A 113,798-nucleotide genomic window follows, 5' to 3' on the forward strand; every position below is an offset into this window, starting at 1 on the left:
AATAATAATTACTACTACTACTACTACTACTACTGTTGTTCCATAGCAATTGGGATCCAGCAACATACTGTCTTTTGAATAGAGCTGGCTCTATTTAGCCAACATAGTATAGAGCCATTGACACATTGATGCGACCATGGGTTTGTTGAAGCCACCATCCCTGTAAAGTTAATGATCCATTAAAAACAGATTAAACAAGCCCTTTTCTACCAGGTGGTAATGTGTGGACAGTAACTGCTTGAAGGGTTAGGGCAGGCTTCCTCAACTTCGGCCCTCCAGATGTTTTGAGACTACAATAACCACCATCCCTGACCACTGGTCCTGCTAGCTGGGGATCATGGGAGTTGTAGGCCAAAAACATCTGGAGGGCCAAGGTTGAGGAAGCCTGGGTTAGGGCTTAAGGAAGAATTAGAACCAAATCCAACAAACACTAGAACAGCCTTCCAGAAATTCTGGACTACAATTCCCATTGTGCTGGTTGGGGCTGATGGAATTGTAATCCCAACATTTGGAAGGCAGCAGGCTGAGGAAGGCTGCACTATACCAATCAAAAACACGTACATTTTACGTGTTAAAAGAAATGAACACACCTAAGGAGCAATCTTTTTTTTTATTTTCAATTATATTCAACACGGTAATTTCAATTCCCTGTTCTTTAAAACATATGCAGCTGAGCTGCTGAATAAACAAGTACAATATAGAGACTTCTTTGGAAAAAAAAATACTCATGCGATATTGCACATTTAAGTTTTTCTGCATTTTTTCTTCTTGTTTTTTTTCTCTTGGCGATGCAACCATATAGAAAATACTTCTGTTATGTACAGATATGTTTGGGGAGGGGGGAGTTCACAGATCAGGGCAGGTGGAGAGAAAGAGAGAGAGAAAGAAAGAAAGAAAGAGAGAGAAAATAAAAAGGGGTGGGCGAAGAAAAGAGAAAGGGGTGATATGGTAGAAAAGAAGGGACAATTTATTTTGGCAGAGGAAATCTTGGCTCATGATAGCGCAGGAAAGAAACCACACACAGACAGGATTTTCAGGGTAGTACTTTGGACCCGTTTCTCTTGAAATTACTTCTAGCCCTCAGTTTCACTTGGAAGTACTTCTAGCCCTCAGTTTTAACATTGAAAATATTTGATTGTGTGCGTGCAGGAAGAGGGATGGAGGAGAGCCGTGAAAATGGACACCCTCCCCCACCCCAATGCATCCTCTAGGAAAGCGGCGGCAGAATCCAACAAACCGGAATATGAGAGGTCAAGGAGGCACAGGTCCCGGAGGAGGAGTGGAGTAGCTGGCAAATGGGACAATGACAAATGTGGACTTGTACGGCCAATGTTGTCCATTACACAGCCCAGGGTTGCAGACATCCAGGAGATCCTCACAGTGGGACTGGGCGTTGGCAGAAGGCTGAGGGGTGGGGTGGGGCACTGTCCAGACAGCGGGAAGGGGAATAATGAGACCGTTTCCCTGGGATTTGGCCTCAAGTTCAGGCAAGGGAACATTAGAAGCATCCTTCAGAGCCAGGCTGGACTCTATAGGACGCTGGAGTTTCTGAGAAGGGACGAAGCCACACTCGCACCTGAAAAACCGAGATGCTGAGGGAAGTGAAGAACAGGAGCAGAGATCAAGACCCTCCCGATGTAGCCCCACCGCTGCAACTGTCTCCCCCAACCCCAACCCCCAAGCTATGGCACTTAACAGCCTCATCTTCACAGGCAATACTATCTCGGCTCCTAAATTAATGCCACTGCAGAACTCTCCTGTCCGTCTGGCTCTAGAGAGCCTCGTGGCAGCCAACCCCAAAAGACCATTAAAAAAACCCCAACCGTTACCCACAATTCCCCGCTGATTAAACAGTGCTAAGGCGCTTCTCTTTCTCGCTCATGCACATACACACACACACACTAGCCGCACCCAGGGCTACCACATCCCATTTTTAAACTTGTCTGCTCAAGTTCTCCGACTTCCAGGCCAGCTGCCAGCCTCGGCTGTAAAGCTTGGCTGCTGGGTGCTACCTTCAATTCTGCTGCCCTCTTGTGAGAACTAACCCAACTGTGAAATGCACTGGTTTGATTCGGCAGGATGTGAGTGGGTGTGTGGACTGAGTCCTGCCACCCTTTCCCTCACGCAGCCTTGAGATAGCTGCCCTCCTGAGCTGCAGAGCTATGGGGCCAGAGCTATGAGCAACACCAATTACCCAAGATACCCTGCCGGTTAACAGGGAACCCCCGTTAACTCGACTTTGCCCCCAGCCTCAAAAAACTTCCCAACCTGTAAAGCAACTCTTATTTGCCTGCTGTCAGGAGAACGACATCAAGGCCACCTCGCTCCTCTTGAGCCCCCAGAAAGACTGGCTCCCGTCATCCCCTCTCCCTTTGTTTGTTTAAGGAAAAGCAACAAGCAAATAGCATCACTTTTAAAAGGAAGCCACAAAATAAATACTGTCTCTGGAGAGGAGGGGTGGGGTGGGGGGGAAGAGGGGGGTGGGGAGGACATTGGGCTGGAGAAAAACTTGGCCCCTCTGTGTAAAACAATGGATGATGGGTGTCTGATTGGCTGAGGCTCAGAACCCCCCACATTTGGAGTGTTTTGAGTGGCGAGAGGGAGTTGGCCACCCCTATCCTTGCGTTATGTCTCCTGTTCCGAATGAGGATCTGGTACACAAGGAGGTGGGGTGCGGAATAAGGCCCCTGCATCCCCCCCCCCGGGGGCGGTGGCAGCGGCGGTCACTTGGAGAGTTTGCTGATCACACGGATTAGGGCGGCGTTTTCGTCTTTGAGACGCTGGTTGTCTGCCTTCAAATCCGAAAGAGCCTGCAAGAGAGAAGACGAGTAAGACAAAACCTGCACCACCTGGTAAAATCCTCCACCACCACCCCTCCCCGACCAGGCCGCAACTTCTCTCCGTCAAGCTGTAACTCTAGGATGAGACCCGACGGCTGATCCAACCAGGTGGGAATTACCTTCAATTCTTCCTCTAGCTCTGCTGCTTTCCGCTCCAAAGCTCGGCGCTCCTGGAGGGAGAAGAGGCAAAGGTGAGGATAATGGGAAAGGGGCAGGGGAGCTCCAAGAAGAATGTATTTCAGGAAAGCCAGTCCCTTCAGGGCAGAGGTGGGCTGACTTCAGTCTTGTGTGTCCTAAAAGGCCACCTATGTGCGCGCGTTAGCTTTACGAAGCTCTTTACAGGTTGACTAGTTAAGTGATCCTGAACACACACTCTTGCTTAAGATCATAAGAAGCATCTGGCTGGGTAAGACCAAGGTTGACACACCAAATGCATACTTTGTAAGAATCTCAGAAACCCCTGGGGTACACCTGCATCTACCCTCCCCTGCTAAAGAACGAAAGGATAACCCCTCCGGGCCCACACGATACCCTTCCTACGACTATGAAAGAGCTGGGCTCGTTCTCAGGCTTCTCCAGCAGGAGGAATCAAACAAGTCTTGCAGTTCAGTTCGTTTGAAGCAGCAGAATCCTTAACACACGGCAAGGGGAGAAAAAGAGAGGCAAAAAGAGGTACTTACAAATCTCTCCAGCTCTAGGAGAGCCGGCCGCTCAGCAAAACGCTCTTGCCTCTGTGGGGAACAACGAAACAAAACACACCACGTAAGGTACCCAACACAATGAAGCCCCCAACCATTGAGGGGGAGAGGGGGGTTTGTTTATCTATTAAATCAATTCCCATCATCCCTGACCACTGGTCCTGTTAGCTAGGGATGATGGGAGTTGTAGTCCCAAAACATCTGGAGGGCTGAGTTTGGGGATGCCTGTATTAAATGAAAATTCTACCACCTTCAAAGACTGTGTTAAAAATGGGGGGGGGAGGGGAGCCACGGGATGAAGAAACACATAAACTGCTTTCAGGAAACCAAGGAATTTAAATTTTACCTTCTGAAAATGTCAGGTAATGCTACATTAATAATAATAATGATAATAATAATAACTTCCAAGTACTTGGCAATCATTTTTAAGGAATTTATATGGATTTTTACATACATTTTACTTACCAAGCAAAACTAAATTATATTAATTTAACTAAAATGTCTTTTGAATTCCCAAGTCGTGTTACAACTTTTGAGCACCCCTCACTGTTGGGATTTGCAAGCCCCTTATCTTAACAATGCTGTATCTCAATAGGTGCGCATGGAAGCCAGGTACATATAAAACACACGGCATCCCGTTGCAAAGCTGCCTGTTTCTCTTCATGTCCCCACCGTGTCCCAGCTGCCACCCAGCCGAGAAGCTTCTGTTCTGCCCTGTTCCATACCTGGGTCACTCTTTCCAGCTCCAGCTTGATCTGCGTCAGCTGTAGCTGTGCTTCTTGTAGCTGCTCCTTCAGTTTTTCATTCTCAATCACGAGATCTTCATACAGCTTAGGGTCACACAAACACATGATAAAATAAACCGAATAAGGTACTGAGATCCCTATGAATCCCTTTCCCACCCATATCCCTTCGACCTAGGAGCCCCAACCTCCAATCATGGGAGCTGATATAGCACTTGTGCTCCCTCCTCCCTCCCACTCCTTTTTCCTTGTGTGTCATGATTTTTTTTAGAAATCTTAGTACTGATTTCTAGAAGTTGCTCCAAGACCCTTTTCGGCTAGAGGGTGGGGGTATAAATGCCTGAAATGAAAACGTAGGCAAAACAACTAACTTTCTTGTAATAGTGATCAGGTTCCTCTTTGCAGCCCAAATTGCTGTTCTGTCTCTGGCAGCTGTAGGGAGCTGTCCGGTTTGACAGGACGCTGTTTAGGTGTTCACTGAAAAAGAAAAGGGTAGGGGGCAAACATTATGGGAGATCACCCCTCGGGTGGCTCCTCACACTGTGCAATCCAGGTGGGCGGTATATAATTTTAATAATGGTCTGAAAGTTAAGGCACGAGGATTGGGCACATTAGCAAAGCCACGCGCAGACTTTTGCATATTAAGACTATTGGATCTTGCATTATTTTGGGTTCACCGTTAAAAAAAACCCACCATCCTCGAGGCCAGCATTAATGTCTTTCTACAATATGAATGGCATGAGTACTGAGAAGCATCAGCAGGCAGGCAGGCAGGCAGCAACTCGTGAGTCAACCTACCCCTGAGCCCGTCTCCACACCCCAGTTTGAAGTGCTGGATCCCAAAGAGGAACCTACCTGCCATGTCCTGATGGATCTTCATTGTTGACATGCTCGCTGTCTACATCCTCCTCCCGTCGGCCTTTCCTGCGGTCCCTGATGGCGAGTCTGTTCCGTAGATCCGAATCTGCCTCTGAGCTGGTATCCTCGGCTTCTGAGACTGCAGCGCGGACAGAAAAAGACATGCAGCTGAGGTCAATAGATTATGTTACAATATCAGCAATGGAGCTCGGGAGAGATTTCGGAAGGTTTAAAAGAAAGTTGCCGTAGTACAGAAGTTCCCACAGGCCCAAAGCTAAACATGCCAAAATGAGTGACCTGAAAAACAGAAGAGGAAAGAGGGCACAAAAGTTGAACAGGAGCGTTACCTTTTCTGGGCTGCGAATTCACCACTAACGGATTCACAGTATAAACCGCAGAACCTTCTGAACTCGGGAGCCGGAATCTCCTAGAGGAGTCCTGCATGAGGCAGCAGGGTTAGGATCAGGGGAAAAGCAAGAAGGGAGATAAATTACACACAGGCTGCACGCTGGTTCAAGGCAACAAGGCAGCAATTTGCGGAGGGCCAGACGAAAGCAAGGAATGAGTGAAATGGACTGGGTTATGGGCGCCACTGCGCCATGGGATGTGCAAAAACACAGCAGACTCTCACCCAACCCAGTGCCAATGAAGAACCCACACTATGCAGTCTGATGGATACAAATAACCCAACACCTATCATGAAGGTTGGGAAGTGGATACAGCACACAGCCTGCCATAAGCTACCTTGATTTCACCTGTGTTCTGCTTGGGAAGATTTGTATCTTGAAGAGGCAGGTAACAATTCTAATCACCCTAGATCAGAGCAATAGCCTCGGCATAGGTCCACCTATCGCGGTTCCCTCTGAGCAAGCCAGAAGTTCCCCCACTGGCCTGGCTGCCACATCTTCCACCCCACCAGAGCCCCTATGCATCCTGCCATCTCTACCGTAGTCTCCTGGGACTGCTGCTCTCCATCTTTGTCATGCTTCTCGTCCTCCTTATTTCGCTGCTCCGGGGCTGCTCTGGAGTCCCCAGCCCGGCCCATGGTCTTCTCAGCCTCCTTCAGATCCGTGAGGGTGACACCCTGCAAGTGAGAAGAGAAGGAAAGGCACATGAAAATGATGCGCCAAACAGAGAACCACCCCGCCACCTAGAGGTGGATACTGGCACGACACAGCAAGAGTTCTTTGTCAAGTCTCTGAGCTAGCCCAGACAAGCACATTCCCTTAATCCCGACAGTCCCCTCTTCCGGTATGCTTAGCGGTACCTCCACACTTGAACCACCATGACCTGCACCAACCCCTACCCGTACCCCAGTATGTTTCCGAGCACAATTTAAAGTGTTGGTGCTGACCTTTAAATCCCTAAATGGCCTAGGTCCTGTATACCTGAAGGAGCGTCTCCACCCCCATCGTTCAGCCCGGACACTGAGATCCAGCGCCGAGGGCCTTCTGGCGGTTCCCTCACTGTGAGAAGCAAAGCTACAGGGAACCAGGCAGAGGGCCTTCTCGGTAGTGGCACCCGCCCTGTGGAACGCCCTCCCATCAGAGGTCAGAGGGATAAACAACTACCTGACATTTAGAAAATACCTAAAGGCAGCCCTGTTTAGGGCAGTTTTTAATCTGTGATATTTTAATGTATTTTAATGTGTGTTGGAAGCTGCCCAGAGTGGCGGGGGGGACCCGGCCAGATGGGCGGGGTATAAATAATAAATTATTTTTATTAATTATCATTACCTGCGTGGAACGCCTGGACTGCCTCATGAGTCTCGAACGGGCCTTCCTCTGGGACTCCGACTCTTCGTCCCGCACGGGCGTCTGGTACGACCTGGCAGAGGAACGAAGGGTTGGGCAGCATATACAAGGCTTTCTCTTTGTGCCCCTTCCATTGCTCCAAGGGGCCTCCCCGTTCTTACTTGCCAACCACCTCAGAGCCTGTGCCCTGGCTGGTTGCTTCAGTAATGGGAAGGAAGCGCTATGCAACCAGGCCAAGGGCCTTCTCGGTAGTGGCACCCACCCTGGGGCACGCACCCCCATCAGATGTTAAGGAGATGGGTAAATTATATAACATTTAGGAAACCTCTGAAGGTAGCCTTTTATAGGGAAGCTGTTTAAGGTTTAATGTTTTACTATGTTTTTATATATGCTGGAAGCCACCCAGAGAGGCTGGGGCAACCCAGTCAGATGGGTGGGGTACAAATGATAAATTATATTACTACTACTACTACTACAGTCGTGCCTTGGATCCCGAAAGCCTTGGCACTTGGACGTTTTGGCTCCCGAATGCTGCAAACCCGGAAGTGAATGTTCCAGTTTGCAAACGTTCTTTGGAACCCGAGCATCCGACGGGGCTCCTGTGGCTTGCGATTGGCTGCAGGAGCTTCCTGCAGTCAATCAGAAGCCGTGCTTTGGTTTCCGAACGTTTTGGAAGTCGAACGGACTTCCAGAATGGATTCCGTTTGACTTCCAAGGTATGACTGTACTGCTAGGCATGTCCCTTTGCCTACCCTGGTAGTTTCCTCCCAGCCTTCTTGACTTTGGAGTGGGAAAATGCAAGTCTGCCCTCCCTCTGATGTCCTCTTCGGCCTGCCTAACTGGGCACAGAACACTCTGAGACAGGTCAGATGCCTCGCAGAGAAGCTCACTCCTAGCTTCTAGGAGCCACATGGTGAGAGCTGAGTGCAGGGTGGGGACCAAAGGGGGACAAACTACCCCCGAAGGAGCATGACGTGTCCCCTATCAGAGATGCTACCACTCCCCTAACACCCCATGCACTGCTTGCATGTTTGCAAGAATCAGGGGCTGGTACGGTTTCAAATTGGATGGGGGGGCCTATGTTGAGATTCCTGTACTTCAGGGGGTTGGACTAGATGACCCTCAGCCCCCTTCCAACCCTTACGACATCAGTGGCAGCAAAAGCAGCTGGTGAGTAAGCACTGCTCCCCCCTACCCCCCCCCCCCCGGCACCAAGATGTGGCTGCCATTGTAACAGTGATGAAGAGTCAACAGAAAAGGAAAGATTATGTAGAAAGAAGAGAAGCAGCAGAGAACCGGCGGGGGGTGCTGCATCAACAAGGAATCCCCGCTCCTTGGATACAGAGACGAGCCCATCTATCGTGACCCTAATTGCTTTTTGTAGTCTGCCTGCCCCGGGCCCCACCAACCCTCACCTTCGGCGGTCCCGGGGATCCATGCCAGAGCTGATGGCAGTGGAAGGAGGGGGTTGGTGTGGGGCAAGGGCTGTGTCTATCTTCATCTGAAGGCCACCTTCTAAGTTTCTGCGGGGAGGGAGGGAGGAGAGAAAGGAGAGAGGGAGAAAGAGAGACAGCACGTGGAAGAGAGTGTGTTCAGAGGAGGTCCCTGAAAAGGCCTTTCACTTGCACTCCCAACCACCCCATGGTTACCTAGAACTCCTGCTTTGACCCAGAGGGCTCCCAAACTTGTGAGTTAAGCCCCCACCCGTTACAAGCTCTTGCTTGTATGAGCCGTTCCCACAAACCACCTAGAATTGACGGCAGATGTTTTTCCTCACTGGCTAGTCCCCCTTTGAAACTGCTATATACAGCATGCCTGATGCACAAATTATTTTTACTGTTGGCATTTTATTTGCCACCAGTGCAGCAAGGCAAATCTTTAATTAATCCTGTCTTATGGGTAAGTGAAGACATAGCTAAATTCCCAAAGCAACCCGACTTCTATTTAAAGAGACTCAGAACTCCTCCTTTGAAGTCTACGCCGCCGCCCCCCCCCCTGCCAACCATTTGTGCTCAGTGATAAACTTTAGGAAGACTGTTCTATGAAATAATTAAATAACCTAAGCACCCTTAAAATCCACTCCAGACCTTTTGTCACTTTGGACACTACTGTCAGCAGCCCCAAATTACAGATTGTGAAAGGAGAATGAAAACAAGATAAGGAAAAGGCAAGATAAGAGATGTGCTGAAGACAGACAACAGAGTTCACATCCGCCCAAGAAGCTGAGTACCCAAGGAACGTGGGCCCATGCTCTTAACCACCAATAAGGTGAGTGGAGCTTGCAGGAACCTAGCTTTCCCAACCTAGAGCCCACCAGAGGTCGCTGCACTACAACTCCCATCATCCCCTGCTGCTCGCCACACTGGCTGAGGTTGATGGGAGCAGGAAGCCCAATGACGTCCAAAGGCTCAGGAAGGGATTACACATCGCTCCTGTCTTCCGAGTGCAGAGAGGAATACAAAAAGGAATGTGGCCTGTATTCCTCTTGCACTCCCCCAGAGTCAAGGGCTTAATGCCTTACTACCAACTCAGCTCGTTCCCTTTCATCACATTTCTTTCTAACGCTCAGGGCAGCAGGCGAGGATGAAACAGAAGGGAAGATCCATCCCGTCGTTCAGCGAGCTTCACACCGGAGTGTCTCCCTGACAACGGCCTGGAATCCCAAGTCCCACATGTTGGCTTGCCAGCGGTCGATTACTCACGCTCGCCTGGGATCCCGGTGGGGCTCCGTGTCTGGGAGGGCAAATATCCGCCGAGTCGGGGTCGGAGTTACGCGGGCCAGGCGTGGTTCTTTGCTCTGTAAAAAGTGGGGGGAAAGGGGGAATGAGGGGGGAATCCCTATGTCAGGGGTCAGCAAACTTTTTCAGCAGGGGGCCGGTTCACTGTCCCTCAGACCTTGTGGGGGGCCGGACTATATTTTGGAAAAAAAATATGAACGAATTCCTATGCCCCACAAATAACCCAGAGATGCATTTTAAATAAAAGGACACATTCTACACATGTAAAAACACCAGGCAGGCCCCACAAATAGCCCAGAGATCCATTTTAAATAAAAGGACACATTCTACTCATGTAAAAACATGCTGATTCCCGGACCGTCCGCGGGCTGGATTTAGAAGGCAATTGGGCTGCATCCGGCCCCCGGGCCTTGGTTTGGGGACCCCTGCCCTATGTGCTGTTACTGTTAACACTGTGAATTCACATTCTGCCCAGGAGGGGCAGTAGCTCAGAGGCCAGCTGGAGACCTGGGAAGCTTTGGCTGTGCTTTTGGCCAGATACCACAAGCTCTGTCTGTCTTAAGCGAGGTTTTGTGAGTCTCTTGATGGATACCAGAGACACGGCTCTACCAGAGAGCAGCACTGAGCCCGATGCCGAACACGGAAGCGACGCTTACAAGTAGCTGTGGCCGAGACCAGAGAAAGGTCAACGAAACAAGGGAGCGAGGGCAGAGTTAAGAGGAAAACCACACCAAAGGACGGAATGGAAAAGGACAATCTGGAGAAGATTTTTCTTGTCCCCAAGTGACCCCAGTAGGGGGTTCCCTGCCCAAGGGAATTCCCTCCCGCACATCCCCATGGCTCTCAAGCTAAGCCCCACATGCCTAACCCCCCCCCCAATGCAACAAGCTGGCTAGCAAGCAAGCAAGGTAATCAGCCACACCCTCTAATGGGCAGAGGCTCCTACCGCATCACCCGCTGGCTCAGAAGCTGTGCTCCTATTGGCTAACCCTGGGCCAATGGGGTTCTTGTTCCACTTCCGTAAGAGCTCCCGGATGTCTTGCTGCAGGTATAACAGGCAGTGATGGGTTGAGGTTGGGAGGAGTGGGGAGGAGGGAGGGTGAGAGAAAGAAAGAAAGAAAAGAGGGCAAAAGAGGCTACACTCATGGCAGAACCCCACACGCCTTGAAATCCTCTTCTGAGAAGCCGCCCAGCTGGAATGAGGGGTCCCACATAACTGCAGGCTCTCTTCCCATAAACCGGAGCCTTTAAAGCTGCTAACTCTTGAGATGGAAACTGGGGAGAAGGTCAGAAAAAGCCTCCCCTCTTTTGGCACTCCTTTCAATTTAGCCCCAGTGTTTTAAGTTACAATATGGGAGGTACAGGGACCAAGGTGTGTTTGTCTCCCCAGCTGAGAAGCCGTACATGTTTAAGACTCCGGAAATATTTAGGCTGGCTGAAGGAGACAAAAAAAGCATTCTGCACTTGCTCAGAGAAAACAGTTGCTCAGCCAGCCATTATGTGGGAGATCCCACAGCCAACACCAGTGTGCCTCTGAGCATGTGCAGAGGCTATTTCCTTAATCGTCCTGGTCAACGAGGGTGCAGGGTACAGAAGCTGCCTGCAAGCTTTAAGAGTTAAACCAGAGCACTAGAAGAATCTATCTTTACCCACCTCAAGGTTAATTCAAATGCTATGCCGCGATATCCAAAAAGAAGCAAAAGGTGAGCCAATGAGGCTGCTTTACAATGAGCCAAGTCATTGGTCCTTCTAGTACAGGGATCTCCAAACTTTGGCCCTCCAGATGTTTTAGACTACAATTCCCATCATCCCTGACCACTGGTCCTGTTAGCTAGGGATCATGGGAGTTGTAGGCCAAAACATCTGGAGGGCCACAGTTTGGGGATGCCTGTTCTAGTATCTTTTCCTCTGATTGGCAGAGACTTTCCAAAGCCTCAAGACAGAGGACTTCCCAAGCTCTGCTTCCCAAGATCCATTTATCCGAGCAGAGATGCTAAGAGCGCGAACTCTCTACTTACTTGCTTGCTTCCAATAACTTAATACTGCTTCTGATAGCCGTGGGGAGTGGCAGGGTGTCCTATGCAGAAGACTCCACCTTCTGGTCCCCGGAAGACCTACCTGCCCTCCTCCAGCTGTGGTTTCTCCAAAATGCTTTCAAGAATTCCCGTGCAGCCCTAAGGGCTAGCAGCTAGCTTACTATTTTTAAACATTAAGAAAATGAACACCAAAAGCTAAATTCCAAGCGAGAGAAAGCAAATGGAATGCACACAAGCCTGACTGTATCACAAGATGTTGCTAGGGATACGCAATGTACAAATAAGATAGAAAATCCTGAAGGTCCGACTTCTCCTGTATGCACCTGTGTGTCAGCAGGTGCCCTGCTCTGGGTGGCCCCACCCCTGTCCTGAAGATGAAATGTCCTCCCCAAACACCTGCCTGTTACATATTCTGCCATTTTTAGGCACCCTCATTGCGCTTTCCCAATCTACCAGATGAGATACAATCTGAGACCGCTTGGTAATTTTCAGTTGCTGTCTTCTGCACTGTTTGGTCTGTTGCTGGTTTCCTTCTTATCTTACTTGACACTGTTTTAAATCTAACCTCATCCTTAAAGAAAAACAACCCAAGCCATAAACTGCTTAGGAGGCCAATTGGTGGAAAGAAACAGAATGAATCTTAATTGCACCAAACAGAGCCTTAAAGTGCTCACTGCCCCTTCATAGCAAATGGAAAGATCCTTGCTTTTGCTCCAATCCAACGCTGCCAAGCTGAATTGAAATGCCCCCCCCCAAAGTTAGTCACTCAGGTATTGTAACGGCACAGCTTACCTTTTCCTCCGTATCAAGCCTGGGGCTGGATGCCGACCGCTTGATGCCACTGGCCTCCTTGGCAGCCGCCTCCTCCTCCAGCTTTGCGTCCTGCAGCACCCCAAAGCTGCTGGTCTTCCGTAGGCTCTGCTTCCAGATTGCGGGAGCTGCCGTGTCCTCTGGCTCCATGGTGCGGCTAGAGCCTCCAGAGAACTGTTGGGGGGGTGGGAGCGGGAGAGGAGGAGAAAAGAGACAGACAGAGGAAGTGGGGAGAAGAGGAAGGAAGGGGAGTCAGGATGGATGGAGGGAACTTGAGAAACTCGGGACAATGGAGTTGGGAGCGGACAAGCAGGGAATAACCAGGCAGGGCTATGTGGGGATGCTCAGTCCTTTGCACAGAACCTGACAGCTCCTTGGACAGCAAGCAAGCAGCAAGCACTGCTAGAGAATGGGGCTCTCAGTTACCTAGAACAGGGTTTCCCAAACTTGGGTCTCCAGTTGTATTTGGACTACAATTCCCATCAGGGGCGTAGCTAGCTGCTCCGGTACCTAGAGCAGTTGGGGCAGGGCGAGCCGCCCAGGGGGGCAGTGTGGCGAGCCTGATGAGTCCGCCTGATGAATGCAAGCCCCACGTTGCTGTTTCGGGCAGCGCGGGGCCCTGAGCCACTCCCAGGTGAGACGTGTGGCTCAGGCCCACTGCAGGCCAGGCTCTGCGGTACGTGCTGCCCCCCAGTGTGCCATTTTGTCACCCCCCTCAAGGATGACATCTGGGGCGGGGCGCACCCCCCTTCCTATGCCCCCGATTCCCATAATCTCTGACCACTGGTCCTGCTAGCTAGGGATGATGGGAGTTGTAGCTCCCCCCCAAAAAAGCTGCAGACCCAAGTTTGGAAAACCCTGATCTAGGAGAAGGACTAGGGTGGAGATGAAGGATGTTATGAGTCCCAAATCAAGAAAAGAGGGCTCAGCAGAGTGCAGACGAGAGCTGGGAGACCCTTGGGAAGGAAGCAACATCTATGCAACAGAGGCATGGCCAGAGTTTGGGGGAGTGGGGCTGTGCAGCCAACTAGGGGAGAGCCAGGCCTCCCGGGATTGTCTCTACAGGAAGACAGATTTAAAAGCAAGTGCCCAGCAGTGATTTCCCCAAACAAGAGGCACTACAGGGAAGGTCAAAACCACCAACTCCCTGCAATCCCCAACTCAAAAGATTTGCATGCTGCCAAGATTGCTGGGAGAAAGCCACCCTGCACATGCTCAAGAGACGTTTCGTTACTGCTTTGCATGTTCCAGGCCAAAGTCTTGGCACGGAAGTAGGTTAAAGGACTGGATTTCAGCTCAGTTGGATGGATGCAGCTCTGTAGCTTTCCCACCGCACTCACAAGAGAGATCTACCCAGAACTGTGGAACAGCTTCTATTAAACAGACAAGCTATGGAGGCCTCTCTCTTCTGCATAATGACATTCTTGGCAGTGCTAACAAACAACGCTTCACTCAAGGTTGCAACAAGGGTGTACGTGGATATTTAGCATCAAACTCCAACATGGCATGTGGGGCAGGGAGAGGAGGGTGTGCAAGTGTCGGGGCTGCAACGAATGCCATGCCAGGGGCCACCTCCCACCTCCATGCACTTGGGGGGGGGCTCTCTCAAAATGAGGCTGCCCTGAGCTCCCCCTCCCACCCACCCACCCCCACCAGCGGCCCTTGCTGACTGGGCATTCCAAAGCAGAGCAGCCAACGCTTTTAATGAGGAGGACCGTCAAGAGCCACATCATAATGCATCAGCCCTGGGGAATCTTGGAAAGCTTTCAGAGCAGAGTTCATGGCAGGTGAGCAGGGCTGGAAAGCTGCCTGGGCAGAACCGAAAGCTGGTCAGGAAGTTGCTGAGCTCTGAGAAGTTCGCATCAGCTTCCCTGCTGAGGAAGGCTTGGACCGCAGCCCTTTCGGTAACACATTCCGCACCGCCTCCCTTCGCAGGAAGGCTTTGGGCTTGGTGGCCACGCTTCCCTGTTCCGCTCAGGCAGGCTCATGCCGAGCCGTGCTGTCCAGGTTCCCAGCAGCCTCTGCCCCAACCCAGTATTGCCCCCTGAGTGGCCCACCAGACCCCTGGTCCTCAAGCACACCATCCCACAGGCCGCATATAGCTCACTTTAAACCTCTACCTATTTCTCTCTCTTCCCAAGTAGCAGCAATCTTACATCTTCAGGGGAAACCCCCTTCTCTGCCGATAAAAATAAAATCCCCACACCTGCACTCGCGGGAGCTGCCCCTGCTGCACACCTGAGACTGAACACCCACCTAGCCCAGTTCCACTCGGTGGCCAAAAAAGAGGCTTTCGGGTTTTTTGCTGGCATATTTTTAAAAGCCTGCGGTCATCCCAAGTACTCCCACTTCTAGCAAATGGATCTGCCTTAGGAAATACAAGAGGGACCTGCAAGAAAACGTTGCATGGTTGGAATCCTCCTGTTCCAGGGTTCCGGCCAGCCTGTCAGGCCCCTTTCAAGGATACTCCAGTTCTTTCCTCCAGCAATGCCACCCCACCCACTGCCAGTCATCATTTCATGCCCACTGTGGGACACTTTTAGAACCTGCCCCACCAGTTCCCCCACATCCCAATACAGTACTGTAATTCCTTGAGGTTCCCTCCAGTCTCCCAATGCCTCTCTCTTCTATGTACACGGGTTGGCGCTCTGGGAACGAGTTTGCTATATGTGGCAGTGGCTTGGACTGGAGGTGCTGAAGACCCCGGCAAAAGCCGCCCAACCAGGAGGTGGGGGCCTGGTCCGCCACGATAATCTGATTAAAGCAGCTCTAAAAACACACAGCCAGTGGTGACTCGCCAGGCAAGAGAATGCTCAGCTTCTTTTAAGGCCTTGGTGTCATGAAGCCAGTCTTCTCCAACCTGGTGCCGTCCAGATGTTAGGTTTCCAACTCCCATGAGCCTCAGCCAGCATGGCCAACAGGAATGATGGGAATTGTGGCTCAACATCTGGAAGGTACCAGCTTAAGAGACAATTGTGCCAGACCATTAACGGGGGAAACGACACCCACAATGGCACATTCTCTCCACACCCCACAGCCCCCTTGCATCAGCATGGGACACTCACTGCAGCTTTTTGCTCCTTCTGGGGCACCAGAATGATCCCTGTTTTGCGCAAGCTTTGCCGCCACATGGAAGGCCCCAGAGGGCTGGGGATGGGCAGAACAGGGGTGATGAAGGCAAACTGTGGCTGGAGTGGGCAGGCGGAAGGATGGAAGCAAGAAGCGGGACGAGGTGCAAGCCAGAAGCAGATGGAAGGCGTATGAGGAAATGTGTAAAGGAAAACAAAGGCAGAAAAAGAAAACACAAAAGTCCGACGTATTTCACACAGTGCAGGCAGAAATGGCATGCGGTGGAAAGGATGGCCGACCAGGCATTAGAATGTCCGTGTGCCCAAGGCCCAACCAACTTGGCCAACGTATTTAGGAGGCCTCTTCTTGGAGAGTCACCTGCCAATCAGATCGCCAGACTCGCCTGTGCTGACGTCCCAAACAGGATGACGGTCATTCTGGCCTCATCCCAGGGTAGGTGCAAGAGAGGTGACTGGTTAATCAAGCATGCAAGATGAATGTGTTGGTGTGTTAAAACAGGAGAAGTTATAAATGGGGACTCAGAAAGTGTTGCGTGGCAGAGGGGAAGGGAGCATTCATGCAAGGACCCATGAAAAGCCAACTGAGAGGGGAAAGAAAAGAAGCTAGTCCTTAACAGGCAAGTAGCACCCCGTAGAGGACCGAGGTCTTGTGGCTGTCTGCTCCCCCTGTGTCCAAATCCTGATTCCACAGAAACTATGAGTCCTGGTTCCCAGGACATAGAAGTCCTAACTACCTTCACTCTTCATTCTCCCTCCTCCCAAGACAACCCCTTAGTGAAGTGACTACTCAAGAGGGGTAAGCTGAGGCCTGAAGCCTTAAGTCCAACACCATGAATGCAAAAGTGATTGGAAATGTCTCTTTTAAGAGGCCCCGCTGCTCATCACCTCTTAATTCTCAAGAGCTGGATTTTGACAGGAGTCCAGTAGCTCCCAGGCCTACACTGTGAAAGGTGACAGGGACCTTTCACCTAAGGGAGAAGATAAGAGTTCATGTAGGTGAGCAAAGCCTCACCTTCTGCCCCATGGGACTGGGGGACACAGGGCTGACAGGGGTCACGGAGACGCCATTCACTGCACTGCTGTCTGTTGGGGGAACGGCCTTCACCTCTGCCAAAGGAGAGAAAGCAGTTAGCATCTAATTGGCTGTGCCAGACCCTTCCGAGACCTGGGCCAATGAGGGCCATTGCCCACCACGTAGCTCCGCCTACCATTGGAATGTGGCGTCTCCTCCCCCTCCGAGGCAGAGCTGGTCTCCTCCTCGCCAACAGCAATGGTCCCCAGGGTCTTGCGTTCCTTTGACTGGTCCTGGACGGAGATCTTCTCCTTGCTGCTCATGCGGCACACAGAGCTCCTAAGAAGCAGCAGAGAGGAGATGCGGGGAATCAAGGGTGTTAAAGGAAAGTGGATCATTTAAAAAGTAGCTAAGTTGCTCAGCCCACCACGGTTAATTACATCAATGGTGTGTTTGCCCAGACAGAGCCAATGGGAGCCATTGGAAGGTTGCAAACTTCAGCCACACTGACAACTGCTTCGTTCCAACAGCCCTCATTTCCCTATTTACGATCAAGTTCAAGGGGAGATCTCGAGATGAAAGAGTCTGGGCTTAGAGGTCACATGGGCTGGGTTGGCATACTCTGGTGAACTGGTTTAGGCCAGGTGTAGCTTCATGGCAGCTGCCCTACAGGGGAACACTGGTTTCTTGCACGAACAGCTGCTCTAGAACTCAGACAACTCAGGCACATGACGACATGCCATTTCTCCTGAAATTTGGCTTTTTGCTGCCAACCAACCTAAGGGCTTGCTCCTTTGTGCCAATCCTGGAAGTGCTGCACACCTGTATTTCCGTATTAAATCTTTTCCTGCTCTTCAGCCAAAAAGGCTCTCGATCAGTGGAAATCGAGATTGTTCTGATCCTCAAGCCTGCGATGTGACTGAGCAACAACAAAAAGAAGATCTACAACTCAACGGGCAACGTGGAGGCTGCGCCCCCAAACCTTGCACTTCACACGCTTCGTAACTTCACACAGGGGAGAGGTGTTTGAGCTGGCACATGACCTCCATGTCTGAACATGCGCGAGCTAGCGCATGGCTTCCTTTTAGAAAACAACCACTGAGGTTGCCTTGGTGATGTCTCGTAACGAAATGCCCAACCAACGCAAGTTTGAGGCAAGCGAGCTGATGCTTCCTGCTAACAGGAGAGGCTTTGCTTCCCTGCTAATGTTTGTGGGACGACAGGAGACACTTGCAATTTGTACAGGCTCGACGCCTAGAACCACAAAACAGTTGGATAGCCCAACCTGACGTCTGCAGTCTGTAACAGTAAACACTTCTGCAGCAAACCGGGCTGCCAAACTTGCTGCACGCCAAATAAAGACTTCTCTCTGAACCTGTTTTGCAACATGCACTTGGCCTGGGGTTTGCATGCGTCTGTTCTTATACCGCTGAGCCACAAGCTGCATCCTAGATTAAAAGAACCGATAGCCGACAGAGCTGCAAGCCAGGGCCTTTACCAACTCGTGGGAAATGACGGCTGGGAGCAAGGGAGGAAGCTGTGGACTTTAGAACCAGATATGCGGCATTAAAAGGTTGAGAACCTAAGAGACAAATGCCCCACGCGCCCACACCTCACCTCCGGTGCTTGCTTGTGTACGATGGGGGCTGCTCCAAGCTGGTGTCAATCACTGCCTGCTTCAGGTGAGCTTCCTTCTTGCTGCGTAGCTGAAGGTTATGGAGAGAGATGGGGGGTGAGGGTCAAGCTCTCATTCCCTTTGGCTATGTGACCTTCGTAACGATGAACAGATTTTGCCAGGGTAGCAGAGGGCAATGGCACCTGCCCTTCTGGGCAGACATACCTGGGGCGAGAGCACTAGGAGAAGAGCAGCAATGGCTGAGATCTGTACCAAACAAGCTGCGGGAACCGATACTGAAATGGGCTGCTGAATTTAAGGGGGAGGGCGACGTGTTTGGGAAAATAAAGCGCAGATGTGCCCACTTGTTGGCATTTGCATTGAGTGCAGCCGAGAAGGAGCAGAGTACTTGCACGGCTTAGGAGCTAGGAAAGGTCCACCACAAGGATGGTCATGGATACAGGAAGAGCCTTGCTGGATCAGAAGAGTGGCCCATTGAGGACACTGGTGCTCCTTTGGTCTGATCCCCGCACCCCCAGCCACAAATATTCAGCATTACATCATGTTCTCTGGAAGTGGAGGCAGCGTAGACAGCCATCATGATGTGAAACCAGTGACACAATACTTATGTTCTGCTCTACAACCACAAAAGGCTCTCAAAGCATCTTGGGAATCAACCTGAACTCAAATCTGGTACGCTGCCTGGAGCTGGTAAGAGCTGGGAGCTCCAACAAACCCAGGAGGGCACCACAGACTTCTCGCCTTTGCCACACGTGATTTTGGAAACCTCCACCTAAATCAAAACACCCCAAACACTTTAAGGCCAGGCTTTGCCAATCTGGTGCCTTCCAGGTGCTGTTGGACTACAACTCCCACCATCCCCAGCCAGAGGCCTCCAACAACACCTGTTGGGAAGCTGCTCCAGCCCCTTGCTTCTTCACATGTCCTGTGTGCCAAGGCTTCTTTCCCTCTTTATGGCTTACAAGCTGGCTCTCTCAAGACTGGTTCTCACAGGAAAACTCTTGGGGGAGAGAGAGAGACCTTTTAAGGTTTCCAAAGGGCCCGAAGGCTGATCTGGTTTCAGTCCACTGCTGGAAAAAGAGCATGCAGCTGACAGGCGGGCGGGAGAAGCCCATGCTGCTTTCCATCCCCTCGGGAACAAGCCTCTCTCGCCGCGGAAGGTTTTTGCCGGGAGCACTGGAAAAGGGAGGCGTGTGGGCTTTGGCCCACCCTGCGGTTTCAGAAACGCTGCCCTGGGCTGGTGAAACTCAAATTAAGCTGACAGGTGGGGTCGGCCTTGCTCCCTGACCTCCTGCCCCGTGGGGTCGTTGCCGTTCCTCTCTACTTTCTGCTCTTGTGGCTGATGCTGCACAAGGTAGGAAGGCTGTGTAAAATAACATTAACCATGACTGAGCCTCCCCTGCCCCCCTCAAGCATTTTTATTTATTTTAAAGAAGTCAACTGAAAAAAAATTACGGGAACAAGAATTTAAGCCATGCCCCCATGATGTGAGCAAACAGTTAGGCAAAGAAAATATAGGCTGCTGCTTCATCTGCATGCCATATACATAGCCAACACAGAAACCAGCTCCACTTGGTGCTGAATTATGGTCTTTTTAAAATTGCAAAGTGCACACAGGTCTGGATGAGTCTAGTCAGCCATTGGAAGAAACTTCTGTCTGTCCTAATGCACCCAATAAAATTTGGGGGAGGGGCAGGAGAGAAAAACTACCCCTGAAGTTTAATGAATTAGCACACAACCACCTCTTAAAATATTGTATGTGTGTACATGAATCTATGTAAACACACACACACACACATAATACACATATGTGCGCGCACACACACAAGCAGTTGTTAAGATGGGAGTCCTAGATAAATTGCAACTATTCATTAAGCACCTGGGCAAATGAAATGTCTTCAGCTTGCGCCTAAAACTCATCAGGTGAGGTGCCAGGTGAGAAGCCCTAAGGGAGGTGATGGAAGAAGAAGCAAATAGCGTCTTCCTCCATGGCTGCCTGACTAACTGCTGACGGTGGGAGCCACAAGGACCTGCCGGTGAAAAGGGTCAAGATGCAGGGGGGTTTTTTGGCCCAGGGACACCTTTATGTACCTCAAATTTTGGCACAAGACATTTGTGAAGCGCACACACAGCACAATGCCACCCGCACGACAGCCTCTCAATGGGATTGACAGCAGCAGTGATGGGACCCAAGCATTTCACCGCTTGTAGCTTCTATTTGGGACTAGGGGTCTTGCAAGCGTCCCCCAATGCAGCTCAGCCCAACTCCTCAAATTGGCACCTGCAAGGTTTCCTACCCATTCCAGAAACAAGGCGTTCAAACGCCGTCTAGCTCCACACAAGAGCGAGGGCTCCATGCGCCATGCGCTTTCCGCATAGACCCAAGGCAGCAGTCCAGATTCTGTTGTATCCGCCACACACGGGGGCGGGGGGAGAGAAGGGTAAGAAGAAAAGTCACTCACGTCGATTTGCTTGCGTTGGAGATCCTCGAGCAGAGCCAAAGTATCCTCATCCGCAAGGTCGCAGGGGCGCTGGCCCTAGGATGGGGAGGAAACAGCTGGGGCTGAGAAGGGCTCCCTTCGTCACAATTTGCCATCAGAATAAAACTGGGAAACATGGTGGGTGAAGCAGCTTCCCTCTGGTGTAGATGCATCTTCTTTCAACCAGCTGTCCTGCCTCCCTCCTCCAAGCCCACCCACCCACTGAAGAAAGCAACACCCAGGACTTCTATGAGTTTCACCGAGTCCCTACCTGCTTAGAATTACTGGCTGCTGTTTTCAATGAGGAGAGGAAATAAACCCACCTAGGTAGGTACAAATGGAGGGCTTCTGGGTCTAAGCAAGGGGGTAGCCCTTGCAGAAAATAATCTGGAGGGGAGTGGAACGAGAAATAAGGGACCACCCTTTCACAGCTTAAGGGGGGGGGAACCCTTTAAGATGGAGAAACATCCACAGCCATTTCAAGACGTTCTCCTCTGTCGTACCCCAAAACCAAGTCAAGCCTTTCCAGGTCTCTGTCCTTCCTCCAGCGTTTTGCAAGATCCACAAGCTTCTATTTGTGGCTGCAGTCAGCAGATTTAGAATTCCACCCTCCCACATCTCCTTCCCCCCTTTGGGTTTTGGTTTTTTAAACCTTGAATTGAACAACGCAGAATAATCATCTACTTCTTACAAAACACAAACAAAACCCTCTGTAACCTTAAGAAGCAACATTTTTTTTTATTTTAAAAAACCTGTTTAGGACACAATTATAAAAAATGCAGATGGCATTTCAGAAAGGGCATTTTCCCTTCACCTCGTGAAAGAGAGCAAGCCTCGTCCACGACGGTATGGGCTGTGACACAGAAACGCACCATCTAAAAACAACCTGATGTTTCCCCCTCCTTCAGATCCATTTTTTTTATTCAAAAGAAAATGTATACAGATGTAATGAATTAATTGACCCATCGGAATGCTTTGACACTAGTCCATTAAGATTTCCTTAAAATCTGGTGACGGTCCTCATTTTGCTGTGCTAGAAACACCCCTGCACCAAGAATAGTTGCAAACGTATGAAGTTGCCTGACACCAGGCTCGAGTGCTGGGCCACTTAGCCCAGCCAACCTACTCTGACTGGCAGGGCCTTTCCAATGCCTTGGGCAACACCAAGTCCCCTCCAGCCCTGCTGTGTGGGCCCTTCCAACTGGAGCCACATGAAATGAAGCCTGGGTTCTGCAACACACACACACCCCAGCCACCTCCTTTGCTCTCACCACGTTGTTGAGTGCCTCCATGTCGCAGAAGTGCTCTGCCAGGAGGCGGCAAGCCTCCTCCACTCCCCAGTGGGCTGCCGCATGCAAGGGAGCCCAGCCGTCTTTGTCCTGCACATTGGGGTCATATCCAGCTTGCAAGAGCAGCCTGCAACGGGGCAAGAGAAAGCAGCGGTCAGGGGTTTCCTGGACTGCAGCAGGGTGCCTTATGGGAAAACTAGATATTAATAGACAAAAGAGGGGAAAGGCAGACTCTGGGTGGGACAGAGCAAAGACAGTGCTGGACACAAGAGCTACAGGGTCTTCTGTGAGGGCTGGGGATGACAATGGTCCAAGGGAGATACAGAACTCAAGAGTCCCAAATTACCCATGGACAAGAATTCTCCCGAACACTTCTGCGAGGTGTGCATAACTAAGGGCCAGGAATTGGAGGTTCTCGTGGCAGGGAGCAGGTTAAGGAAGAACAAGGGGGGACAGGAGACTAGGAGTTTTGGAAGAGCGAGTGAGTTAGAGAAGCAGCGTGTCTGGAACTTGCTGGAAACCTCCTGGGGTCACCTCTCTCTTTCTTTTCTTCTTTTTTGAGGGGAGGGGTCCAAATGCTCAAAGCAAGATGGCTGGGAGCAGGATGCTGATATCCTGGATTCTTATCGGCTCCGAGTCACCATCAGGAGGCTGGGGTGGGGACTGGCACTGACTTGGCCTACGCTTTTCCCTAGGCCCCGCCTTTGCTCAGGGGATGTTTGGCAAGGCATGGAGGACAGGGGGGGGGGGGGAGGACCAGAAGAAGTGGCGCAACTAAGCACCTGGGCTGGGAGAGTGGGTATGGCAAGTGCCCAAACCTGTTGAGGCAAATAGGAACCTGAGGTGTGACGTCGGCAGCCATTTTGTAAGCCTACGTGCTTCTATGGTGTTCGACATCTAGCTTAAAACTGTGAGAGGGAGACATAGGATCGATCCCATTTCCTGCTCCAAAAGGGGATTTATCAAAGGGTTTTATGTGCTCAGAATGCATGTCCCTCAGGGCTGGGGGAAATCGAGGACCACGCTCTCACCTCATGACCTCAATGTAGCCTTTGGCAGCTGCCACGTGGAGGGCCGTGGCCCCTGTTTTGGGGTGCGGCTCGTCGGAGATTTTCCCACCGTTCATCCACTGGCGTGCATCGCGAAGCATCACCTCCTCCTCCTCTCGCTTGGCTACTTCTACATCTACCCCTGAAAAAGGAGTCAAGGGAGAGCCGAGAAGGCGACAACTATGAATTTGAACAGCTGCAGCCGCACCAGAGAGCTGCAAAGAAATAGGTCTTCTCCTAACGCTGCCGAGGAATCCTAGCAACTGGACACTTTTAAAGTCCTCCCTCTTCCAATTAAACATCTAGCCATCATTGTTTTGAGGAATTTGTGTATGGTGTAATTATGGGTGGAGGGCACAATTACATCATACACATACGGCTCAGGGATGGGGGACCTGTGGCCCTCCAGATGAGGCTGGACTGCAACTCCCATCAACCCCAGGCAATATGGGTCAATGGCCAGGTATGATGGGAGTTGTAGTCTGGCAACATCTGGGGAGTCCCAGGTTCCCCATCCTTAACCTTCACTGGGTTTCGATGCAGAATAAATTATGGACAGTAAACAAATATGTGCAAATATATTCTTGGTCGACACTGTATTTTTAAACTGTTCCAGAGCCAGAGAACTTACCAGATTTTGGAAGTTGTTGTTTCGCTCTGTCTGCAGTAAATAATCCAAGTTGAAAATATTGTGATGGGCCATATATTACAACCCTGTGGTGTAAACCAGGATCCATTTAATTAATCCATTTGGGTGTGGGGATGAAAACCTGAAAAGTTGATTCTATAATCTTTCTGCAGCACCTAAGGAGGGGGGGGAACCCAGCAACCTGGAGCGCTGGTTGGAGAAGCCTGGCCAAGCCCTGAAAGGGTCTACAGAGGGACAGAGCATTAGAGGAAGCAGAGCTACATCTCTCCTTACCTCTCTTCCCAATCTCCGAACGCAGTAAGGCCTCCATGTTGTCAGCCTCCGCAATGTCCAATGGCACGTCCCCGTCGCTGTTCACTGCAGCGATGTTGGCACCGTGGTCCAAGAGGTATCTGGGCCAGACAGTGATGCCCAGGGTCAGATCCATGGGCCCATTTAGACCCCCACCAGCCCCCCCTGCAATCCTGGATTAGGCCACACACAAGCCTGTCTCGTGGGGTGACAGTTGCTGAGTGCTGGAATCCTTTGCGCCCTTGCCTCCTGATTGCCGACAATAAGCCTCCCTCCCTTTCAAATGCAGTGAGGAGAAAGGACCACCCACTCAGAAATGAAGCCTAATCCAGGTTGCCCTCGGCTTCCGTAACCTCCCCCTGCACCTTAGATAGTTGTGTGCATGATGACTGGCACCCACTAATCTGGACAGGAGCCCTGTCCCCTTCTCCATCCGGCTACCCTGTGTTGGGAAGGGCGTAGGTTATGTGACCACCATTCAGCCCCAGGTGAGAAGCACTGTAAGACTGGCCTGCGGATTTATTACTGTCATAACTTCAGGCAAAAGGCGTTTATCTACCGCAAGGCTAATAAAGTGATCCGTGAGCTGGCATGGTTTTGGAAAGCCGCCTCCCCTGCAGCCCCAAACTCACTGTGCAATCTCAATGTAGCCGCAAGAAGCAGCAACGTGCAGCGGAGTCCAGCCCTCGTTGTCAGCCTGGTTCACGTCGGCTCCGTTTGCCACCAGAAATTCCACCACCTCCATGTTCTCATCAATGCAGGCCTGGAAAAGACAGAGAACTTGTCACAAGGAAGCTCCCAGCTCCCCGTTTCTCTCTCCTCCATAACAGGGCCAAAGCTCAGTGGTAGAGCATGTTCTCTGCACACAGAAGGTCCCAGATTCAATACTAAAAAACCATAGTGTAGACAACACAAAGCTAGATGGACCAATGGTTTGATGTGGGTGGAACACAGCTTCTCTTTTTTTTTTTTAAAAAAAGACATTTTATTAAATTTTACAATTAAACACATTTAACAAATAACAAAACAAAACAAACAACAACAAACACAACATAATAAACACAAAAATTTTCTTTTAAACATCTTCTCAATTATTGCAATTCTCTTTGCTCTGCCGAGCTTTGACTTCCCTCCCTCCCCCCAGTCGTTTTTTTTTGTCCATTCCTGTCTTACAGTTTCTTTGTTCCTTCTATCTAAAGTCAATTCGTAGGATTTATTTCATTCCTGCGAGTGTCTTTAAACTTCTACAGTTCTTTTCCATATAGTCCACAAATTTACTCCAATCCTTTTAGAACTTTGACTCTCCCTGGTTTCGGATCCCGCTAGTCAGTCTTGCTAATTCCGCATAGTCCATCATTTTTGTCTGCCAATCATCGGTAACTCCTGAGTTTTCCATTTTTGGGCTAATAAAGTTCTAGCCGCGGTTGTCGCATACATAAATAATACTTGATCCTCTTTCACAATCTCATGTCCTACAAGTCCTAATAGAAAGGCTTCAGGTTTTTTGGGGAAAGTGTATTTAAGAATCTTTTTCAGTTCGTTATATATCATTTCCCAAAATCTTTTAATTTTTTCGCATGTCCACCACATATGATAAAATTCACCATCCTTCTCTTTACATTTCCAGCATGTTTTACTACTCATCCTATACATATTAGCTAATTTTACTGGTGTTAAATACCATCTATACATCATCTTCAAAACATTTTCTTTCAAGGCAGTGCATACAGTAAACTTCAATGTTTGATTCCATAATTTCAACCACGCATCATATTCAATATGATGCCCAAAATCTTTTCCTCAGGGTGGAACACAGCTTCTCATGTTCCTAAGGAACCTTTGCTCCCCTGAGCAAAAAGAGCACTTCCATATCGTTCTCCCCTGCCCCACTCAGCACCTTGCCCTCCTTTCCTGGTGCCACAAGGAAATGTCCCATAGCACCATACAATGCAGACGATGACTGAAGCTGGCAGCCCCTGAGCAGAAGGGCAGTGAATGCCACAAACCCCTTCAGAGCTTTTTATTTGCCACATGGTAGGCCAAATAACACCCCACCCGCCTGGGAATTTTATAGTCAATGGTTTGGGCAGATTTCTTTTTTCAAAATTCCTCCCCCAGTGCTTTACTTTTCTGCCAATAAATAAATAAAAATCCTTCCTTTTCATAGGACTCATTGGTAACAGTAAATGGGTGCCAACTACAAATACGAGGCAAGCTTGCCAGCTTCAAAGCTGCATTGAATGTTTTCCAGGTGATTATACCTAGTGAGTATGAAAATGAGCATATCCTGCAAAGTTCTTTCAGCTGCCAAAAATTTATTAGTTTTCAGCACTTTTGTTTTCCTCTTAGATTTAAACAAACCATGTATAGGAAGCACACCCGATTGCCATCGCTTTTTTTAAAAAACAAGCACTGTATTGCAATACAAATTGCTACATGGTACCACATTTAAACCACAAGAAATGTGGTTTAATTTCTCCTCAGATACTCCAGGTCAAATGTTTGTGTTGTATTAGGACAAAAAAGTAACATGCGGATACTTTTTCTAAAGCTTTGTTTACCAGAGAGAAGATAGATAAGAACGCTAAATCTAATCTCGGCATCAGAAAAAAATCTGATGCAAATCACACACACGCAAATACTATGCAAACCATCCTAATTTGCATAAGAAAATCTTCCCAGTTCATTTTTTTTCCCCCAGGAAAAGCCCCACCTCTATTGACAGCCTGATTCGCACAACACTCTCCACCAGACCCTGGTTTAGCAACTTTGCACGGGCTCCAGAAGAGGAGCTTGCAGCTGCTTTCCCCCTTCCTGGTCTTTTCAACTGCTGTGCTAAGCCGAGCCAAGGTTCGCCTTAGCATGTCGCCTGAGCTGGAATTCACGGTTAAGCTCTTTCCTCGCAAACCGTAAGCTGTAGCCAAGGACAAACCATGAAGAGAGAGCTTAACCGGTAGTCCCAATTCGGACGGCACGCTAAACTAAGCCTTGGCACTGCAGCGAAAAAGACAAGGCAGGAGAAAAGCAGCTGTGAGCTCCATTCTGGGAGCCTGCAGAGTCTCCGAACCAGCTCAGTGCTCCAAAATGCAATGTCAATTGGTGGTGGGGAGAAATCCTGATAGGGAGGCAGGTTTTAGGTAAACATCAAGAAAAGCTTCCTAATGCTATTAAGAGGATTGCAGCTCAGGAACAAGCTGCTCAGGAAGGCCACACAATGAATTCCTGGCCATGTAGGGTTTCAAAGAGAGGCTGGACGGGGATGGATGGAAAGACGATGCTGTCATTGGGCAGGAGGCCTGACAAGATGGCCCACAAAGTCACTGGCATTTGCACAAATACAGGTAGCCTCATGTGTTAATAGTTAAGCTGTGTTAGGGGTACAATATGATTTGATTTTATAGTGTAGGGCACAATGCTGACCAGTTAACCCTGTGCATTCTTTTGCAAGCATCCCCACCACAAATGGCAGGCAGGAGAATCCAGCTACTTCTTGAGCAGGCAGGGAGAATCCTGCCTTAATGCTTTTCCTTATCCACAGGTGAACACACCCAAAAAACTTTCATGAGAAAAACAGGTGGCGGCAGCTAGTAAGCTGAACATTCGGGGGAGAGTGTAGATAGAATATCCTTTGGTGTCCAGGCCCCACTCCCACCCCAGTTGCCGTGATCCATAAGCGAGTCACCATCTCTTTAAAAAGGGAGGAAGAGTGCTTCTGTTTGCTCCCCCCCCCAAAGGACAGATAGAGGGATGGTGACCAGATGCAAAGGAGGGCAGACCTCCTGTACCAACAACTGCCTTGCAGAAGGGGGAATTTAACAGATGCTGCTGCTTTCATCTCTGCTGAAATTACCCTTCGGGGATGACAGGAGCCATAGTTGGGCAACATCTGGAGGGTCCTAGGACCCCCCCCCCCCGAATAAAAGGGACAGGAAGCAGGTCTTTTCAATATTCCAGGAGGACGGTCATACATGGGTAAAATAACCTTTAAATACTTGATTGCCTACACTGCTCAACTTCAACTGGACTTACAACCTGGGTGCAGACATCATTGGGCTTCAACCTGTGGGTCAGGTCTCTTAATGGGACGCAGTCAGATAAGGGGAACTATAGCAGAGCCACCAGCAAGACTTGATAAGAAATTCTGAAGAGGGTCCCCAAAACGCATGTTTGGCTAAAATGCACATACCAGGTCTGAAAAGGCCAACGCAGCCCATCCCCAAACTTCACAGACACAGCAAGCACCCCCTTCCCTTTCTCAAATGCACAAAAAGTGTGGCTGCTATTTACTGCTCTCTTGCTCTCTCTCTGCCTTCTAATCTTAACGGGTTGGGAGAGAAAGCTGCAGGAGGCACCAAAAACTCTGGCATTACATTTCCCTGGCTTGGGAAATGTATCACAGTGCTAGGGCGGCAGTGGATAAGCAGCAGATGCTGTTTGTCACTTGGTTGCTCATTTGAAGGCAACTTCATCTCAGCCCAGCTGAGATGTGGCTTTTCCCAGCCATGCAATAAAAACAACAGGAAACATGGGCATAGCACTTTCAAGAGTTCAAAGCAGTTCGTGTGCATTGCCTATGACAAGGCAAGTTTATTACAATGCCCCATGTTACAGATGGATGAACTGAGGCTGAGATAGAGAGGGGCCACCTAGTAAGCTCATGCAAGATGCAAGATTCGAACCAGGCAGTTTCTGATTCATAGCTTAAGTCTCTTGGTCTCTATGCAACATGAGCTCCGCTTAGAATGTTTTGATGTATTTTATACAAGTTGCACAGGGGAGTGGTTGGTCATTTGACTTCCAGTTTAGCACAAGTTAGGAGCCGCCAGTTCTTGAAAAATGTGTCTCAGCTCCACTCATTAGGCGGCACAAGTCCCCTGGTGTAGGCGAGGCAAAATGAAATGAGATATATCACATGAGCAGATGGATAAGACCAAAGGAGGACCATAGCTTCCCTACTCACATCACACTCCATAAGGGCAGTGTGTTTGATCCAGATGCCAAACCATGTTTTGCTGTTACACCACAGTTTGTCTTGGCTCAAACTGTGGTTTGTACATGCCCTCTAAACTGCATTTGAAAGCCACAGTTTGCTGGTTTGGATGCAACAGTGAACCAGAGTTTGCCTTGGATCAGATACAACATCAACTGGGCTGCACTCTTAACTGGGGAACTGGAGTGAAATGAAACAATACATTAGGGAGTGCACAAACAATGCTTTTTTGTGTAGCGTCAACCATAATTTGGTGGCATTATGTGCAAAGGGGAGCTGCATTACATCCACCTAAAAATGCAAAGGGGTAACTAGCTTTTCTTTTTTTAACAACAACAAAAAGATTAAATTCAGATTCTCACGGATCTACATTCTATGCCAAACCGCAGATGTGTTGCAGGATTCCTCAAAAAAAAAAGTGTCACAGAAACCTGCAACCTCTTTTGAGCCCTAGTTTATGTATATTTTTTTTGGGGGGGGGGTTGTTAAAGGAAAAGAATTTGGACCAAAGAGCCTTTGATGTCTTTTCGAGTGCCAGGAATATGCAGCTGTGCTACTTTTCTGCTTCCAACACAAAAGACGTCAGAACTGAAGACAGCAGCTTCTGCTAAGATTTCATCTGCCTTTAATAACAGGCTTTGGATTTGCAGTCAAGAGACCACGCAGAATAAAACTGGTTCAGGCAACAAGCGACAGTTATGTGGGTGTATCGTATCGAGCAGCCTTGAAGTAAGAATTTGGGTCATGTCATCTTGAGTTATTTTCAAAAAAAGAGAAACACCAAGTGAATGAAAGCATGGAGAACTTGGGAGATCAGAGTCCTCTCAGAAGAGTATTAGGGAGAAAAGACTCCCAGGTTCTTTGGAGAGAGTTGGTTTAACCATCTTAACCTACAACAACTACCCTGATTAACAGCAGCTCTCTAGGATCCTAGTCAGAGTAAGGCTTCTCCCGCCATCTGATCCCTTAACTGAAGATCGGATATGCAGGTAACACATGTGCTCTACCCAATGAGAAATGGTCCCTCCCTGAGGCGGAAGGCACATTGATCCACATGTGGTGGAACTGTAAAAAGATCAGAGAGTGTTAGGAAATGATCTGGGGTGCTCAAACTTTTTCCAAAGAGGGCCAGATTTGATGAAGTGAACATGTGTACAGTGGTACCTCGGTTTATGAACACAATTGGTTCCGGAAGTCTGTTCATAAACTGAAGCGTTCATAAACTGAAGCGAACTTTCCCATTGAAAGTAATGGAAAGTGGATTAATCCGTTCCAGACGGTCCGCGGAGTAACCGTTCATAAACTGAAGCGAACTTTTCCATTGAAAGTAATGGAAAGTGGATTAATCCGTTCCAGACAGGTCCGCGAAGTACTTAAACTGAAGCGTTCATAAACTGAAACATGGGTGTAATTGGTTCCGGAAGTCTGTTCATAAACTGAAGCGAACTTTCCCATTAAAAGTAATGGAAAGTGAATTAATCCGTTCCAGATGGGTCTGCGGCGTTCATAAACCGAAAATTCATAAACCGAGGTGTTCATAAACCGAGGTTCCACTGTACCCTGTTTCTCATATTTTAAGACATACCCATAAAATAAGCCATAGCAGGATTTTTAAGCATTCAAGGAATATAAGCCATACCCCGAAAATAAGACATAGTGATAGGCGCAGCAGCAATGCCGCCTGCGGCAGGAGGAGGAAAAAAATAAGACATCCCTTGAAAATAAGCCATAGTGTGTTTTTTTGAGGAAAAAATAAATATAAGACGTGTCTTATAATATGAGAAACACGGTAGAGGGCCGACCAAAGTTGTTGAGCTTTTGGGGGGATTTTACCCCAGGAAATAAACTGCCTCAGGGGCCGGATTAAGTCCCCAAAGCAGACTTCGGACATGCCTGATCTATAACGAACTTAAGAAAATGTCTAAAATGCTCTTTCCCTAAAAAGCACAAGGCCTTCCTGCCAGGAATTACGGGTAACGAAATCTCAAAGAAGTTCAGGAGAGTTTTCATGTATGCCACAGCAGCTGCCAGAATTCTAATCGCAAAAGGCTGGAAGGGAGAAGTTTTCCCAACCAAATTAGACTGGCAAAATTATTTGAGAGAGTATGCTTAACTAGTGAGACTATCAGCAAGGCTACAAGACGTTACAGGTGAAAAATTTACCAGCGAATGGGATATATACTGTGTTTTCCCGAAAATAAGACACTGTCTTATATTTCTTTTTCCTCAAGACGACACACTATGGCTTATTTTCAGGGGATATCTTATTTTTATTACACACCCAGCCTCACCTCTTCCTTGGTGCCCTCCAGAACTGCGCCTATCACTATGTCTTATTTTTGGAGTATGGCAGGCATCCCCAAACTTCGGCCCTCCAGATGTTTTGGACTACAATTCCCATCTTCCCCGACCACTGGTCCTATTAGCTAGGGATCATGGAAGTTGTAGGTCAAAACATCTGGAGGGCCGCAGTTTGGGGATGCCTGGGGTATGGCTTATATTGTGCAAATGCTTAGAAATCCTGCTACGGCTTATTTTATGGGTATGTCTTATTTTTGGGGAAACCGGGTACAGAGTCTACCTAAAAGAACACTGCCAAAATATCAATCCGTTGGCAGGTCTTGATTGAGTTTCTGCGTATAATAGGACAACTTTATAAATTTAAAGTAATTAGAATAACGTAGAGAAGATACAAGTTAAGTGCGTAACTAAAGAATGCAATTTGGGAACACAATAGGGAGATCGGAGGTCATGCTGAATCTAATCGCAAATTGATGTACACAACAAGTATCAACTATGGAATGAATGTTTATTTTTACTTTGTCTTTAACATCTATTGACTCTTTGTGTTATACAGTTTTAAAACCAATAGAGCAGTTAAAAGAAAAGAGAAACGGTCCCTCCCTGACAGTCTGCATTTGCTAGTGTGAGAAAGAAAAGAAACATAAGAATCAAATCACACAATCTAGCTTAAAGTCAGCTAATGTAGTCCTCTCCAGAAGTTGTTGGACTCCAACTCCCATCAGTCCCAGCCAGGATAGTCAATGGTCAGGGATGATGGCAGCTGTAGTCCAGCAATACTGGGCAGTTATCAGGTCGACTACCCTTGATCTGGGACACGGGTGGCGCTGTGGTCTAAACCACTGAGTGTCTTGGGCTTGCCAATCAGAAGGTTGCCAGTTCGAATCCCCGCGACGGGGTGAGCTCCTGTTGCTCGGTCCCAGCTCCTGCCAACCTAGCAGTTTGAAAGCACTCAAAAAAGTGCAAGCAGATAAATAGGTACCGCTCCGGCGGGAAGGTAAACGGTGTTTCCGTGCGCTGCTCTGGTTTCGGTGTTCTGTTGCGCCAGAAGCGGCTTAGTCATGCTGGCCACATGACCTGGAAAAACTTTCTGCAGACAAACGCTGGCTTCCTCGGCTTGTAAAGTGAGATGAGCACCGCAACCCCAGAGTCGTCTGCGACTGGACTTAACTGTCAGGGGTCCTTTACCTTTTTACCTTACCCTTGATCTAGCCTGTTGCATTTAAAATTCTCAAGCCATTTTTCCAGGATAATAATCACTGTGTTTAATCACTGTGTTCAAATTGGGCTCCAAGGCTGTGTTTGGGTGAACCCTGGTTCAAACTGTACCCACTCTGACTTAGGACTGGATCCCCCTGAAGAAAGGGATGCACTGGAATTTCTCCCTGCTCCCACTCTCCATTGCATGGGCTTTGGGACAAAGGAGACCCCATGCCGTCATCCTTGCCCGCAGCCTGGGTTCAACTAGGGAAGGAGTTACTAGGCACGGAGAAAGATGCCGACTGTTTCACCCAACCAGCCGAGCACTGATATTAATAGCCACTGCCTGGAATGCAAAGATTTCATTTTCCACAAACAAGAGAGACCGGCTGGTGTTGGCTGAAGCTCTTCGGAAACATTCCCTGACTGACTGTGCTGCGAAAGAGCTACATTTCTCCTTGTTAGGCCCTGCTTCTTCACAATGAGTTCAGGAATCCTCCTTCCCAAGCTCTGCACCTCCACTTTAACCCCACTGGAACCATGAGAGGTAAACTGTGGCCAAGTCTCTGCCACACCTCAAGTCTCTCCTCTCAGCAGCAGCCCCCACCTGAGAAAAGTCAAGGGAACCGTGTATATTTAGAAGGTACATTCTTTGGAATTCAGAGGGGAGCTGACTTTTATTTAAACTTGTTTGTTCCAAAAACTGTACCTTCCAAAAAGCCCTTCGTCAGGGAAATATTTATATTTAGAATCTAAATATGCAAATAGTCCCCTGATGAAAAGCCCTCTATGGCATAAGATGTATAGGGTCTTCTGAATTTTGATTATATTGTTGGTATATCTGAATGCATTAGCCTCTCTCTGCATTTTCACCGATGATTCTGCTTAGGGAAAACCTAATCTGACACTCTCTCATTTCTAAGCACTTAGAAGACAATTAAGCACTTGTGGCAGAGCTATACCAAATGAGCAAGATTTACATAATTTTGAAAAATCAAACAAGAGGCCATATGGGGCTCTACAGTGGCCATCTGTGAAAAATTCTCCATTTTTGTTCTGGCGAGGTATGAAACAGGATGCAACCCAGGAGATATTGTCTTAACCAGATGAGGTGTTTGGAGAAATCGTTGTCATTGTTATGAGACAGTGGCCATCATTCATGTGTGCACATCTATCCATATTCATTTTACATTTAAATTTGTTGTGTTTATTCATGAAGCACCTTTTATATCTTTTTTTTTTAGTTCCTGCGACCCATTTAGAGATTTATTCCTTGACATCTACTAGCCTGAGTGAAAGCCAGCTATCTAACCCATGGCAGGTCTGCAATGAAGAAGAGTCTCCTGCCCTTGTTCTCTTCTCCTTTCCCATTCCCTCTTCTGAGCGGAACATAAGATAAATAAACAAAACAAAAAACTTAAGAATCCCATGCCTGCCCGCCGTGCTGCCTATTTATGGCTACACCTTGGAAACTGGTCCTGCATCCAACTCCCAGGCTTATTTTTTTCCTTTCCAAAATCCAGGGAAACCACGTTGCAGAAACAGGCTTCAAAATCCACCATGCTCCCTGCCGTTCTCAGAACGTGGTAGAATAAGTTTGGGCCGTTCCAAATTCTGCCCTGGCCAGAAGCCAGAGGAGTATCAGAGGCACAACCCAGCAGTGAGGACAGGCACAATGATAGCTCTGGGAACGTAAGGCGAGCGGAGGACTCACGGGTCTGCAAAGAAACAAGAGGCCAAGTGGGAGGCAGCTAGAAGACAAGACTCTCGGTTCAGCTTAGAAAACGAACACAGTTCAGTGGGGCCATGGGTGCCACATTCTCCAGCCAGGCATTATTAAACTTACAGATAAACCCTACCTATGGCCTTTTATTTGATTGTTTGATAGTCAGTTGGTTTTATGCTCCGCCTCTGGCTAACAACCTAAACCAGGCATCCCCAAACTGCGGCCCTCCAGATGTTTTGGCCTACAACTCCCATGATCCCTAGCTAACAGGACCAGTGGTCAGGGATGATGGGGATTGTAGTCCAAAACATCTGGAGGGCCGAAGTTTGGGGATGCCTGACCTAAACGGTTGTTTAGGACCTGTTCAGTTTATGGGCTGCTGCATTGGTTCATGCACACAGTAAGAATGCAACGTTAAAGCCATTAATTAAAAACCAAAGGATCGCAGCAACTTTGACTAAGCTCAGCAGTGACAACTACCCGTAATGCCATCATACGGAAACCACTGCCACCTTACTAAAATCACTGCCACCTATGACCCCAAAGCCTGGACAAATAAAAAAACATGTTTCGCTTTCATGCAAATGCTTCTGTTGTGGGGGCCAACTGGATGTCAGCTGACCATAAATACGGATGGCCATATGAAGCTTCTAGAAGAAGAATAGGGAACCTGTGGCCCTCCAGATGTTCTTGGACTCCAATTCCCATCATGCCAGACCACTGTCCACACTAGCTGAGACTGATGGGAGTTAGAGTCCAACGACACTGGAGGGACTGCACATTCCCCAGCCCTGCACTAAACATGCCTGGGAACTGAATGGTCAATGAAGAGAGCGCCCTTAAGTATAAGATGAATGCTGTCCTCCCTGCCCCTTCGTCCTTTACCACTGGGAGAGAATGACAGGCCCAAGGCGAGCTTCATGACGAAGTGGGGATTTGATCTCAGGGCTTCCAGGTCCTAGTCAGGCACTCTAACCACTAGACTACAACACACAAGCTCTTTTTGAAATAAAAGATTCCACACAGTGATTACTCAAGAGTTTGCTATTAAGAAAAAGTTTCAATGCAAAGTTAACCCAAATCCTGCTCCCAGGAAAATGTGGATTCCTCAAACTGTATAAATGAAATTGACGGAAAATAAACAGGTTTGCACGTAGTACATCACTTATCTTGCTTCAAGCTGGTCATGGAGAGAGGCGAAGAGCTATAAAAAAAGAATACTGAAGAACTACTCCAACACCACAGGAAACCCTCCCCAAACTTCCCACTGGTTTCTGAAATTTCACAATGTTAAAGACTAGAAAGTTTCATTTGTGTGTGTTTTTAAAAGGAAGCCAATTTCAGCCCCCGCAATTCCATAACTGTGGGATGCACAAACTTTCAATCTTCAAAGTGCTTCAGAACCCTCACATCTCAACTCACTTCTATCACATCTCCATACTGTATTTCTATTTTGCAGCAGGATTAAGTGAGGCCAATCTCCCCAAAGCCACCTGTGGAAATCTTAGTATGTTAAGTGCCTCCATCATGCTCTGTGGCTTGGAGATCTGCTCCAAATCAAAACCATTTCTGAAAGGCTTAGCAACCCATTTGCTGACGGCTTCCCCCATGATTAGTTCTAAATCCTAAGGTAGAACCCCTCACATGGGCAGAAGCTGCATCTTCTCCCTAGACCAGGACTCATTCCTTTCACCACCACCCGCTCTGCCAGAGTTTGACAGACTGGTGTTTGGAGATGGCGGGAGGATGGGGACCAGGGCAAGGAGCCAAGCAGCATCTAGAAAATGAAGTAATGGAAAATTACCCAGGAGTGTGTCTGTGGGGCGGGAGAAGAGCATGGAAGGGGACAGCACTCCCAGAGCCTCCTAATGAGAAACCCAGGAAAGGGAAATTTGTTTCAGGCATAACTGATCTTCCACACATAGCTATAATGTGCACACTTTGTGGATGATAAATTCGGTGGGAGCTGCAAGGAGGGGGGGGGCATAATGCATCCACCCAGCCAACAGAATAACATCAAGACTCAGGCTGCAATCTTGAAACAAGCTTACTAGGGAGTAAGTCCCAATGAGCACAGTGGGATTTACTTCTGAGCATACACAAGGCTCAGTTAACACACTGGAACTGTGCCTTGGACTCGCACTGTCTCCCCGCAGTTAAAATTCCCTCCCTCCCTTCCTGGTTCAGGCACAGCATGGCTTGCCATTTCGTCTGAAAATGGCAAATACATTTCGGCTGGACCAAGTAGCGATGGGGAGAAATACAAGGGGAAGGAGGGAAGGCATGACACCAAAGCAAACATCTGGTTGACCACACCATGGTTTGGTCGTTGGGTGCGACCAAACCATTCATAAACCACGAAGCGTTCATACAGGATATTCTGCTAACCTCAACATAATATGAGCCTGGTGAATCAGGCCAATTGTCCTAGTCCACCATCCTGCTCTCACAGTGGCGAACCATATGCCCCCATGGGAAGCCTGCAAGCTAGACACTCAGTCCACCTGCCAATTCCCAGCAATTGGTATTCAGAGGCATAACCTGGTGCCTTCCAAAAACAGATACAGGGCACAATATTTGGCAAAGGCTGATTTACAGTGTCAAGCACAGGATAAAGGCTTGCGTGCAGTCATTCCCCTGGTTACCTGTAATTATTTATTCTGCCATTACCAGGTTGGGCACTGCTTTATTTTTGGATGAAGACAGAAGCAAAGTAGGTGTTGAGCAGTTCCATCTTCTCTTTGCCACTCAACAGCATTTCTCATGCAAAGGACCTACCACTTGCTTGTTCTTCCTCTTGTTTTGAAAACAGCTGAACAAACATTTTTATTATTATTTTCAATGTCTCATGAAAGCCGGAGCTGATTCTGAGCTTGGGCCCACCTGACATTCACCCTGCAACTGTTGGCTACTTGTGTATACTGTACTCCTCCATTGAGACTTCTCCTTCCTTCCATTTCTTATACTGTATTGTACATGCCCTTCTTAAATCTCAGCTCATCAGTAAACTCCTTATGCAGTCCCACCCATTTCTTTAGTTACATTTCTTTCTTGCTGGAATTGTCTGCACATGTGCCTTCAATATTTCACCCCCATCCACCTTGGACTCACTTCTTTTTGAGAATTTCTGACCATGGTATCTCACCCAGCAGTTCCTTAAACTTGCAGAAATCAGATTATTGAAGTCCCAAAAGCATGTCCAACTACACTCAGCTTTCCCTTGCCTCTGTATCATGAAACCCAAGAGGCCACAATTTCTTCCTCCCTAGGTTTCCTGTACTTCCACTTCATTGATCAGTTCCCCACTGTTGGTGAGGACAAGGTCCAAAATAGATGACCCCCTAGTTGCTTCTCCTACCTACTGGGAAATGAAATTGTCAATGAGGCAACGGAGTAATTTGTTGGACTTTACATTATTGGCAGAGTTTGAGTTCCAATAGATATTGGGGTAGTTGAAGTCTCCTATGACTTTTTGAATGTTTGGTAATCTGCTGTATGAAGGCATCATCCAAGTCTTCAGTCTGGCTTGGAGGTTTATAGCACACAACTACAGTAAGCTCACTGTTGCTTCCCTCTCCTACAATTTCTACCCATATACTCTCTCTATTCACACAGGATATATATACTGTTCTCAAAACTACAGCCTGCAGTTAGGTGGTTCCAAAGTCCTACAAGTAGACTGGTAGCTGTTAAAGTTTGGTAGAAAATAGTTTATTCCACCCTTTCCACGTATGGTTACAAACATAGCAAGGTTTCTGATCTGTGTTATCATTTATCCAGTAAAAGAGTAAGAGATGGTGGCATTTGATCTCTATATGATGGTGATGGAACTAGCAGCTCAACTTTGTACAGTGGAAGCGACTTACATCACTAGGTGAAAGGTGGAATTATATTAAGAAGGAACATAGGAAGCTGCCTAGTATCTATTCAGACAATTGGTCCATCCTGCTCAGTAATGTCTAAATTGCAAGCTGCTCTTCGAGGTTTCAAACAACAGCATTTCCCAATTCCACCTGAAATTGCTGGAGTTTGAACCAGGGACGTTTTTCAGGGAAAGCACTACAGCACCTGAATCATCAGCACAATCCTACTGATACATGGAATTTGGCACAGAATTTTTGACATCTGCTGTGGAAATAGAGCTTAATAAACTGGACCAGATAACCCTGGGAGAATGGCACTGCCAGCCAAGACAGGCACTATCGGGACAGAGAGAATGGTCACTGGTACGACATGGCATAAAAGCAGAATGTATATGTGTACCATATAATTAATCAATTAATCTAGTGACCGAGAGCAATCTCAGGCCAGAAGTTATTGAGATGTGCTTTACAACCTCCTTGAGGATGTTCCTGCAGGCCGTGCAAGTTCCATTTACTGGGTAGCTGCTACATTAACATTTATCATGCAAAGTGTTCTTTAGCCGTAATCACATGCCAAACTGGGGCATCATCAAACCTTCATTTTAATTTCACAACTGCTAGCCTCATATAATGCAATTTTTGCGCATGGACCTGGAGCAGCATTCATCTTACAGAGAGCTGTTGGGGTTCAAACCTACCCAACCATTAGCTGATAAAAGGGAACAGATCCTTCTAATTTCACATGAGCCTGTGTGTATCCGTAGAGAGAGATAGGGTGGAGCTGGTTGCAGCTGCTTAATGGTAGAGAATACATACTCTGCAGATGCTCAGAGGCCACCCCCATACACTTCACAACCAGGGATTGGCAACAGTAAACTAAGGGCTGGGGAGCATTTCTTAGATGCTGAGAAGTACTCTCATCATATAACCCTAAGCCAGCCCTTGACATTAGTTATACCAAAGCCAGGGCTGAAGGCAGGCGACTTTCTACACAAGCCTCCCCCAAACTTTGGCCCTATAGTTGTTGGACTCCAGTTCCCATCACGGGTGGGACGACGCTCTGCGCACGTTCAGAGGCACCCTTTTCCGCTAAGGTGTTCCGTTTCCAGATTTGAGATCCTGTCACTTATTTCGGCCAGGGGAAAGGAGAGAAAGAAGCTTAACGGGAAGAAGGCAAAAGCAGGGAGAGGGAGGCAGGGAGCTGAAATCGGGGTGCCGCGTACCTGGTGGAGGGCGCTGATGCCGTCCGCGTTGGTCCCGTTCACGGCGCCCGGGTCGGCGCTGAGCATCTCCCGCGCCGCTTCCAGTTCGGCCCCGGCGCAGCAGGCCAGGAACTCGGCGGCCGCCTCGAAGCGGACAGCGCGGGGCCGAACCCCTCTGCCGCCGGCGGACCCGGAGCCCATCCCCGCCGCGGGCACAGCCTCGCTCTCGGCCGCCACCGGCAGCCCCGGAGGAGGCGGGGCCGGGCACAGAGAAGCAGCCGCTGCTGCTGCCACCGCTGCCTCGGCCTCCGCCCAGGCTCGGAGCTGCTCCCGCCGCCGCGCCCGGGCTCCTTCCCCCTCGGAGAGGGACAGCAGCGGTGCCGCCATTTTCCCCCTCCTGCCGCTGCTGCCGCCGCCAGCCCAGCTGGGCGGCCCTCCTGGCCCAGCTCTAGCCCTGGGCTGAAAAGCAGCAGCAGCGGCGGCGGCGTCGACGCCTCTCGGCTTCCGTATCGGAAGCGAGAGGGGAGGGGGCGTCGGCGGCAGCAGCAGCAACAGGGAGGAGGATGTGGAAAAGGGTACGGCCGCCGCGCGGCATGACGGGAAGTGCAGTCCTCCAGACGTCGGGGTCCTCCCAGACATTCCGTCGGACTGCAATTCCCATCGGCCCCACACGGCAAGGCCAACGTCGCAGAATTGTGGGAGTTGTAGTTTCAACGCCGGGAGGGTCATTTCCACACACACCAAATCCCTAGGGAAAAAGCGAAAAGCACAACCTAAGAAGTGCGGGTGGGAATGGAAAGCGGGGGCACTTGGCCTTGTTTATGCCGTTAAAACCATGAGGAGAAGAAAACAGACCCTGGTCGTGATTGCAGGTGGAGAGCAGCAACTATGCGGCGAAAAGCCCTGACTGCTTTGTCTCGGAGGTTGTAGTACAAATCATTAGCCCTACGTTGCCAATTAAGGATGTAATAGTGCGCAACTCTCAAAACTTTCCATCTCTTTGGGGGAAGCGATACAGATGTGTGTGGTATGGTGGGAGATGAGCTTGAAGTCCCCCCCCCCCCCAAGTGCTCCTAGGAGATGGAGCTTAAAAGAAGCAGATTTGTGTGGGATTACCATGGGAATATAGTAATGGAAATAATAATAAACCCTGACTGCAGGTCTTCTATCAAGGATGTTACTGGACTCCAGCTATTACTATTATTGTTTATTTTGCATTCTACCCTTCCTCCCAGGGCAGCATACAATAAAAAAAAAAACAAGTAAAGCATCTAGAAACTTCTAAATACAGTTCCTATACAGATGCAGACTGGGGAAGATCTCTACTGAAAAGGCTTGCTGGAAGAGGAAGGTCGTCAGTAGTCCCTGAAAAGACAGCAGAGCCTACACCTGTCCAATGTTTAGCAGATGGGACCAAAAGTCAGGGAGGATGGGAGCAGCAATTAAATAACACCTGAAGGCTCACAGGCTTCCCATCCTTGTACTGTAATATGTAGCATAATATACTGTATACTGTATGAAGATGTGGAGTATTGTTTAGCTCAGGACATATGCCTTATGAGGAACGGCTTAGGGAGCTGGGTATGTTTAGCCTGGAGAAGATAAGGTTAAGAGGTGATATGATAGCCATGTTCAAATATATAAAAGGATGTCATATAGAGGAGGGAGAAAGGTTGTTTTCTGCTGCTCCAGAGAAGCGGACACGGAGCAATGGATTCAAACTACAAGAAAGAAGATTCCACCTAAACATTAGGAAGAACTTCCTGACAGTAAGAGCTGTTCGACAGTGGAATTTGCTGCCAAGAAGTGTGGTGGAGTCTCCTTCTTTGGAGGTCTTTAAGCAGAGGCTTGACAGGCATATGTCAAGAATGCTTTGATGGTGTTTCCTGCTTGGCAGGGGGTTGGACTGGATGGCCCTTGTGGTCTCTTCCAACTCTATGATTCTATATCCATAGTGAAAGTCCTACACGTGTTGCCTTGGAAATGAGAGTGAAAAACAGATTCAAATGCTGAGAGGAGCTGGTGTGCTGTGTGTCTACCTATTTCCTATCTCTGAGCCCTCTTCGTTATAGACTTTATGGAACCGCAAGGAAGAGGAAAGACTCAGCAAGTGCCCATAGAAATATGAAAACAATGGGGTCACACTATCTCCGCCCTAATCAGCATCTAAGCTTGAGCTGGCTTTCAACTTCCACAAGATATATAAAAAATAATAACAGAAATGTCACCAGATGCAGCACTGCCACACCCCTAGAGAAGCACAGCCAATGCCAGTTTTAATTCTTACCTGAATTTCAGAGTGGGGCTGTATATACACCATACGCACAAAAGCCCATGACTCCCCCCAAAGAATCCTGGGGACTGTACTGTAGTTTGTTAAGGGCACTACGAATTGCACCTCTGTGAGAGGCAAGCTACACTTCCCAGGATTCTTTGGGGAAGCAATCTGATTTAAATGTATGGTGTATACACAACCTGTGGACCACTCTGATCTTTTTCTAACTTTATGCAAAATGACCCCGATTTGACACCCGCCATCTCCTGGTAGGGTGGCAAAGACGTGTAGGCATGCCTTTTACCACTGTCAGAACAGAATGCTGGATTCGGCCTTTGCTCTGAACCAGCAGAAAAGAGAGCAGGGATTAGCTTGTACTGTCCCCAAGCACCTCCTCCAAATTCCAGACTCTTTCTTTCTGCTTCTTGAGGCTCAGTCTCATTGGTCTTCTGGTTGTGGTCTGCTTCCAACACTCAGGAAAGATTCTTCTCTTAAGGCCTGGTCTCACACCACTAATGCACCTTTTTGCTGCATTAACTGCCACAGAACGTTACTTTTCAGTGGAACGTTTGCCTGGAAATCTTAGGCATCCTTCAATCACCATTGGTGGCCAATGACACTCAGAGGAACCGAGGCAGGGAATCCCTCCTGGCTTTGTGCAGGCCTGGGGGTATTTGCCCCAGTTGCCCCATACACCTCCCCCTCCGCCGGCAGCCCTGCGGCTTTGCAACGTTGCCAAGTGGTATGGCTTGCGCAGGATTGCAAAGCAACAGGATTGCAAAATGCAACAGGCCTGCCGTTACCAGGCTTTCCCCCAGCAACGTCTATGAAAAGGGCCCAGACTGAGCTGCCTCTTACTCTGCTTTCAGTGCACTCCTGCTCCTCCAGTTCTAGTATCCCAATGAAGCCTCTTCTGAAATGGGGTGTGGGTGGCTCTCTAATGGAGTTGCAGGCCTGCTGCAAGCTCTCCTCCCTAATGGCTCCTGCTGCAAGCTCTTCTCCCTAAGATCCAGAGCTCCCTCCTCAGCTGCAATATGTAGGCCCTCTGTTGGAGCGGTACAGCTAGTCTTAAACTGAGAGCATCGCCACGCACCAAAGTCTCCCAGTTTGCGGTTTCTTTGGTCTTCATCCCTTGCTGCTTTTTTAAAAAAAACTTTGAGAATTCCCATCGCTCCAGAGTAGTATAGCAACCATGTGACCAAGCCTAGCAACTGCCTTGTGTTACTTTCAGTATTTTTTTTTTGTTTCATAACAGTTCCTATCTTTATTTTAGATGATCTATTTTTACCTTCTTTAAAAATAATCAAGGGAAGTTACAAATTTAAAGGCATCCAGTTGACCTCTAACAGCTTTGTTGCCAGTACCGCATTCCCTTGAGTACCCCCAGAAAAATAGCACTGATGATGATAATGATTTACCTGCCTTTCACACTAATGTCCCAGTGTGAGTTACAGCATTAAAGCACAACATTAAAAACAGTTTAAAGCAACATTACAAGGTAGGTCCTCAAAAAAACAGTTTAAAGCAACATTACAAGGTAGGTCCTCAAAAATATAGACCTCAATTGTCAAAAGAGGTGTGGAAGCTGTATAATGAAGGTGCCAGACACACCTCTCTGGGGAGGGAGGGTCACATATTTTGGGGCTGCCACAAAACATGTTGCAATACACAGTTACTGACTCACACTGGCGTACATGAAAATGTTAACCTGCACCCTGAGTTCAAGTTAGTTCTCAGTCCTTCTCAGCGCCCCCTTCTCAGTCTTTCCTCTCTTCATGCTTCCTGGAACAAGCAAGAAGCCACGTGGCTATCTATGGCTCCCTGCAAATGAAAAGAATCTCTCCAAAAGGGAGATTTTATAGCTTGCTCATTATAGCTAACACAAAGATTGCCTGATTCACTTTGTATGAAAGCTAAGTACTTTTCTTTTCAAATTGCTTGGAACCTTTTCCCCCCCTTCATTTTATTTCCAGTGGATGGAGACTTGTTTGCTGTAAGGCCTGGAAACTATTCATTTATTCGCAAAGCTAAGGGTCTGCAATTTACTGTAGCCTAAGTATTTTTTGGGGGGAACATTTGCTTAAAGGTGGAAGAGGGCAAATGCTAATCTAACCAAGTTTTAACGTGCTTGGAGCAATCGTCATTGTGCTGCCAGTCAGTGTAGACAATAATGAGCTTGATGGACCAGAAGTGTGACTCAGTATAAGGCAGCTTCTCTGGAAAGTGAGGAGAAAGATAGAAAGAGGAGATTCTACATTCTTTCCACCAATAAAACACAGGAAGGCTGTACTCACTGGGGAGGTACCACAGAGGGGAGAGTTTGGTTTATTGGGTCTGGCTTGTGACAAAGAGCTTGTTACAGGCACACATGACAGGGGTGAAGAAGAATGGACAAAGGGCAGGCTGGTCAACTTTCAACATAAAACAGGGCAGGGGAAGCAATGGGATGCTGCAATCAATTGTGGCTCCCAGATTTCTGCATGAATTGTAGGCAGGTAGGCGTCTTCTTTTTTATTTCCAGCGCCCACCAAGTCTGGCTTTTCCAGCACCTTTCTTGCTGCAAGGAAGAAATGTACAAGTTGTAAAATATCCACACTCACCATCTGTCTATCTATCTATCTATCTATCTATCTATCTATCTATCTATCTATCTATCTATCTATCTATCATCTGTCTGTCTGTCTGTCTGTCTGTCTGTCTGTCTGTCTGTCATCTATCTATGAAGATTGACACCAAGCTCTGTGTACTGTCTGCATATATATGTATCTGAAATATAATTTGTGAGGGAAACTCAAGCTAAGAAGCCACAAGACCAAAATATGACATAACAAACTTCCAGATATGAAATGTTAAAGTTTGAGAGAATACTACAGCTGAATTTCAGCTTCCAATTGGTGCAGATCTTGAGATTTTGGTGACCTGCATTCCAGCTCTCCAAAATAGTATTTTATCTATTTATTCCAGAAAATTTATATGCTGTTTGATTGTAAAAACAACAACAACCCTCAAAGCAGTTTACATAAAGATATAACAAGAAAATCAAAAAATTGCAGCCGTACTTTAAAACATACAAAAGTTAAAATACAAATAAAATAAAAAAAATTCCTTCAGTAGCACCTTAAAGACCAACTAAGTTTTTATTTTGGTATGAGCTTTCGTGTGCATGCACACTTCTTCAGTATCTGAAGAAGTGTGCATGCACACGAAAGCTCATACCAAAATAAAAACTTAGTTGGTCTTTAAGGTGCTACTGAAGGAATTTTTTTTATTTTACTTCGATCCAGACCAACACGGCTACCTACCTGTAACCTTAAAATACAAAAACGCTGAAACAGATTAAAATGACCTCAACTTCCTAAGCATTTGGGTAAGCTTGTTTGAACAAAAATGTCCTTAGCAGATGCCAAAAAGAGGGTTTTTAAAATACATTTGATAAACCTGGCATGTGTGGACTTCATGAATTCATGCACAGTTCCACATGAACACTGGAACCTGTTTCTCAAGCCGTTTCCACACTGTGGATTCCAGTTGTGAAAATGCACAAGGCTATAAAACATGCAGTGGGTGGGTGGGTAATGGGATTTGAGGCCAGAGTAATTTGTGTGTGTGTGTTGCTGCCGGAACCAGAAGATCACTCACAATTTCTGGGCGTGGCTGATGCGGTTGTAAAGAACATTGATCTGGAAAGGAAGGGAAAACACACAACACCGAGAGAGGGAAATTGATGTTAATATCACTTTGGCACCAGGGAAAGTTCCGTATATCCAAAAGTATATTTCTTTTTCCTCCCTCCTTACCTCATACTTCTGACATTTGTATTTTTCCATCAGGTCAAATTTCTCTGATTCTAGTTGATTGATCCAGTCATGCAACTCTTTGGCTGTGTCCCTGGACAGAGAGAGGCAAATTGGATTGGGGTTTGGGGGACTTCTCTGATTAAAAAACAACAACACCCTTTATTCTGCCACCCCTCCAAAATCCCTCATGCCCCTCCCTGGCCAGACTCTCAACAGTGCCAAGAACTGTTGGTGGCCACGCCACTTTCCCTGGTCCCCTCCTTCCATGAATCTCCCTGCCATTGCTGTCAACTGATGGTGGTCCTCTGCCTCATCTTGGCTGCCAGACAGAGCTCCTCCCCGCCACTGCTGTGCCCGCTTGCTTCTCCCCTTTGGGCCAGAGCGTGAAGCACCCAAAGAAGCCAGCTGCAATGGTGAGGAGGAGGAGGAGGGGCAGGGTCAAGGGGGCTCTCCTATGAGGGACCCCTGCAAGGGACCCTTGGGGCGCCAGTCTTGCCATGCAGCTCTGCTCTGTTACCAACCTCAGCTGTTGTTCGCTTAAGTTCTCTACATTGAGCGGCTTCCTTCGCTCCGATAAGATCCGGATCTTCGTTTCACGGCCTGTCTGCCTCTTTCCACGTTTCTGCTCTGCCTAAGAGAGAGAACCCAGGTGGGAAGTGTGCGCAAAAGGGAATCACCTAGGGGAAAACTTTTTAAAACCAGGATTTTGACCCTTAATTTGAAGGCTTTTAAAGTACCATATATTCTGGCGTATAAGGCGACTCGGCGTATAAGACAACCCCCAACTTTTCCAGTTAAAATATAGAGTTTGGGATATTGTCGCCGTATAAGAAATACGGTCCGGCGTATAAGACGACCCCCGACTTTTGAGAAGATTTTCCTAGGTTAAAAAGTAGTCTTATACGCAGGAATATACAGTATTTGCGGCCTCTTTTGGTGTGGGAAGGATCTGTGAGAACTGTCTTTTATTTGCTTAAATTGCTTTTGTTTCTTAGGTTTTTATTCATAGTGTTTACTGTAACTGGGTTTTTTTTTTGTGTGTGTGGTTTTTTTTTTTTTTGGTATTTTTACTGTGTTTGCAAGCTGCTTACAAACTTTCCAGAACAATACGCAAACCAAAACACAGCTACCCTTCAAAAGTTGGCGCTCATCTGAAGTTTGCCGTTCTCCAGCCAAACAACGTTTACAAAAATGCATGTATTTGGTAAGGGAAACTGTGCACATCGGTGAATATATTGGTGAAAATAACATAAAATCCATTAGGAGAAATTTGCAGTAAAATGATGAAGAATTTCCATTGGGATCCCACCACCACCTCCAAGATTATATATATATATATGTGTGTGTGTGTGTGTGTGTGTGTGTGTGTGTGTGTGTGTGTGTATGAGATATGCTGCAGTGTGAAGGACCAAAATGAAGATTGGAAAAATGGGGAAAGGGAGAGAAGCAAGATGGACAGATTCTTCCATCCCTAGTTGGGAGTCCAGAAACACCTGGATCAGCTACAGATATATCTCTACCCCCGACAGACCGAATCGCAGGAAAGGGATGGTGGCTGCAATTGTGAAAAGAGCCACCTGATGGCATCGCGGTGCTATTATATATTCCGTCCCTTCCAGAAGATCAGGTGGGAAACAGATTCTCAAAGGCTTGAGAATAGTTGCAGAGGATGAACCTGCTTAGATAAGGTGGACATAAGGTTCATCCTTGGGGTTAGGGTGAAATTGGTGTCTCCAGACTGTTCAGCCCACATCTCCCTTTCCCTGTTAGAAACACCAAATACCCCCAAAACTTTAATAAAGAATGGGGAAAAAATTATAATTTATCTGGGAGACCACTGTAAGCAGATGAAAACATTAGGAGGATTGCAATAACACTTGTAATGTAGCAGATACTGTGGACAAAATGGCGTGACATGAAACATGGATTATGGAATAATATGTAGTCAAAAAGGTTGACCATTGGACCCATGGATGGGAAGGAAGGAAGTCCAGAGATTCAGAGAAATCTCTAAAGATGGATATGTATTTTGTATTGTCATAATTCTACACTTGTAAAATCAAATTAAAATTGTTTCAAAAAAGGCAAACAAATCAAAAAGGAGAAAAAAGAAACACAAAATATCCTATAGCAACACTCCCCCCCGCCCTGCAAAGCACGTTCTCTACTACCGTGTTTCTCATATTATAAGTCATGTCTTATATTAATTTTTTCCTGAAAAAAACACAGCATGGCTTATTTTCAAGGGATGTCTTATTTTTTAATTAAGTACCGGTACCGGTATCTGTACAGACCACAGACCTGCTCCCACTGGGTCTTCGCGTGCGGCAGGCAGAGGCTGCAGCCGGGTCCTGGGGCTGCGCGCGCGGCAGGCAAAGGCTGCAGCCGGGTCCTGGGGCTGCACGCGCGGAAGGCAGAAGCTGCAGCCGGGTCCTGGGGCTGCGCGCGCGGCAGGCAGGGGCTGCAGCCGGGTCCTGGGGCTGCGCGCGCGGCAGGCAGGGGCTGCAGCCGGGTCCTGGGGCTGCGCGCGCTGAGGCTGCAGCCGGGTCACGGGTGTCTGCGTGCAAAGGCTGCAGCCGGGTCCTGGGGCTGCGCGCTGAGGCTACAGCCAGGTCCCGGGTGTCCGCGCGCGGTGCGCAAAGGCTACAGCCGGGTTCTGGGGCTGCACGCTATGGCTGCAGCCAGGTCTCGGGGGTTAACGCGGCAGCAGCAACCCTTCTTTGCCACAGACCTTCTTCCACCACCCGGTACGGCTTATTTTCGAGGTATGCCTTATATTTTTTCCACCTCAGGAAAATCCTGCCATGCCTTATTTTGTAGGGATGCCTTAAAATATGAGAAACACGGTATGAAGCTATGGTTTTGCAGTGAGGAATTAGCTAGTACTGTACACCTCTAGAACAGGTCCAATTGGATGGCATGCAAGTGATTGAAATATTAGGAAGCAAAGCAAAGCAAAGACTGTGATTAGCCAAAATAGTAAATCCCTCCTTACTATTTACCTTTACCAGGTACCCGCCAAAATGAGCACCCATATTGGATAGCACTTTCTTCTTCTTGGCATCATCTTCTGCTCGTTTCTTGGCCTCCTCCTCCTCCTTCCTCATCTTCTCTTCCTGCACAGGGCAACCGTGTCGAATCCATTATCCAATGACAGAACAGGGGCAAGGAAGCTTTTTTCAGATTGAGGGTCACATCCCCAACTGGGCCGCCACCAAGCGGTCACACAACAGTGGTGGGCGGCAGCGGGGGGGGGGGAATGTGGGCGAAGCAACCAATGTAAATCTCACCTTTTGTAGAGTGGGCTCATTTCATACTCTCCAACGTGTCACCAAGTCAAATCAGCATGTGCATCTTTCAGGACCACACTCCTGTGGGAGCCACGTGACTTGCACAAGATCATGACCCCCCAAAATGGGCATCTTTCGGTGCCCTGCTCTCGTGGGAGCCAAAAGGGCACATCCTGGAAGCTAGTAAATCTAGGATGTCCCACTTAAAGTGGGAGAGTTATTTGGTATGTCAAATGGTTTTTGTTTTAAATAGAAAAAGGTGCCGGTACCCACCATGAAGTTGTTACAGTAAGTGCCACACTTTCAACATTTGCGGGTGGGGTGCTGTGTACCCTTGGGTACTCCCAGAAAAACAGCACCGGTATGTAATTTCTATGCCCAGGCCTTATACACCCCTCTTTGCCTGTCCAGGAAACCAAGAGGGACTTCTGGAGCTCAGGCATACCGCATTTTTCGCTCCATAGGACACACCTGACCATAGCACGCACCTAGTTCTTAGAGGAGGAAAACAAGGGGAAAAAAATTGCTTTCTTGAATTGTCCTAGGCCAGGTATCCCCAAACTTCGGCCCTCCAGATGTTTTGGAATACAATTCCCATCATCCCTGACCACTGGTCCTGTTAGCTAGGGATCATGGGAGTTGTAGGCCAAAACATCTGGAGGGCCACAGTTTGGGGATGCCTGTCCTAGGCATAGCAGCCAACTCCTAGAGACCTAGGTGCCTTTGCCCCCCATTAAATACTTGAGGAAGCTTCTTTTGCAAAGAGGGGAAGCTCCATCTTTTTGAGGATCAGCTCAGAGTTGTGTAGCTTTTTTTTGCAAATGGGAAAAGCCCCGTTTTTTGGGGGGGGCAGCTCACAGTTGTGCATCTTTTTTGCAAAGGGGGGAAGCTCCATTTTTAAGGATCAGCTTAAAGTTGTTGAGCTTACCTTGCAAAGGGGGGGAAATCCTGTTTTATGGGGTTCAACTCACAGTTCTGCAGCTTCTCTAGGAAAGGGACCCATTTCTACAGTTTCCAGACAGATAATCTAATCAGCCAGTCACATGTCCTTGGCAAACAAACAGCCCCTCTCTGCAGAGAACAATTGAGGCCTGGGCAAGGGGCCTGGGCAGGGCGGGAAGGGAGCTAACTCCCTTATCTCCCTCCCCAATCTCTTGCAATCAGCTGCTGAGCGGGTTCCTTTCAGCTCATTCCCTCTTGTTAGCCTTTAACCCTTTCTTTAAAAAAAGAAAGAAAGCACGACCTGCCTTTCACCCCTGGGCAATTCGGCTCCAGGGACCACACATTCGCTCCATAAGACGCACAGAATTCCCTCTTACTTTTAAGGAGGAAAACTGTGTTAAGGAGCGAAAAATACGGTACATTCCAGCCAGGCAAAAACAGACACAGGGCATATGAAATGGAATTGGTGAGAAGTGTGGCTTGGGGAGAGTCCCCAAGGCCAGGCAGAGAACCCTGGAGGGCCGCCTTCGACTCCTGGCCTGAGGTTCCCCACCCGTGAGCTGGAATGGGAAGCTGCCAGGCGATGGCGATACTCACGGCCAGTTTGTTCTGCCGCTCCCGTTCCTTCTCAGTGCGGACCCGCTGCTGCTCAGCGCGTTCTGCCCGCCGATGTTCCTACCGAAGGACACAAGAAATGGCTCAGACCTTTGCGGTGCTCAAGGAGAAATGTGAAAGTGACTTTGCAAACAACGCCAACTACTAGGCAGGAGAAGCTTCTGAAAAGTAAGAGCTGTTCAACAACAGAACTTGGGAAATGGGAAGCTCTCCTTTGCTGGGTGGAGGTAAGCAAAGGCCAGACAGGCACCTATCTGGGATGTGGCAGTCCAAGGGTTGCCAACCCAGAGAGCGTGAATGCCGTGGTACCCGTGAAGTCTTTCTTCCCTCCTTACCCTGAATGGTCCTGTGGAACACCCTTGTCACTTGGGATAACCATGTACATATATGGCTATTTCTCTTTTTTCCAGTGCTAGGGGACCAGCACTCTTTTTGTCACACAACCTACAACATCTGAATGTCCTTCAGTAGATTCTGCAAGAGATTCAGCATTTAAGATCTTATACCTACACAGCTAACCAACCACTAGGTGGGAGCAAAGAACAGCAGTCATGGTCTGTCTTTGTCTTTTTGAGCATGCCACACTGGCTAAGGCTTGTGGGAGCTGTAGTCCAAAAACATCTGGAGAGTCCAAGGTTGGGCAAAGCTGCCCTAGAGAGAGAGAGAGATCCTAGACCTCCAAAGTGCATCCATCCCAAACATAGACTTCGCCCCTTCTTTCCAGCTGCTAACATCTGTCTCAGACTCCACCTGTTTGTAAAAGTTTGAACCTATAGGTCTTTTTTTTAAAAAGGAGCCTTTTGCAGATCTGAGCACTGTTCATATTTCCATGCGCCCAAGAAAGAGATGGCCAAATAGCTAAGCCTGGAAGAGGGGAAAATAAAATAAAAGGAGGCGGGGGAGGTCAAAAAGGTAATGAAAGGAGCGAAAGCAATAAAGGAGAGAAGGAGAAGGTAGTGGTTTAAGAAAGAGAGGATAAGCTTCCATAGAAGCCTTTTCATACTGCACAGATCTGCACACGATTCCCCTGCATATCTTGAGAGCAGGACGGGGAAACCGTGGCTCCCCCGATAGAGGTGCCCCTAAGCTCCCTTGTACCCTTGGAAGAGGAGCCTGCACACCTTGCCTGGCTACCCAGAGCAGTGAAGGAGTGGCCTGGGCAGTGTGCGGATGGGCAGACGGCACCTAGTCATTCCAAGCCAGAGTGGAGAGGCGTGATTTTCGTGTCTCCCTGTGCTTGGGACCTTGGCGGGGGCCAACATGACCAACCCCCTATGTACACCGCTGCACCCGGATCTCACCGGACTGCAGCTGTCATCACCCCTAAGCGTTGGCCTCGCTCCCTGTCGTGGTGGGAGCTGGAGGACTCCAAGAGCATATAGAGGGCCACCAGCTCCCCCACCCGTCCTTTAGACCCACACCTTGATTCTTCCATGCTGTGACTTTCTTGGCTGCATCTGTGTCAGGCTTCAGGGAATCTGATCCCACCCCCACCCCCACAGTAGGCTACCAGGAATAGACAAAACAGGGAGAGTTCTTACCAAAGTCTTTTATTCAATATTCACAGAGAGAGGCTTAGAAACGCTTAGTAAACTCCCCCTCCCCCTTCTCTCCTCAAACGTCAACAGCACCACCCAACTTACGGTGGCTGCTTAGGGCCATTTGTCTCTGAGGCCTTTGCTCTCCTACTTTCATTGCTCGCCAGGTTCTGGGAGAAGGGGGGGGTCTGGAATGCTTTCTAGTGATAACATGTCAGCCAGCTACTCCAGCTCTGCTCCCCCCCTCTCCCATTATTGCCCAACTCTGCTCTTCATCTACCTCTGAGCTGTGACCTTCCTCAAACCACTGTTGTAAATCTACTGTCTTCCTTTTCTCTGGAAGGTTTGGCGGGGGGGGGGTCTCCACCATTCCTCCTCTGTACAGTCCCTGACAGTCTGGTACTCTGTGTATGATTTTGTCTTTCCTGTTTTTTGGTAGCCAGAACGGCTTTTCTAACTTTCTTATTCAACTGAATATTAAAAACACTATACAGTACAGCATTAAACATTAAAAACTTCCCTAAACAGGGCTGCCTTCAGGTGTTACAGTACTTATTTCCTTGACACCGGATGGGAAGGCATTCCACAGGGCAGGCACCACCACCGAGAAGGCCCTCTCCCTGGTTCTCTCACTTCTTGCAGTGAGGGAACCACCAGAAGGCCCTCGGCACTGGACCTCAGTGTCCGCGCTGAATGGTAGGGGTAGAGACGCTCCTTCAGGTATACTGGGCTGAAGCTGTTTAGGGCTTTAAAGGTCAGCACCAACACTTTGAATTGTGGCTTGGAAACATTGAAACAGACCCCTAGAATCATAGGCTTTGCAAGTGAACCTTGGAGGTTATCTCGCTCAACATCCAGCCCGCTACATGATTTGCAACACAGGATGCAGCTACACGATTCAAAGTGTGCCAATTTATATTTCGAAAGGCCATTTCCCATATGTCTGTGGAACTGGACGAATACATTTCACCCACATTTTGAAATGTCTCTTAAAAATACCTCTCAGTTCCTTATCTACACCACTGCTGGGTGAATCAACATACGCTTGCAAGTCAAGTCGCCTGTAAAGGGGCAAGCAGATCAGACCCTTCGATGTAATCTTGAAGAACAGGTTGCGTCTCTCTCTTGTATAAAAATTTGCCTTTCTGTGTAACCTTAAAAAACCTCTTCCCCCTCTGGGCAGCTTCTTAGCCGTCAGCATTTCTTATCATTGCCCCCCCCATACCCCTCCCCAACCCAGCATTTGTCTTTTAGTGCCAAACTGGACATGGCAACGAAGATCCCTGAACTGCCAGTCTCTTTAAATTTCTGAAAAAAGCAGCTATCTGTACCGATATGTTTTCTCAAGTGGAACAAATAGCAGTGGGTGGTGGGACAGGTACCAGAAAAATAACATGGAGAAAGGGTTAAAGAATACCAGTGGAATTGTTTTTCCTAATTGCAAGATGGGTGGTGGTGGTTTCATTTCAAGTGTGTGTGTGTGTGTGTGTGTGTGTGTGAGAGAGAGAGAGAGAGAGAGAGAGAGAGAGAGAGAGAGAGAGAGAATTAAAGCTCCCATTGGCTACATTCCCAAGTCACACCCAAGCTATACATTTGAAGCCCATCTGTGTCACTTAACAGTCATGTCTTCCCCAAAGAATCCTGGGAAATTTATTTACCCTTCATAGAGCTGCAATTCCCAGCATCCTTAAACAAACAACAGGGTCCAGGATTCAAGTGGGGGAAGCCATGACTGTCAAAGGCAGACATCCCCAAACTGCGACCCTCCAGATGTTTCGGCCTACAGCTCCCATGATCTCTAGCTAACAGGACCAGTGGTCGGGGAAGATGGGAATTGTAGTCCAAAACATCTGGAGGGCCAAAGTTTGGGGATGCCTGGTCAAAGGGGTGGAATAGTGCCTTAAATGTATGCCAGTGGACATTGCCTCCCATGCCTACAATTAAACAAAGGAAAAACCACTATGTGGTTGCCACGGCACCCTTAGAAGTAGATGTTGTGAGCAGGTAAACTGTTGGACTACTGACCAATTTCAAATGACCCACCCAATGCAGGGATGGGGACATCTGTGGCCCTCCAAGTGTTCTTGGACTCCCAATTCCCATCAGTCGCAACAGCATAGCCAACAGTCAGGGATAATGGGAGATGCGGTCCAAAAACATATGGAGGGTACGAAGAATTGATGCTTTTGAATTATGGTGCTGGAGGAGACTCTTGAGAGTCCCATGGACTGCAAGAAGATCAAACCTATCCATTCTTAAGGAAATCAGCCCTGAGTGCTCACTGGAAGGACAGATCCTGAAGCTGAGGCTCCAATACTTTGGCCACCTCATGAGAAGAGAAGACTCCCTGGAAAAGACCCTGATGTTGGGAAAGATTGAGGGCACTAGGAGAAGGGGACGACAGAGGTCGAGATGGTTGGACAGTGTTCTCGAAGCTACGAACATGAGTTTGACCAAACTGCTGGAGGCAGTGCAAGACAGGAGTGCCTGGCGTGCTATGGTCCATGGGGTCACGAAGAGTCGGACATGACTAAACGACTAAACAACAACAATAGAGAATGAAACTGGTGGGAGATTTATTCAGTGGTGGACAGTAATGTGAAATGAATGGGGGCCAGTCTACACACAATATACAAGTGTGTGTGTGTCTACACTGACCAGACGTTCCGCTGTTCCCAGCTACCCACAATCCTTTGCTGCCCAGAACTTACAATCCTTTAAGAACATTTTGACAGATAAGGAATAGCAGATTGTATCATTTAATGTAACAAACCAGAGGGGAAGCTGAAGGAAGTCAACGGGAAGGGTGGGTGGGAATGTGGAATGTGTGTTTGAAAATGATTTTGATATTTGTTGTTAGAAAAGAAAACTAATAAAAGCTATATACAAAAAAGAGAAAGAACTCACAATCCTTGACATGAGACCAACGAGCTCCTCCTCTTCTTTCTTCCTCTGCTCAAAGTGCACATCAATGAGGGTCTGCAGCTCCAAGAGGTCCTTCTCCATACGCTTGCGGTGGATGTCCTGTCCATCAGGCAGAGGGAGAGGTTAGCTTGAAGGGTATGAAAGCCACCCAGACCGTCCTGTGCATGTCTCTGTGGGCTGGCCTAGGGCAGACCCTTGAAAGGTATTATACGGCAGAGGAAAATTCTACTTGTTGCTGCAGGATTTCTAACAGAACAGGAGGACATTCGGTCTCGCACAGAGACAGACCACAAGTCTCCTAGTGCCTGCTTGCCCACTATCTCTAATAAGTGAAGGCTAAAGCACATGTTACACACTGCAGGCACTGTCTTTAAAAATTAAAAGCAAATATAAATGGAAGAAAGGACTGTTTAATGGTTAAATTTTCATTTCCAGCTATTTTTCCACTTAAGAACCACCTTGTTTTTCACCCATGGGGGCGGGGGGAAAGATCCGCATTATCACCAGCTCCTGTCTGTAGGTGGAGCTGCTGTTGCCACCACGTGTTTATAGTTGCTAGAAGAGCATCAGGCAACCCTAGGAACCAGGTCCCCAGTATGTCACGTGAGAACCAATTTAATTACTAAGGCTGACTGAGGAGGGCATCTGTGCTAGTTGGCTAAATGGCTGGTCTATTGGCAGAGGCTGTTTGTTTGAAAGGCTTGGGGCTATCTGGGAAGTGATGCAAAAAAGAAAAGAAAAAGTGGGGATTAAGGACACTTTAATAAAACAGAACACTCACATCGAAATCTACTCTCTCCCCCTCAGGGATTTTGGGAGGAGCCAACTGTGGAACCACCGGCCTTTGTGTGCAAATAATACAGACAAGGAACAAATAATACAGACAAGGAAATAAGAATATAGTTAATATCTGAAAATACTACTGACCTCCTCCTCCCCCCCCAAAACCCTGCCAAAAATTAATACAAATCTCTGCTACCACTTGAATTAGACATGTCAGAGCTAAAATGAATCGCTGTGATTGTGTTTTGTTTTGGGGGAAGGGGAGAGAGACTTTTTAAACTTGCGTATCAAAAAGCAGAATCTCCAAGTGCCAATTTTGTGTGGGGTTGTCTTTTTTTTCTTATAGAAGTATCAATACTTATTAAATTTATTCATCACCTTAACCCTCTCTTTGCAACGTACAGTAAAAAAGAAATGCACATCAAATAGACAAACAACTATTTAATTATTAGACTATTAGAATTTAATTGTAAAAACATCAGTGCAGTCACAACAAGCTGCTCTAGTGACCACACGAAAAGTCATAGCCTATTTATTTTTTGTAAAAAACCATCTCCTCCCAACGACATGATCACTATGAGATTAATCATCTAATCTAATCAAGCCTCCACAGAATCAACAGTTAAAAAAATAAATACAATCAAAGCCCCTCAACACTCAAAAGGTTTCACAGAAATTGCCAGGTGTCAAAAAAGTTATTTATGTATGCCACTACTGCGGCCTGTGTTTTGTTAGTCCAAAAATGGAAAACGAGAGAGGTCCCAGCTAAAGAAGAATGGCAACTTAAACTGAAGGAATATACGCAGCTTGTGGACCTAACATATAGAATAAGAGAACAAGAAGAACGTATGTTTAAAGAAGATTGGAAAATGTTTATTTAATATATGGGGGAAAATTATGTACATTTGAAAATGTGGGCGGCATTAAGATAAATTCAGCAGTGGAAATAAGATTTGATGGATGTAATAATGGAATACTGAATGGTTTAGTTTATATAAAATATGCAGGGATTTGTGTTAAGCAAAATGAACCATGGAAAGAGAAGAAGGGATGTCATTGATATTGAATATTCTAAAATGTAAAACAGAAAATTTAATAAAAATTATAGTGGTGGTGGGGGTGGGAAACTCTCAAAAGGTTTCGGGGCCTTTTAAAAACTAGACATTCTAGGCAGTGATTCAATAATTACTGCCTTCCCTCACCGTGATGATAACACCATGGGCAGAAAACCCTCTTGACTTTCAGCCTGTCATGTCACTTACAAAGACGCAGGAGGGGGGAGGGGAATGGCGGCAACTCTGCTTTTGTGTACACACTGCTTCTTCCGCCCTCCAGCGAGAACGTCAGCATCCAATGGTCCTGTGGTCAATGAATTTCTGCGGAAGAGGCACCTTATACCTGTTGCTTACCTGGGCCTGGGGCGTTCTTCCTCTGCGAGAAACAGAAGGCAAAGAATGGTCATTAACAGACGCGGAACAAACCGTCAATGGGCTGTACAAAGATAGCCAGCTCCAAAAACTCTGGAGGGCAGGAGGAGGGGTTGGGGAGCTGGTGTCTGTCGGTAGAGGCTGAGAAAGGCTTCTGCGTGAAACCCTGCAGAGATGCTGTCACTCAACAAGTGTACACAGTAAGGAGCTAGAGAGACCAACAGGCTGACTTGGTGTAATAAGGTAGCTTCTTAGATCCCTGTGGTTGTCAGCAAGGCACTGTCTCTGGGGCCCTCCCTGCTTCCAAGAATTAGATGCCCACACTGAGAATTCAATCGTTCTGCCTCCAGCTGTCCTGCGTGCCCCTCTGCAAAGTGATGGCCTCAACAAATCTGGGCAATCCTTCCCCCCAAAAGCTCAATAAGTCTGGGCAATCTCCCACCATATTCTTAATTAGGAGTCTCCCCCCAAAACACGGGGGCGTGTTATACATGGAAAAATATGGTATACCGGTATCTGACTGCAGGTCAATTTGAAAGTTATAGATTGTTGTTGAACTGGAGGAAATGAAGAATGTAATACCAAAATTGTGTCGTGACGAAGGAGTTGATGCATGGCAGTGGGGTTACTGCTGGCATCCCCAAACTGTGGCCCTCCAGATATTTTGGCCTACAACTCCCATGATCCCTAGCTAACAGGACCAGTGGTCAGGGATGATGGGAATTGTAGTCCAAAACATCTGGAGGGCCGAAGTTTGGGGATGCCTGGTCTAAAACATCAATTGAAATATCTACAGCAGACAAACAGCAACCCATCGAAGAGTATAGTAGGTCTCTTTGCCTATCGATCCATCTGTAACTCTGAGGATGACACTTGATGTAGCTGGTGGACTATAGTCCACAGAGGCTGATGCCAACCTTCCCCATCCTGGTGCCCTCCCAACATTTTGCACTAGGACTCTCATCAGCCCCACCCAGCATGAGATGGGTCTAAAACAGCCTCCCCAAATTATTCATGATGTTTGGTGGTTGTGAAATGGAGGTGGGGGGCAATGGTTGTGGGTTTTTTTTTTTTTTAGGGAGGAGTAAGGTGAAATTCTCCAACAGTTCTCAGAAAACTCTTCTGAGACATGTCCGTCTCATTTAATTTTGAATGGAACTCTGCTGTTAGTTCATATGGTTGGGTGAAGGGAGCAAAGGGCTAAGAGAGTGAAGTCCATTGCTTTCTTCAAAGATATTAAAATGATATCAAACCATAATACAACTAGTTTAGGGTTGCCGTACATGTGGACATACCCAGAATACTGCAGTTGAAAGCAGGAAAATCCGGACAGGTATGCAACCCATGTCGGCATACGCATCTGGCCAATAATAATAATAATAATAATAATAATAATAATTCTCAACAACTTTTGTGTCCGTATTTTCACTTTTTGAAATATGGCAACCCTAAACTAGATCCAAAGTTGCACCCAAAATTCAGGAATGGTGAATTTTTTTCACAGAACCCAAAATTGGGGAGTATTCTCATCCAGGGGAGTTTATTTATTTATCCACAGTGGTGCCTCGCTAGACGAATTTAACTCGTTCCACGGGTCTTTTCTTATAACGAAAAATTCGTCTAACGAATCCCATAGGAATGCATTGAAATTTTTTTGCCCATAGGAACACATTAATTGAATTTCAATGCATTCCTATGGGAAACCGTGATTCGCTAGATGAATTTTTCATAAAACGAATTCGTCTAGTGAGGCAACTTCCGCTCGAAAAATCATTTCGTTAAGCGTAAATTTTGTTAAGCAGGGCATTCATTAAGCAAGGCACCACTGTATTCATTCATTTATTCATTTATGAATCTATTCATTTACTCATGATGTTCTCCAATGGTTCAGGAGGAGCTAAAAAAAGAAAGTCAACTGCCACAAACTTTGTCTTTTGAGAAATTTTGGCTCAACCCTAGCTAAAAGCAGAACGCTTTTACAACAGGTAAATATTCCAGGGTCAGCCTGGAGGAATCCAACTGAAATTTCAGGGCTGTTGGCAGGTGAGTCCAGACAGACACCAGACAGAAGACGGTTTTCACGATCATGGTCACAGGCATGTCCATAGGTACTGGAAAATATCTTTTACCCACACCTGGGCTCAGATATGTTGCTTCCCTTATAGACATGATGGGGGTACACATGTTCTCAACACAGATACATAGAGAAAACACATGACTTGCATGTATCCAGAACATGTGTGGCACACGGACAATACCAGAGGCCTGTAGATATATCTCCACAAAATATATCAACAAGGCATATTTTGTTAGGAACCCGTGCACATCCTCCTGTTTTGAGGGGTGTGGATGGCTGGGGAGATAACTTCTTGGGAGTCGGAAATACATCACGGGAGCTGCCAGAGGTGTGTGCGTATGTAAATAAAGTAGGCCGTTAAATTTATCTCAGAAAGGTGGTGCACTCGGCACCACACTCAGGCCAAGCCTACTACGCATACATGAGGCAGAGCTTTTGGCCTAGTATTTCATGCGAGAAGGGCGAAAAGAAAACACACTCAAAGATTGAGGGCAGAAGGTTGGCTAGGGTTGCCAGACTCAATAGAGGACAGGACTTCTGTGCTTTTAATTGCCCTGCTCCCTTTTGAGTCTGGAAACCTTAAAGAGAAACCAGCAGACCCTTTGCTTGGAAATTAAACAAAGGGTCTGCTGGTTTCTCTTTAAGGTTTCCAGACTCAAAAGAGAGCAGGGCAATTAAAGGCACAGAAGTCCTGTCCTCTATTGAGTCTGGCAACCTTAGAGCCTAGCCTTAATTTAGACCAGGGGTCAGCAAACTTTTTCAGCAGGGGGCCTTTCCACTGTCCCTCAAACCTTGTGGGGGGCCGGACTACATTTTGAAGAAAAATATGAACGAATTCCTATGTCCCACAAATAACCCAGAGATGCATTTTAAATAAAAGGACACATTCTACTCATGTAAAAAATGCTGATTCCAGGACCGTCCGCGGGCCGGATTGAGAAGGCGAATGGGGCGCATCCAGCCCACGGGCCTTAGTCTGGGGACCCCTAATTTAGACAAAGTGCCCCAGGTCTTTTTCCTTCTCTTTTGTAAAACCTTGTGGCAACTTGTAAAAGCACCAGAGCTCGCCACATTCTCCTGACAGTGTTTCCTGGACCAGAACACCCATGAGAAAAATGTCCTCGGATATTCTTGGGTAAAAAACAACAACCCTATAGCTGCCTCTGTGGGTGTCATATGGCAGAGAGCAGTTCTCATTTATGAATGCTCCCCTACATTAACAACTCTTTCCAAGTAAGACAGACAGACTAACAAACAAACAAACAACAGCTAGTACAACTGGACCTCTTCGGGCCTGGTGTCTTAGCTGCATAATGGCAGATAAGTGTTTCTGTAGGGGAGCACTCAAAAGCAACTCTTCACCCACATCAGGAATGAGGAATCTATGTTGTTGGACTGCAACATCCCTCAGCCCCAGCCAGCAGCACAGTCAATAGCCAGGGATGATGGGGGTTGTGCTCCAACATCATCGGAGAGTCACAGGTTTCCTAGTATCTAAGCTATAGCCTGTTCTATCACCTCATCATGTGTAGAGCGGGGCATAAGTGACCGTGTGTTTATGCTCTCTATCCCGCCATTTGCCTGAGGTTGTGTGGCCCAGCTCTGCCCATCACCAGGCTGTGACATGCCAGATTTTGCTGGAGAGGAGGGGAAGTAACATTTTGACTTGGCCCCTCCTGGTTATGTGTCCCCCCACCCCCACCCCCAAAAGGAAGAATGGAGTGAAGAAGAAAGATACCTGGCTCAGCAGCCTGCTCAGGTTCGTCAGCCACTGCAAACAACATATATCACAGGGGTCAGGAGGACGGGGAGCACAGATGGAGCAAGGATGAGGTGGAGCAAGGAGAGAGAGGGAAGTTGCAGGGTAGAGACCCAATGAATGAGAGAAATGAAAAGGCAGATCAATCCATCTATAGCAGAGGTGAGGAAGCTCTAGTCTTCCACACATTGGTGGACTCCAATTCCCATCATCCTTGGCCATGCTGACTATGGCTGATAGGCTTTGAAGTCCAACAATTTCTGGCAGGCCAAAGGTTCCCAACCCCTGATCTACAGGATGTGGATAAAAATGAGAGGGAAATGTCATTAAAATAAAAAAAGACATTAGCCAAGGGGGAAAGAGGAGATATGTAGGCCACTTCTCTCCATTCAAACTGAGAGTAATATTGTTTGTTTGGCCTTAGCGATGTTCCCATGTAGCAAAATCTGAATGGCTACCCACGGTCACATTTTGTACTTTATGTGACCCCTGATTGGTATCGTGATGCCCTCATTCTTTCTCTGCTTCTTCCCCACAATGGGTACCTTCTAATAATAAAAAACGACAAGAAGAAGAATGGGAGTGTAATAAAAAAAAATTAAGGTTATATATATATATATATATATATATATATATATATATATATATATATATATATAATAAATGTTCATAAATGTACCAAGCAAACACACGCATAAAAATATAAACCACACATCTGGAGCAGCACAGTCCTGAAATCATTTTGACTCCCAAACTGACCAAATGTTTCTCTGCAAGGAGGGAGGGGGTGAGGGAACCTTCCCATTGTCTCAGGAATTACGTGATTACCATCTGAAAGGAATGGACAGACTACCAGAAAAGGCAATTAGATAGATAAGGCATTATCAGATAACCTGACAGACAGGAAAACAACAACATTCAAATTTCTGTTGTAGACCGCCTTTTCTGTGATGTAGGTGTGATGTATCTGGGGGGTGGTCTTGGGCTACACCTCTTCTGTGATCTATGTATGAGGTTTCTGGGGGTGGTCTTGGACTCCAGGGCGGGTAATTTAAAATGTCTATATAAGGGCAGGCACACCTTTGTGCTGGGTCCTCCTCCTCTCTCCTGCCTGTGAGGGGAGCACCCTGTTGCAACAGTTCAATAAAGATCAGGCTTACTAGCTGCTTTGCTTCTCAATATTCTCTGGTTGGCCTCGGTGTTATTTTCTCCTACTGATGGAGAACCTACAATGGACTCTATAAGGGCTCTTGTGTCCTCCATAAGGGAATAAGGGAAGATTTTGTTTACAACAGGAGCCATTTCCCAAGAGGCACAAAAATATCGAAAAGAACCATTTACACTTCATGGCTCAGCTTCCATTTAGAATAATACATGACCCTCAGAACTGTTTCCAGGTGCACAGGGATTGGTACCAGAGGACAAAAAATTGAAGGGGAAAAATAATGCTTGGTTATAACTGGAAGGCAAAATTAGCCGCCGCCATCAAGCATTGTCGCCTGGTTAAGCAAATGGGTTGAAAAAGGGAGGAAAGGAAAGAAAGACGTTAGGAGGTGGAATCCAGATCGTAAAAAAGAAAAGAAAACAGCATTGGACCCAGTTATGAGACAGAGTATTGCACATATGTCAGGGGCTGGGAAGAATGGTGGAGACTGCCTCCCCATCCTGACACTTCCAGGTAGGAGGAGGAAGAGGAAGACAGTCTAGATTTACAACAGTGGTTTGTGGGAGGTCACAGCTCAGAGGCAGATGAGGGGGAAAGTTGGGGAATAATGGCAGAGGAGGAGCAGGCAGAGCCGGAGCAGCAGCTGGGTGACACGTTGTCACTAGAAAGCATTCCAGACCCACCACCTCCCAGAACCTGGCGAGCCTTAAAAGTAGGAGAGCAAAGAGCTCAAAGACAGAGGGCACTTAGCAGCACCCCTAGAGGAGGTGATGATGATGACAAATGAGGAAGTGAGAGAGAAGGGGAGTGGAGATTCAATCGTGACAACGCCATTATCCAAGAGGCTGGGTTCTATAGCCTCTCTCTGTAAAGTTTGAAATAAAAAAGGGCTGTAAGAAACTTTTCCTTGTCTTTATACTTTCCTGGGCAACCAGCCGGGAGCTGCTGACAGCATCCTGACAACATGCGACACTCAAAAAAGTGGCCTGTGAATTTCATAACAATAAGGGAGGCTGAGCTCTTGTGAATCATCCCAGGCTGAAAACCAGAAGGGAGAAAATTTGTGAATGACAGCAGGCAAAACTTTCTGGCACGGGGGAGAGAAACCAGACTCCCTGCGTTCACACAGGCCCCCTTTTCCAATTGAAGCAACCCCATTCTCCTCCCAGAGAAATGGAGCCCTGACCCCAACTTTTCTGAATCTTAGTCTCTAACATTTGGAGCCACCATGGGGGTCAGGAGCATTCTTGGTTCTCCACTAAGTAACTCTGTGAGAGTGCCTTAGACCTAAAATCAAACAAAACAGAGGATGCTCAGTAGGAAGAGTAGGGAGGGAATAGACGTGTGATATCACCTCACCTTCTTCTTCAGCTTGTTCCTCTTCTTCAAGAAAGAGAGAGAGAGAGAGAGAGAGAGAGAGAAAGAGAGAGAGAGACCAAAGAAAGAGAGAGTGAGACAGAGGGAGGTTATCAGTTTGGCAAGGGTGGTGTCAACAGATATGGGATATTGGTTGCTGATTACTGCAAGTTAAGGGAATGCTTTGGGAACAAGGTCTGAGTGGGAGGATGGCCTGCCCTGTAAGACATTCTGCTGGAGGAAAAAGTTCTTACAAACAAGCAAATTTACACACACACACACACACGAGAGTTCTGGAAAGAAGGAGATTTTCACTTCTTGCTCTGCAAAAAAAAATATCAATCTAAGGCAGGCATCCCCAAACTTCGGCCCTCCAGATGTTTTGGACTACAATTCCTATCTTCCCCGACCACTGGTCCTGTTAGCTAGGGATCATGGAGGGCCGCAGTTTGGGGATGCCTGATCTAAGGGCACTTCCAGACATGGAACCCAGCATTCATCATGATTTGTTTGCAGGGAGATTAGATGAAGTTGACTGTTTAATGAGCATTCATTCTGATTTTTATTTTTTTATTTTTTTGTGGGAAGGTTAGATGACATTGCACCTCCGTCGGTGTGGGTTTCAATTCTGGTTGCTGAGAGAAGGCTGGGCAAACTGGTTATGGCAGAGGCAGGCAGAGAGGAACCTGGAGGAGCAGAGATAAAACCTTGTCTGTTTGTTTATTTTTTTTAAAAAAAGAATGAATTGGAAAAGCGGGGGGGGGGGGAGAGATGCTACTCAGATGAATTATATCCTCCCCGTCCCCACCCACATAGCTGTGCAATGCCATGTGTGGCTTACAAGGGAAGAACAATGAATGGATAGTGTTAAGAACTGCCTGCCTGGAAGCACCCTAGGAATGCCATCAGGAAAGACAAACAAATCTGTTGATAAGCAGATGCCAGTATATTAAAAAATATGTAGTACCTTTTTAAAAATAATAATACAAAAACGAAACATCCACAGCCAGAAAAGATTCTGGAACAGATCACAACTGATCATGAGTATTAATGGATGACTTAGAAATCTCTTACCTTCCTGCTGCTCCCTGGTGTGTGGGAAACGGGGTTGGCAGGGAAAGAGAAGGAGAGAAAGCAATGGAGACATATATTAATGTGTCCTTGACATTGAACTGTGGGCACATCTCAACACCATACTGTTAAATAGTCATGAAACAATTGTGAAATGTACTTTTGGATGTTATTCAGACTAACATATGCATTTTTATGCACATTTTACCCTGGTACGTGCATTTTTGTACGCATTACTTGGCGTTGCAAAATCCAAAGGGTGACTATGTTTTAGTTCACATGTTGTTTTGGAAAAGGGCTGTGGGTGGCGCTGTGGTATAAACCACTGAGCCTCTTGGGCTTGCTGATTGGAAGGTCAGTGGTTCGAATCCGCATGACGGGGTGAGCTCCTGTTTCTCTGTCCCAGCTCCTGCCTACCTAGCAATTTGAAAGCACACCAGTGCAAGTAGATAAATAGGTACCGCTGTGGTGGGAAGGTAAACGGCGTTTCTGTGCGCTCTGGCACTCGTCACGGTGTCCTGTTGCACCAGAAGTGGTTTAGTCATGCTGGCCACATGACCCAGAAGGCTGTCTGTGGACAAACACCGGCTCTCTCGGCCTGAAAGCGAGATGAGAGCCACAACCCCATAGTCACCTTTGACTGGACTTAACCATCCAGGGGTCCTTTACCTTTACCTACCTTGTTTTGGAAAGTGTGAATTCACTAGGTTCACTTTTAAATGAGAGCTGAATCAGATTTCTCCCACATCCTCAGTGATTGGGGTATCAACGCATGACTTTCATTCCATGGGCAGCCCAGGCTGGCTGTATTCAATTCTTTATGCAGCATTTATGGCCTGTTAAATGCGGACATCCTCTCGCCCGCCCCCGAAGTCAAGCTGGTTGTTGTGAGGTGTGATCAAAATCTCTGCTGAAGTCTTCCGACACAGTTTGAAAATGTGTGTCCACTTCACCTTGTAATTGCAGGTGAAGCTTCTTCTCTTACTCATGAAGAATTTCTCATAGATCTTCAGAGCAAATGGGGCACTGCCCCACCAACCCTGGCCTGACCTCACCCAGCTTCCGCTTGCCTACTTTCCTACCTACAATCAGTCTAGGGAGTGGCACTGCTATGGACTTCCTCCTCCTCCTCCTCCTCCTCCTCCTCCTCCTCCTCCTCCTCCTCCTCCTCCTCCTCCTCTGTTTCAGTGTTGCCTTGCAGAACTCAGCAGGGAGGGACATGGGGCAAAATTTTAATTGGTTGCTCTGCCTGTCATTCAGCCTGCATTCAGACATGGCATAGCCCTGGGAAGTACAGTAATAGGAAGACTGCAGGAGGAGCAAAGCAGCTGTGATAACTGCTCCAGGAGCTCACAGGTTTGCTTGTTCAAACTAAGACATGGTGTGGCTTAGTGTGATCTCTGATCTGCTTTTAATCCTAAAATACACTTGGGGGGGGGAGCGCCTAAAGTCTAAAATAACATTTTGGTACTTTATTTGAGCCAAGAACTATATCACAGGACTTGGAGAATTGAAAAATCTGAAGGATAATTCTGTTCCAATCTGTGTATTAATGCAGGATGTACAAATCATGCTGTTTATCTTAACAATTATTATTATTATTTATTGAATTTATATACCGCCCTGTACCTGGAGGTCTCAGGGCAGTTCACAGAACAAAATCAAAATATAAAACCACAAAATATATAATCAAAACGAAAACAACAGCAACCCAATAACCCCCGCCCCCCCGAAACCCCACATTTTAAAAGGGCATAGGATGTCAATCAAAACAACCAAAGGAACGTTTTTGCCTGGCGCCTAAAGGTGTATAATGAAGGTGCCAGATGAACTTCCCTGGGGAGAGCATTCCACAGACAGGGAGCCACTGCAGAGAAGACCCGTTCTCGTGTTGCCACCCTGCGGACCTCTTGGGGAGGAAGCACATGAAGGAGGGCCTCAGAAGATGATCTTGGTGTCTAGGTAGGTTCACATGGAAAGAGGCGGTTTTTTAGGTATTGTGGTCCTGGGCCATTTAAGGCTTTATAAATCAAAACCAGCGCTTTGAATTGGATTGAAATTGAATTAGCACTGGAAACTAATTGGTAGCCAGTGCAGTCAGATCAGGAGGGGTGTAATATGCTCAAACCGTCTTGCTCCTGGTGAGCAACCTGGCTGCCGAATTGTGCACTAGCTGATGTTTCCAAACCGTCAATGAATTAACAATGAAGTCCAAATGAAATTCTTATCCACCCCTAACCCCAACTTGTGTGCATTCTTAATTACACATGGGTAACCGCAGTCTGGATATTACTTACTCCTCGTACTCGGCTTCCTCATCAGACATGGTGGTGGTTATTGGGTTTCACCTGGAAGGGAAGAAAGAATCTCATTGGTTTGGTCGGGGCAGGGGATGCACTGTGGGGTTAAATTTCAGAAACTCTTCAGCAATGACAGCAGGGGAACTAAATAAAGAGCTAAATATGGCTACCTTTGATTGGGTCAGCTGGAGGTTCCGTCCCCCTTCTCAACACAGGGGCTTATCTTCAGAGGTACCCAACCAGGGCAAAAATTAAATAGGAGATGATGGCACGGAGCAAAGGTCATTCCAGATGGAATTAGGATGGGCCATTCATTCCAGCCCCTTCCCCGGCAGTTCTCCAGGGAGCCCGATCCTAATTCCATCTGGAATCCCTTTCCCTTTTATGGTACGAACTGCAGGCAGGGGCAATGGACAGACAAAGAAGGATTGTGACAAAAGGCTGGAGCAGGTGGGGTATGTTAGGGGCAAGGTTAGGGGCGAGAATAGTTCCAAGCCTTCCATCACTATCTATTTATAACCATTGTCATTGCATGGCTCAGTGTGGAAGGGAACAAAAGGTATTCCCCTTGTAGGAAGCAGTGGCTCCCATTAGGGATCCTGGTGGGGGTGGATTTAGGGTTGTGCAAGTGGGTTCTGAGCTGGGGGGCTGGGCACCGTCTTAGAGCCCGGTAAGCAAGGTGCTGGATTTTGGGAAGGAGGCGTGAGGCCCTGACGTGATATCCTCCTCCCTCCTCCCCGAAGCCTAGTTAGCGCCTTTCCAGCTGCAAAGCCACCGCAAGCATTGATGCGAGTACAGTGCTATAATCTCGCTTTCTAGCCAAAGCTGAAACATTGTACCAGCAGGAAGTGATCTGATGCAAAGATATCGCCGCACACATCCATGCCTAAAGGTGTGTAACTGTTTAACCCCAATGGCTTCACTCCAAAGTAAACCTGTCGGTGTGATAAGGGAGTTTCGTGCCACATATTCAAAACCAGGCTGGCGTGAGGTGTCTGGAGCTCAAGCAACTACGTGGTTCAGGGACGGGGGAATGTTGTGGCCCTACAGATGCTGCTGAACTGCTCTTCCCATTATCCCAGACCACTGGCCATGCTAGCAGGGACTGGAGGACAACAATATCTGCAAGTCCAGCAGCTCTCCATCCTTGGCCTAGTTCCAAACGTATAATGGCTGGTGAAGACTCCCATCCTTCGGTTGACTGGCAATGAGGCTTCTAGACTTTGGATTCCCCTACGACTGTCATGGGAAACCAGCAAGTGAAACAGGAAACACCTTTTACAAAGAGGATCCTCTTCTTGTTGGGTTTGTGCAGTGGATGTTTAAGATCAGTAGGGACTTGCCTGTCTCCCTGGCATTTGCCACACAAAATGAACGTGCCAATCACCCAGCAGAGCATTACAACTTCCCTGTAACATTCCAGTATTTGATGCTGTAAAATCGGCAGACGGTGAGACCCGATGGACTTTGAGACACCCTCCTCTGTGATTCTGTGTGTAGTGTTCTTGTTGGACTACAATTCCCATCATCCCTGAACTCTGGCCATGCTGGCTGCGAGTTGGGGAGCTTGGGGAAGGCAATATAGCCTTGGCTCCCTCTTAAACCAGCTGGATAATGGCTAGAGCAGGGCATCTAAGAAGTATAGATGCTGATCAGGTCTGTATTCACCTCAGCCTTCTAGGAAAGAGATGGCTGGGTCATGGCAGAGGCCACAAACTCACCAGTGTGCCTTTGGCTAGTGAAAAAGGCAGATGCACAAACCAATCCTAAGCAGGTTGACTCAGAAGCAAGCCCCAATGGTCAGGGATGATGGGAACTGTAGTTGATCTGGAGGGCTGCAGGTCCCCCATCCCCGCTTACTGGAATATGAGCTCACCACTGAGGTATATTTGCAGTTAGCTTCAGACAAAAGACAATCCTTTTTTGGGGAGAGGGGTACAGCAGATAATTTATTTATATAAATCACAAGATGCAGGAATACCATTCGTCCAGGTATCTTAAAAAGAAAAAGAAAAGAGGATTGGGCAAAATTCATGGTTCATCCCAAACGGAAGCTCCATGTAAAGAGGCAGTGTCAGCCTGTACAGCAGATAGCCGGGCACACAAATGGGGAATGCCAATGTGTGGTGCTTGGGAGTGCCCAGAGGCACTTAGCAGGCAGCCATTGAAAGCAGAACTCTGGATTAGATTGGCCTTAGCATCATCCAACGAGACAATTCTTTTTTGTGTTTTTATGTGCCAAGGAATAGCTGGTCCATGTGGTATGCATGCCCCATGCCTTCCCAAAGCCTCAGTTCTCGGGTTTCTTTTCACAGAAGGCATGGCAATTAAACTACTTCATGTTTACAGGCCACACGACGAGCTCCTTTGTGCAAACTGGCTCAAGTCACCGCCTCTCAACCTCAAGTTCCCTTACTTGTATAATGGATGTCAACAATAACATATTTCACAGGATTGTTGTGAGAGCAAACATGTGTAAGGTTGGAAAAGCTATTTACAACTTCTGAGGGGGCAGCTGGGTAACAGACAATCTGAACCCAAGACATTTTGGCACCTGAGGAAGAAAAATCCACGTGGTGCTTTGAATTGTGTGTGTGTGTGTGTGTGTGTGTGTGTGTGTATGTGTTGAATTAATTTCATATGATCAACAAAACAAAAATACAACATTCAAAAACACAAGTATTTAGAAATTAATGGCCCTTCAAAGGTACCTCACATACTCCCCCCCCCACCCCCGAGGCAACTACATGGCAGGGCAGGCCCCAATATGAGAGTAAACAGGAGATGGTGCTGAGAGGATTACTTAGGATCGGTTGGTGATCAATTTGGAATGCAAACAAGTTGCTTTTCTAGTTAGTTGGTTGGTTGGTTGGTTTATAGCATGGCATTTTATTCTGCCCCATCTCCAAGGAGCTCTGTTTGGCATAGAAGATGCTCATTGTATCAGGCCAATGGCCCATCTAATCCAACATCCTGTTCTGATAGTGGCCAATGTGCCAAAACATCTTGGCTGCCATTGGATACCAAGCACTTGACTCGGTGGCTGCTGATCCATTATGGCTAATGGGACGCTGCCCCACCAACCTCACTCTGCCCTCAGCTAGTCCTCACCTGGCAGCTCTGCCTGTCATTGGCTCTGGCGCCACCTGCTGTTGGCCTCCCTACCTTTTGCCCCACTACCTAGTCCCTATAGGCTAGCTGCCTCTGCCTTGACCTGTTGGGTCTTGTTTTCTGCTCTCCCTCAGGTGGCAAAATGTCTTGGGCCAGTGTTGTAATAATAAACCTACAGGGTTTGGGCTTGCACAGAGGGCCATTATGGGGCACAATTCCCCTGCTCTTCCTGTGCCCACTGGGGCTTTGTTTGCCACAGTTGAGGTGATGGCAGTGGGAGCGTTTGTCCTGAGCAGCTGTTGTGAAAGGTCACAGATATTTTGGAAGTCTCCTTCCATTGTTTCTCAGTGTCTCATTTGAGTCCCTTCCTACTATATCTTTAAATAACCTTGACCAGCTTGGGCTGGCATCCCTGCATCCTGCCAACCCAAAGCAAACCACCTTCCCTCACAGGATTCACTGCTGTGCCAAGCAAGTTCATCTACCTAATGGAAAGCTTCAAGAACAAACAAACCGGAAAAAGCCCCTTACGGTCATGCCACCTTTTAAAAAGCCCTGATATGGTTTTGAATTATATCTTTCTTTCCGTATCCGGGAAGCGAATCCGACTTACCCTATGCTTGCTTGCTGCACAAAAGTATATGAATTGTTTTATAATTTGTTTGCTTACATCTCTAAAGGCAAATATATCAAACTACACCTCTGGCAAGCTTCCCTGTGTGCAAAACACACAAGATAACTGAACCAGACACTAAGCCTCTGGCTAGACTGGAGCTGCAAAAATGCAGCGGTTAGAACGTATCTAGAGGGCATCCAGCTCAACCCCATAGATGATGATAATGATATTGTTGTTGTTGTTGTTGTTGTTATTATTATTAACCCGCCTGTCTGGCTAGGTTTCCTCAGCCACTATGCGTGGCTCCCAACAGAATTGATGATGATGATGATGATGATGACGACAATGATAATAATAATAATAATAATAATAATAATAATAATAAAGCGATAAATGACCCTCAAGAAAGCAGCCCACATTCGCTTAATTCAGGAGCAGTGTAATCCCAGAGTTGTTTACTGTGAATTAAATCCCACTATATTAAATGATGTTTTCTTCCTACAAAGTCTGCATTGGATTGCAGTCTTAGCCTAGAACTAGGAACCTCGAAACATAGCGAGCCTCAGAGCACAGTGAGGTCTCCCTTATAACATTTAGCATTTTGGTAGCATTTCAGACTGTTCCAAGCACTCTGTGCTCATTAATTATACCAGTATCCCTTACAACAATCCTCTACGGTAGGTTTCAGGAGAGTTTGCTGACCTTCAGCGAAATGATCAATAAAGGCAAATAAATAATTATGCAGCAACACCACTACACAGCATTTAAGTGCGCATACAAATTAATTTATGTGTGTTTTGTCAGGGATCATCACGACAGTCTTGTAAAAAGCAGGCCATGCTCCCTTCATTACAACAAAAAGCCCGTGGTCGCTAAGAAACAGCATCAAATGCAAGGTTATTGGACAACTCCAATCACTCCTAACCATTGACTATGCTGGCTGGGGTTGATGGAAGTTGAACTTACACAACATCCGGAGGGTCGCAAGTTCCAAATCCTTGATCTCTGGGGTTCAGAGCACCTTCCCCATCTCCAGCAAAGGCAGACCTTGGGGTTTTAAATTTCAGTGGCACCCTGTGTGACGCCAAAATCCGCCGCCCCCCCGCCTCTCACCACTGAAATTTGAGACCCCGAGGTTCTACATCATTGTTGTGGCACCCTAAATGTTCCCCTAAATCCTCTTTTGCCTCCAGCATTTGACAAATGGAACTAGGGACATAGTTCCCTCAAAATAGGCTACCACCATGCTCAATATAGCTCAGTATGTGTCGTGAAATAGCAGGTTGTGTGTGAACTTTATGGTGCCATTAGTGTCCATGCCCAGGCACTTGTATGCATGTGATTGAGAGGCATGATGCAGTAGTAACTTCCAGGGACCCTGCGGAGGGAGATGTACCCTGAAGAACAGGGCCGGCTCATCATAGACCCCCGGTGGCGCAGGGCACCATGGCGCCGGCCTGCCAGGAGGGCGCCGCGAGCTGCGCCTGCCCGCTGGCCGGCCAGTCCGCCGGTCCGCTGCGCAGCTGCGCGCGGCGCCCACCTGCCCACCGCGCTGGGAAACAGGGCGGGAGGGCGCCAGAGAGATCGCGCTGTGTCTGCCCGCCCGCCGCGCAGCAGCACCGCGCCCACCCGCCCACCGCGCTGGGAAACGGGGCGGAAGGGCGCCGGAGAGATCCGGTGCACCATGGCGACAGGGGCGCTTAAGACGGCGCTGCTGAAGAACGATAACCCTAGCAACTTGGACTAACAAAATATTCACAAGGCACCCACAACAGGCCGTACTAGGGGCAGTGATTTACCTGGGATAGGGAACACAAAGAAATACATGCATAAATTGGAACAGTAAAGAGGGGGAAAGGCAGTCTGCAGCGAAATGTTGCAGTATATCTTCACCTCCTTATCGCAGTGCTCCTGTTCAGGGTTCCAGCCAGAAAACCCTGCTTTCCTTTAAGATACTATGAGCCAAGGGGTATCCAACATAGCACCCTCAAGATATTGTTAGACTCCAGTTTCCCTCACCCCAGCCAGCATGGCCAGAGTCTGGGTCAGGCATGCTGGGAGTTGTGGGTCAACAACACCTGGGGGCACCATGTTGGCGAACCCTGCTGTCAGCTGTAAGGAGCTCAAATTGGGCACTCCACTCGTTCCCCGACTGAACAAGGCATCAAACTAAAACAGGGATTTCAGAGTTCAAGACTTGTAAGTGATGAAATTAGGAATGGGAGAAATGTTTGCTCCCCCAGATGACATATTTACTGAGCACTCATCCTGATCTGTTTGCACAAAGCTTAATGCTGATTATATCTGGTCTTTATTGAGTGTTTGGTTTGATTTGTTTGCAGGGAGATGATATTACAATGAGCAATCACTCTCTGTTCATCCTGATCTGCTTGTAGGGTGTTTACATTTCAATTTCTCCTAGTTTCTCATTTTTCTACTCTTAAATTCTGTTATCCACATTACCTCAGCATTTTGTGATTTTTGTGTGACGAAAAATTCACCAGCATTTTAGTGCGAATTTTTCCAAATATTCACATTTGTATGGAATTTTGCCCTATTATATACATTTTTCCGCAAGCGATTTCCCCTAACGGAATGTGTCTTTGTTTGTTATTTTCACTTATATGCATTTTAATGCACACTTTACCCTGGTATTTGCATTTTCGTACATGTTACTCATAGCTGCCAAGTTTTCCCTTTTCTCGCGAGGAAGCCTATTCAGCATAAGGGAAAATCCTTTTAAAAAAGGGATAACTTGGCAGCTATGCATGTTACTTGGCTGGAGAACCGCATTGCAAAATTTGGACGAGGGCGAACTTCATGATGGGGCTGCGTTTTGATTCACGTATTGTTTTTTGAAAATGAAAATCAGGGAGCTTCACCTTTAAATGAACATATAATCCAATATCTCCCCCATCCCAAACTGTTACTCATTCCTACAACCTATACTTTTCAGTGCATTTCCCATCACTTTTCTAACCACAAAAGTCTTACTCTTTTTTGAATTGCACAAACCTAAAGTTCTCTTAAATCTCTCCCACTGAATAATAGCAGAATATTATTAGCAAAAATGTTGCCTTTTCCCATTGATGCAGTTCCACGGACTCTGCTACCCTGCCATGAAATGGGTCAGTTGCTTGTTGGCTTGAGGAAGAAGGTTCAATTGTTTGTGGCTGAATGCAAACATGGAAAGTATTAGAAGCTGAGCTTACAAACTCAATAACTGCTTCAGCTGCATTCAACTAAACAGAAGAGATTTGTGTGGGGCTCATGCTTTGCCCAGAAACCACTTTCTGTGAACCAGAAGCCCTGCCTCCTGCTCCTAGTGGCACGTGGACTTTGTGGTTATGGAGCACTGTGAAAAAGGCACTCTGCACATGTTCAGCGGTGTTCTAATCTTTTATGATTGGTTGGACTGTCCCGCTGATAGCAGGTCCTGTGGGCAAATGACTGGGAAATGATTCCCAATGAGCTTTGAGGGAAAGAGTTAGATTATCGGGGGAAAGAGGGATGGAGTTTGGAATAGGGTTGCCAGACTCAATGGAGGACAGGACTTCTGTGCTTTTAATTACCCTGCTCTCTTTTGAGTCTGGAAACCTTAAAGAGAAACCAGCAGACCCTTTGCTTGGAAATTAAACAAAGGGTCTGCTGGTTTCTCTTTAAGGTTTCAAGACTCAAAAGAGAGCAGGGCAATTAAAGGCACAGAAGTCCTGTCCTCTGTTGAGTCTGGCAACCCTAGTTTGGAAAGAAACAGATTAAGATATGAATTGTAAGGAGGGGGGGCTAAGGGCCATTTCCTCAGTGGAAGACCACATGTTTTGCATGGGAAAGGTTCCGGGTTCAAATCTTGGCATTCTCCATCTGGAAGGAATCTCAGCTAGCAGGGCTTTTTCTACCGGAGAACCTGGAGCGCCAATACCAGTCAGAATAGGCTGGATGGACGAATGCGCCATCTGGTCAGCTTCTTATGTTCCTCTAAATGTGCGCATGAGTCTTCCAAGCACAGACTTCCTACTGAAAAACCTCACCAACAATCACCTTTGTTAGTTTCTCACAAAGGAGTCGGATAAGAACGCAGACCATCTCAGCAGCCCTTCCTTCTGAATGCAGACTCTTGCACTCCAGTTATACAGCTCCAGTTATACATCAAACCTAGCAAACATGGCTGGCTACACACACACACACACACACACACACACACACACACACACACACACTGACCTCACCTGGAGATGGGCAGTCCAGAGATCTCTCTTCCCCTCCACAGGCGCTGGCTACTGCAGGAGCCGAAGTGTGTGCGTGCGAGGCCTTATAATGAGGTAACCAGACACCCCACCTCACCCCCCCCACCTCTCACATTTGGAGGATGCAATTTGCCGAGAGGAAAACGACACTGGCGTGTGAGTTCATCTCTGCATTCCTGGGGCAGAACGTTCACGGTCACAAATGAGCAGAGGAATCCTGTGTGAGCAGCTTTTCCCCCCTGTTGCAAGCTGGAAACCCTTTTCAGACGTTCATGTGGGGGCAAAAGTAACGTGTGTGAGAAACAGAAGACGTCACCAAAGCGGAACGTCACTCTGCCGCTGAACATCACATTTTCCACAGGACACCCGTCAGGAGCACCCACATGTACTTGGGAGGTCCCTCTGCTCTAAGGACCATGAAGAAGTTGGAGTCTGATCGTGTCGCTGCAATGCTAGCTAGCCCTCTCACCCCAACATGAAAACATGAAAAGGGCAAGTCAAGTTGGTGATGATTGGTCAACTCTACTTTCTCTCCATTTCTCATCTTTCAGAAATTAAGTCCAACAGGCTCCGTTTCCACAACATTTCACGAATTCTATTTTAAACGTCCGCACAGAAATGTGTAAGCATTTGTGTGTGTGCTGCTTCTGACATTGTGCATACAATTTTGCCTAATACGCACAATTTTCGAAAAGCAATGTTTCTCAGGGCAACTTTTTTTTGATACACTGTTTTTCAGTTTTCAGTTAGAGAGCCAAGTTTGGTGTAGTGGTTTAGAGTGTCGGACCAGCACCTGGGAGTTTCTGAGCTCAAATCCTCACTGAATGACCTTGAATCTCACTGAATGACCTTGGGCCAGTTGTTACCTCTCAGCCTAACCCACCTCACAGGGCTGAGTTCCAGAGGATCTCCCGCTGAGCCGGGAGGTTCTAGGCACAGCTGGGCTACTCCAGTATAATTCTCCATCCTCAGTTCAGCCAGAAATATGCTAGAGTATCTCTCCCAGTCTGCTGGCTGAACCCATCCCAGTTAAGCCAGCATAAGCCCTGAAAAGGGGACATTTTTTGGGGGGGGGTGTCATTTTCTCTAAAGTAATGCATTTCTGCATATTATTTTCACTAATGCATACATTTTTATGCACACATTACTTCGCTGGAGAACTACATTGCAAAATTCGGAGAAGCACAAATTTTGGAGGATGGCTGTGCTTTGGTTGATGCATTGTCTTGGAAACGATATGAATTATGAATGTTTGTCTTTAGATGCAAATTGAATTGGATTTATCACTCATCCCTCACGGTACCACTGCTGACATTATGCGCCTTTCAGTGCCAATTGTTGACATAGCTCTCTGTTTGGTCCTCTTCAGGTGGATGGATCCAAGGAGGCCAACTGCGAATGAATGGACTTCATATCTGTGATGTTACTAAGACTGTTTTGATGTTTATTTGCTATTTTAATGATCCACTCTTAGCTTCCTGCGCTTTTATTATTGCTATTTATTTCAAATTATTTATTGCCTTCTCTTCATTGCTCACACCCTCGCAGAGCAAGGGAGAACATTAAAACAAAACAAAATGAAGCAAAACAATATTTCGTTTAAATTCAACCTAAAAAAGACAAGACACTCACCATATACTGTTGCTGTCTGTTATGCTGTGACCTGCCCAGAGTGGTTTGGCAGTCGTTACCTCTTCCCAGGGAATTCTGGGAATTGTAGCCCTGGGAAGGAAATAGGGCTTCTCCTAACAACTCCCAGCACCCTAAACAAACTACAGCTCCCATAATTCTTGGGGGAAAGCCATGAGTATTTAAATTGGCCAACTTTTTTTAGCCAGTTTGTGACTTTAGCAGCAGTGTGATATGCAAACTTTAGCTGGGGATTCTGTTTATTGCCATGCTGTGAAAAGCTTCCCCTGTGTGTGCTCAAGCAGACTTTTTTGTCCTGGCACTTTCCTCGGGAAAACTCACATTTTGCCACCGAATTGGAGGAAATGGCAACCCATGCAAAATCTGATTTGCTCCAATTCACTGGTAAAACATGGGTTTTTCCCGGGGAAAGTGCTGGGACAAAAAGGAAAAACAAACACTCTGACACAGACCAGAAAGCCCAGACCTGTGCCTAGAAATGTGGAGCAAAGGTTTAGTGTGGATGAGCCCTAAATTGGGTAGTCTTCTGGATATTTGGCGACCTTAAAGACAGGCAATCATTTAATAACAAAACAAGAGGTTTTTACATGGATCTTTTGGAATTCATTCTAGATAAATAAGCTCATTTACTTGTTTCTATCTGACTGTTATTCAGATAATCCCTCCAACACTTTGGAGATGAAAAGAGGCTCAGTCTTGTGTACTTTCCATACCTCTGCAAGCCAATCAACACTTCCGCTGTTACAAAGTCCTGAGAGTTCATGAATAGGGTTGCCAGCTGTTAAACCAGACTGTGTGCTTTATAGCTGCGGCTTGGGCTATTTATCTACTTGCACTTTGACATGCCTTCAAACTGCTAGGTTAGCAGGAGCTGGGACCGAGCAACGGGAGCTCACCCTGTTGCGGGGATTCAAACCGCCAACCTTCTGATCGGAAAGCCTTAGGCTCTGTGGTTTAGACCACAGCGCCACCCGTGTCCTTACCCCAAAGCAAATTAGAAACAACATATTGGAAGTCATAGGGCAGCTAACTAAGTGGTAGGTGGTAACCATTGGGACTTGTAAGGTTTGTGAATAAAGAGGAAGGCAAGTATGAGGGGGACAGAGATCACTGGGGCAGTGCCCCATTTGTGCTAATGGACCAGCCTCCATTGGCCCAGTTACAAAACAGGACAGGGCTTGTGCACACTTAATAGTTATGTGGAAAAGGGAATATTAACAAAGGTAGCTTTACACGCAAGCCCCACTTGCAGATTTCCCTCGTTCAACACCGTGCTTGTTCTCTTATAATAGCAATGATGACCATCTGAGAGGTTAGGGAACTGAGTTCCAGTGAGTTCAAGCTGAAAAAGAAAAAAAGGCCCTGGTATTGGGTTACTGTTTTATTTTTATTTGGTATTTTGTAGTTTTATATCTTGATTTTATTCTGTGAACTGCCCTGAGACCCCCGGGTATAGGGCGTTATATAAATTCTAATAATAATAATAATAATAATAATAATAATAATAATAATAATAATAATACAACTGTTAAAGGTGCAAGAGTCCTGCCCTCTTTCACATCTGGCTGCACACAGATTCGCTAGCAGAAGGAACCACAAAATACAGACTGTCTCTGGTTAATAGCTGGAGAGCACATCAGTGTGTAGAACCAGGGAGCTGGCCGGTGCTATAGGAATGTCTGGAGAACAATCTCATATGATCTGACATCGGTGTGGGTGGGAGAGCGGGTGGGGTGGGGGAGAGAAACACTGCCCTCTCCCTAACCCTCCATATATGGACCCTGCCCCTGCTGGTGGGGCCTTTAGTTATGGATACCGGCAAAACAAGCTTCCCCATTGCAGTGTCCTTGTGTGACAATGCCCTGCTGCGTACCAAGAGAGCTTTCTATTTGGAGGCCTTTAGAAGAATGAGAGGAGCTGGCAGCATTATCCAAGCAGAGAATAGAAACAGCCAAGTGAGAACCCCGTTCCCCACCCCTCCATTGTTCCCAGACTGGAATGTCAATGTAACAAGAGCCCTCCCAGCTGTTAGGAGGAAGATAAACTTAGCCTGGGGGGTTGAGATGGAAAGGCAAAAGGCAGTGTGTGTATGTAATCTGGGGGGGGGGAGGCAGGCTGCTGGTGAGGACTGAGATCTCAGAGGAACAATAAACACATTGAGAAAGTGTGGCAAGACTTCTTCTGGATGAGTGTAGATGGACCTATTGCACTATGATTTTGTTGGTGGCGAAGCAACCAATGCCAATTTCACTTGTATACAGGTGGCTGGTGTCTTCACACATACCTCTCTGTCTCTGCCCAGACAAGCAAAATGCACCATAAGAGCTCAAGGACACATTCCTGCCAGGCCAAAACATTTGGGGAGAGTGTGAAGCAGGTATGGCAAAGTGGGAGGGAATGTGGTATTGGGAGAGTCTTGAGGGCTGGATTGAGAGACTTGGAGGGCCACATCTGCCCTGCTGGCCTGAGGCTCCCCACACCTGATTCACAGCCTTTGGAGTGAGATGCCCAGCAGAAACTGGTGATGAAATGGAAAGGCAGTGACCCTGTTCCAAATTGGGAGCGCATTCCAGATTGGGGGCATCATTCGGCTCAGAGGCTTCTTTCCCATAGGGCTTAGTGGCTCGTTGCGCCAGGGCCTCTCAGGGGCGCCCGAGCAAGTGGGGGAGCTGCGCGGCTTTGCCAGCAGCCTCCCCTTTCCCAGCACGCCACCAGATGGTTGGTGGGGCGCAACGAGCTACTAAGGCCTATGGCTCCTCCTCCTGCTCCGCCTCCTCTCCCTCAGCCATGGGAATCCCCTTAGCTGCCGCCCACCGAGCCGCTGTCATCTGAGGGAGCAGTGGTGGTGGAAGCGGCTCCCGAGGGGCCTCCTCTGTGTCACAGGTGCCCGTCGCCCCACCACCATGACTCCCTGGGGCACAGGCGACGGTATGGCAACCGCCTCCTGCTCCTCAGGCTGCTGGGCAGCAGTGAGAGCGCCGGCAGTGGGCTGTCGTTGTCAGGCAATGGAGGAGGAGGAGGAGGCGCCCCGGAGCCTCGCAAGCGAGCGCGGGCTTCCAGCGGTCTGGCCAGCCATGCCACGGTCACCACATCTTCTGTGGGCAGCAGCTCCCGGGGCTATGAGGTGGTCCGCAAGTTGGGCCCCAAGTTCCAAATTCTGGGAAAGGGAGGGGGCGCCGGAGGGATCTTTGCGCCACGGCTGCGGATGTGCTTGAGACGGCCCTGATTCGGCTGCTTTTCCTTCTGAATAAAAGTACTGTAGCCTACTTAAGCACACTTCTCTAAAACTGTGAATAATATAACCAGTGGTAGTTTTCTAGAAAAAGAGGTGCCGTAACTCACCATGAACACCTCCCTTGTTCTCTTACCATTGCAATGGAGCCCACTTGAGAGGTGCCAGAACTGAGTTCTGGTGAGTTCCAGCTGGGGGGAAAAACACCCTGAATATAACACGTTGTTTGGCCTTGATTCATCCCAAAGATCAGCCTTTGCCAACATGATGGACTCCAGAGTTTTTGGACTACAACTCCCATCAGACCCAGCAAGCAATGTTGGATTGTAGGGGTCCCTTTACCTTTACCTTTACTTTTAACAAGTCATTGGAGAACAAGGGAGCCATGAGCTGTGGGAGCAAAGCAAGAGACCATTTCAGACAAATTTTGGAGGAAATCATGGACGCTATCCAGCGGTTCTCAAAAACCTTGAAATAGATCACATGCCTTTAATAAACAAAACCCTCCTCCAAACAGCTTGTTTCTGCAAGCCTTTTGCTGCTACTGGATGTAACAAGAGACACTGTTCCCGAGCAGTCATTTTAAAAGCAAATAGTTTAATGGGTTTCTTGCGGTGCTGACTTCCATAAAGGTACGAGACAGTCAACATCAACCTGGAGTCATCCAGATGTTTTGGATCGAAACTCCCTCCAGCCCTGGCTAATGCATTGTAGTCCAAAACATCTGGCAAACTCTAGATTGGTATAGGAGATATGTGCAACTGTCCCCCTCTGGTTCCTACCCTTGCAGATGTGGGGTGCTTGCGTGCTGATAATTATAACCATGTGGGGAGGAAGTGAACAGAAAACATGCCTTTGAACCATCAGACATTCCCGTGAAGGCCACCTTTGGTTTCTGATACTTTTCCTTTCCAAAGAGAACTTTGTAGCCCTGGAACATCAGCTCCTTATTTAAACAGGCACAGTTCCAGGTAATTTAGAGTGACTTACGTATATTATATTAGGAAAGCACAGGTGATAACCCCACGTTTGTGTGTTCATAACCTCCTTTCCGTTCTTTCCTTTCAAGTCAGAACGTGAGTCACTTGGTCAATGTGATTGCTTTATCATTTACTTTGGTAGCTGTCTTGCTTTGCAGTATGGAAAGGAAATGTGCACTGCAGATTAGTTAGCACTGATAGAAGGGGCAAGAGTGAAGCAAGGTATTCCGAGTCCAGGGGAGGGGGGGGGTAGAATTAGATGTAAATGCTTAAAGGTTATTAGGATAAAAGAAGTAATGTTAACATTTATGGATCTTTTTGGGAAGTAGTTTTAGGCCAGGCACCCCCAAACTTCGGCCCTCCAGATATTTTGGACTACAATTCCCATCATCCCTGACCACTGGTCCTCTTAGCTAGGGATCATAGGAGTTGTAGGCCAAAACATCTGGAGGGCCGCAGTTTGGGGGTGCCTGCTTTAGGCTAAGGGGTGAAATAGAAGATAAGTGGGTGGGACATTAATTATGGGTTAGGAATAATTGATGAAATGTTGATAAGGATAATGATGAAATGCTGATAATAAAAATGTGGATAATGAAGAGGAAAGGGTTAATGAAAGAGAGGAAGATGAAAACTCATAAGATGTGGAAAATGATTTAAGATATAATATGAAAATGGCTAAAGATGAATAAAAAATGGAACCAGTGAGGGGGGAACCGAGGAAGTCTATATAATAATGTTAATGTTAAGCAATGTAGATTGTCGCTGTTGTTATTCTTTTCTTCTCCCCCCCCTTTTTATTTTTGAATTTTTTATTTCCCCCCATTCTTATAAAATAAATAAATATTATTTTTTTTTTGGGGGGGGGGGAAATATCCGTTTATTGCTTTCAGTGTTCTGGAATGAACATCAACTACAAACAACACGTGAAAACAACTTGTTCTAGGTAAAAGCTCTTTTCAATTTAGCCAGGCCACGGGCTAAAAATAAATAAATAAATAAAATAAAATAAAAATAAATCAAAATAATAAAGTTTTATGGAATTATTTTCTTCATCATTAATGCTGTGAGCCCCTACATATTAAGCTCAGGTTGTATATAAGGTAAAAGGTAAAGGACCCCTGGATGGTTAAGTCCAGTCAAAGGCAATTATGGGGTTGTGGTGCTCATCTTGTTTCAGGTTGAGGGAGTCGGCATTTGTCCAGAGACAGCTTTCCAGGTCATGTGGCCAGCGTGACTAAACTGCTTCTCGTGCAACGGGACACTGTGACGGAGTGCATGGAAACGCTGTTTACTTACACTGGCATGCTTTCAAATTGCTAGGTTGGCAGAAGCGGGGACAGAGCAACAGGAGCTCACCCCGTCATGTGGATTTGAACCACCTACATTCTGATCAGCAAGCCCAAGAGGCTCAGTGGTTTAGACCATAGTGCCACCCACACATTTATACATGTGCAAATGAAACCATATATCTTAAAGACACCACTGTCTCCACCAACCTTCATTCCAAGGAAACTGAACCCTGGGTAAATGCTGGAACTAGTGGACTCTTTCACCGATCGGAGATTGGAATAGCATGTGACAACGGTATTACATAAGTGAACATAAAACTATCACAATTAAAAACAAAGATTAAACCCACAAAAAAATTAAAACAACTGTAGGTGACTACATGACATGTCTGGGTAGGTTTACCAATGCTATATACTGCTATATTCTACTCCTGAAATCCTGAGCCACATAGAGAGATTGCATACCCTTCAACATTTCTTTGATGAAAACAGGGATGTCCTAAGCAAAAGTGGCTCAAAAATCAAAGGGATCAAATCAGAAACTGGGATGGCTTCTGTAAATCTGGGACTGTCCCTGGAAAACAGAGAAAATTGGAGGGTCTGAGATTATTATTTAGAGCTGCAAGCTTATAGGAAGTGGCAAACTGCACCCAATCTGGTTGGATCTTGTACCCCTCCTTCAACTCCCCTTCCAGCCAAACTGTTTTCTTTGTCACACAACTGGGCAACTTTCCTGGCTTATCCCTCCGGTCTGTTTGTCTACCTATCACTCTCTCTTTCTTCAGCACTTGCTCTTGGCTTTAGCCCAGCTAGCTTCTGCTTTGGTACCTCTTCACCAGATGTCTCACACACGAGCATCCTGTTCTACTAGACTAGAGCTTCGGGCTCCCACGGTAAGTGGAAGCTGGGAAACAGAATCTCTTCTCGGCAGGTATTTTTAATCAGAGGTCTTGGAATTCAGGACCATGGACAGCTCCCCCTGGGCTGGCTGAATTCTTCCTATATTACTTGCAGAGAGGTGATGCCTCAGCAAGAGCTGAGGACACATGACAGCAGGGGTGCCAACTTGAATAAAATATTGGGGGGACCCAGGTAAGCCCGCCCTGCATAATTGATCACATGACACTGTGCATGCTCACCATTTGAATGGCAATGTCCATTAACTTTGGGAGGCCCCTTAGATATTTTATTGGGGCCCCTGAAGACTCCTCGGCCCCTAGGAGTAAGACTCCTATGCATGATAGGATATAGACTGGCAAGGCCTGTGCTGTAATTGCCCCCCACCACACCCCTTGAAGAAGCTGACTGTGCTGAGTCTGAGGAAGGTGGGAAAGGTCATATTCTTACACTGGGAGTGCCCAGGAAGAAGTGGTTAGGATTCCCCTATGAGTACGGCAGCATGTATTTCTTCCACATCCCTATGTTTGGCAGGATAATATGTTCGGCAGGATAATATGACTGAGTAGCTTTGGGTGTAATGGCACTGGGTGTATGGACCCAATCCTCTTCGTTTCCACGTCTTCCTTTCTATCTCATTATGTTGAATCACTCTCACACTCCTCATTTTTTTCTCTGCCTTTGAGAAGGACTGATTTGCATGCAGAAGGTCTTTCAGTCCCTGGTATGTCCAGGAAGAGTTGTGTACCCCTGCCATTGTACCACTATGTACCATTGAAAGTCATGGCAGATTCCTATCTTCCTAGAATGGACCTTTTCCTCAATTGTGGGTTGCTCTCCCCAGGGAGACTCACCTGTCACCTTAATTACATATCTTTAGGCACCAGGCAAAAACATTTCTCTATAACCAGGCCTTTGGCTGGTTAAACACATTATGGCCTATTTAACGTGTTTGTGGAGGACTACGAGACATCATAACAAACAATCCCAAGCAATTATATAAATCCTGTGTTCAGATTGTAAAATACACTGTTTGAACAGGAGGACTTCTTGTCTTTGCTCCAATTGCAGGCAGAAAACAAGTGGCCAGAGGGCCTCAGGCAGTTCTGAAGTCGGATGTATGTACATGGTGTGCAAAATGGCCATTTATGATTGCTGAATTATGATCTGCAAGGGTTTCTGCATGGGTTTTATGACAGGTCTGCAGAAAAGCAGTAAATTCCTTGTGAAAATCTTGTTAAAATGTCAGCATTTTATTACCTGTGGCTCTTCCTTATTCTTACTCAGACAGGGCAAGTCCCACAGGAGGGGTGCAATGCTACATGGAGGCAGATAAAACCCGATGTACTTTTTTCTGGAGTCCTGCCCACATTTCTCAGAATACCTCTGGAGACTGGCTGCAACTTCAAGCACCAAGTTAATTTTTCCCTGTGACCAGGTGAGCAGGAGTGCAGGGGGAACTCTTTTCTGACTCTGTTTGTGTGTGTCTCTTTGTGTGTGCATGAGAGAGGGGAAGCAAAACACATGCAAGAAGCATGACTAGATGGTGGAGAGATGGAACAGTGGAGGGAATGGAGAAGCAAAGGTTACTCACCTCTCCCCACCATGAGCAACAGAACATGGGAAAGGTGGATTCTTTGCTGGGATACAACCTGATATCAAGGTGCTATGAAGCAAATAAACTTTTGTGGATTAGTCAGCAGTTCCCAAGGAAACAGAGAGGATTTCTTCATTTATTTCCAGGAGCTGCCAACATCACAAAAGTAGAAATGACCATTATGGACAAAGAAAAAGAAACGGGAAATGACTGCTCACGGAACAATGACAGTGTTACAACCTGGGATAATCATAAAGGGTATCTGGCTCTTTATAAATCTCCCGTTGCTTCAGTGACCAAAGCAGAGGACTTTAACTTAGATGGACATCTAGGAAATTTTGACTCCTGGGAATTGAACTGTTTTGCTATATACCTGAATGTGGTCAAAAGTGGCAGAATATTATCTTAAGAACAAAGAAGTGAGAAGACAGGAGGCCTTCCTTTTGGGGCATTTGCAGTTAAGAATGTCTTTGGTTATGCAAATACATTAAAAAATCTAGACAGAAAGACTAATTTCAGATAATTAGCAACAATTAATTTAGAAATTAAGTTGATGTAAAAATGCAAAATTTCCAAAAACAAGGTGAGACTACATATGTGAAGAAATGGGAGAAGGATTTGCACAGTGCAAAGGGTGGGTTTACTTTAAGTATCCTTCTAGGCATTTGTGCAGTGGCTTTCAGGCGTATTAATTCAGTCTGGAACTTGATACACATTTACCTGGGAGTAAGTTCCACTGAAGTTATGGGCATGTATAGCATAAAGGGTCACAGTGCCATCTAAGTCATGACTGACGTATAACAGTGATTATGCATGTTGATCTTACCTGTCTTTTCACCCCACTTTGCTCTTCTTTTAGGTGTTTCTATTGTGCAGCTATGGATCTCCCCCAAAGATGTTCCTTCAGTCAACCTTACCTCTTATTCTTCCTCTACTTCTTTGGCTTCCTGTCCCTCTCTACATTCTTGCACCTATATGACAAGATGCCATATCAGCGGTGGAGGGTCAACTTGAAGAATGCATCTAATTTCCCAGGGATGGGACATCCTGCTTCCCTCACCACCACCACTTCTTCTCGGTCATACTATAACATAACCACCACTTCTTCCAGCTCTTCCTCTAAGATCATGGATAGTGGTATATGGACAGTGAACTCCAGTGGCCGTTTGGGAAACCAGATGGGGGAATATGCCACCCTCTATGCCTTAGCCAAGATGAATGGACATCAAGCCTACATCTATCCCGCCATGCACCAGTACCTGTCACCAATATTCCGGATCACTTTGCCTGTGATCAATGCTGAAGTGGCCAAAAAGATCCACTGGAGGAACTTTGGTCTCCATGATTGGATGTCAGAGAATTATAAACACATCAAAGGCAAGTACGTCCGGCTGACGGGCTACCCATGTTCTTACACTTTTTATCACCATATCCGCCAAGAGATAATTCAGCAGTTCTCCTTCCATGATCACATCAAGGAAGAAGCCAATCAATATCTTCAGGAGCTAAGGGGGCAGCGCCAGGAGGTGACATATGTTGGTGTGCATGTCCGCAGAGGGGATTATGTCTATGTGATGCCCAAGATCTGGAAAGGTGTGGTGGCTGACAGGGGCTATTTGGAGAAAGCCATGAACTATTTCAGAGAGAAGTACCCCAATCCCATCTTTGTGGTGACCAGCAATGGGTTGGAGTGGTGCAAGGAAAACATCAATGCCTCCAGAAGGGATGTTTATTTTTCTGGGGATGGGCGGGAGTCCTCTCCAGGGAGGGATTTTGCTCTCCTTGCTCATTGCAACCACACAATAATGACGATTGGCACTTTTGGCATCTGGGCCGGCTACCTGGCTGGTGGGGAGACTGTCTACTTGGCCAACTACACCCTCCCAGACTCTCCCTTCCTTAAGGTCTTCAAGCCCTCAGCAGCATTTTTGCCTGAATGGATTGGGATTCCAGCGGACCTTTCCCCTCTGCTGCCCAAGAAACCTTCCCAAGTCCAGAAGCCAGAAGCTTGAGCAGATAGTTGCTGATTCAGGTCAAATTAGATACTGTTGGAAGGACTTGTCTGGGCACTGATTCCACAAAGCATGTATGTGAGAGTGGTCACCAGTACTCCTGACAAGAGGGCTCAAAAACCTAGCTTGGTCAAACACATTGATTCCACCTCTTTTAGACCTCACTTTGCAGTAAGGTGAAGGGGTTGGGACATAACCATATTCTAAGGCCTTACACCACCAAGCCCTTAGCAGCAATATGTACACAGGAACAATGGACATAACTGCACTTTCAAGAGGCTTCCTCTCGTACTAAAGAACATTGGGAACTTTAGCTCTGTAAGTGGGCATATTGAGCCCAGGATCATCTACTCTGCAGACTGTCCGTGGGTCTGCAACGTTTCAGGTCAGAGAAAAGTCTGCCTCCGCACTAATCCAAGATGTGTTTTATCTGGGAATGCAATGGATTGAACATTGGAATTCCTTCATGCACAATATTTGCTCTAGTGTTGAGAATGATGAACAGGGATGGGGCTCTGTGGAAAAGGCAGAGTGGGAAATACAAGTCTAGCTTGGGTCGTCCCCGTCCCCCCCCCATCTGACCTCTTTCCTCACCATGATACCCCAAGGTCCAGAACAGGGGTAGCCATTATGTTGGCTTCCAGATGTTCTCAGACTCCAAGTCCCATCATCCTTGGCCATTGGCTATGCTGGTCAGAGCTGAAGGGAGTTGGAATGTTGGCAACACCTGCTCTAGACATTCCTGCATCCCACCCTCAACTGCTTTCACTATCAACTCACTGCAACTTGCTCCCTTAAAAAGCAGCATGTCCTTAGTTCTTAAAGGCACAGAACCACTATCCGATTTATTTATTTTTAAAGGATGTATTGCCATTCAGCACCACTCACTCTCAGTCCAAATATATCACTATGGGCAGGTGTTCCCTCCCATCTCTCTCCTGGCAAGAAATATCTTTTGATGCATATATTTGTATTTTCCTGGAGCTGCTGCCCAGCTGACTTGGTTACCATATGCAGGTTGCTCCTCCCCACTGTTGTTTTGAATGCAATTGAGCCATAGTATATATCAATGGGACGCGGGTGGCGCTGTGGGTTAAACCGCTGAGCCTAGGGCTTGCCGATCAAAAGGTCGGTGGTTTGAATCCCCGCAATGGGGTGAGTTCCCGTTGTTCGGTCCCAGCTCCTGCCAACCTAGCAGTTCGAAAGCACGTCAAAGTGCAAGTAGATAAATAGGTACCGCTACAGCGGGAAGGTAAACGGCATTTCCGTGTGCTGCTCTGGTTCGCCAGAAGCAGCTTAGTTATGCTGGCCACATGACCTGGAAGCTGTACGCCGGCTCCCTCGGTCAGTAAAGTGAGATGAGCGCCGCAACCCCAGAGTCGTCTGCAACTGGACCTATTGGTCAGGGGTCCCTTTACCTTTACCTTATATATCAATGGTTTCCAAATCTTTCAGGCCACATATGCCCCACCTCCCACCCCAGTTCCAGAAACTCATCCCCAGTGCCCCCTACCCTGTCCTTTAAAAAGCATGATTCAGAATAGTGGTTTGCACAACTTGGAATTATTATTATTTATCATCACCATCATCATCATCATTAATTTTTGCCGCCCATGTGGCTGGGTTTCTCCAGGAAGAGAACAACACAATAAAACTAAAAAACCCAGTTAATTGCACATTTACTCACAATCAAATGGAAACTATTTAGTTTAATTAATTCAACAAAACTGGTGGATTTCATTCACTGAAACCAGATATTGCATGAAAAGTACTTTTATGCATTCATATTAATGAAACAATAAAGGTGAAGGAAATTCATAGCACGCTATATGTCTATATATCTACTTACGAAACATGCCCACAGAGCTGAACCACCCATGAGGCAAGGAGAAGCGGCCACCTTGCGTGGCAGGATACACAGGGGGCAGCAGATCCAGCCTACAAGAAATGCATCATCACCACCTGCTGCTGCCATCACAGAGATAAGAACGGCTTCAGCACCCTCCTTGGAGGCTGGATTTGTAGCCTCCTCAGCCGCCCCCCCCCCATGGCGACTGTACTGCAGCCTCTCAGCAAATAGGATGTGCTGCTACTCTCCTCCCATCCCTAGGGAGGAAAAAGCTGGAGCTGTTCTCTGGGGTCTTCTGGAGTCTGCACCTCCCTGACATGATTCAGAGTAGCCCATCGCAAACCCTCCAAGTGTTTCCAGAGAAACCCCTAATTCAGAGAAGCCGTCCCGGTTTCTGATTTGATCCTGGAATGTCCCACTTTTCCTTAGGGTGTCCTGTTTTCATTGGATAAATGTTGGAGGGTATGGAATTATCCGACCCCACGAGCCATCTGAAGGCAATTCTGTATAGGGAAGGTTTTTTTATGTTTAATGTTTTTTTTATGTTTTTATATATGTTGGAAGCTGCCTAGAGTGGCTGGGGCAACCCAGTAAGATGTATGGGGTATAAATAGTAACATTATCATTGTGGAATGGGACAACCCTTTTTTCCTTGGAGAAATGTTGGAGGGTATGCCATCCCCCCGCCTTGATTTTTATTTCCACTTCAACCATTGCATAAAGTTGATTTGATCCATCACCTTGTTTCTGATAATAGATATTCACTCCTCCCTTGTTCCCAGTGTAGATCTTTGATCATCTCCCCTCTACCCCCCCCTCCCCGGCAGGGGAGATGCCGTTTTGTGGTTTGCCTGAAGTGCGAAAATGTCTTTGGCTGGTATGGTAATACTGATAGAGAATGTTAATAACAAAAGCCTATTTCAGATAGCCTGAACCTGATTTTGAATTTTGGAAAGTATGTGTTTGGAATCGTGGAGGGAAGAAGCGAGCCTGGTCTAAAAACCAAAGAAGAAAGAATCTGAGGCGCCACCAGGCTGCCAAGATCATTGGACTTTACATGTAGCTCATCATCAAATCCCATGTGTGGCTGTCTCCTGGGACAACCTTGCTGGAACAGGGTTTGCAGGCAGAGGGCGATCTATGCTCCTGTAAGACATATAGTCTCTATACACTAAGTTCTAGCAGAACTATCCGTTGCACCGTCCTACTTTGTGTAATAACATTTCAGATTTGTCAAAGTGTTTTATACTATTTCATATTCACAGGCACCCTGGTGTGATGGGAACACCCCCTCCCCCAATCCGATGTCAAGGAAATAAACACCTATCCGACTTTTAGAAGACATCTGAAGGCAGCCCTGTTTAGGGAAGTTTTAAATGTTTGATGTTTTATCATATTCTTAATATTCTGTTGTGAGCCACCCAGAGTGGCTGGGGAAACCCAGCCAGGTGGGCGGGGTATAAATAATAAATTGTTTTTATTATTATGTCAAGATGGATATCATTCACTGAAAATGTAACAAAGATATGTACCCAATGCGATACAATGAGCAGAGAGGAAGAGCTTTAAATTGCCTCCAGATTTTCTTGTGGTGGTGCAACAGAGACAGACTTGGTGAAGCAGATTACTTCCTATGCCAAGGTCAGCTGCAAACATACTGGCTTAATTACACAGGAGCCAACTCCTAGGGGCCGTGGGGGCTTTGGCCCACACAATAAAATATTTGAGGGAACTGGGCCCCCACAAAGTTGAAGGGCATTGCAATTCAAATGGAGTGTGTGCGCTTCGTCATGTGATCAATTGTGTGGGGCAGGACTTACCTGGGCCCCCACAATATTTTATTCAAGTTGGCACCCCTGCTTCACTCAATTTACAACACAACTTAAAAACAATTCAAATTTCTCTTTAGACTTGTGGTTGTCCAGGTCCCGATTCATATGATATCCAAAAATATGCTGAGGCGTTTGAAGCCATATTCTGAGCCCTGGTTGAAAATCCTGGCGTTAAAGCTGATGAACTTATGTCTAAGCTCTACCCGACACCAAGAAGGCAACAAGAATGGGGGCCTCAAGTGGGGAAATCCGCTTCCGACGTGCTTTCATGGCATAGTGTGCATGCACAGTTAGAGCACCTTTTGAATTTGGTTGTGCTGTAGCTTGACCTGTCCTGCACCTGGTAGTCAAGGGGAAGACAGCGATGGATTTTTAAACCATATATCCGGACTCACAACTGTTAGCTGTGAGCACCAATCAACAGGTGAAGTTCAGCTTCAGAGATTTTGAAGTAATTCTTCTTTTATTTTAATAATCTAAACATATATAACTATAATATACAGACTGTGTGAGTTTCAGTATCATCTTTACCTCAGAACACTCTCCAGAACTGACAGTTAGGAATAACAGTTACCAAGGAAGGCTCCTCCCCCTTCTCTCTCCACTGAGTCAGGAGACTGACAGATAAGGAGGGATGAAAATACTAACAACCTCCCCCTTTTCATTCCGAACTTTATGACAATCTAACACAGGCACCCCCAAACTTCGGCCCTCCAGATGTTTTGGACTACAATTCCCACCATCCCTGACCACTGGTCCTGTTAGCTAGGGATCATGGGAGTTGTAGGCCAAAACATCTGGAGGGCTGAAGTTTGGGGATGCTTGATCTAACACAATTGTAACTTCTTTACATATACTGTATACCAAGTTGTTCCTTATTAACAGCTTTGGTCAAAACATCTGCTGGAATTTCATTTCCTGGCATATATGAAACTTTCACAACTCCATTTTTAATACACTCTCTAACCCGGTGCAATTTAATTTGCAAATGCTTCGTTCTCTGTATCCTTCTGAGTGGATTAACTCTATGCAGGCTTTGTTGTCCTGATAAACCTTAATTGGACAAGAAACTTTCACTCTCACATCCTGACCATAGCTGCCAAGCCTCCCGTTTTCCCTGGGAAAACCCCTTTTTTACTTACCTTTTCCCGGTGGTCCCCCGTATCGCTTCATCTCCCGTTTTTCTCCGTTATTTTCTCCTGCCGGCGGCCATTTTTTTCTTTCCGATTTGCCCTTCTTTGGGCACCAAAAATGGCCGCCGCCAGCTTCAAAAGCCGCACCTACGCATGTCCGGAAGTGCATAGACGTAACTTCCGGTGTTGGTGGCGGCCATTTTGTGCCCATAGATGGGCGGAGTGACACCGGAAGTTGCGTCGGCGGACTTCCTGACATGCGTACAAGCGACTTTCGAAGCCGGTGGCAGCCATTTTGGGTGCCCATGGAAGGGCAAAGCGACACCGGAAGTTACATTGACGCAACTTCCGGTGTCAAATGGCTGCCGGTCCCGAATTCTGCAGTCCGGAACTTGGAAGGTAAGATCCTGACACAGTTGTTGCAACCACTCTACATCCATGAGTGAAAGAGTTAAAGCATTAAGTTCAGCTTCACATGAACTCATGCTCACTGTTGCTTGCTTCTTGCAAGACCAATCAAACAAACCTTGATTGTATAAGTAACAAACACCTGATGAACTCTTGCCGTCTGTTGTATCACTGCCAAAACTGGCGTCTACATAGATTTCTAGGCCTCCAGACTTTTGACCAGTAAGTCTTAACCGGTAATGTACACTACCCTTCAAGTACCTAACAATGCGTTTCAGTTCCTTAAAATCTTGCACTGTTGGATTATTAATGCATCTGCTAAGTATATTCACAGCAACGGCGATGTCTGGTCTGGTATACCTTGCTACAAAACTGAGCTTGCCTAACACACTTCTAAACAATGTGGTGTCAGAAAAAGCTTCAGCATTTGTATCATGTTGATAACCTGTTACCATGGGAGTGTCTACAGCGTTTGCGTCAGTTAGATTCAACTTTCCAATCAAATCATTGATTTTACGAGTTTGGTGCAGCAAAATGTCACCTTTCTCATTTCTCTCAACCTCTAGAGATAGTTATTTACTTCTCCTAAATCTTTCATTTCGAAATGCTTGTGAAATTTTGAAAGTGTGTTTCTGTAGATGTTTATATCCTTCCAGAAAAACAAAATATCATCAACATAACACACACAATACAGTTTCTGTTGATTACACCCTTTCACAAATACACAAGAATTTGCTTTTCCTTGTTGAAAACCTAATGAAAATAGTACATCAGTCAGTTTAGTGTGGCAGCAACAAGCACTTTGTTTTAGACCAGGCATCCCCAAACTTTGCAAATTAAATTGCACCGGGTTAGAGAGCGTATTAAAAATGGAGTTGTGAAAGTTTCATATATGCCAGGAAATGAAATTCCAGCAGATGTTTTGACCAAAGCTGTTAATAAGGAACAACTTGGTATATATGTAAAGAAGTTACAATTGTGTTAGATCAAGCATCCCCAAACTTCGGCCCTCCAGATGTTTTGGCCTACAACTCCCATGAGCCCTAGCTAACAGGACCAGTGGTCAGGGATGATGGGAATTGTAGTCCAAAACATCTGGAGGGCCGAAGTTTGAGGGTGCCTGTTTTAGACCATATAGACCATTTTTTAAACTTGCATACCACCCCCTTTTTTATTTGTATGCCATCTGGTGGTAGCAGATAAATACTCTCATCAAGAACATCGTATAAAAACCTCATGATGAGAAATAGTCATGCCTTCTTCAGCAGCAATTTTCATCAACAGTCTGATGCTTTCAAATTTTGCTGTGGGTGAGTACGTCTCATGGTCAGGAACTTGAGAACTTGAGAAAAACCACGTGCTACTAATCTAGCTTTATGTCTGACAACTTTACCATGCTGGTCTGTTTTTGTCTTAAATATCCACCGACTGTCTACAAATTTCATACCTGGTTCTTCTGGAACCAATTCCCAAGTTTCATTTTGTTTCAGGGAATTCAACTCAGATTTCATCGCATTAAGCCAAGGTTCTGCATCTTTAGCTTTAGCATGTTTTGAATTTCTTTGTAACTAGTTGGTTCAAACACTGAGTCTAAGCTATTGGTATAATATACAAACTGTGTGAGTTTCAGTTATCTAACAGTAATAAGAACTCATCTTTACCTCAGAACACACTCTCCAGCACTGACAGTTACGAATAACAGTTACCAAGAAAAGCTTCTCCCCCCTTCTCTCTCCACTGAGTCAGGAGATTGACAGATAAGGAGGGATGAAAATACTAACAGACAGGTAAGCTTGGCCAGAACTGCTCCACGGGCCAAATGAGGAGGCTTAAATAATCAGAAGTACTTGTTTTGTTAAGCTTTTAACAGATTGTCAAAAACTTCCCTGACTCTCCCCTTTTAGGCTTAATTTTCATGGCTCTTGGGAAAATGATAAGCTCCTTAGTATTGATCGCTTTCTTGCTACACTACTGAAGCTTTTTTTCATATCGACAGGAAAGTAGGTAAAACCCACAGAAAGCATGACTGGTTTTGCTGCCACCTCCCCTCCTCATAGCATGACTATGCATGCCCCCCAAAAAGCCAGTCTGCAACATGTCCAGATTCCCCCTCCCCTGACTGGCTAGAGCTTTCCAAACCTCATGCTCTTTATCCATGATGACCTACTGTCATCCTAGAGCGGTTGCATCTGATATCCCATTTTGACTCATGTACAGTTTTCTCTTTCGCAGATGTGCTAGGTGGTTGAATACACCTGCCAATTGGTCCATGGTGGCCTACAATCATCATAGGAGGGTCACATGATCCCCAGTGTCATGGCAGTCCACCAGATCGAGACTCCCAAGGCATGATGTTGTGTGATGTCTTCAATCAAACTTGGAGGCGGGGGGTTAAGAATTTGGGGAAGCAATCAGATTACATAGGGGGCACTAAGAAGCAAGTAGGGAGTGTTGGAGGTGGGTCTCTCCGAGCTCATTATCTACAATTGACCAGGGTAGAAAGCAAAGCAAAACAAGCTTCCTTGCTTTGTATTGAACATTTTACTGCTCTTACTACTTCCAAAGCCTATGAATAGAGAGCCAATAAGGGGCGAGATAAGGTTCTGCAATGGAACCAGGGAGGGAATAAATGGTGCCTGTGTACAAATTGTTGCTAAGGGCTTGGTGGTGGAAGGGCTTAGAGTGAGCTTGGAGTGCAGCGACTGAGGAAGGAGCAGAAGGTGAGCTGAGCTTGGGAGACACTCTGTAGGTTTTGTGGTTTTGTCTTTTGGGGCTGTGTGTGAGTAAGTTTGTGTGCTTATTTGTTTTCTTACTTGTTTGTGTGCTTGTGCTGGTTTTCTAGGGCTGCTGCCTCTTGGATTTGGGTGACTGTCCAGGCTTGTGTGGGTGTTTGTTTCTGGCTGTGACCTTGTTTGTTTCTGGCTGTGACCTTTCACCTAGAAGTGTGAGTCAGGAAGTTCAGGTGATTAGCTGTGGGCGGAGCTAGTCAGAGCTTGGAGTGCAGCAACTGAGGAAGGAGCAGAAGGTGAGCTGAGCTTGGGAGACACTCTGTAGGTTTTGTGGTTTTGTCTTTTGGGGCTGTGTGTGAGTAAGTTTGTGTGCTTATTTGTTTTCTTACTTGTTTGTGTGCTTGTGCTGGTTTTCTAGGGCTGCTGCCTCTTGGATCTGCCTCTTGGATCTGGGTGACCCATCTTTTTGACCTAGGGCAGCAAATCTCATACGTTTGTTAGGGGGGACCTAGGCCTCTTCCTCTTTCCCCCTTGACCTCAAGGTTTTCAAGATGGAGGTGGAGGGAACAACCATTGTCACCTGCAATTCCTGTGCAATGTTTGTTTTCTTGCCAAAGGATGTGGGTAGCTACACCTGCAACAATTGCAAGTTGGTTGCCCTACTGGAAAACAAGGTTGCCCTTCTGGAAGAGAAGGTGCAGCAGCTTCAGGGGCGTGTATCTACGCTCCAGAGAATTAAAGAGCTGGAGCTTTTCTTGGATGCAGCAGAGCACACTGTCTGCACCAAGGAGGAGACAGGGGATCTCCCTGAGGAGGAGGTCAGTTCCCCAACACAGCAGCCAGATGTATGGAGGAACGTGACTCATAGAAGTAGAAGGCCCAGGGATCGCTCTGAGTGCTTAGAATTACACAACCGTTTTGAAGTGCTCATGGAAGACGAGGAACAGACTCCACCTGAGGATCTCTCCCTCATCACAGTTGATGAGGAATATGAAGACGAGCAACCAAGTCAGTCCTCTGGAAATATGCAGGTAACCTTGGAAGGGACAGCACATAGAAGAATCCCAACCAAGCCTATGAAGAGGCGTGTAGTGGTGATTGGGGATTCCCTACTGAGGGGTACAGAAGCAGTGATCTGTGGGCCTGACAAGATGTCTCGAGAGGTGTGCTGTCTACCTGGGGCCAAGATCAAAGATGTAACAGAACGGCTGCAAGGAATCATAAAACCCACCGACAAATACCCCTTCCTTTTGGTGCATGTGGGAACCAATGACACTGCAAGCCATAGCTTACAGAAGATCAAAAATGATTATGAGGCTCTGGGCAGGAAGTTGAAGCAATTAGATGCACAAATTGTCATCTCTTCTGTCCTCCCAGTTGAACGACATGGCCCAGGGAGAGAGGGAAAAATAGGGGAAGTGAACAACTGGCTTCGCAAATGGTGCAAACAGGAACGGTTTGGATTCCTAGATCACGGTCTGCAGTTTCTTGAAGATGGACTTCTGGCAAGTGATGGACTGCACCTCACAAAAGTTGGGAGGAATGTTTTTGCCACAAAACTCAAAAACCTCATCAGGAGGGCTTTAAACTGACTTATGTGGGGGAGGGAGACAGTGGTCCTGAAGGTAGGAGTCTATCAAATGCTGAAGATGATCATCCAAATGTCAAGGACCAAATGGAGCAAGCAGCATGCAGACCTAGTGGTGGGACGAAAATATCCTTAAATAAGAGACATGGGGGAATGATCAACGGTCTTCAATGTCTGTATACTAATGCACAGAGCATGGGAAATAAACAAGATGAACTTGAGCTCTTGGTACAGCAAACTAAATATGACATAATAGGCATCACTGAAACCTGGTGGGATGAGTCTCATGACTGGAATGTAGTAATAGAGGGATACAATCTATTTAAGAGAAATAGACCAAACAGGAAAGGAGGAGGAGTAGCTTTATATGTTAGGGATATGTATACCTGTGAAGAGATCCAGGATTTAAAACTTCAAAGCCAAATTGAGAGTATCTGGGTCAAAATTAAGGGAGAGAAAAACAACAGTGATCTCATTGTGGGAGTTTACTATAGATCCCCAAGCCAAACTGAGGACACAGATGATGCCTTCCTGGAACAGATGGCCAAGCATTCCAAAGGAAGTGAGATAGTAGTAATGGGGGATTTCAACTATCCTGATATTTGTTGGATGTCAAACTCAGCCAAGAGCATAAGGTCGAACAGATTCCTCACTGGCCTTGCAGACAACTTCATTGTCCAGAAAGTGGGAGAAGCAACAAGAGGATCAGCCATTTTAGATCTGGTCCTAACCAATAGTGATGACTTGGTTAGTGGGGTAGAAGTGGCAGGATCATTAGGTGGGAGTGACCATGCTCTTCTGGAGTTTATTATCCAGCGGAAAGGAGCAACCAAGCATACTAAGGTCCAAATTCTAGACTTTAAGAAAGCCGACTTCAGAAAACTTAGGGAAACGCTGGGTGAAATCCCATGGACAGTAATACTAAAAGGGAAGGGAGTTCATGATGGTTGGGAGTTTGTTAAAAGGGAGATATTAAAAGCACAACTTCAGGCAATACCAATGAGACGGAAACATGGAAGGTGCCTAAAGAAGCCAGGCTGGCTATCTAAAGAACTTTTGACTGAGTTAAGATTTAAAAGGGATATGTACAAAAAATGGAAAAGGGGGGAAATCTCCAGAGAGGAATTCAAACATATAGCCAGCACGTGTAGAGACAAAGTCAGAAAAGCTAAAGCACAGAATGAACTCAGGCTCGCCAGAGAGGTTAAAAGCAACAAAAAGGGCTTTTATGGGTATGTCCGTAGCAAAAGGAAAAACAAGGAAACAGTGGGGTCACTCAGAGGAGAAGATGGTGAAATGCAAACAGGGGACAGAGAAAGGGCAGAACTCCTCAATGCCTTCTTTGCCTCTGTCTTCTCCAAGAAAGAAAACAACGCCCGACCTGAAGAATATGGAGCAGATGATTCAGCAGGGGAAACACAGCCCAGAATAAGTAAGGAGGTAGTACAAGAATACTTGGCTAGTTTAGATGTATTCAAGTCTCCAGGGCCAGATGAACTACATCCAAGAGTATTAAAAGAACTGGCAGAGGTGATTTCAGAACCACTGGCAATAATCTTTGAAAATTCCTGGAGAACAGGCGAAGTTCCAGCAGACTGGAGGAGGGCAAATGTTGTCCCTATTTTCAAAAAGGGGAAAAGAGAGGACCCAAACAATTACCGCCCAGTCAGCCTGACATCAATACCAGGAAAGATTCTAGAGCAGATCATTAAGCAAACAGTCTGTGAGCACCTAGAAAGAAACTCTGTGATCACTAAAAGTCAGCATGGGTTCCTGAAAAATAAGTCATGTCAGACTAATCTGATCTCATTTTTTGACAGAATTACAAGCCTGGTAGATGAAGGGAACGCTGTGGATGTAGCCTATCTTGATTTCAGCAAGGCCTTTGACAAGGTGCCCCATGATATTCTTGTAAAGAAGCTGGTAAAATGTGGGCTAGACAATGCTACCATTCAGTGGATTTGTAGCTGGATTACTGACCGAACCCAAAGGGTGCTCATCAATGGCTCCTCCTCATCCTGGAGAGTAGTGACTAGTGGGGTGCCACAGGGTTCTGTCTTGGGCCCAGTCTTGTTCAACATCTTTATCAATGACTTGGATGATGGGCTTGAGGGAATCCTGAGCAAGTTTGCAGATGACACCAAGTTGGGAGGGGTGGCTAACACCCCAGAGGACAGGATCACACTTCAGAATGACCTTAACAGATTAGACAACTGGGCCAAAGCAAACAAGATGAATTTTAACAAGGAGAAATGTAAAGTACTACATTTGGGCAAAAAAAATGAAAGGCACAAATACAGGATGGGAGACACCTGGCTTGAGAGCAGTACATGTGAAAAGGATCTAGGAGTTTTGGTTGACCACAAACTTGACATGAGTCAGCAGTGTGATGCAGCAGCTAAAAAAGCCAATGCAATTCTGGGCTGCATCAATAGGAGTATAGCATCTAGATCAAGGGAAGTAATAGTACCACTGTATTCTGCTCTGGTCAGACCTCACCTGGAGTATTGTGTCCAGTTCTGGGCACCACAGTTCAAGAAGGATACTGATAAGCTGGAACGTGTCCAGAAGAGGGCAACCAAAATGGTCAAAGGCCTGGAAACGATGCCTTATGAGGAACGGCTTAGGGAGCTGGGTATGTTTAGCCTGGAGAAGAGAAGGTTAAGGGGTGATATGATAACCATGTTCAAATATATAAAAGGATGTCATATAAAGGAGGGAGAAAGGTTGTTTTCTGCTGCTCCAGAGAAGCGGACACGGAGCAACGGATTCAAACTACAAGAAAGAAGATTCCACCTAAACATTAGGAAGAACTTCCTGACAGTAAGAGCTGTTCGGCAGTGGAATTTGCTGCCAAGGAGTGTGGTGGAGTCTCCTTCTTTGGAGGTCTTTAAGCAGAAGCTTGACAGCCATCTGTCAGGAATGCTTTGATGGTGTTTCCTGCTTGGCAGGGGGTTGGACTGGATGGCCCTTGTGGTCTCTTCCAACTCTATGATTCTATGATTCTATGATTCTATGATTCTAGAATAGGGTTATGTACCAACCTCTCCACCAAACTGCAAAGTGAGGTCTAAAAGAGGTGGAATCAATGTGTTTGACCAAGCTAGGTTTTTGAGCCCTCTTGTCAGGAGTACTGGTGACCACTCTCACATACATGCTTTGTGGAATCAGTGCCCAGACAAATCCTTCCAACAGTATCTAATTTGACCTGAATCAGCAACTATCTGCTCAAGCTTCTGGCTTCTGGACTTGGGAAGGTTTCTTGGGCAGCAGAGGGGAAAGGTCCGCTGGAATCCCAATCCATTCAGGCAAAAACGCTGCCGAGGGCTTGAAGACCTTAAGGAAGGGAGAGTCTGGGAGGGTGTAGTTGGCCAAGTAGACGGTCTCCCCACCAGCCAGGTAGCCGGCCCAGATGCCAAAAGTGCCAATCGTCATTATTGTGTGGTTGCAATGAGCAAGGAGAGCAAAATCCCTCCCTGGAGAGGACTCCCGCCCATCCCCAGAAAAATAAACATCCCCTCTGGAGGCATCGATGTTTTCCTTGCACCACTCCAACCCATTGCTGGTCACCACAAAGATGGGATTGGGGTACTTCTCTCTGAAATAGTTCATGGCTTTCTCCAAATAGCCCCTGTCAGCCACCACACCTTTCCAGATCTTGGGCATCACATAGACATAATCCCCTCTGCGGACATGCACGCCAACGTATGTCACCTCCTGGCGCTGCCCCCTTAGCTCCTGAAGATATTGATTGGCTTCTTCCTTGATGTGGTCATGGAAGGAGAACTGCTGAAGTATCTCTTGGCGGATATGGTGATAAAAAGTGTAAGAACATGGGTAGCCCGTCAGCCGGACGTACTTGCCTTTGATGTGTTTATAATTCTCTGACATCCAATCATGGAGACCAAAGTTCCTCCAGCGTATTTTTTTATCCACTTCAGCATTGATCACAGGCAAAGTGATCCGGAATATTGGTGACAGGTACTGGTGCATGGCGGGATAGATGTAGGCTTGATGTCCATTCATCTTGGCTAAGGCATAGAGGGTGGCATATTCCCCCATCTGGTTTCCCAAACGGCCAATGGAGTTCACTGTCCATATACCACTATCCATGATCTTAGAGGAAGAGCTGGAAGAAGTGGTGGTTATGTTATAGTATGACCAAGAAGAAGTGGTGGTGGTGAGGGAAGCAGGATGTCCCATCCCTGGGAAATTGGATGCATTCTTGAAGCTGATTCTCCACCGCTGATATGGCATTTTTTCACACAAGTACAAGAATGTAGAGAAGGACAGGAGGCCAAAGAAGTAAAGGAAGAATAAGAGGGCAGGTTGGTTGAAGGGACATCTTTGGGGGAGATCCATAGCTGCACAATAGGAACACCTAAAAGAAGAGCAATGTGGGGTGAAAAGACAGGTAAGATCAACAAGCAGAACACAACCACTGTTGTACGTCAGTCGTGATTTAGATGGCACTGTGACCCTTTATGCTTGCTATACATGTCCATAACTTCAGTGGAAGTTATTCCCAGGTAAATGTGTATCAAGTTCCAAATTGAATTCATAAGCCTGAAAGCCACTACATAAATGCCTAGAACAGGCTTCTTCAACTTCGGCCCTCCAGATGTTTTTGGCCTACAACTCCCATGATCCCTAGCTAGCAGGACCAGTGGTCAGGGATGATGGGAATTGTAGTCTCAAAACATTCGGAGGGCCAGGGTTGAGGAAGCCTGGCCTAGAGAGATACCTAAAGTAAACCCACCCTTTGCACTATGCAAATCCTTCTCCCATTTCCTCACATATGCAGGGCCGGCCCTAAGACAAAGCTGGGTGGTGCCTTGATATGCTTAAGACGGCCCTGCACATATGTAATCTAACCTTGTTTTTGGATCTAAATTAATTGTTGCTGATTACTTGAAATTAGCATTGAAATTAAATTCCTGCCTAAGTTTTCTAATGTATTTGCATAACCAAAGACATTCTTAACTGCAAGTGTCAAGAAGGGAGGCCTCCTGTCTCCTCACTTCTTTGTTCTTAAGATAGTATTCTGCCACTTTTGACCACATTCAGGTATATGGCAACACAGTAAAATTCCCAGGAGTCAAAATTTCCTAGAAGTTAAAGTCCTCTTCTTTGGTCACTGAAGCAACAGGAGATTTATAAGGAGCCAGATACCCTTTATGATTATCCCAGGGGGTAACATTGTTCCGTGAGCAATCATTTTCCCCCTTTCTTTTTCTTTCTCCATAATGGTCATTTCTACTTTTGTGATGTTGGCAGCTCCTGGAAATGAATGAAGAGATCCTCTCTGTTTACTTGGGAACTGCTGACTAATCCACAAAAGTTCATTTGCTTCATAGCACCTTGATATCAGGTTCTATTCTACCGGTCCATTCAGTTCCCAGCAAAGAATCCACCTTTCCCATGTCCTGTTTCTCATGGTGGGGAGAGGTGAGTAACCTTTGCTTCTCCATTCCCTCCACTGTTCCATCTCTCCACCACCTAGTCTTGCTTCTTGCATGTGTTTTGCTTCCCCTTCCCCCCCCCTCTCTCTCACACACACACAGCAAAGAGATCCCCCAGCACTGCTTCTCACCTGGTCACAAGGAAAAATTAATTTGGTGCTTGAAGTTGCATCCAGTCTCCAGAGGTGTTCTGAGAAATGTGGGCAGGACTCCAGAAAAAAGTACATCGGGTTTTATCTGCCCCCTTGTAGCATTGCACCCCTCCTGGTAGGACGTCCCTATTTTCATTGGAGAAATGTTGGAGGGTATGGAGTTATCTGACCACCGAGCTGTCTAAAGGCAATCCTTGACTCAGGGAAGAATTAAGCTGGAGCTCTAAGTTGGAGCCAGTCCCAAGGGGTGTTCTGAGAAATGTGGGCAGGACTCGAGAAAAGGTACATGTCGTTTTATCTGCCTCCCTGTAGCATTGCACCCCACCTCCTGTGGGACGTACCCTGCCTGAGTAATTAAAAGGAACAGCCTATATCCATCTATTAAATACCTATAGTTACCATACTTAATTCCACATTACGTCATTACATCCCTGCCAATGATTTTAACTGTTTACAATTATGTTTAAAAATAAATGAAGTATTTACTCCAGTCTTTTAAGAAGTGGTTAAACTTAAAATGTATGTAATCTTGTAAAACCGACAAAAATGTTTAATAATAATAATAATAATAATAATAGAATAAGGAAGAGCCATAGATACCAAAAGTCTGATGTGCTAACCATATTTTTGCTAGGAGGTTACTGCTATTCTGCAGACCTGTCATAAAAACCCATGCAGAAATCTTTGCAGATCATAATTTAGCAATCATAAATGACCATTTCCCACACCAGATACATGCATCAGATTTAAGAGGCTTTCTGGACACTTGTTTTCTGCCTGCACTTGAAGCAACAACAACAATAATAAAAGTCCACCTGCTAAAGTAGTGCATCCTACTAACTAAGTGCAGGATTTCTGAAATTGCTTAGATTCGTCCCTTAAGGTGTCCATGGCCTTAATACAGCGCTTTGAGTCTTCTGTAATTCCGCGCAAGCTTGCAAAGTGGTGACGGCTGAGGAATTCTGAATTCTGGGAAACACCTATTTTGTTTTGAAAAATAGCTCGTGGTTTTGGAGACCAAAGTTTTACAATGCATGGAATATATCTAGTGAAATCTCCAGAAGCCAGAGACAGGGACCTGACGAAAGGGAGCATCCATCTCCTCTGCTTTTGATAGTCTAGTGCAGTGGCCACAGAGGGTAGATCATGACCCACCTGTTTGGCAAGATGTAAGTGAGGGCCCTGATAAGGCTGCTGAGCAGCGGCAACGGGATACAGGAGCAAATGCATGGTGTTACTCAGAAAGAACAACTACTGCACCAGTCCACTTGCTCTTCCGCTTTTAACTAATTAACTAAATTCAAATGACTCTATTGCATTTCTGCCTAGACTTGTTGATGTAATCAGAAAACAAGATAATCCTCTGAAACAATTTATTTTTTATACCCCGCCCATCTGGCTGGGTTTCCCCAGCCACAACAGAATATGAAAAATACGATAAAATATCAAATGTTAAAAACTTCCCTAAATAGGGCTGCCTTCAGATGTCTTCTAAAAGTCAGATAGGTGTTTATTTCCTTGACATCTGATGGGAGGGCGTTCCTATCACAACAGGGTGCATGTGATTGTGAAACAGTATAAGACACTCTGACAAATCTGAAATGTTATTACACAAAGTAGGATGGTGCAACTGATAGTTCCGAAAGAACACAGTGTGTAGAGACAATATGTCATCCAGGAGCCAAGATCGCCCTCTGCCTGCAAACCCTCTGCCTGCAAGCTTGTCCCAGGAGAGAGTCACACATGGCATTTGATGAATAAATTTTATTTGTTGCTTTTTCTTGTCCAAGGCAACTCGAAGCAATTTTCTTTTTTCTTCTTCTTTTCAAATGGTTTTTATTGAATTTTCCAAATAAACAAGAAAACAAAAAAAAAATTTTAAAAAATGCATTCCATCTTATATTCACCCATCTCAGTTCATTTCGCTCTGCCGAGCTGTGAATTTCCCCCCTCCCGTCATTCAGCTTTATTTCTCACTTTTATCTTGCAGTTCCTTTTTTACTCACATGTTTAAATCAAGTTCATAGGATTTATTTCAGTCCTGCAGGTGTCTTTAAACTTCTACAGTTCCTTTCCATATGGTCAATGAATTTACTCCATTCCCTTTGGAACTTTGTCTCTCCCTGGTTTCGGATCCTGCAAGTCAACTTTGCTAACTCTGCATAATCAATCATTTTCATCTGTCCTCAATCATCGGTATCTCCTGTAATTTCCACTTTTGGGCTAATAAAGTCCTCGCCATGGTTGTAGCATACATAAATAATCTCTGATCTCCTTTTGCTATTTCCTCTCCCATTAATCCCCATAGAAAGGCTTCAGGTTTTTTGGGAAAGGTATACTTAAACATCTTTTTCAATTCGTTATATATCATTTCCCCAAATCTTTTTACTTTTTCGCATGTCCACCACATATGATAAAATTCACCATCTTTATCTTTACATTTCCAGCATAATTTACTACTCATTCTATACATTTTGGCTAATTTTTCTGGTGTTAAATACCATCTATACATCATTTTCATTACATTTTCTTTCAAAGTGGTACATGCAGTAAATTTCAATGTTTCATTCCATAATTTCAACCATGTATCATATTCGATATTATACCCAAAATCTCTTGCCCATTTTATCATCACCTCTTTTGTCATTTCATCTTTCATAAACCACTCTAACAAAAGGTTATACATTTTCGATAGCAATTTCACTCTGCCTTCCAGCAATTCTATTTGAAATTTGGACCTTTTATCTTCAAACCCAACTTTCCTATCATTTAACAATATATCATTCACTTGGTGGTACTGCAACCATCCAGTCAAAACCTGTTTTCCTTCCTCACATGGTTTTACTTTCCAGCCCCTATCTGTTTTCATCAATATCTCCTCGTAAGTGGCCCTCCTCCCCTCCATGTTTATCTTCTTAACAGTTAAAACCTCTACAGGTGATATCCACCGTGGGGTCTTCCTTTCCAACAGCATTTTATTTCTTTCCCAAACCTCATATAATGATCTTCTTATCACATGATTTGTAAAACCTTTTGTCTTTTCATACCAGAGGTAAGCATGCCAGCCGAATCTGTTGTTGTAGCCTTCTAAATCTAACAAATCTGTATTTTCCAGCGTTATCCATTCTCTTAACCAGCATAGACAGGACGCTTCATAATATATCTTCAAATCTGGCATGGAGAATCTGCCTCTTTCTTTTTTATCAATCAATAATTTGAATTTTATTCATGGTTTCTTCCCCTGCCAGATAAATCTAGACAAGATTTTCTGCCATTCTTTGAATTGTCCTGTCCCTTTGATGATAGGAATTGTTTGAAATAGGAATAACATCTTAGGTAATACATTCATCTTTATTGCAGCAATTCTTCCAAGAAATGACAACTTCATTCTATTCCATACTTCCAGGTCTCTCTTTACCTCTTTCCACACTGGTTCATAATGATCATTAAACAAATTAATGTTCTTTGCTGTCAGCCATATTCCCAAATATTTTACCTTTTTGGCCACCGCTATTCTGTATTTTTGATGTAATTCTTCCTTTTCTTCTATCCTCATATTCTTGACCACCATTTTTGTTTTGTGTCTATTCAATTTAAATCCTGCCATCCGTCCAAATCTCTCAATTTCCTCTAATGCTTCTGCAACGCTTTCGCTAGGATTTTCTAAAGTTAAAACCAAATCATCCGCAAAGGCCTTTAATTTAAATTCTTTTGCAACCAATTTAATACCTTTAATCACTGAAGCCTCTCTCAGTCTGTTTAGGAGTACCTCCAGGACCGTGATGAACAACAACGGTGAAAGTGGACAGCCTTGTCTAGTACCTTTTGTAATATCAAAATACACTGTCAAAACATTATTTACAATCAATTTAGCTTTTTGTTCAGAGTATATTGCTTCTATTCCATTCATGAAAGATCCTCCCACTCCCATCAGTTCCGGATTTTTCTTCAAAAACTGCCAAGAAATATTGTCAAAAGCTTTTTCTGCGTCTATAAACATTAACACCGCAGGTTTGTAGATCCTGGTCTCCAGATATTCTATTATATCAATAATATGTCTCACATTATCTTTTAACTGTCGGCCAGGAAGGAACCCTGCTTGATCTTTATGAATTATCTCATTAAGAATCTCTTTCAGTCTTTTCGCCATTATATCCGCAAAACGCTTATAGTCATTGTTCAGTAACAATAGTGAGTTTCGGATGAGAATTGATTTGTTTAAACTTATCCGTAATATTAAACTCCGGGAACTGTTTGGTACCAGTGACCATATAAAACACCAGTTCAAACCTAAATCTACTTTTGTCCCAATTAACTCTAATCCAGCTATTATTTTGTTTCATCAATTGTTGTTGCGAGATCTTGAGAGGTTGGAGAAGAAGGGGCTCAGAGCCAGAGATAATTTATCCAAGGCTCAGCAAGATAGTCTAAAACGTTTATCGCAGGATCGGAATATTGTGATTAAACCTGCTGACAAGGGGGGAGGTATTGTCATACAGGGTACCCAACATTAGATATCAGAGGCAAAAAGGTTGTTATCAGACGAAAAATTTTATCATCAAATTGGGAAGGATCCCACAGACTCGATTACTACTATCTTAAAAACCATTGCACAACAAGCATATAGTATGAGCTACATAAATAAACAAGTTTTTGAATATTTAGTACCCCCCCATCCCCCGATACCTATCTTTTATTTGCCTAAAATACACAAAAACATCCCCTCCCCTCCCGGGAGACCTATTGTTTCAGGTACTGGGTCAGTGTTGGAACCCACTGCTAAATATTTAGATTCTTTTCTTCAGCCTTTTGCCAAGGACTCATCTGCTTATCTTCAGGATACCACCCATTTCATTAGGTTAACAGAACATAGAGCGGTCACTGCATCCCCAGTCCTTGCGTCTTGGGATGTTGCCTCATTATATACAAATATAGCGTTGGATGAGGCACGAGCTATCATCAGTAATTTATTACAGTTTGTTGTGGAGGAGGAAGGGAAAGGAGAATGTTAGCCGCTTTGAGACTTCTTCGGGTAGTGATAAAGTGGGATATCAAATCCAAACTCTTCTTCCTGTTTGAAAATGAGAATGAGTTTATTAACTTTACTAATTGGTTAAATTCGTTGCATTCCTCCTTATTTTTTTCTGTACACCACAGTACTATATCATGTGTGTTTTTGGATGTGGAGGTCTTTAAACATAATGAACAATTAGTGGCGAGGCCCCACAAAAAACCTACAGACTGCAATTCACTTTTGCACTACTCCTCATTCCACCCTAAACGTCTTAAAGACAACTTACCTTATGGGTTATTCTTATGGCTTAAGAGGCATTCCTCATGCCATGAGGACTTTTCCAGAAATGCTGAGTCATTAGCTACCTCATTACAGGCTAGAGGCTATCCACCTGATGTGATCGAGAAGGCTAGAATCAAATCTGGTGCTAAACAACACTCCACTCTTTTACATCGGCCTGCCTCACCTGAGACTTTGGGCAGAGTTACAGCTTCGTCGGAGTATTCACCTTATACTGACAGAATCATTAGATTGATACGGAAGCACTGGCACATCCTTTGGAACGTGCCAGGTTGCTCAGATTTTCCTTTGATAGGACTTAAACGGACTAATTGTCTTAAGATCTTATTAGTGCATACTGACGTCAACAGACCATCTTGCACCCGTATCCCTGGGGGTCCTGTGGGACATTTTAGATGTGGCAGGTGTCCCGCTTGCCCTCTGGCCTTGCAAACCAAGGTGATTTATAACGAAAAGACCAACTTCAAGTTTGTTATCAACCATTTCAGTATGTGCCAAACAAAAGAGGTGGTATATTTAATTAGATGCCCATGTAATTTATTTTATATAGGGTCAACAATCCGGTCTGTGGGCACACGTATCAGTGAACACCGATCCCGTATTAGGAATGCGGTTCAGGAAGCACCCCTGGTTGAGCATTTTTTTAGCTAACAATCATTCAGACTCGGATTTGCTTTACACTGTATTGTGGATTAACAGGAGGAAGGTGAACGCTAGACGTGATTATGTAAAATCATTAAGACAAAAAGAATCACAATTTGTTTTTATGTCCAAAACGCTTCATCCAGAAGGATTGAACTCTGAGTTAGATTTGAATGGTTTCATCTAATTATATTACTTTCAGGATCTTAAGGTTGCATGTAACTTTAAAATTTCAATATCCTTGATTAACTAGGGTGTTACCTGTGGTGGAACTCTATATTAAGCTTTCCATTTCCTGCTTCAGATAGCAGGGGTTACATATGTTCTGCAGATTGTATACAAACACTAAGGTATGTTTTATTTTTGTATTTTTCTGTAATTTTTCAATGTTAAGGTATGGACTGTATAGACTTGTGTTCATGCTGGCCATTGGCCTTAATATAATGTATGACATAATTAATGATATATATTTATTTGAGTTATTTTTTGTAGTTAAAAAACTGAAGAAGACCAAACCGAAACAGTATGATTACCTTGGATCACTGTCTTGCATGTCGTTATAGTTTATAAAGATAAAAATAGATATATTTCACCTGTTGGAATTGGTCGACGTGTTGCCTCTTTTTTATTGGTATTTTGACTCAAGTCTGCAACACAGGGGTTGTTTCGTTAGCAGTAACAATATTGGCCTATAATTCTTAACATCCAAACCATCTGAATCTTGCTTGGGAATCAACCTTATGTATGCCTCTTTCCAAGTATTAGGGATCTTTCCTCCTCTCAAGATATTATTCATCACCTCCACCAAAACTGGTGCAAGTTGTCCGCTTAGAATTTTATAATATTTTGCCGAAAGCCCACCCGGTCCTGGGGCCTTGCCTTGTTTCATTCTTTTAATTGCACTTTGTATTTCCTGTATTGTTATTGATGCATTAATTTTTTTCCTTTTCTCTTCTGGAATTTGTCTCAATTTATGGTTTTCCAAATAGTCTTTTATCTTCTCCATATCTTCCTTTTCTTTTCTATACAGACCTTTATAAAAATTTCTGAAAGGCTTTCCTTATTTCCTTTGGATCTTCCGTCAATTCCTCTTCTATTTTAATTTTATTAATTACATTTTGATTTTGACGTTTCCTTAATTGCCAAGCTAGCAGTTTTCCGCTTTTATTTGCTGATTCAAAATTCCTTTTGTCTCCTTTGTTTTATTTTCCATTCTATTTCCTGATTCACCAACATGGAAAACTGCGTCTGAAGCATTTTAATATTGTTCTTGATCTGCTGATTTTCTGGTTTCAAAATTAGTTTCCTTTCATTCTCCATGAGATGATTCAAGATTTCTTCTTTCTTTTTCTCTTTCTTTTTCTTCAGAAGCGGTTTTTCTGTATTAGAAAGCCTCTCATAACAGCCTTACTCGCATCCCACACCATGTCTTTTAAAATCCCTTTTGATTTTTCTACTACAGTATCTTCTTGTCATCTAACAGGTCCTCGTTCATCCTCCATTTGAAAGAGTTTTGTTCTTCGAAGCAACTTTCAGCCAAACAAATCTGTATGAGCTTTGCTCTGGTCCACAGTCAAAGTGTGTATGAAACAAGGGATGGGAAGGTGAGTCTGGCATATGTTTGGTTCATGATCTGCTCTACCTGCAAGAACAAATTTGTGTAGAAAAAATAAATAAATTAATAATAATAATAAAATTTTATACCCCGCCTTTCCCGGTTTAGAAACCGGGCTCAGGATGGCTAACAACAAATATAAAACATTGATTAAAAACGACTTTAAAAAAGCATGAAATACAATATCAATGTTCTAATGTGTGTAACCACAAGCTGCCTGTAAGCAAATTTGAGGAAGTGATTTGTGTGCTTGTTGAGCTTCAGCTAATGCATAGGTGTCCTTACAAGTTGTACCATGTTTTGCATACAATGTTTCACACAGATCAGCAGGATGATGCTCCTCATATGCAAATCACATAAAATGAAGTGGTGCCGCTGACCTGTGTTTCAGAGGAGTATCTTGTTTTTCTGCTTACATTGTAATTTTTTTTGTTTACTTCAACTAGTCTACACAGAAATGTAATCAAGTCATTTAAATTTTTTTGGTAGCAAGTAAATTATAAGTGGTAAAATTCGGAATTTCTAAAAGTTTAAGAGACCAAGTTTCCTGCAAAAAGATTATATAATGAAGATCAAGAAAATTTATAAAATCAGAATCAGCTAATTTAAACAAAAGTCCGGCTACATTCCAAGACATATTTGAAAAGGTTTGGAGAGATCTTTGATTAGGGGATACTGATGGTCAATCCGATAGGGGGAGCACATTTCCATTAGATTTGTTTACATCGCCAGAAGGATTATCTATCGGGTCTTCAGCAATAATATCTGAGGACATATTCAGCTTACTCACATTAGAAGAGAATGGATTAATACAATTGGATACCCGCCTGTTCGTGCTAGGCACTTTATGTGAGGTACCCAGTTCGGACTCATTAAGTTCTCTCATTTTATCCCAGGCTAATGAAGTAGCTATATTTGCCTCGGAGGGAAGTTGTATGGAGGGAGGTTGAGGCTAGGGGAGAGCTTTTCACCTCCGGCTTGTTGGAGAGTGGATTCATCTCTGCATCTACCTGCCAGCACAGAGGGGCAGATGGTTTTCCAACCCACAAATCTAGCTCGTGATGGTATAGATGAGGAGCAGATTTTGAGACACAGTCAGGCAAGTTTTGCTTAAGTGGCTCCATCTGATCTTTCGTTAGGGTTATCAGACAGGAGCGCAAGGTGTCAAGTTTGTGGAGTATTTTGTTCTGGGCTTCTTGAGGGAGAGCTTGGTAGGAGTATCATAAGTTGTTTTCAAAACTATCCAGGTCGTTTCCTTGATTCATTGCATGCATAGAGTCATAGGAGTCCATCTTTTGGTGTTCTTTGATAGTCAAGTTGGTCGGGTGATTAGAGTTTCCATCTGAAGGATTTATATCAATTAGGGCAGGTTGGTCAATCTTATATTGTGGGATTTTTAAAGAAGTTGCAAGATAGGGAAAAAGAGGTGTTGGAGATGCCTCATTTTTGAAATATCTTGATATTCTTATCTTCAGGCGGTCTCTGCATTTGTACACTGTTTTTGCCAATCTCTGGTCTCGAAATGAGGGCACCACCCTAGCCTGAAAGCCATCAAAATATAAATATTCGACGTGAGCTAGGTCAGTAGGATTGATAAGAATACCTGGCATATATGCCTTTAAAAGGTTCCATAGGTGGGCTTTACGTTCCTCTTGTGATAGAAATCCTGGAGGCTTAGGGTATCTTGATAAAAAAAAGCTTGTCTTGAGACAAAACCCAATTCCAGTTATTATCTGACGGAATTTTCTTCTTGTAGAGTTTGGGTTTGTCTGCAGATAAGACGTAGGCCCATGGATCTTGTATCAGGGGATCTTGCTTAGGATTTGGTGTATGTAGAGACACTGGGGAGTCCGAGAGTTCCAATGCATGGCCTGAGCAAGAGTTTAAGGTATTCCTTTGCTTGGGCAGCTTGGGTGGCTTCTTCACTGGAGATATCTCAGAGTTCACTCTATTTGAAGGGCTCTCAAGAAGTTTAAATAGCTTTTTAAAATCCATTTTTTAATATTTCATTGCCTTAGCGTTTTTTAACATTTTTGCTCTTCTTTACATTAGTGAATCTCCTTTTATGGACATTAGCCCTGCAGCTTCTTTTTGTCTTCTTTAGTAGTTTATTTTTGCAAAAGGGGGGCGGGGGTTTATTATTACTTAAGGGTTCTGTGATCACACTGCCATATTTTTCCCAGAAAGTTTTACAGGTATCTGTCACAATAGTAAGAATTTTAGTACAAATACTGAGAAAGGATTTTATGTGTTCAATGTCCTCGGTTAAAAGCACAAGCCACTTAATAATTGATAGATCTTCTTCATTTGCCTCAATGAGTTGAGGATTAGGACCTTTAGTTGTTCTAACACTTCCTGAGGACAGTTCCAAGATTTGCTTTAACATTAATTCCTCGATTTTTTGGACTTGGAGTAATTAATGGGGTGTTCGGGATTTAGGACTCACTTTCGGAGGTGACTCAGCAGTTGTAACAATTACCTTTGTCCCCTTGGTGTAACTTCCCTCTGCACAATCTTCTCTCTGCAAAGGAGGTAGAAGGCTTGGCAAGGGAGGGGATAGAGTCTGGGTTCTGCCGCTTCTTTGTCACCCCCACTTTGCCCTTGCTTAGATAGCAAGAAGTTATTTTTGTTTGCACTTTCTTGGAAGTAGGTGAAGACCTTGAGGCTTTACAGCCACTCTGGGTCGATACCATTATTTTGCTTAGAGTTAAAAAAGTCTTTAAAAAGTCTCATTGCAATTCCTTAGCCGAGATGATAATGGTAGGAAGTGCAAACAAGCATAGATAAAATAAAAGCAGCCACAAGATATGAGGCTTTCTTCTTAAATTAACGCTGAAGGCCCCGGCGCTCCTCTGACTCGTATGCAAATGAGAATAAATAGTTTTAAACAACTTTCTTAGACTTTGACTCCTTTAAAACATTTAGGTTTAGGTAGGATGCATTAGGCTAAAAACTAAGCTAAAAAGTTAAAAAGGCGTCAATTTAAAACAGTATAAATCAAAGTAGAACAAACCAGGAAGGTGCGGCAGTCGGCTGTTTCTCCTCGCCTCGCTAGAGACTCATCAGGCAAGCTCCATGTTGATTTTTTCAAAGGCAAGTAATGACATATTTTAAAGGTATCTCTCCTGATATGCATACCACATAAAATGAAGTGGTGCCGCTGACCTGTGTTTCAGAGGATTATCTTGTTTATTGATTACATTGTAATTTTTTGTATATTTCAACAAGTCTAGGGCCCTCACTTACATCTTGCCAAACAGGTGGGTCATGATCTACCCTCTGTGGCCACTGCACTAGACTATCAAAAGTAGAGGAGATAGATGCTCCCGTTAATCAGGTCCCTGTCTCTGGCTTCTGGAGATTTCACTAGATATATTCCATGCATTGTAAAACTTCGGTCTCCAAAACCACGAGCTTAAGACTTGAGCTATTTTTCAAAACAAAATGGGTGTTTCCCAGAATTCAGAATTCCTCAGCCGTCACCACTTTGCAAGCTTGCGCGGAATTACAGAAGACTCAAAGCGCTGTATTAAGGCCATGGACACCTTAAGGGACGATTCTAAGCAATTTCAGAAATCCTGCACTTAGTAGGATGCACTACTTTAGCAGGTGGACTTTTATTATTATTGTTGCTTCAAGTGCAGGCAGAAAAAAGTGGCTAGAAAGCCTCTTAAATCTGATGCATGTATCTGGTGTGGAAAACGGCCATTTATGATTGCTAAATTATGATCTGCAAAGATTTCTGCATGGGTTTTTATGACAGGTCTGCAGAAAAGCAGTAACCTCCTTGCAAAAATATGGTTAGCACATCAGACTTTTGGTATCTATGGCTCTTCCTTATTCTATTATTATTATTATTATTAAACATTTTTGCCGCTTTTACAAGATTACATACATTTTAAGTTTAACCATTTCTTAAAAGACTGGAGTAAATACTTAATTTATTTTTTAAAAATAATTGTAAACAGTTAAAATCATTGGCAGGGATGTAATGAGGTAATGTGGAATTAAGTTTGGTAACTATAGGTATTTAATAGATGGATATAGGCTGTTCCTTTTAATTACTCAGGCAGGGCACGTCCCACAGGAGGTGGGGTGCAATGCTACAGGGAGGCAGATAAAACGACACGTACTTTTTCTCGAGTCCTGCCCACATTTCTCAGAACACCCCTTGGGACTGGCTCCAACTTAGAGCTCCAGCTTAATTCTTCCCTGAGTCCAGGATTGCCTTTAGACAGCTCGGTGGTCAGATAACTCCATACCCTCCAACATTTCTCCAATGAAAATAGGGACGTCCTACCAGGAGGGGTGCAATGCTACAAGGGGGCAGATAAAACCCGATGTACTTTTTTCTGGAGTCCTGCCCACATTTTTCAGAACACCTCTGGAGACTGGATGCAACTTCAAGCACCAAGTTCACTTTTCCCTGTGACCAGGTGAGAAGCAGTGCTGGGGGATCTCTTTGCTGTGTGTGTGTGTGTGTGTGTGTGTGTGTATGTGCATGAGAGGGAAGGGGCAAAACACATGCAAGAAGCAAGACTAGGTGGTGGAGAGATGGAACAGTGGAGGGAATGGAGAAGCAAAGGTTACTCACCTCTCCCCACCATGAGCAACAGAACATGGGAAAGGTGGATTCTTTGCTGGGAACTGAATGGACCGGTAGAATAGAACCTGATATCAAGGTGCTATGAAGCAAATGAACTTTTGTGGATTAGTCAGCAGTTCCCAAGGAAACAGAGAGGATCTCTTCATTTATTTCCAGGAGCTGCCAACATCACAAAAGTAGAAATGACCATTATGGAGAAAGAAAAAGAAAGGGGGGAAATGATTGCTCACAGAACAATGTTACCCCCTGGGATAACCATAAAGGGT

General features: G+C 46.0%; 5 protein-coding genes across 11 annotated transcripts; 2 read left to right on the plus strand and 3 right to left on the minus strand.

The window, feature by feature from the left end:
- Positions 1–591: 591 nt before the first annotated feature.
- On the minus strand, positions 592–39,799 carry PPP1R12C (protein phosphatase 1 regulatory subunit 12C). Of its 3 annotated transcripts, XM_088656361.1 has the most exons (22): positions 39,276–39,799; positions 24,605–24,735; positions 23,955–24,073; positions 23,015–23,174; positions 21,966–22,110; positions 20,677–20,751; positions 18,196–18,284; positions 16,775–16,917; positions 16,579–16,673; positions 12,460–12,651; positions 10,578–10,673; positions 9,596–9,690; positions 8,309–8,416; positions 6,876–6,966; positions 6,086–6,223; positions 5,487–5,577; positions 5,137–5,278; positions 4,653–4,758; positions 4,264–4,368; positions 3,521–3,571; positions 2,960–3,010; positions 592–2,810 (listed from the first exon to the last, which is right to left on the minus strand). In XM_088656361.1, exons 1-22 carry the CDS (start codon positions 39,639–39,641, stop codon positions 2,724–2,726), a joined length of 2,676 nt encoding a protein of 891 aa, XP_088512487.1. In that variant the 5' UTR covers positions 39,642–39,799; the 3' UTR covers positions 592–2,723. The 3 variants fall into 3 exon arrangements, with proteins under 3 accessions (XP_088512487.1, XP_088512488.1, XP_034990481.3); XM_088656362.1 differs by lacking the exon at positions 10,578–10,673 and having other exon boundaries at positions 39,276–39,794; XM_035134590.3 differs by lacking the exons at positions 8,309–8,416; positions 10,578–10,673 and having other exon boundaries at positions 39,276–39,789.
- A 4,020-nt stretch (positions 39,800–43,819) lies between these two features.
- Positions 43,820–63,234, minus strand: TNNT1 (troponin T1, slow skeletal type). Of its 5 annotated transcripts, none has more exons than XM_088656369.1 (11): positions 63,207–63,234; positions 60,662–60,694; positions 56,682–56,850; positions 55,418–55,478; positions 54,619–54,735; positions 50,156–50,233; positions 48,329–48,442; positions 45,848–45,957; positions 45,327–45,417; positions 45,169–45,209; positions 43,820–44,086 (listed from the first exon to the last, which is right to left on the minus strand). In XM_088656369.1, the coding sequence occupies exons 5-11, from the start codon at positions 54,715–54,717 to the stop codon at positions 44,041–44,043; spliced, it is 579 nt and encodes a 192-aa protein (XP_088512495.1). In that variant the 5' UTR covers positions 54,718–54,735; positions 55,418–55,478; positions 56,682–56,850; positions 60,662–60,694; positions 63,207–63,234; the 3' UTR covers positions 43,820–44,040. The 5 variants fall into 5 exon arrangements, with proteins under 5 accessions (XP_088512495.1, XP_060137618.1, XP_034991859.2 ...); XM_060281635.2 differs by having other exon boundaries at positions 56,829–56,850; positions 63,207–63,231; XM_035135968.3 differs by lacking the exon at positions 60,662–60,694 and having other exon boundaries at positions 56,829–56,850; positions 63,207–63,231.
- Positions 63,235–85,068: 21,834 nt separating this feature from the next.
- On the plus strand, positions 85,069–86,202 carry LOC118095493 (galactoside alpha-(1,2)-fucosyltransferase 2-like). The gene has a single exon (XM_035136743.3). It carries the CDS (start codon positions 85,069–85,071, stop codon positions 86,200–86,202), a length of 1,134 nt encoding a protein of 377 aa, XP_034992634.3.
- A 7,910-nt stretch (positions 86,203–94,112) lies between these two features.
- On the plus strand, positions 94,113–98,514 carry LOC148683980 (uncharacterized). Its single transcript, XM_088656366.1, has 2 exons — positions 94,113–94,449; positions 94,572–98,514. The coding sequence occupies exon 2, from the start codon at positions 94,705–94,707 to the stop codon at positions 95,743–95,745; it is 1,041 nt and encodes a 346-aa protein (XP_088512492.1). The 5' UTR covers positions 94,113–94,449; positions 94,572–94,704; the 3' UTR covers positions 95,746–98,514.
- A 455-nt stretch (positions 98,515–98,969) lies between these two features.
- Positions 98,970–100,103, minus strand: LOC118078806 (galactoside alpha-(1,2)-fucosyltransferase 2-like). The gene has a single exon (XM_035102819.3). The coding sequence runs from the start codon at positions 100,101–100,103 to the stop codon at positions 98,970–98,972; it is 1,134 nt and encodes a 377-aa protein (XP_034958710.3).
- Between the last annotated feature and the right edge of the window lie 13,695 nt (positions 100,104–113,798).

This window comes from Zootoca vivipara, chromosome 12 (assembly GCF_965207765.1).
Source record: "Zootoca vivipara chromosome 12, rZooViv2.hap1.1, whole genome shotgun sequence".
Taxonomy (NCBI): domain Eukaryota; kingdom Metazoa; phylum Chordata; class Lepidosauria; order Squamata; family Lacertidae; genus Zootoca; species Zootoca vivipara.

Coding starts and splice junctions, on each gene's coding strand:
- PPP1R12C (XM_088656361.1), bottom strand. CDS start 39,641: ATGGCGGCACCGCTGCTGTCCCTCTCCGAGGGGGAAGGAGCCCGGGCG. Junction 6,224..6,875: donor AGTCCAGGCGTTCCACGCAG/GTAATGATAATT, acceptor TCTCACTTGCAG/GGTGTCACCCTCACGGATCT. Junction 2,811..2,959: donor AGCTAGAGGAAGAATTGAAG/GTAATTCCCACC, acceptor TCTCTCTTGCAG/GCTCTTTCGGATTTGAAGGC.
- TNNT1 (XM_088656367.1), bottom strand. CDS start 60,707: ATGTTGTTTGCAGTGGCTGACGAACCTGAGCAGGCTGCTGAGCCAG. Junction 48,443..50,155: donor AGCGGCAGAACAAACTGGCC/GTGAGTATCGCC, acceptor TGCCCTGTGCAG/GAAGAGAAGATGAGGAAGGA. Junction 45,210..45,326: donor ACAAATGTCAGAAGTATGAG/GTAAGGAGGGAG, acceptor CTTCCTTTCCAG/ATCAATGTTCTTTACAACCG.
- LOC118095493 (XM_035136743.3), top strand. CDS start 85,069: ATGGATCTCCCCCAAAGATGTTCCTTCAGTCAACCTTACCTCTTATTC.
- LOC148683980 (XM_088656366.1), top strand. CDS start 94,705: ATGGAGGTGGAGGGAACAACCATTGTCACCTGCAATTCCTGTGCAATG.
- LOC118078806 (XM_035102819.3), bottom strand. CDS start 100,103: ATGGATCTCCCCCAAAGATGTCCCTTCAACCAACCTGCCCTCTTATTC.